The sequence below is a fragment of the Phoenix dactylifera genome, chromosome 2 (assembly GCF_009389715.1).
Source record: "Phoenix dactylifera cultivar Barhee BC4 chromosome 2, palm_55x_up_171113_PBpolish2nd_filt_p, whole genome shotgun sequence".
Classification (NCBI taxonomy): Eukaryota; Viridiplantae; Streptophyta; class Magnoliopsida; order Arecales; family Arecaceae; genus Phoenix; species Phoenix dactylifera.
Window position 1 is genome coordinate 21,871,694 of NC_052393.1, and position 144,179 is coordinate 22,015,872.

The following is a 144,179-nucleotide window of genomic DNA, read 5'->3' on the forward strand; positions in this document are numbered from 1 at the left end:
CCGTAATGCCACATTTCTAGAATCAAAATGTCATATTTCCAAACTGTGATAAAGCAACAATAATGCCACATTTTCAACTTAAGACAAGGTAACTATAATGCTACATTTTCAGACCACAATGATCATAGCAATGTTGGTCCAGGACCATCTACTGTGGCCAACTCGGGGTCCACAGTGAGAAGAGTATGGGATCATCTGCTAGGATCCACAGAAACATGTAGAGAGAAAGAGAGCAGGAGAAAGAGATAGAGAGAGAAAGGCAGAAGAGAGAAGAAAAACTGGGAGGGGTTTTTTGGCATTTGAACCAAGGTTGGAGAAAGATGGCAGTTGGTGGTGGTGCGTATCGGCCAAAGGTTTAGCTTCCAATGTCTACGATGACAACATTGGAGGAAAAAAGAAGAAAGTATGATGACGAAAATAGGAAACTCGGCCAAAGCAGGGAATTGGTGCTTCGATCATGGCTCGGCTCGCCCGTCAACGGCCGAGAATCCTTTGTAAGGTCATGAGATCTAAAAAGCCTAAATGGAGGTCCAGCCATGCCACTGTCCCAAATTCGTAAATTAAGAGGGGTGGATCTCAAAAACAAGGCTATAGAGGGGAGGTTCTAAGCCATGGTTCCTGTTGCCCAGATAGACAACCCAAGAGGAGGGGGGGGGGGGGGTGAATTGGGTTTTTAAATAATTATTGCAATTAAACGCTTTGTGAGTAACTAATTAAATCTTTTTCCGAGTAGATTAATTAGATGCTATATGCAGTGGATGAAGGGAAAGTAAGAGACAATAAAGCAATCACGAACACAAGCAAATTTATAGTGGTTCGGAGCTAACCCTTGCTCCTACATCCACTCCCCAAGCCTCACTTGGGAATTCACTATAACCCCACGGATTACAGCCGGTTGTTTTACAAGTTCACAACCCAACTTGTTGTTTTACGAGATCACAACGAACTCGGTCGGTTTTCCCAGGCTCACCGACTAGAACCACCCGATTGTTTTTCCGGGATCACAATCAAACCCTTACACCGTTGGTTTCAACCTAGGCTCACCAACAAACCTTAACACCCTTGATTCAATCCCCTGATTGAATCAAGTAAGGAACAAGAGGTTTGAAAACAAACAGAAAAAGAAAGAAGCTTCTTAACAAGCAGATATTCAGCGATATTAATAAGAGAGAAGTTAAGAGCCCTCAAACAAATTTATGAAGATGTAGAGGAGGGCTTCTCGAACTCGGGGTCTCCTCTTGAATGTCTCGAAGACTTGATGACTGACGGAGACTTCTTGAATGCTGGAAAGAGTTGGTTGGTTGGAGTTTAATGCCCCTCTTCCTTCTTTCACTTGTATTTGCTTGAAATCCTTTGGTAGGTGGAGATTACTTGTTTTCTTTGAATGGAATGTCACTTCTCTACCTTGCTACAGTTCTCTGTGGCTATTTAAGCCATTTCCCACGGAAACTAGCCGTTAGACACAATCTCCTAGCCGTTCTGCACATTCTGCACATCCTGACAATGTTTCCGTTGGGATCGGAGTCGACTCGCGCGATCTGGAGTCGACTCGGCTGCTGCAGGAGTCGACTCGTGCTTTTCTGGAGACGGCTCGGCAACTGTTCCGGATTTGAATTAAAGTGCTGTCTCGACTGGGAGTCGACTCGACTTAACCCGGAGTCGACTCCCCAAAGTCTGGAGCTGACCTGGCACTTTTGGAGACGACTCGACGTAAGGAATCCAGGGATGCATTCTTCAAGTTTGCTCACTCGAGTCGACTCGGAAATTCTGGGAGTCGACTCGGCGCTCAGAGTCCGAACTCCCGATCTTCTGTCTTTTGACTCGTGCCGTCTTGGAGTCGACTCGAACTGTTTCGGAGTCGACTCGGCTCTCAGTATCCGAAAAATAGTCTTCTGTCTTTTTGGGGTTGCGCTGCCTTGGAGTCGACTCGAACTGTCTTGGAGTCAACTCGTCTCTCAGAGACGAAAATACCGTCTTCTGTCTTTTGGGGTCGCGCTGTCTTGGAGTCGACTCGAACTTTGCGGGAGTCGACTCGGCTCTCAGTGTCCGAAATTTGCTCTCTGACTTTTGCCTTGTATCACACTGGGAGTCGACTCTCGCTTCCTTTGGAGTCGACCTGCCAACCATCGGAGTCGACTCGAGTTCTTCGGGAGTCGACTCGGCTCTCAGGGTCCAAAATAACTTCTCTGTCTTTCTGTCTGTAACTCCCTGGAGTCGACTCGTACTACCCTGGAGTCGACTCGGCAAGCATCGGAGTCGACTCGCGCTCTTCAGGAGTCGACTCGTTGACAGGTTCTGAGATGGATCTTTCTGTCCGTCTGTCTGTTCTCAGTCGGAGTCGACTCGTAATGTACAGGAGTCGACTCGAGCCTGTGCCAGTGCTTCTGATACGCTTGGAGTCGACTCGTAATCTTCCGGAGTCGACTCGAGTCTCAGACTTTGGTTCAAATTGAGTTCTTTACTTATCCAAAATGTATTGAACCAAATCTAGAGACACTTAACCATAAATTTACAAGTATTTGACTGAAACACTAGATTGAATTCATTAGTACAATATAAGATATACTCAAATGCTTTGAGCTCATCAAAATCAAATAGGGTTATAATCAATCACTCCACAGTTCTTCATCGAAGTCAGGTTGTCAACAGAGATTTTCACACAGGATGGAAGAGGAGAGGATGTTAGCTAGTAAGGTGGGAGGGCTATTACCTCGACTTTGGTCATGAGGTTTCGGCTATGGTTTTAGTGAGAGCAGTGATGGTGTCACAGTGATTCAACGTAGAAGATAGAAGATAAAGGGTTATCTGGCCGTGATGGCAATCCACTTGAGGGTGGAGATTCTCAAAATAGCGATGGAGGCTAGAATTTCCTAAACTTTGGCCCCACTTGGGACCCCGACTCCCGCAGAAAGTCGTCGAGCTCTCTAAAAACCCTTATCAGGATTCCTACTGAGCTCCGTCATGTCCAGAGCATGCATCTAGCGAACAGGTGAGACCGACCTCACAACACACCTTTAGCTTTTTTTTCTATTCTTTTCTTTTTCCTTTGTTGTGTTGTGTGTGTGTGAGCGAGTGAGTGAGACACAGAGACGGGGCTCAAAAGCAGAATGATGTATATTTATTAGCTCACTTGACTGAAGTGCAATTAGGTAGAACACATTCATACTAGATTGCATGCTTTTCTTTTTCTTTTTGAAATGGATATGGATCGCATTGGATATTTTATTAGTTGATAAGTTTAGAGTAATCTACCGAATATTCCCCCCTTTCGAATGGGTCCGAAACTACAAACGTCATAGAGGTTCTTTTAGCATCATCCAACAACCAATGCCGAAGGCACGAGTCCGAAATCAACTGCTGCAGCCGATTCATGCATACTTGCGCGCTTTAATCATGTCATGGACGCCTCTCACCTGGTTTTAATCATGTCGAAGAACCACCTTTTGGCCGTGCTTCGGTCTAAAGCCTTCGACTTCGTTTCCAAATCATGACAGCAGAAGCGATAAAGGCCGCTCGCGACCCACCGAATAAAGCATGCAGCGTAGGACGGTGAATATTGTCGTCAATGGTCCACTGATAACACTGTAACAGTGAGGACTGAGAAGCTAACAGCTTAAAAGCTTAAAAGCTTTGGCCGTGGTGAATAAAACTCAAATTAAAACTTACCGTAGCTTTAGTTTTTTTTACTTGCAGTCATATTGTGCTGAGCCTAATTTAGTATGGCTTCGGTTGCTATATACATGTTGTTGATTATGGTCTATTAGCACAATATGAACTACGGCATGACCATTTTGGATTGAATTGTATGTGCTTACAAGATTGTTGGCTTTACTCGATCTTGACGGCTTTATGATCCAGATCTACAGCTTATCGTGATCTAAGTTGGAATGTAATTTAGCTCGAGCCACTTTGCGCCATGGATCAGTGATTTCTAGACCAGCAAAGTTAGCATATACATTGAACGAATCAGAGCCATCGATCTTATAAGAATTGATTTTACTTGCCCAAACATTATTACAAATGATCATCTTTGTATGATGAGGTGGTAGGAGCAAGTGTAAAAAAGGCACATAAATCTGAGGCATCTGAGGTTAATTCAAGCGGGGCTTGGTGCTCCTTAATTGCCTTGCTCTGAACGGGTATTGGGTACATGGCCATAGAAAGAAACTCTCTGACGGGGCAACCTATATATGGGCCACTCATCAGTGTACCTAAATTTGCTCATGGGCTGGCTGATGTATATACATACTATAGTATCTATGACAAATATTTACACTGGTGGTACTTGATGTCCAACTATTAATAAAAAAATAGATACTATTTTGATGAAAAATTTTAAGAAAGATAAAATATTAAAACAATGAAAAATGTTATGCCCTGCCACTCATTTACCTACTCAATTACCCATCCGACATGGTGTTCACGTGGTATCCAAGGAACGGCCACTATTCAAACTCCGTCAAAATCCTTCTAAATCACATCAATTTTAATTACTTTGGCATGTTAATAAAAATTCGAGTCCGATTTGAATTTGGATCGGACCCAGTTTAAATCAATCTATCCATAACTTCAAAACTTGTTTACATCTCCATGTGTTGCAATCTACGGGTCCAAATAATCTTACAAATTCTGATCAAATCAAGTCGGAGCGGATTTGTAGGATTGAAAATTTAAAATTATCTAAATTTTAAATGGATCAAATCGAATCAGATATAGTCTGAATTCAGTAAAACTAGATCTGATTTAGAAAATGAAACGGATCCAATTTTATAATTCGATCCAACTTTATAGGTTTTACAAAATAATTAAATCAAATTTAAATAGGTCGGTTGAGTGGGTCACGGATCAGTGGACCATTTACAGGCTTTAAGCGGCACTAAATCAAAACCAGAACAGAAGGAACAAAAGGACGGCTGAACAGATTGCTGTGGCCTGTGGCTGTCGCCACTTGTCACCAGCCAGTGAAACTTGTCAAACACGGAGCTGAAAACCAAGCAGGTTTCCCACGTGCAAAGGTGCCCTGACGCACGGCCAGCCCGACTCTCCATGCATCCTTAATCATAGTTTTTTTATATAAAAAAAACCCATACGGCATCCTATGCAAGCAAGCCCCTTCACAACTTTGCACGTGCCATCGGGCCCAACCTTCTCCCATCGAAGCGCAGCTACGGCAGCATCTATAGCCATTCCAAGATGACCCAAGCCCTGACGGCATCCTATGCATCTGTCAATAAACGAATAAATCAACGACCAGTTTTCACCTGAGAGGGAGGAGAGAAAAAGGATGGCGTCTCCTCCTCTTCTTCCAAAGGGCCCATTCAAGAAAGTGAAAAGCTGAAGGAGATCTAGGAAGAAAGAAGAGAGCTCATAATAAAAGGAGGCCCCCTTAACAAATCTTATGCTGGCTTCCTTCTCAAGAACGCCTCCCGGCCCCTTTCCACGCTCTTATATATAGCCGTTCCCCACCGCCACTTTCCTGGCCCTCTACGTCCACACACCATGTCGGCATCCCCGGATTTCTCCGGAGTCCCACCGGAGCTCGTTCTGCGGCCTATCGTGACCGTGTTTCCGATAGAAGATCGTGACGACCTGTCATCATTGATCAACGGTAAGGATGGGGTGGATGAGTGCCGAACGCCGACCTCCGAAGAGAGCAAGATACCGCCGGTCCCCTCCAGCTGCCCGCCGGCGCCGAAGAAGCCCCGACAAGTGCTTTTGTGCAAGAGAAGACTGTCGGAGCTGGAGTTGTTCGGCGCTCAGGTTGAGGAGATCGAGCTTTGGTTTCGACAAAGAGACCGGCCGGCGACGGTGCCTTCGTTGTCATGCCGGTCAAAGAAGAGGAAGCGCCGGTGTCTCGGAAAGAAATGAGATGAAAGAACCACGCTTTTTACCCTTTTTTTCTAGTATATGGATATTTGTTGTTACATATCATGAGTTTGTTGGTACAATGAGCGTGCAATGTTTTTTTTTTCTTTTTTTTTTTTGTTTTCTAGTAAATATATGTGAGGGACTACTGTGAATATAATCGATGGGTTTCTTGGTTTTAAGTGGTGTGTTTCTTGTTGTTAATGTTATAATATGTATTAATATTCTGTTGTGAGAGTAATAAAGCATCTGCTTGAGATAATTAGTACTGCTAAGCAAATGTCAAAGGAGATGAATGGCGAAAATGGTTTTCGCTCCATTCTAGAGACGGAGAGAGGGGGTGGGTGGTTTAGGTTGGTGTTGTGGAGGGGTCGGTTTGGCTGCAGACTTTGGTGTGTCGGCTAGGGTGGGTGGGAGAATTTGATACTTTATTATGGGGTTTGGGTTGTATCTGAAATAAAATTAGATTGGATATTAGTATATTTTTTTATTTTTATTTATCTTATTTGTTAAATACAGATATAAATATTAATCAGATGCATAAATTTATATTTATATTTATTTTAAATGAATGTAAATACAAATCGAATACTATAAGTATAAATATAAATATGGATTATGATAAAAAATTTAAAAATATTATTAAGTGGATGATAAATCAAATTAATATGATTATTTATTTTTAAAAAAAATTATAAATACTATATAAAATTAAATAATAAGGTTATAAATGGAATATATGAATTAGATAGTTATATATTTATATCCATACCTATTTTTATTTGGAGGTGTGGATATGGGTTGAGTACTTAAATTTTTATTTTTATTCAAATAAAATTGGATGCGGAAAAAGGATGAATATTTAATTCATTTGTACCCCTAATCTTCCTCTCGCCATGCACACCTCTCAAAGAAGTCCGGACCCTAATCTATTCCTTCGCTAGCAGGCCCTGCACATACAATTAATACGCGGTTGTTCGGAACGGCGGACGCGAGGATTAGATTATTATTTTATTTACTTATTTATTTTTGGTAAATGACGCGAGGATTCTCTCAATTTCAAAAAGTGCTCACGTTCGATGCCACGTCAAATCGAGGAGTGAAATGACGCGGATCAGGCTGTCTTCCCGCGTCCTTTTGCGTTGTTAGGTCGGCGGAAAGAGGCGGCAGGGCAAAGGTTGGTAATCAGAGTTCTCGGCACGTGTAGCACGTGAGTGGTATTTTTTTATTATTTTCTTTTCCTTTTGGGCGTGTCCATGATGACAAAATACCTTAAACAATGTTTTAAAATCTGAGTAGTTGGTGAAACAAAAGAGATGACAACAGCTCAATTATCAAACCGTGAAATTAACTTTCATATAATTATAACAAAATAAAATATTTATAACTAATTAATTTGGGATAATAAGTTATATGCTCGCATATTATTATTATTATTATTATTATTTTCTAAAATATGAATGATAACCATCATAATAAAGTAACAAATATGCTCGCATATTATTATTATTATTATTATTATTATTATTATTATTATTATTATTATTATTATTACTATGGCTTTGATATCTACTAGAGTTCAGCATGTTTGATGCATATTCAGGATATACATCAGGATAGAGAACTGGCCATGAAAATATTGTGCAAAGAGATGTGGTGCAAGGACAGCAAAGCAAATGAAGAGAGAAAAGAAGATAGATATTTATAAGGCCAACGGTCTACATCCATAAGTGAAGAAGATTGAAGAAAGCTTACAAACAGAAGAAAGCTCTTTATCTCACAAATTCTCGAAATTTCCAGATACAAAGGTGCATCCCAAGTGATGAGGTCGGAGGGTATCCCTCCGAACCCCAGAGCTCAGTCCCCACCGGTCTCAAACAGCGGAGGCGACTGCTTCTCCTATGAGATATTGTCCGCTTTGAAGGGGGTTTCATAGTCTCTTCCCAATGCATGATTTTACCCCACAAAAGGCGCCTCTGAAGAGAAAGGGGGAGGGATGAGCGGGTGAGCGGTGCTTTGAGATTTGTGATTAGGGTGGGCGCCTCAGGGGAATTCCGTCGAACGGCTTCCAGAGTGTGATATGGCCGAATCTGGAGTGAGGTCATCGGCAACGCTAGTGACGGGAAAGCCCAGAGGACCGAGCAGCACCAACTCATAGAGTGAGGCAAAGCGTCCGTCGTGGGCGGAGGTTGCTAAAGGAGTGTCGAGACATCTGGCTTGGACCCGTCACCGTATCTCCCCCCGTGAACTGGAAGTGGTGCAGAGCCGATTCACCGAGGTTGTGGAGGTGCCGGAGGAGGAAGGGTGCCCGGCCAGAGTGGAGGAACACTACTATCCTGCTTAGGAGTTTGGGGCGGAACATTCCAGTGGATTGGGTGGTTAAGGAAGTTCGGTGGGTCGGGAGATTGTCGTATGATGCTGAAGGGTTCGTGTTGGCGGACGGTTGCAGCGCTATCCGATTTGCCAATGAAGAGGATCGGGAGGCCGCGTTGAGGAATGGTCCTTGGATGGTGGCCGGACAGTTGCTCGCCGTGGACCGATGGCGTCCCAATTTCATCCCAGGGGCCAGTGGCATCGAGTGGGTGGTGGTATGGCTCCGACTGCCTGGCTTGCCGCTGGATTACCGGAAGAAGGAGACTATTCTTCGGATAGCGGCGAGAGCTGGCAACCCTCTAGAGCTAGATGGCTTCACGGCGCAGGGGAAGCAATACGGGTTTGCCAGGGTGAAGATCGAGTTGGACATCTCTGCTCCGCTCACACCCGGGACTTTTATGTTGGGGAGATCGGAGGGGAGGGAGGAGAAGTTTTGGAAGGGATTCACATATGAAAGCTTCCCTGCTCCATGTCCTAGATGCGGTCGAATTGGACACTCGCCGGTGGATTGCGAGTTTCCGCTTCCGGCGATGATGGGGAAGAACTCAATGGCGGAGAAGCATGGTCTGGAAGGAACCGCAAATGGGAAGGTCGCCACAGAGGCTCCCTCACAAGCGGAGAGGAAGGCAGATGGGTTCGGAGAGGAAGGCATCTACGGACCGTGGTTAATTACTAATCGACTCGAATTCCGGTAGGCGCCCATGGCGGCTCCCCGGAGGAAGGAGAAGAAGGAGGGTAATGCAAGGAAGACCTCGACGCCCATCCCAAGTGCTGAGCCGAGTTGGACGGAAGATAGGCCGGTCCCCACAGGATCTTCGGTTGATCTCAAAGGTTGGCAGAAACTTTCCAAGGTGGCCCGCCGAAGGACACAAGAGAAGGACGTTTCCGAAGCTGGAGCACGTGCCGCACCGGGTGGTCCAAGTCAACCCGATTCGGGCTTGGGGTCGGGAGCCGAGTTTGGTTCTCGGCCGGAATCAAGTCGAACCGAATTCAACCTGGGTTGGGTTGAGGTGAGGCCCAAATCAAGTAGTGGTCCAAACTCAGGTGGGCCGAGCCTCAGTCCAATGAAGCGGCCCAGGAGTCCGCCTGTGGACCAAAGGAACGTGGGCCTGATGGAGGGAGGTTCTTCTCAAGTCGCTGGCCGGGCAATGCCCTCGTCTTCGAAGGCCGGCCGGCCGGTGGTTACCGCTCGCTGGAGGAGCAAGAGCTCCCCCCCACTGTTCGTGGCAGCGCGTGGCCGGCCTCCTCAGGTGGTGCATGAATTCAGAGGAGCTGTCGGCGCTTCACGACAGGGGGGAGGGAGCCAACCGGACGGCGGTTGGCCCGTGCTCTCTCAGTGGCAGCGGTCCGGTCTGAGTCCGGGGCAACGGTGATGGCTGGGGAAGCGCCTGGGTAGACGGCAGTGCGGCTTGGTGGAGCGGAGGACGGTCGCGATGTCCGATTGAAGGAGCCGCCCACATCTGGTTCCGTTGCAGGCTTCTCACCCAAACCATGCCAAACGGCACGAACAGTAGATGATCCCTTTCTTAAGGTAAGATTGTCACGGGGGAAGGCTTTGAGTGGGGAATCGGGGGTGGATGTCGAGATGCTAGACTCTGGTGGGAAGCAGGGGGAGCCAACGACAAAGGGCACCGATACCATAAACTCAGCATGCCAAATGGCACAAGGGAATTATGAGGAGCAGTATCACCATATTTTGTTCCAATTAATGGCTTCAACTAAGGGAAAATCCATTGATGCTCAAGGAGGTGAAGGGAGCATGGAGGGGGCAGTAGGCAACAGCAACAGTTCCAGGGAGGTGGGCTGTGCGGACTCCTTGGGTGTTTTTATGAAGATTATATTATGGAATTGTCATGGGGCGGAGAAACCTTCTTTCGCCCCCGCCTTTCGGAGGTTGGTGCAGTTGCACAACCCCAACATCTATATATTGTTTGAGACTCGACTTTCCGGAAGGAGTTTACAGAAGGCTAGAAGGGTGCTACCGAGATCATGGGTGTTTTATGTAATGGAATCCCAAGGACTGTCGGGAGGCATTCTTGTCACTTGGGGACTGGGGCGATGCAGGTTGGACTGTTTCAATGTCTGCAATCAGGAGGTACTTATGGTGATTTCGGAGGGAGATAGGAGTTCCTGGATTCTCTCAGCGGTGTATGCTAGTACTGAGTATAGGAAAAGAAGGATTTTGTGGGATGAAGCTTCTCAGGTGATCAATCAGGGCTACCCAGTGTTGATGGCAGGGGACTTTAATTGTATTGTTGATTCACAGGAGAAGATGGGGGGAAGCCTTTCTCTCACAATAGAAAGATCAAGGAGTTCCAAGACTTTCTTACTTCTAATGGATTGATAGATTTGGGCTACTCGAGCCCTAGGTTCACTTGGTGCAATAATCAGCAGGGGCGGGCCCAAGTCTGGAAGAAATTAGACAGAGTCTGTGCCACAGCTAGGTGGGCACAGTGCTACCCAGACCGTCATGTTAGACACTTGCCTAGGATTGCTTCGGATCATAGCCCTTTGCTAGTGAGTACTGAGGCACATATCCAAGTTCGCCCCCTTTTAGATTTGAGAAGTTTTGGCTATGCTATCCTCGGTCCTGGGAGATGGAGAAGGAGGCTTGAAGGGCCCCGATTAGTGGAGATACTATTTATCAGGTGTCCCGCAGGTTGGAGTTGATCAGGAGGCGGCTGCAGAAGTGGAATCGTGAGAAAGTGGGGAACATCTTTAGAAAGACGGAGGAGGAAGAGGAAGCCATTGCCAAGTTACAGTCTTAGGAGGCACAGAGGGGAGGATTATTAGAGGAGGAGCTAGGGGAGCTCAGATCGCACTTGGCTGTACATGACTCTCTTCTTAGACAGTAGGAGATATTGTGGAGACAGAAATCTAGGGTTCAGTGAATTTTGGAGGGGGACCGGAATACCAGGTTCTTTCATTAGGCGATGGTGATCAGGAGGCACCAGAACAGGATCAAAGTCATTAGGGATGAGGATGGGCAAATGTCAGAGGATCCTGCTACGATTCAGAGGGTGGTGGAGGAATTTTTCAGAGCTAGGTGGTCGAAGAGGGAGATCAGAGAGGCGGTGTGGTCCCTCGAGGGGACAAGGTGCCTGAACTGGATGGTTTTCCACCCTTGTTCTTTCAAAGGTATTGGATGATAGTGGGACAGGATGTGACGGTGGCCATACAATAGTTCTTCAGTACAGCAGTGAAGTTGCCTGATTGGCAGCGGACTTTCATCACTTTGATACTGAAGCGGCAGGATGCTTCTAAGCCGGATCATTTTCGACCGATAGGCCTGTGTACCACCCCGTACAAGGCTACGACGAAGATACTTGCCATTAGGTTAAGGGATATTCTTCCGAGGTTGATTAGTTCAGAGCAGGGAGCTTTTATTAGAGGGTGCAATATCTCCGACAATGTCCTAATTGCACACGAATTTATATTTGATCTAGGTAGGGGCCCGATGAGGAGGAGCTTGATGGGAGTCAAGCTTGATATGGAGAGGGCCTACGATAGGATGCGTTGGAACTTTGTGCAGCAATCTTTGCAGGGGTTCGGTTTTCATGAGACATGGATTCAGTGGATCATGGGCTATGTTAGGGTTCCGTCGTTTGCCATCCTAGTGAATGGCACGCCATCTTGTTTCTTTGAGCTCTCGGGAGGGCTGCACAAGGGATGCCCTCTATCCCCCATGCTATTTATTATCTGCGCGGATGCATTGTCTATAGCATTGCGTCGAGCGGTGATCACTCAGGAGTTGGAGGTGTACAGGTCAGTGGTAGGTGCTCCCCCGATTTTCCATCTATTGTTTGCTAATGATTTCTTGTTGCTAGTCTGGTCGTCACAGCAAGATGCCCAAGTCATTGGTAGGATTCTTCGAGACTATTGTGATGCGTCATTATAGTGGGTCAAATTTTCGAAATCAGCTATTTATTTCAGTCCGAAGATCAGACAGGCGGTGAGGCACTCTATTCTAGAGATATTAGAGGTGGGTGAGCAGGATGGTACTATGAGATACTTGGGAGTTTCGATTTCAGGCCGGCGATTGCGTGGTAGGGACTGCTCTTCACTTGAGCTCAACATCAGACATAGGCTAGAGAGCTGGCAGATACACTCTCTGTCTATGATGGGCATGATCACCATGGTCTGGTCAGTTCTCTCTTCAATCCCTATTTACTTACTCTCCAATTTCTTCATCCTAGTGTCGGTTTTGAGGTCTATTGAGCAGTTTCTTAGAAACTTCATCTGGGGAAGGCATGGAGGCAGAGGTGGCATCCACATGTTAGCATGGGTGGTGGTGTGTCAGCCTATCAGGCTTGGGGGTCTGGGCATGCAATCCTTGTTGGAGAGGCGAGAGGTGTTAGCGGCCCGACACATCGTGAGATTTGTTCTGGAGCCTGATAGTATATGGTCCTCGTTGATGAGGGCGAAGTATGGGGTGCTACTGCCGGGAGTGAGAGTTACTCGCTACTACTCACCGGTGTGGAGGAAAATATGTGCCAGAACTATGTTGGTCCTTCCGAAGATTAGATTGGCTATTGGTGATGGTCAATCCATCGATGTTTTGGAGGATTGCTGGGTGACTGCGCAGCCGCTCGGCCGTCTGTCGACCTTGGTGGACTCGGGATGATTGGCGGGCCACACGGTTAGTGATATGATGATTTCAGAAGAGGGCCGATGGAGGGAGGAGCTGATCGGAAGGTCTTTGGGGAGCACTTGGTGGAGATGGTCCTGGCTCTTTCGATGCCGACTCGAGGGGAGCCTGACAGGTTAGTGTGGGCGTCGACGGGGCGGTCGCGGGTGCGCGCGAGGGATCTACAGGTTTTGTTTAGGGGGGAGCCAGTTTGGCAAATCGAGAAAGGGTGGATTTGGAGGATGCGGATCCATCCGTGGGTGGCGCTCTTCTTTTGGAAGGTATTCTGGGGCTGCCTTCCTACCAGGAGTGTGCTAGTCCGACGGGGCATGCGGATTCCGCATTGCTGCGAAGTGTGCACGCACATTGAGGAGACTATTGGGCACGTTCTTTTGCAGTGTCCCAGGGCTAGGGAGATATGGAGGAGGTCACCAGTTCCCTCTTTTTCAGTTGGTGGTGTCGGTACAGGATTTGCTGTAGTTGTTGAGAGACTCATTCCGGTGGCCTAGTTCTATTGAGGCAGGGATACTTAGAGCATATCTGGCCTACCACATTTGGTTGGACAGGAATGCAGGCTTGTTTGAGGGCAGGAGGTCCTCGCCAAGGTTGGTGGTGGTTAGAGCAGTGCTTCAAGCTGGGGAGGTGATCTCATGCGCTGCTATGTGTTCTCTTGGGACGATTGGAAACATCTGGGGTACTCGCTTCGCTGTTACAGCGCCCAGGTTTGTTTTTGTCTCTTGGGTGCCCCCACCCTCTGGTTTTCTCAAGGTGAACTTTGATTGTAGTGTGGCGGCAGATGAGAGGTCAGGAGGGGTTGGATTTGTGATCAGAGACCATCGCGGCAGCCTGGTTGCAGCAGGGGGTCATCATATGCCAGGTCTTATCGTAGTTAGGGCAGAGCTTCGAGCAACCTGGGAGGAGATATCATACACAAGTCGGATGCTCGGTGCCGAGCGGGTGTACATCGAGGGAGACTCATCGACGGTGATCGAGTCGATACAGGGTGCAGACCGGTATGGGGATGGTCATCCACTTATACGCGATACACGCAGGCTGGTTGTTGAGCTGGGCGAGCATCAGGTTGCGCATGCTTTTCGGGAGGCAAATAGGGCTGCAGACTGGATCGCTTCCTATATTGTACGACATTCCGGGGAGTTCTTGTTGACATCCATAGCAGAGCTCCGGCCCCCATTGTACTATATACTTTCTTTTGACTTAGCAGGATGTACTCACGTTAGAGCTATATGAATTGCCATTTTCACAAAAAAAAAAGAGAAAGGGGTAGCCCCCATCCATTTAAGTAACAAACCTCTCCGCTATCTAGTCGATGTGGGACTAAGTTCGAACCTTTTATTTCCACAACACCAAGGGTCCTAGGACCTACAAGAACTATACGTCCACAGATGCCTCAAAAAATGAGGTCTCTGCTCGGGCTTCTGACGCCCAATTCAAAGGCCCAAGTAGAGAGGCTCCTTTAGCAATATATATGAAGAATTGTGCGGTATGTGTTTAGTCCTACATCGATTATTCACTGGATAGATATTAGATATTTATATAGAATCAAGAAATATAAATAAAACCTTCCAACTAGCCATTTTGGGTGAGGTCTTGAGTTGTTACAAATGGTATCAGAGCGGACCTGACCCATAACCTATGTGGACTAGCTAGTAGGCTTCCCTCGTTGGCAATTTTGAAAAAGGGTAACTTGGGAAACCTTCATCTCGTTGCTTCCTATGTTACTTTCGTTAAAATTATGAACCTAGTCTGAACCATCAATGGCATTCAGTAATTGTAGTATATGTCTTTGAGAAAGCCAGATTGCTGTTTGTGGCTCACCAAAAGCCAAAATTCCGTAGGAGGTCTTTCACAGGTGGAGTCATGCGAAGCTTTCAAAGCTGCTTCCAGGGTAACTTGGCCATGTGCCTTATCAAATGAACTTCTTTTTGAGTAATATCGTTGTAAAATAATTTTTATTTGATGATTGTGGTAGTCCGGGTGGTTTCAACCTCCCTTTATTGACAAGCAAAAAAATGAAAGAAAGTAAAAAAAATTTAAAGCAGAGAAGAATACCAATAGCCAGGAATTCTCTGTCTATTTAAGGAATTCCATCACCCAAATGTTGAGAACACAACATTCAGCTTTGAATCGAGAAAACCCAGCTTCCTTGGCCAAAGACTCAAACTCCTTCTTAGTTCTCTCTTTTCCACCAATGTTGTAGGTCAGCATGGCAAGATCTGCGTAGTAGCGTATTTGCGTCTCAGCATTGGTTTCTGGGGCTTCCGGAAGAAGACATTCTGCGACGATTACCTTCCCATTGTCGGGAAGAGCCTTCCAACAGTTCTTCAATATATTCAAGCAATGCTCGTCGCTCCAGTCATGAAGAATCCACTGCAAGTTTGATGACAGAACACGCTTCTCCCATTAATGGTGCAATCTTTTTAGCGTCTACTTACACTTATGAAGATAATCAAGACAATGTACCATCTAACGATGGTCAGCAACTCGCTACAAACCAAGCTTCATCATCTCGTACCAAATTCCATATTAGTACCATTTTATTGCAATGTCAATATACAGTACGGTATGAGACGGCAAGGCATACCGAATATCGGTACTGATATGGTACCAATATAGTACAATATATTTGATATAGTATGGTACGGTATGGTATCAGTATAGTACAATACGTTTTGTAGTTCACACAGCTTGTGGGCTTAGTGGTGGAGCAAATGAGCCGAGCCAAGTCCTGCGCTGCTGGGGCTCCATTTGGCATATAAAATGGTTGCTCGAGCAAGGGTCGCGCTCAAGCTAAGCTTAACAAAACTAATTGGAACTTATATAATATATATTTTTATACATGGGCCAATGTTTCATTTAGTCAAGCTTTTGTTGAGTCTAACTGAGACTCATTCTCAGACTCTCAGCTTGCTTTCTGAGCTGAGCTGACAGCCCACACAACAAGATACGGTCGAGGCGAACTCGGGCTGCTCCTGAAGCCCTGGTGTAGGCGCTAATGTGTGGAGGTCTAAAACCCCCTTGCAAAAGAAGAATAATAGGTAGCAGATCTAAGTGAATGATGAACTCACCTTCATGAAGATCGCATCTGCTCTTGGAATGCTTGAGAACATGTCTCCCCCAACATGCACCACTCCTGCACCAAAATCATTGCAGAACTAGTCAGGTTGAAAGCAAGTTGCTCTCTTCCAGGAGGATCAATATATCGAGCATTGAAAGTGAACCTGGAATAACGGGAGCCTCAGAGATCACATGAGGCAGGTCGAAGTTGATTCCTTTGATGTGTGGATATTTGGATGCGATCATATGAAGGGTGGCTCCCAGCCCTCCACCAACATCCACGAGGTCTTTAAGGCCTTCAAAGCCCTCGTAGGTGTCCAGCATTTTCTTCACAAATAGGGTGGCGTGGTTCGCCATGCCCTGGTTGAAGACCTTGTTGAATCTTGGATCGGTGCCGTGGTACTCGAATGCCGTCATGCCGTGGGCCTTTGTGAAAGGAATCACCCCTTCTAATACTGCATCTTTCAAGTGTTGCCTGTGGAATACGGACGATACAAGTTTCTTAGCCAGTGAGCGCATTATGCAGGCAAAAGTTACAGCTTGATGAACCTCGATCCACATACTTCTCTCTGGGTAAATGTAAACTAATACGTTTTTTCAGAAATGGGACTGCTCTTAGACCTCGAATACATAAGGTTCTCTCCCTCCCTCTCTCTCTCCCTCCCTCCCTCCCTCCCTTTAGAGTGCCTCTACTCCATCACACAAGCTCCTAAACCAATGCTGAACCTCCAGGACTTTCTTAAATTTATTTTTTAAGTAAATTATATTTTTTTTTCAGATTTATATTTATTATGCTTACACCCAATAGCCTATAAAACTAATACCTATATCCAGTTAAATTAACAGTATTAGAAAAACCGTTTACCTCATATAACCCTTAGGTGGAAAAGAGGATTTACATTTTTTTTATATTCTTGGTTATTATGTCACTTAAGGTTATTATGATTATTTTTTTAAAAAAAATTGATGTGATATTTGAATTCTATTTAAAATTAACGGTTTGATTAATATTTTATTAAGTTATGAGTTAAAGTGTCTGATAAAAATAAATTTTAGAAGGATAAACATAGGTTTCTCAATTTATTGAGCGTAAGTATAATTTATTCCTAATTATAAAAAAAAATTCGTAATTTACTCTTATTTTTTTCTTATGGCATGCATTGTACGTGCCAACATTTTGAATGTTGTCAACTAATCAACTTGGGTGTTCCAATACGATATTTGAACTTCTAGAAGTTGTGGTGGCTCCAGCGAAACGGCTTTTTGACCGATTATGTCCACCAACCCATTCGAGCAGTCTCAATTCTAATGCTTCCACAAGAGAAGTCACATGCCCAATGACTTCTACTATATAAAAAAAAAATTAATTTAATTTTTAACACCATGCATCTTGATTGAAGTTCCTAAAACAACCAAACATTGAATTGAAAAAATCAAAAATACAAAAATTGTTAATCTATTGATTAAATAAGGAAACTTTCCTCAATTTATATAATAGGCGTGGTGGTCAAATGTGATGGTCAGACTTGGTCATGTTATATCTACTCATTTTGAGGTTCACTTCCATCTAGGAGGGAAAACCTAACTAATCCTCTCCATAGAGTTATCATTAACACATTAAATTGAAATTTTGTATGATATGGATCACCTGACACTTCAAACAGAATTGCTATGTATAAAGGAAAAATCCATGTCTATGGAAGGACATGCTTCACTGCTTGGGATATCATCTAAATCTGCTGCAAGATTTTTTTTGTTTAAAAAAAAATAAAGTATTTATTTTGGACCTGCTTGATATAGGGTTTGGGTTGTATCTTTGGTGCTAAAGAAGGCCTTTTGCTTGCGATGTAAACAGTTGGATTGGAGCGCTCTGAGAGCCGTGCAAGACGTCGTGAGAGAAGACAAATCTTTTTTTTTTTTTTCATGCGAAAGACGAAACCCGAAGCCCTCACCGTACAACATGAAAACAAGTGAAAAAGTGTGCCTCTTTAATCTTAGTCTGCGGTTGACGACGGGGACTTAGTTGCACAAAAGTCATAGGAGAACATCCTGAAACATTTGCATGCAATTTCTTGTATATGCATATCAGTTGTACTTCTCTTTCTATAATTTTTTCAAATAACACCATCCTGTGTTAACTCTTTTTTTTTTTTTTCCAAGACAAGGTCCATCGAAATCTAGCCACAAACATTGTGGCCGAAGATAAGTCTTATTTGCTTATCTACAAGATTTTTAGTTAGGGTTGAAATTCAATCAGATACTAATATATTTATATACATATTTATTTTGTTTGACGATTACAAATACAAATATAGATGTTAGTTGGATAAAAAAATTTATATCCATATTTATTTTAAACTTATACGGATACAAATCGGATATCGAAAGTATAAATATAAATGCAGATATAAATCGGATAATTAATTTTTATGATCACATAATCAAAGTTATTTCTAAGTAGATAATAGATTAAGTTAATAGTATATTAATAAGATAATTTATTTTTCTTAAATTCATGAATACTATATATAATTAAATATGGTTACAAATAGAATTAAATATTTAGATACGGAACAGAGAGTTGTCTATCTATATCCATATCCTTTTTTTTTTATGGATATGGATACAAATATGAATATTAGTCAAATGCTCAAATTTTTATCCATATTAGATAATTTTGAATGTGAAAATGAATCCAGATGAATTTATCTGATCCACTTTCACCCCTTATTCTAGTAAATATTTAGTATCATAAAAAAATTCGTATGCTTGTATTAGTTGTATTCTCTTGTCAGCCGAATTGAGCCCATGCACAGTGCTCGAGGCAACCAAAAAAGCTTTTTCGCGGTCATGCTTTTTTTTCCCCTTCGAAGGTTCTCGCAGCTTTATTTTTTCTAATTAGTGTAGTCAATCCAAGCCTGATCAAGGTTTAAATTAATTTTAAATTTTAACTGTATAATCAAGTTTCATGTGCATGTTTTATTATAGTTTCAGGCTTGATTTAACCCTAATTTGTTTCAGATGAAGGCTAACACCAGTCTATTTATCAGTTCTCCAATCTTAAATCAAACTGAAAATAATTGAAGCTTGACTTAGTTCAAGCTTAAGCTAAACTTAATTCAATATTGATTTCGGTTCAAGCTGGTCTTAACGTTTAATCCAAAAGTCCATTATTTATAAATTCTATATAATGTATAATATATAATATTATTCTTCAATGTTGCTATTATATATTAGAAAGTTACATTAATCATTATAAAAGATGCTATAACACTTATCCGATATTGAAAATATAATTAAAATATTAATTCTATCATATAAAAATTTAATAATATGGGAACGATAGTTTTGCCATTTCAAAGTAATTGGACTTTAGAACCAAATGGAATCTGGCATACAATATCTATTAAGCTGCACTGCCTAGTATAACTTTCCGTATTTCCATTTTTCTTATACTCCTACCAAACGTGGTCTAGATGAATAATAAGTAATAATAATTAAGCTTGCTTGTACCATGACGCACATGATCAGAATTAACATAAAATCACCAATAACACTAACAAACAATTTTGAAAAGTAGGCTTAGTTAGGTGGCTGAGCAGCCTTGACCACGGAACACTCAGAATTATGTGCCAGTCTTGGTGTTTCTCAGTAACGAAGGATCAAGGCGATTTCCAGTATTTCATGTGGAGAAATTATATCTTGCTTTATGCCCACCGCATCATCTGTGCGCCATAGGAGCAAACTGAGATCATAAGATGCACGAATGGCAATCGAAAATAACCTACGATGAATGAAGCGTACAGAAACTAAGATGTGTAATTGGCATCATGGCACACCACCAGATGGTAGATGGTGTTTATGGTGCAGAATATAATGTCTCGTTTGGTGCGCTGTTTTTTCGAAAATATAGCGAGAAACGTCAGCTTGTAAAATGTCAATTTAAAAAAAGAAGCAAAAAGAACGATAAGACAACCGCATGCATGTGCAACCTTTTCAAGCGTCCTTTCATGGGGCATGCAGCTGCTAGCTATTGGGTGGATGCTATGGACTAAAATATTTATCGTAAGCCGTAGTCCGTCGTCGCTCTTAAACTCGTCATCCAAAACATATATATATATATAAGATGGGAATGACTAATAAGCGCATGTATGGCAGCTTACCAGCTATCCAGGAGGACCTTGTCCTGGTTCATGAGCACCATCGCGGCCAGGGATACCCCATCCCCATTCTTGGTCAAGAACCGGCACACCGGTGCGAGCCCGTAGCGTCTCGCATTCCGGCCCCCATCGCCTGGAACAACAGAGCAGGTGAGCAGGGAGTAGCTGGCCAGGAACCTCAGCATGCGGTCGAGCGTCGCAGCCGCCTGCGGGTTGTCGGTGGGGAGCTGGGCGGCGATCTCGGCTGGCGAGAGCTCGGCGCCCGGCCCGGCCCTCGCCATGATCTCCAGCACGTCGAGCTCGATGGCTGCTTTCAAGGCCATGCCGATGGCGGAGGAGGTGGCCAGCTGCAAGGCATAAGCACAGGCCTTGGCCTCCTCCTCCTCTTGTGGGAAACTCTGGTTCTGGATAGAGCCCATTGCTGTTTTTCTTTGCACGAGGAAGGACGGAGATCGAGGGAGGTATCTAAAGGATACTTTAAATGAAATGAGCGCCACCACCTACCAAGTTATCATTCATTTAATTTCTTCTCAGACGCCAAGGTAGACCATCTTTTGTGGGTGGTGAGAGGGTGGGAGTATGAAACGTGAAGGAAAGAACACGGCAAGTCAGTTGTGGACTACCGACGCCTTAGTTGAAAGTCCCTTGGTGGGAATTAGGAAATGGGCTTCCGTCCTTTGATCAGCTTGACCACCTCCCCGCTCTAGATTTTTAAGTCGCAGGCCATCATGCATGACTCCCCATCCTTCTAATCCCTTTTGGGGAGGATCCAGATCCCGCGTTGTTGGGAGTGTACAGCTCTCGATTTGGTACAACCCGCGTTTACTTCACGCTATTCTAGATTCCCCCACCTCACCAACCCACCCCGCCACCCTATCCCCGCACCTCACGCCATTCTACGGGAAGAACACCAACCCATATGGAATAACAACAGTCCAAAAATTTTTCCATTTATTTTCTATATATTCCAAGACTATATAACACGTAATTCTTGCAAACCATTGACTAGAGCTATTATTAGCAAACTAACTATGATTTGGCGTTGAACGCCTTATTTCGAGTTCTAACTTGTCACGTTATGGATTATCCCTTTTTTTATGGAATATAATCATTCATTTTTTTTCATCGAATAGCTTTCTTATTAGCGACAACAGAAAAAGAACTTAGAAGGCTTTCGGGCGTAGAAGATTTTGTTTTTTTCACAGTTTTGACTGCAAGATCGTTTTGCCATTATATCCTTTTAAATAGGGCGGCTACAAATAGCTAGTTTGCAAGAACCGACTTTCACCTTGAAAATTACGGCAAACCTGTGTCAAATATATAGCGGATTTGGGTGCATTTAGTATCTTGACTTCCAAATGTGGACTTTTTCTTTCCGCTCCTAGCAATTTTATTTATTCAAAAAAAAAAGAACTTTGCAATTTAGTAAGTAACTTTACGCTACTCTACTGGATCAAACAAAAATTTTGTATGATTTTAGCACACTATTTAGAGAATAACTTTTCCATTTCATATGTATAATAATATGACAAACCATGACATGAAATTCCAACCACATATTATAAATCATAAAGATTCATGCATAAAGATGGTTTCAAATGTATAATATAAATAGAGTCATAATTCATTTAGCCATTTAACTATGTCATAAGATAAAACAATACTCTCAAACTAAATGCTAATGTGACTTTATACCTATGACAGGGTCATAATCGACTGGATATCATAGTCTATAATTTAATCGGTAATTCAAAACATCATAAGACGTATCAGGTCATTTACCTCTGTTCATTTTAGTTACATATATTCAAAACCATTTAAAAATACAATTAATTTATACTTAACTATTTTAAAATCTAAATATGTAATAAAAAATTTTAGAAGACCGAAACGGACTGGACTGGGCTTCGTACCCGAACCAGAGGGTAGAGATAGGAAGGCCATGGTGAGCACAGGCGACAAAGAGTGGCCACCCGGTGGATGGCGAGAGTATTGGTCATGCGAGCGATGGCTAGAGAAAAGAAGAATAGGAAGTGCCCTATCTGAAGCACGGAACTTATGCTCGTGATCCACCATCATCAAGCAGTTGGATCTAGTGGGAGCACAACAACCATAGGCCGCTCAAGAGAAGATGAATAAGAGAGAACTAGAGGACAGGGTTACCTAGCTTGGAGTGGCTTGGATCTTCACATCCAAGCTTCCAATTGAGAAAATCGAGCTTGGAGCGGCTTGGATCTTCGCATTTAAGCTTCCGATAGAGAAAATGGAGCTGGGGCTAGTTGAAAGTTGGGGGAATTAGAGGAGGTGGAGGAGAGATGAAAAAGGAGGCCGTGGTGGAGAAGATTCAAGGGGGGCAATGTGGGGTGAGACCATGGAACAAACAAGGGAAGAATAGGGGGAGGAGGCGACCCGATTCTGCCTTTCTAGCTCGCAATCGCCGCCGAGAAATATCATTTGAGGAGGAGAGGGTGATCGTGGATTTCTTGATTCTAGCAATCCCTGCCCTCTCCCATGCGAACATTTCATCCAGTCTATCAGTCTTCGACAACGACCCACAGACAATCTCTAGAATGATGAGCAACAAATGAGGCAACCCAATCCACAGCTTGGTTCGCCTACCGAAAGACGTGCCTAACCTGGGCAACACGGCACTCCCGCAGTATTCGCCGTGTGTCACTTAGGAGCGAGTGCTCAACCTCCCCCCGCCCCTCCTCCCGTAAGCACTCAATCAACGAGACTGAGTCTTCCTCCAAATGATACAGCCGGCATCAAGTACATGTCTCGCATATAAGAGCCCCTCCCATGCAGCCCTGAGCTCCGCCCAAAAAACTGAATCTTCGAATGAACGAAATTCCTCCGCATCAAGCAGCTTGGAGCAGTGATTTCTAATCCCAAATGCCACTCCGGCACTCCCGCCTTTGACAAGCAAGCTCCTGTCAAAATTCACCTTAACATGGCTAGGGGGTAGGGGCTCCCAAAAGACAAGAACAAACTTGACTGGGTTCTTATAGCAACCATCAGTTATCGTGATGGATGAAGTGGCAACCGGCTCGGGGTGTAGAGCTATCTGCTATGCGTATGCACTATAGAGGATCCAAGCACATCTAATTTATGACACTTATAAGTTATAATTATAAAATTTTATTTCTTTTTTTTTTTTTTGCTAAAAGCGGGTTTTCATACAAAACGTGTACGAATACACCCAATAAAGTCAAAAAATACTAACTCACGGAGAGCCAGAGGCAGCTCCCCCTCCCCCACCCACAAGGTGTATCCTGAATGATGAGCCGCGAAGGCAGCCACCCAGTCGGCTGCCCCGTTGGCTTCTCGAAATACATGCTTGGCCTGAATGGCCACCCCAACCCCACACATCATCCCTATGTCCCGAACCAAGGGGTGGTCTGAGCCCTCACCCCTCAGCCCCTTCTGAATCCAGCTGATGACTGTGGCTGAGTCGCCTTCCAAAACAATTGAGCCAGCCTGCAAAGCCTGCCTCGCATATCGAAGCCCGGCCCAGGCAGCTCGTAACTCTGCCCCGGGGACCGATATGCCGAACAGTCGACATCCCCCTGCTGCCACGACTCTGGAGTGCGGGTCCCGTATCACAAAGCCCGCACCACCTCGCGCGCCTCCATCCAAGACCGATCCATCGAAGTTGACCTTGAGAAAACTCGGGGGTGGGGGTTCCCAGGTGAAGAACACCATCTGAGAAGCTGCCGAGGCAGAAAGAGAACCCCAGGTGTCCCGAGCTATCAGAGGTCCATCTGAAGAGGATCTGATTTCCAAAGCCTGTACGTGCGCTAGCTCCACCACGAACCTCGGTGACACCCTGCGCTCACCAAGGGTACGAGCGTTCCTTGCCAGCCAGATCTGATGTGCTGTGCAAGTCGCTCGAATAGCCTCCTGACATGTCCGAGGGCGGACCAACCACTGCTGCATCGTCTGTAAAAACTGAGGCCTCCCATGCCAGACCTCCTGCGGGAACCCTGCCCACTGCCATGCCGACCTCGCCCACGTACACTGGAAAAGCACGTGGTCGACCGACTCCTCCACACTGCATGTCCCGCACTCCGCAGGGATCTCACATCCTCGCCTACTCAGCACTGCTCTCGTCGGGAGACGATCCCACGCCACCTTCCATAGGAAGAGTGCAGTCCTCGGGTGAAGCCCTGACCTCCAGATCCAAGTGTAGTCCGGCCCTGGCTCATGCTCCTGCTGGATAACACCGGCGAGATCTCCCAATCGGACCCTGGATCGGCAGGAAGTGCCCCAAACCCTAACATCAGGCCCCCCGTAGCCTGGCACCGGAAGGGACCGGATCCTCTCAGCTAGATGTCCCCCGAACAGCTGACGTAACCTGACATCATCCCATGCTGACTCTCCTGGGGGCAGAAGATCAAAAACCCGCAGCCCCTCCGCCGCCGCAGCATCAATCATGGTCGGCCAGCACCTCAATGGGACAGTGTCCACCCATGGGTCCGCAGTCACATCAATACTCCGCCCATCGCCTACTGTCCACCTGGTATTTGCCGACACCGTCGGCAGATACCTCCCAATCTCACGCCACATAAAGGAAACTCGCCGCCTACTCCATGCCATCTCTGAGCCGTCACGTCTATATCTGGCAGCCATCACCTGACTCCACAGCCCGTGTGGCTCTAGCAGGAACCGAGCTGCATGCCGAGCAATGAAGGCCTCGCGGCGCTCCAGCAGGGACTGCACCCCGAGACCGCCCTCGCTGGTAGGCCGGCATACGTGCTCCCAGGCTACCAAATGCACCCCACGGCCTCCACCAAGTGACCCCCACAGGAAGCACCGCAACAGTCGCTCAATCCTCAGTAAAGTCGTCTTCGGAACCACAGTGTTGGCCATGAGATAAACTGGCATGGAACCCAACACCGATCTGATCAAAGTCAGTCTCCCCATCATAGATAGGGAGCCTGCTCTCCATCCCTCCAACCGGCTCTCCACCCGCTGCACCAGGCTGGAACACTCTGCCACTCGTAATCTGCGGCCTGTGATGGGAACTCCCAGGTAGGTCAATGTCTCCTCCTGCTCAGGAATCTGCAAAATCCCACGAATCTCCTGTCTGACCCTGCTCTCCGTACTCGGACTGAAGCGGACAGCTGACTTTTGAAAGTTGACTCTCTGGCCCGACGCCATACAGTAATCTGCAACCACCCTACGAAGGACCCGTGCATCGGAAACCCGCGCCCTGGCCAAAAGAAGACAATCGTCAGCAAAGAGTAAGTAGGAAAGAGGACTAGCCCCCGGGGCGGGAACATAGGCCTCCAGCTCCCTACGGGCACACACCCTCTGCAAATCACGAGACAAAATATCAGCACAAAGAATAAACAAGTAAGGGGATAAAGGGCATCCCTGACGCAGCCCCATGGTAGACTCAAAGAAAGGAGAAGGTGTGCCATTGACCAAAATCGAAAACTTTGGCCCCCTGACACACCCCAGCACCCAGTCGATCCACTGCCTATGGAATCCGTACGCCTCCAGTGTCTGCTGAAGAAATCTCCATCTGATCCTGTCATAAGCTCTCTCCATATCCAGTTTAATAGCCATCAGGCTATGTCGCCTCGATGCTCGCTGAAGGTCCCACATCATCTCCTGAGCCAGCAGAACATTATGGGAAATATTCCTGCCAGCTATAAACGCCCCCTGCTCCTGACTGATGATGGCAGGCAGAAGGGGTTTCATCCTTCGAACCATAATCCTGGCCACTACCTTATACAAGGTAGTGCACAAGCTGATGGGTCTGAAGTGGCAGGGCTCGGCCGCCTCCTGACGCTTCGGAATGAGCGTGATGAAGGTAGCCTTCCAATCCCCTGGCATCGCCGCCTGGGAGAAGAAGCACTGAATGGCCTCAACCACCGCTGTCTGAATAATACCCCAATATCGTCGAAAGAAGAACGGGGGAAACCCATCTGGTCCCGGAGCCTTGTCTGGAGCCAAAGCCCAGACTGCCTCCCGTACCTCCTGTGCCGACACCGGACAGACCAGGGCTGCGTTCTCATCATCCTCGATCCTCACATCCACCCGTGGAGGGATGGGGTCACTGTCGTCGGACTCCTCCTCCTCCGTCCATCTGGAGCGGAAGAAATCCAACAAGATCTGACGAATGGAGGGCTCACCTTCTACCCGGCGTCCCGACCAATCTCGCAGCGAGTGAATCGTGCTCCGCTGCCTCCGAATAATCGTAGTCCGGTGGAAGAAACTAGTATTGCGGTCACCCTCACGCACCCACTAGATTCGAGATTTCTGACCCCAGAAGATCTCGTGCTGTCGTAGAAGGGAGTGGTGAGTCGCTAGAAGCCCCCGAAGTGAATGAAGTGTTACAACGGCTATCTTGAGGGAGAAACTCTGGTGTAGAGAGAGAAGTTCCCAACGGCTATCTGGTCGGCGGCGCTCGCGAGCTGATTGACCGGGGATCTTGGTGCTCCGATGGGCGGTGTGCGTCGTTTGGCCGGCCGGGATCTTGGGGAGTCCTCGTCTGCTCGTCGAGAGCCGGGTTGGCCGTAAGCTTGTAAGCGGGCGAGCGGCTGGGATCTGGTAGCCGAGGAGGAAACCCGAGGAGCTCCGGTGGGCGGTGGGTGTCGGTTGGCCGGCCGGGATCTCGGGGAGTCCTCGATTGATCGTCGAGCGCCTGGGTTGGCCGTAAGCCGGTAAGCGGGCGAGCGGCAGGGACCTGGCAGCTGAGGAGGAAACCCGAGGAGGACGGTGGGCGGTGTGCGCCGGTTGGCCATTGGGGAGTCCTCGGTTGATTGTCGAGGATTTGGCAGCCGAGGAGGAAACCCGAGGAGGAGCGGACCACACCGGAAGGGGGGAGTACGCCGGTACACTCTGTCCTCTTGACCTGTTTGTTGTGTCTTCAGGTGGGCAACAGCGGCATGGAGCACAAGGGGAAGCAGTCGGCGGCGAAGGCGTCGGAGGGAGCGGCGAGAGGCAACGGTAAGCCCACTGCCACCAGCTCGAAGTCGACCGGTCGTGGGGTGCGCCCTACTGCCTGGTCGAAGCCGGGGCCGTGGGTTACCCACTGGCCCACGGCCGAGGAGGTGGACCGCCTGAGCCGCCGCTTCCCAGAAGTGCTGCGGCCGCCGGAAGAGCCGATAGAGGCGGCCCGGCAGGTGTGGGAAGGGCGGGCGGCGATTGTCCGGAGTTTTGGTCGCCGGATTCCGGCGGAATGGGTGGCCAAGGATGTGGCCACCCGCGCGAAGCTTGAAGGAGCGGTGGCTGTCCCGTTAGCGGACGATTACATCGCCCTGCGATTCCGGTCGACGGAGGACCGGGATCGGGCTCTCAGGGGAGGGCCGTGGGTGGTGGCGGGGCAGTTGCTCGCCATGAGCCTGTGGGTGCCGGACTTTGAGCCGGGGGACGGAACGGTGAACAGGGCGTTGGTATGGCTCCGGCTGCCGCGACTACCGCCGGAGTACTGGTCGACGTCGACCATCCTCCACATCGCGGCTCGCGCCGGCCAGCCGGTGGCGGTGGATGAAGTGACCGAGCAGCAGGCGGCGATGGGGTTCGCCCGGGTTAAAGTGGCGATTGATCCCACTGAACCGCTGCGGCCGGGGGTGCTCATACAGGGGAAGACGAAGGTGCGGTGGCAGCCCTTCGTCTTCGAGAACGTCCCTGTTCTTTGCCCTAGCTGCGGGCGGATGGGGCATACGGAGGTGACGTGCCGTTTCCAGATGGCCGCCGGCGCACACAGGGAGGTGCATCCGGCGGCAATGGAGGCGGGGGACAGCTCGGGTCTACCGACCTTCGGTGGTGGGGTGGAGGTCCAGGGGCCAGTCTTAGGCCCCTGGATGGTGGCAACCCGGCGGAAGATCCCTCGGGGGGACCTGCCGCCGCGGCCGAAGGAACCTCCCGGGCCCGATCACGGGGCTGGGTCGTCTGCGAGGCGGCCGGTGAGTCCGGTGGTGGCGTCACCATCGCCTGCAGCGGTCTCTCCGGCTGACACGGCCGGCTGGCAGAAGCCGGCTAAGGTTGCTCGGCGTCGGTCGCCGGCGGCAGCGAAGGGGGAAGGGCTCCAGCTAGCCCCTCCTCTCGGCCCGTTTCCGGTGGACATGGCCGATGACGACTTGCTCGGGGACGACGAGACCGAGCCAGCCGAGCCGGATCGACACGGGGGGACCACTCACATGCGAGCGGACCCGGGGCCGAGTCAGGACAGCCTGTTGCAGGCTGAGACCGGGTCTGGTGGGCCAGCTGTGGCCCGAGCCCAAGTTCAGAAGAGGCCCAGGCCACCGGTGGACCCGGGCCCGCATGGAGGCCCAGGTAGGGGGGATCACCTACGTGTGCTTCCTGCGGTGGGTCAGCGGGCTGACACGCTGTTGACCCGCGGCCGGGCCCAGGGGCGGGGACGTCGGGGTCGTGGGCTGCCGGGTGCGACTCGGGATGCGTCTGCAGCGCGGGGCACGCTGCGTGCTCGATCAGCCCCGGGCCTGCGGGCCCCCCCAGCGGCGGGAGAGCGGGTCCGGGAGCTGCCGGGCCGGGCCGACTCGCACGGTGGCCATCCCCCCTGAGTGAGGCACAGCCATGGGATGCGCAGGGTGGTACTGGCCCCGCTGGAGTCTTCCGGTTTGGCCCTCTGCCCCTGGTTGCGGGTGAGCAGGGGGAAGCCTCCTCTAGTGGGAGTAGGGCCAGGGATCACCTCAGGCCTTTTCCGGAGGGGTGTCAGGCCGCGCCACTGAGACCAGGCGAGGGTATGGACCACATGACTACTGTGCAGCTCATCAGGACGGCAGTCATGCAGTCCACTTCTGACGAGCAGGGGATGGGCCCAGGCATCGTACCTGAGGCTGGCCCCGCGTACCAGGGGGAGGATGGGTCTGAGGCCGACTTTGTGGACTGTGACCCATGAGGATCCTAGCTTGGAATTGTAGGGGGGCAGCCAAGCCCTCCTTCATGTCTTCCTTTAAACGGTTAGTGCAAATTCATTGCCCAGAGATCTGTGTCCTTAGTGAGACCCGGCTATCTGGTGAGGGGCTTGCACGTCTGAGACGGCGTCTGGGGAGGGACTGGGAGACATACGCAGTCGAGTCCCAGGGGTTGTCGGGAGGTATCTTGCTCCTGTGGAGGCGTGGGGTGGCGACCTTTGATGTCTTCCATAACTGCTCTCAACAGGTAGTTATGGTTGTATCGGCACCTGATGCTCCTCCGTGGGTTTTGTGTGGGGTGTATGCGAGCACGAATCACAGGGTCAGGAGAGTCCTCTGGCAGGAGATTGCTAGTCTCACTGCCCAGGGTGTCCCGACAGTTGTTGTTGGTGACTTCAACTGCATCCTGAATTCGGGTGACAAGAAGGGAGGGGCAGCCTTCACGGATAGAGTGGACAGGAGGGAGTTCCGTGACTTTGTGTCACGCACGGGCCTGGTGGACTTAGGTTTCTCAGGACCTCAGTTTACTTGGTGCAATAACCAGCTTGGCAGTGCTAGGGTTTGGGAGCGTCTGGACAGGGCCTTTGCGTCCCCAGACTGGCTTCTTCTCTTTCCTACCTGCAGGGTTACTCTCGGACCACTGCCCCCTGCTGATTTCTACATCACTGGGACCCAGGCATCCTAGCCCCTTCCGCTTTGAGAAGGTTTGGCTATCGTACCCCCAGTCCTGGGATATTGTACGTGATGCATGGCGCCTCCCGGTGCGTGGAGACGCTATGCACCGGGTGTCGCGCAAACTAGAGTTGGCCAAGAGGCGTCTCCGGAGATGGAACCGCGAGGTTGTGGGCGATATATTCCGGAGAGTGGAGGGGGTTGAGACCGCGATCTCCGCATTTTATTTCTTTAACCAATGAAAATAAAATACAATATTATTCTTTGTGGAAAATATAATTATTATATACAGTTGTCAGACTATGTAAGAAGGGATTACTCCAAACATAGAATAGGACTTCTATATGTATAGAGAGAGTGAGAGTGATTATTTAAGACACATATATAAGAAGGAATCTGAGGAATTAAGATTTAGGATTTTGGATAAGGTATAGAAAATCGTCTAGTTGTATGCATATATTCATTCCAAAACAACCTCTGTTGCTAATATATATAATTATATTTATTTTGTGAATCAAAGAAAATTCCATGCATGGAAAAATTAATACCGAATAGATGAATGATGTCATTAGATGGGTTGCTAAAACGCTGTTAATTGCTAACAACAACATAGTTTGTTTTTCATTAAAGAAAATATAATTGTCAAGGAGAAGAGAAGTATGCTCTCATTGCTCATAACGATATTATAAGTACGTCACTTCTGTAATTTTCTTTCCCTGAAATTAATGAAACTAATTTTGATAATTATCATTAAAAGATAGGAGCGGTAAAACGTAGTGCAGGTCGATGAGCTATTGTGCATAGAAATCAATGGAGCTGGGCTTTATTGTTTGCTCTGGACCTTGTCTCTAAGAAAGCGGAAAAATAATATTTTTGCTTCTAAAATGTCATGCTTCTAAACCTTAGTCTTATTTGTTTCGTTACATAAAAGTTGATGGGATTTTCTCCCGTTTTCTGTCTGAAGAGCAAACTAAAATTCGACATTAAAGGATTCAAAGAAGTTGAGAGCACCCCATTTTCCAAAAAGCCAAAAAGAAACCCTCAAAAGTTTCCAAAGCCTTAAAGAAACTAAAGGAGTACTAATAAACTAAAGTAATGGTTCCTTACCTCCTCTAAAAATATTTGGCATGCATGTTGATCTTGTAATTTTGTTATTTTCTATTTATCTCCCTGTATTTTAGCAGCCGAACAGACACAACCACAGAAGAAAGAGGCATTATTGTAGTTCATTCTTCCCACAAAAGCTTATCAAGATAGAAGCACCAACGCAAGTCTAGTGGCCATCCTGGTCGGATCGAAAGGCAGAAAGCCGATAGGGATGGATGCCCCCTCAAATATGCCGCTGCGCTCATTCGAATGCCGTTTTCTTTTTTAAAGGATGCCGTCCTCCGTCCTTTCAAGTGCAAATCCTCTACAATTTCAGTTGCAGAAAATCCTTAAATACTACAACCTGTCGCAAACTTTTATTGAATGCGCAATTCTAGGCCTCATTCCATTCGCTTAAGATCGTATCGTTTCAACGGAAAACCACCTTCTGCAATCTCCACATTTTTAAGTGGAGATCTTGATAGACAAATTAAAACGTTAAGGAACATCTTGCAGCTTGGTTGTAGAGGATCGATTGCCAGTCCGTTCTATCATGCAGGAATCTCCATCCTCTGCATAAAAGATATAGACGAATAAGATGCTACACCTTTTCCCGTTATGTCGACACAAAGTCACCAAGGAAATATTCCAAAACCAACATTATAAGAAGGGACCCCCATCCCCAGTTAGCTAGTCAGCCAGCTTCCGGGTAGTACTCACCAGTTCCACCAATGGCCGCCCCCCAGCCTTCACAGCCACGATCTCTCTGCACCGACTTCGAGGTCTTGAGCTACATCAACAGCCTGATGGAGGTCTTCAAGTCTTTCGATTCGAACAACGATGGGCTGATAACTTCTGACGAGCTCCGAGGAGTTCTGGGTTCCCTCGGATATAACACGAGCGAGCGAGAGGTGAAGGAGATGATGAGGCAAGGCGACACGGACAGAGATGGACTGTTGAGCCTGCATGAGTTCCTGGAGATAAATACAAGGGAGCTAGATCTTGGGGACCTTGCTGATCTCCTCCAGGCTGCGGTCCCGGCACTCGGCCGGGAGGTGGGTAATGATGAAGCAGTGACCGGAGAGGAGCTGTACAACGTACTGGGCTCCACGGGGAGTGCGAGCATGGAGGACTGCATGGATATCATTGCTTGTTTGGACGGAGATGGAGATGGTGCTGTCAGCCTTGAGGACCTCCAGTGTATAGTCCAAGCCCTTCTCTAGATAGCTCGCAGCAGTAATATCCAAGTATCATGATCCATATAGAATAGTGGCTGCGGTTTAATTCTTGCTTTCTCCCTGAATGGGAGAGGTAAATGCTCCAGCCAAAAATGAACATGTTTATCTACGTTGCTGTAGTAACGAAAAATGTCCACTGATGTCCATATGCTTCCTCTTACATATATTATAAAGGCCAAAGACTAGACCTGTGACGCCAAGGACCAGCAATTAAATATACATGCAGTATGCATTAACAAATAGAAAAATGGTGATGAAAAAACGCAGCTGCAACCACCTGTTGCCACCTCGCAAATAAACAGAGAAGGAACTGTACATTGCTAGCATTCGGCAAAGTTACACATGCCCATGCTGGTATCCCAAAACCTGATGAAGATTATATCTGAATCCGGTCTCTTGTGGTACTGCCAGAAGGCACCCTCAATGCTTACAAACATTTTATCCATTTGAGCATATCCAACATATATATCCTCGAAGGCATTGGAAATGTTTACAACGAAGGAGGCAGAGTTAATGACCTACCAATCCTCCAGAATATGAGAGAGACCTTGCCACGTTATAACTGGCTTTTGCATGGTCTAGCCCAACATTTAAGTTTCAAAAATTCATGCTATGAAAATAAGACAAAAGAAGTTAAGAAATGACATGATTTCTTTAACTCAAAATATGGTTCCACAATAGCATGCTGCTATAAGACAAAATAAGTCGACATTGTTATACCATAACAATAGATTCAACTGAAAATTCACATGATTCATATCAACAGATGGGCATCAGGTCAAGGCTTTCGTACCTTACATCCAATGCAGGACCCACCTGAGGCCAAGATGCTATTTATTTGTCTGGGTTGGATGCTGAGCCACCAATTTCTACTTGTATATTCATGCAGAACTTCTACGAGCCAGGGACCTTGATTCAATGTCCTGTAGCATGCTTTTATAGAGAATACCAGGCCAACAGACAACCAAGTTAGACTTTATGTTACTAATTGGATATATAAAACGCATTTGCTCCATTCATCAGTCATCACACTGAACTTCAACATTAAGCATAAAGACAAAATCTTGCAATAAATGACATAACCCGTGACCCAACTTCCAAAAGAAAGGGAAGGGGCTGCTGCTAAATAATAAACTCACCAAATGGAAAAGAACATTTCTGTACACTGTCATTATGAAAATCATTATTAAGAACATAGGTCTTTCCTGTAATCCGTAATATCATGTTCATTGTCATCATTGTGAAATGATATATAAGCGTTGTTTGTTATACAACATTTTTATGTACTAGTTCTTTGCATAAGCAGTTTAGCAGCTTATATGAACGAGAGTGATCTATGTTATTGACTGCGAGCCCATGTTTGGATTGGATACACCTGATATTTCTGTTTAAACAGGACTATGATACAAAATTATAGTTTGGAAAATATACACCAAAGAACAATGGTACTAGGAGATATTTATTTCACATCTACAGAAGAAATAAGAGCGGAAATAATCACAAATAAACTCTACATGCTGCAGAAATTGTACACCTTCAACTCTAAACGCCAGTTTCAATTCTCTCTAGGACTTCCAACCTTGTCTTCCTTTTCCAACTTTTCATAGTAGCAACAAGGTTAATTAATCCTACAATTTGGCTTTTGCTGTATTCCTGCAGATAAAAGCAACATATTATCAAGCTACAAGAAAGCTACGATTCATACAATGTAAACATAAATATTGCAAAGAAACACCCGTCTTACCAGATGAGATCGTGCCCAGTGCACATATTCAGTCTCTGGAAGATAGTAGGCCTGTTTTTGCAGAGAAAAAAAAATAGTAGCTAATGAACGACCAGGAATCATTGGCAGCATGTAATAATGTAGAGCAATAAATACAAAATGCTGAATTTTAGATGCAAGCGGAGAGCATATGCAAGGCCTAACTGAAGAATAGCAAAACAATGAGAATGTTAGATTAGGAGCATGAAGTTGTCACTATGTTCATGCTCAGATTTTAGAAACATGAAACTTGCTCTCCTTGACAAATGCATACCAACTGTTGCTTCTCATGTTCTTGAAGACTGCAAAGAACAATTTAGGAAGCCTTGAAGAAGATGTGCATGTAATATAAATGTGACAGATATTTTAGTCGATTTCTGAGATCTGAAAATTTCAAGTAGGATCAATCTCAGATGGAACATTGTGCCTCCAATGGGCTTGTTTACAGAAGCCTGATTTTTACCAGCCCCCCAGCTGTGATGTTACGACAAAGCATAAGGTGTTGCAATTTGTTGATTCTTGCCTGAGTTGCACCTTTACATGAAAACATGCAACCTCCCAATATCATCTGCAGTAAACTACCTTGTTTTATGCAGTTCACTCCAAGTCCAAAATCCGCTGGTCCCATCAGAAATTCCATGATGTCCCACTTATATTCATCTAATGGCCGTAGTGAATAATCAGAATCATCATCATAACAAACATGGTCTTAAATCTCGCTGAAACAGGATGGTAGCACCGGTAACCTTCCAACCAAAAGAAGTCACCAGGATGCTCCTCAGATCCCCAAAATCCTTGAAAATGGGGCATCCCTAACTGAGTCAGATTGATACCCCTCGGTATGTTCCTAAGAAAGACCTCAAAGAAATCTGTTTTCCAAAATATTTACTTTATTTAATTCTCTTTCATAATATATAACTAAAAATACATAAATTCCAAACATCTTTTAAAAAATGAACATGTCCTAAAATTGTGCATTTAAGTAATTAACGGATCTTTCATGATTTTTAAATTATTTTTATGGGAAAACTATTAAAAAATAGGAAAAATTGATTAAACCTAAAAGAACATGGAGCATGCATCAATAATTATTAAGATAAATATAATGGCTATCTTGATTTTTTTTATTGAGATATTTATGAGATTTTTAAGCTATTTTTAAAAGAAGAATTGCCTGAAATCACAAAAAATATCTGAATAAATGTTAAAAACATGCAACATGCATCAAGAATTAATAATATATACTTTCAATTAGTCAAAATGCATTTTGTGGATTAATAAAATTTATTTAATATTTATTATTGTATCTGTAAGGAGCGTCAGCCTTTAGGTGGTACAATAACTATGCATCATACCAAAACTTCAGGAGCAGCATTCTCTTGTCCAGACTAAAATAAAATTGAATGAATTATGCAAAAGAGTGCAGAGAGGAAATATGCTCTCATCACAACAAATTGACAATCTATCTTCACAGCCATGTCAACAAAGGGGTTCACACATAAAGAAACTGTTAAGTGCTACTGACTGCATGTAGATGATTGCAAGGTCCATAGGAAACATAATATGTGAAATACTAAGAAAGATGGTCATACATAATTTTTCCTATGTATTTTCAGTCATATGTTTGCATTTAGTCGCACTTAATAATTTCTTTCTGTGCGAACCTCTTTTCTCACATAATTAGGAAGAGAGATGGTCAATTTATGATGGTGAGGATATATTTCCTCTTTGAATTCGTTTGCATAAGCCTTTCAATTTTATTTGTCTGGACTCTGCCTCCCCTACAACCACCCATTTTTTGCATGGCTAAGGCTCTAAACCTTTTTCCGTGTTCTTTGGAAATTGGAAAGTGAGTTAATATTGATGATTCTTTTACAACAGCATGCATTATTTGCCATATTTCACTTCTAGTTATTGCTAGTTCCTTACACCTTGTTGAAAGCACAAGTGTTGGTACCAATATCGATTCTCCCGATCACACGCCCTATGAAAATTACTAAAAACATAAAAAAAACAAAACAAAATTCAACTACTATTACACATCAGAAAGCCAAAAAAATAGAAAAACAAAAATGACCAATCAAACTTGTGGCTCACTATGTGACTGGTACGAAACCCCTTACCATGTCAATACGGAATGGATCAGTAAAACCACTACCACTGCTAGTATCATTACTTAAAAAGTTTGAAATCACTAGAGGCCAACCAAATATTCCTGATCTTAATCAGCCAAGCTCTATGGCAAGCCCAAATCAACCAAGCTCCATGATATACATCCTTAATAGTACAGCTGATATGTGAAGTATGAGTTCACAGCCAATCTTCATGATTCTTTTTTTTGGAATAAGAAAAGTCTCCTTGATCACCAAAGCCTCACCTACACCTTGAATTCTCGTCACCCTCTATGCCATCTACCTAAACCAATGGCTCCCTGCATCAGCTCATCCATGGAATGAGTTCTCAAAGCTTGAATACTCAAAACCACGAGTATAATTACCATGGCAATCCTAAGTCTCAAACAATGCAAGGAACTCAGTCAAGAACTCAATCTACCTTCTCAATTCCTTGATCTCAAATGTCTTTTGAAATCATGCTCCAGCCACTGTGCCTCTTTACAAACATCTAACTTAGCTTGCTAGTTTTGGTTCTGGTTCCTCCAACAACCTACTATCATTTTACAACAAAGCAATACCAGCACAGAGCAAGGAGGCTCTAACACCAACCGGTTAGCCCTCAATATACTGCACGTTGAAGAGAAAGAAATACGAGGACAAAGAAAGACAGCGTGGAACAAATAATTTTATTAAGATATTACAAAATCAAATTCACAGTCCATCACCAAGCTAAGCTGAGGCCACTTATATAGCGAAATCTTACAAATTTACCAAACATAGTAAATTTTTGAATCTCTCCGAAGTTCCTCTAAATATAAATCACAATCAATGTAGAACATACTCCGAGATCCTAAGACTATTCGAATTTATTTGACTTACGAAATTAAGAACAGAAAAAATTCCATTTCTAGACTCTCATTTCTCCCAAAAGCAATGAAATTTGAGCATGAAATCTGGGACCGCTTAACTCCGTCCATCAGTAGGAATGTTGGGCTTATGTGATTTTGATGAGTGGACAGAAATTTAATGCCCAATTTAGTAAACATTGCACAGAATTGTGCCTCATTCATCAATCATGCTTTTCTTGCTCCGATCTTTCTTCTCCAAATAATCCATTACTATGATGACCACAAAAAGAGATAATCGCATTGGAAGAAGAACTATTCGCACCCATATCCACTCCAAACTTCCATCAGTTCTTATGTTTCCATCCACACCTCCTTTTTCTACAAGAATAACAACCTATAAGAATTTTTTTTTGGTTAAGGTTCACCTAGGATTTCAAATTTCATTAAGATCCTTAGTTTTCGAACTTCATCAACTTGACAATAATTAGGATTACAAGAGTAGCAAACCTTAAAACCTAGACATACTAATGGTCCTTCATACACGAGGAAATGATTGGCAATCAAGGTATTGAAATACTACAATGCGGGTGCATCATGGTGACGTATTGGTACAATACAAACCATGGTATGACCTCATATCTAATGGTTTTGGAAATACAGAGAGGTATGGCATTGTACCAGCTTGTACCCATGGTATGGTCAATTTTTCTGATATACTGGTTGCTGATTTCAAGGTCTTTCTTGTTTCGACACCCCAAAAAAAGCCCTTGTTTCCGACCTTGTTCAGCAATTCTCTGGCGTTCTCCCTCTCTAGGATGTCTAAAGCAACCAACCAATTTATAAGTTTCGACCTGAATGCTAGAATCATTAGTATCCAGCCTTGAACATTCAAAAAGAGCATATCTTCATCCACATAAACAAATTAGCCAAGGATTTCATACTCAAGTGAGTCCATTTCAACATAAATAGGTTTATTATGCATTCAACCTTAGCATAACCTAGAAGTATGGCATGATAGTGGCTTCACTCAAAGGCAAACTCAGATGTTGACTTTTTGCCACTCTGAAGGGAAACACGAATGAACTTACACTTAGTCCAACACAAGCATAAGCAAGTTTGAATTTGCTATTGTTAACTTGTCCATGTAGAGAGGGTTCCCTATGTGACTATCATATAAGACTAGTTGTCTGACCGATGAATTTGATGAAATAAATGTAACATCAATTTCTTGAGCCAAATACAAATCAAAATTTGATAGTCACTTTTCTTAGGCTCTCTCCAACACTTTGATATAATAAGGCAGTCATCATTGTAGGCTCATTTTCTGCCAAGCAATAAATACAGCTAATCTTAGCTCCATTTTGTCGATCTTTTACCTTTAAAATTTCTTTTCAGAAATCTTCACCCTGTCCAAGTAATCTCTAGATTATTGAATAAGTAGATGAAATATAGGATCTCATTTTTCCCTAGGATACAAAATAAAATATTAAATTATTGATTCATATGGTTTACAGGTTAGTATCATTGACATAAGGAACAATGCCATTTCTTTACCTTCAAGAGCCAATAAATGGCAGATTTTTCTTCCTGCAATATATTACTACAGAAACATATCTGATTTGAAGTCATAGGGCTAGACTTAGAAATTTTAGCATCTAATGGTGAACTCTGCCAAGTAGATTTCGAACTAAGCTGAATCACAGAGTCCTTGCCAAGGATTCTGAGTGTGACATCTGGCATGTTCATCTCTTCAACAACATCAGGTAGAATAGGAAGGGTAATGGAATTCAAAACCGATGCAGAACTAGCACACACGCTACATAACAGGAAGATAATTGTTCACTATGACAATGGATATTTAACTTTCTTACTAGTTTTCATACGTATAAAATTTCATACCCAAACTGAAGTTTCACAATCGTCATTTTCAAAATGATTCCCATAAAAGACATACAACTATTTGAACATATAAAAACACATTGATGAGGAGCTAATTCAGACTAATGTACTACGCTCTAGAATGAACACTAGGGTTACCTTGATAAATGTTTCAACGATTTGCAGCTTTGGCTTCACATTAATGGAAACAAAGTGTTGTAGTCCATTAATTAAGACCTGGGGGTAGCAGGGAAAAGAAAAACATTAGTAATTCTAAGTTTCTATTTAACTTCACTTATATGTATGCATAAATTGTAAAACCTGAAGGTCTAATAACATTAAGGCTCGTCCTTCATCAGTGCATCTCTTTACTCGTGATAGGCCTTCAATAAGTACTTCTGCAACATTTTCAAGTCCATACTCTAGGAGGAGGTCCTGAACCTGGTATACATTATAAAAAAATATGATTACTAGAAAGTCTGTCTTTTATAAGCAAGTACCAGCAAAGAACAACATACCAACTGACTTGCAACTATCTAAAGTAACGACATGGGATTTCAATATCCATAGAAAAGACATAGAAGTCTTACTGTCAACTATTGTATAGGTAATGGACATGATCTAGATATAGAACCTCGCATTATTCTCCTCCTATTAACATATATATATATATATACATATATATATATACACACATATATATATACATATATATATACACACATATATATATACATATATATATACACACACATATATATATATATACATATATATATATACACATATATATATATACATATATATATACACATATATATATATATATATATATATATACATATATACATATATACATATATACATATACCTATACGTATACGTATGCAAACATATATATATACATACACATATACATATACATTCATACACATACATATATACACACACACATATATATACATACATGCATACACATATATACATACATACATACACATGTTTAATCTGGAAGGCCTTCTAGTAGAAACATGGATGAGGCATTTGATGCTCAAAGAGCAAGCCAAATTAAAATATTTAAGCAAATTCTCTACGGAAAAAAGCACAACCATACCCAAGCCAGTTTATCAAATTTATTTAAGCAATTAAAAACCAGCTACTAAAGTTGAGAATGCATAGACCAAGGATTACCATCTTAGTACTGGACCCCGTACCGGTACCATCCTATTACAGTATTGGTATGTGGTACAATACGGTAAAGTTTGGTGTACCAAATGTTGGTATGGTATGGTACCACATAGCGGTTCGGTATTGGTATGGTATGGTATGGTACAGACCGGTATGGCAAACCTTGCATAGATTCATGCAACTCTAAGATGTTTCCATTAATTTATCTAGGAAAAAGGATTTTAACTTTGAATAGATAAGGTGATAGATTCATGCATTTTAGACATTAATTTTATTGGGTAAAATAAATTAAAGATCCTTGGACAGCTATTTCTCCTTAGCTTCTACGATAATGCATAATTAACGCAAGTAATTAAGATTCTGCAAACTTGATTTATTACTCATTGACCTACAAAGCCTTCGTCCAAATTACCATGTACCTTATGCCAATGATCAAGAGCCCTAATGCAGTCAAACTCATATCATAAACTTAATTGGCATAACAACATTATCTATCATTAAATAACTGAAGATCCTTCCCATCACAGCAAACAACTTATAATGGTCTATTTTTCTACAAAATCTATTATAGACTAAGATGGTCAAAGATCATTAAAATTCAGTTAACTAACATATATCACCAGGATCAGTCCAAACATATGATTGAAAATCAAGTCAACATGTGATTAAATAGCATGCCTAATAAAAGTTTGTGCACGAGATTGAAAATCAAAACAAAGTAAACAGATCTCCATTGCTCTGTCTTTTGCTCAGGTTTACTATATCACGTTCTTTTTGTTTATTCCCCTTTTCGTGGTTTTCTTTGTTGTTTCACCAGATTTATACCAACATTACAAATTTTAGTGTCTCAATTATATGAACAATCTTAGGAGTCAATAAGTCATCGTATACGATGTATGGTATAAACTTGCTACTGAAGAGACATAGTGAAGATGAAACAAGTATAGAGTAAACAATATCTATGAAGAAGTGACATGTATTGTCACTGGCCAACATAGTTTGAACTTTGAAACTTAGAAAGGAAAATACTATTACCTCCTTAGAGATTCCACCATGTGCAAGCCTTGTCCTATAATGTTTAAATTCTCCCAATAACAAGTCAACATATCTATTAACACAGGAAAAATGCCATGCACATCATTATCGAATCTTAAGATAATCACAATAAGCAAAAACTATATAACAGAACATCAAAGCTGTTATTAAACAACAAAATTTAGTAGCATCACTAGTAAATGCATTTAATACATTCAGTTGTCTGTCAGTAGTAGTGACGCAAAATGTGTCTATACCTGAACTATATAGTTGAGACAAGATTAATTTTCTAGCCTGCTAAACTAGGCATCCTATAGTTGATATGAACGATACATAAACCAATTGAATTGATCAAATATTGGGTTACCAAGGATTTAATGAAAGATTATTATGAAACTTTCGAATGTCAAAAACAAAATAAACAATCTTGAAAGTTGAAACAGTATTGCAAGAGTTGAAGACGCACAACAACACATTCCTACAGAAAATCATCCAATATCTGTAATCAAATTGTTGACCACATTCCATAGCATACAAATGCGATGTATGAGTAAAATATTATGGAGACACAAGTACAGCCTTTTTGACATTATCCTAACACTATATAAAAGTGGAAATAGTTCCTAATTTAATTCCCATAATACCCCTAATTAGATTTTTTTTCAATTAATGATGCCCTGCACTTAATCTCAGCATGCTCTTTACTATCACACACCCATCATCACTAGGATTTCAGCCATCCTAATCTCTCTCGACCCATAATTGTGGCCAATAAGTGGCAGCATCAGCAAAGATGAGCTGAGGGTAGTGACAAAGCAAAGGTTCTTGCTACAAGGGTTGGTGGTGGAGATGTACTGAAAGGAGAGAAGCGGAATTGTGAAGGCAATCAAATGGAGGAGAAATAGATTTTCAATTTTCAAATTTTGAAATTTGCAATTCAAATTACAACATGGTTGGACAATTAGATTGGAATTGCATTGATATTTGGATGGGCTAGACAAACCTATGCTGTAGGTGGGTTCATTTGATTTATGAGCCATTTTTTTTGTCAAGCTGAGCTTTGGTGTTTAGGCTGGATATGGTCCCTGTGTTATCTTCCTTCCAATTTTTTGTCTTTTCTTGCTCAGCTTTCTTGGCTTTTTGTCCCTCTTTGTATGCTTCTCTTGCCTCATTTGATTTATCAATGAAGTGTGAGGTGGCTGGCCATTTTGCTCAAAGAAAACCCTTCGCACAATTATTTTTAACAAAATTAATAGCTAATTAATTTTGAATCAGTATAAGATTTAAAAGTTAATAAAATTATCCTACATCCAAAATATTTAGAAGTGATGTGCATTTGCATGTCTATTATAACTAGTTATAAAATACTCCCGAAATTCACGAAGGATCAAAGACTAAGTTTTACAGAGTTGGTAGTTTAAACATAATAAGGTTCTTAGGTTGAAGAATCCCATGAGAAATTTGTTAAATTGTAAGGCAGTAAGGCAGTGAACAAGTGTTAGATTATAAGTAGAGATAAATTAGTAATCAATTATGACACTCTCTGTTTTCTCATGATACATGCATGTAATATAAAGTTTATTACAGATGTTTCTCATATTGCATGAACATCAACAACCAACATGCTGAAAATAAAATTGAAAATTTTAGAAGTTTTCTGTAACAATGTTCCTTTTGAAATGTTGAAAGATGATCACATGCAAGTCTACGCTTTTAATTTTTTTTGTGTCAAGATGCCAAAGCACAAGATGATATTGATGTGATATTTGCCTAAAAAGAAAATCCAAAATGAAAATAGAATGATAATAGCCAAAAGTAAACACTAAACAAACAAGAATTTCACAAAAAAAAAAGAAGACTTCTGAAGTTCAAACCATAGAAACTAATAAAGGAAGAAAGACCATAGCATCCAAACATAGACATAAGACTAACCCATTGTGCTCTAACCCAAGCTCTTTCACCTCCCATTTTGCATTTGCGATCCTATCTGCATACCTAAGATACAACAACCAACCTATAAAAATGCAAAACCATAAAGATCTAAATTAACAAAGAATAGTAGCTCAGAGAGAGAGAGAGAGCAAAAACAATATTGTTTGGAACATAAACTCTGCCTATACGTCTTGGGCCTGCATTGCATTGTAAGAAAAGATGATACATAAGCTGGAAATGTTTACATTGTGCCACTTAAATAATGTTGATGTGCACTTCAACCTGGGTTATAGGTTTATATATTGCGGAATTTGCAAAACTTTCTTTTTTCATTGAACATCTGGCAAACATGCAGAAATCCAACATGCAAAATTATTAACATGGATTTAAGTCAGAAGGTAGGAAAGTGAGTGGACAGGTGCTGTAACATGCCAAAACTTCAAAAAGAGTAAAAAAAATGATGTTTGGCTCAGTTTGAGCCAACTGACATGGGTTGATATGGCTTGGAACCCCCAGGAACAATCCAACATTTGGCCTAGCACGTTACATGCCAGCTAGCATAGGTCGCTGCCTGAATTACATTCCTAAATAATGAATAATTTGAAATTTTAATAAAGAAGGGACAAGGATATTAAATGAATGAAAATTGTTTCGAAGAGGCAATTCCACGTTAACAATGCTAAGTGATAAGCTATCCGGATACTATTTAAACCCATACATCTCTTCAGTTCCCCAACTTCATGCTTAGCAGAGAGTCATGGCTCATCTTTTCGCCTCCAAATCTGTCCCTAGTCTCTCTAGTAACAAACAGACTCCCATATTGTTAAGATGCCCTCACTTTGCAGCTCTTAGTCCCAAACCCATAAAGAGAGAGAGAGAGAGGCAGCCATGGTTTTATGTGCTGTGGCGCAGCATGACATGGCATTTTTCATAATGTGTAAGAGATTGGCATACTGCACTCGCATAGTCCTAGCTGCATGAGGTATTACACATGGTGCAAAGCCAATGTATGTCAAGTACTTTGATTCCTGAATGATCCGCATCACTTTTCTGGTTCTACTTTAACAAAACATTCCCCTTTTATGTGGAAAAGGTCCGTGTCAATAATTATGATCTTATATATAAACGGATCCTAAATATCTTGTTCATTTTGAACAAAACATTTTCATTTTACATTGGTTTAAAAAATGTAATGTTTTGAGAGGGAGATTATTTCACTAATCAAATAATGGCTATTTGACATATCCACACCCATGGATTTTCCACAAAGTGATGACAAAATATATATCTTGTACAAATCTTTCCATTTTCCAATTTGATCCAATCCATATTTCTTCGTACATTGACAACTTAGCACAACATAGCATGCAACAAAATATATCGTGCCATTGTTAGGCAAACATGCTATCCACATGGGAAACTTTAATCCTTGGTCAAAACAGATATATTTAATCAGAAAACAAAAGAGTGCACTATAAACCCTTACAGATATAACAATCTAAAGTGAAGTCAGACAATGCTATCAAATTAAAACATAAAGCTTGCAGGTATTTGCATGTGCATAATGCTAGTCTTGTGAGTAAAGAATAATGCTATTAATAAATATAGAGACAAGGAAAATAGAGACTTGCCACTTCATGACTGATATTACGACCATAATCCACTTTTTAAACTTAAATAAATCTTCATTCTCCCAAGGTACAAAGTACAAGCATAGAGCATGACTCTCTGCACATTAAAACATTCTTGGAATATTGAATAACCGTCAATTTACTTGTGGTTAGTACCACTCATCCTTGTAGCTTTTCAGCTCATACTCAATGATGCCTAACAAACAATGTGATAAATTTTTACGGTGGACAGTTTTCATATCAATCTTTTTTCCCATTTTAATATTATATCATTGTTAGTTTGCAAATTGGGGCTGTCAGTACAGTATAGTAAGATAACAATATAAAACCATAATATTCAAGTGAGTTTTGATGAGTTCAAAAGTAATTGAACATTGTTTCTTTAATTATGTGACATTTTATGGATTTGATATCTTTTATTAGGATAAAATCAATGAAATATATGAAACTACTGAGACTGAAACTCACTGGGCATGGCTAAAATTGAAACTAGATTTTTGAACCATGTCCTCAACCTATGTATCCTTCCTCATCTACGTGAGGGAAAAATAGTTTTCTTAAAATATTATTGGCTAGCTCAAGGTATGCCGAACCAATACTGACAAGCATGCCAGCCGGTCATTGGTATGGTATGGTACAAACGTACCATACCAAAGCATAGCTTACTGGAACCAGCGGGAGGGAGAGGGAGAAGGGGAAGAGGAGGGGAGGGGAGGAGCGAGGATCACTGTGCCCCCAATCGAAAAGCCCTCAAGGGTCAAGGTAAGGGTTTTGCTCGCCCGCTTCTCCTACTTCTAGAATCTCAGGAAAAAGAGAGAGAGAGAGAGAAGGGGGGTGGGGACTCATCAGGCCAGAGGGCTTCAAACAGCATCAAGAGAGCTGGAGGAGCTTTGAGCTTCATTAGTCTAGGAGAGAGAGAGAGAAGGGAGGGGAGGGGGACTCACCTGGCCGGGAGGGCTTCGAACGTCGGGAAAGTTGGAGGAACTTTGAGCCTTCTTTTTCGATTCAAGAGGCAGTAACCAATGAGCTTCGAACAATGCAGTGATATATCTTGTTTCAATGGGATGAACATTGCCGGTATCTGACCGGTCTGTTTCGGTATGCCTCCAACCGGCCAGTTTGGCATGGTTCAACCAACAATAAATGGGCTATTAAGAAGATTATGCAACTTAGTTTATTTTCAGTGCAAGCCAACTAGTGACATGTTCAAACCATGTTGTCATGTCAAATCTCAGTAGGACATGCTAAACTTGAAATAGTATTTCTATATTCTATCACCAATTTTGGTCAAGCAAATACCAAGAAACGATCATAAGACTTTAAAAGAACTGAGGGTGAAAGTAAACTTTCATATGTAAACTAGAGGAATTGTAAATAGCTAATGAACTTTTTAGTTTCATCGTGAAACCAAACACAAATTCCATCATTAAACTCAGAATCAATGCTTCTTGTTATCATTAACACACACACCCCCTTGGGGGTGCAGATATCATTAGCGAGAAGAGAATCTGCAAAAGGAAACATTTGTATCGGCTAATACCAGGCAATTAAGAATAGTGGATAAATGAATCATTCAATCTTAAAGTTCGATGATGCTAGTATGGTTCCCTTCCATTTACAGTATTCTATACTCCATATAACATAAATATCAATGCTCTTGTGGTATCTAATGTACACCATGCAACAACTGAGACCATTGCGCTATTGGTAAGTTTAAGATTTGCAGTATTGAGAAAACACAATGAAAAATTGCTCATAATGATATTTTAGTAAAACATGGTGTACAATTCACAGCTCAAAGTATGAAGAATTGCTAGAGTAACAACCAATAATTTTCCATAAACATCTTATTTTTTAATTTAAGAAGCCTATATGTTAGGGGTTGTCAAAACTCTACCCATTGATATGTAGAAGCAGATGTGCTGTCGTCCTATAAATATGCTCAGAGAGATCTGGAACGGAATCTACCTGAAAAAAGGGGCATATTTTGTCACAAAACAAGTCTAATTGCTATCACCAATATAATTTAAAATATGAAGATTCAGATAACAGATTTGAAGAATAATATCCAAGCTAATAGCTGCGAAAGAAGCAGAAGACACGATTTGACCTCTAAGGTATCAAGGTTTTAAGTGCCAGACACTGCCAGACCAGTATATAGACCAGGATTGCATCAGCAAAACACTCATTAAAACATTTCAAAAATTTTAATAGTAAAAATGGTCCTGAAAATTTTTAGTCCTTTTTTTCCAGATTGGCAGTGCACTCTATTGCACCAGTACTTGAAACCTTGGCACATAATGAAAGATCCTGAGCTTAACAATGTTACAGCTATCACAAGAAGTAAATATACCAGATTACCAAAAAAATCTTCAACCATTGTTGCATTGTGCTGCAATAGCATTGACTGGAGATGAGTTCTCGATCTATACAATAGTCGTGCGACTAGTGATATTGTTTCAGCACCTGCACATCTTTCCTGTAAGCAATGGTGAAGTTATCAATGTATTGTAGCTCTTAGGGCAAACAAACACGCATATTTACTAGACTGCAGTGGTCAAGCTAGTGAAGGATGATCCATGGAACTAAATGAATAGTTTCCCAACAACTAGAAGTGATTTTTTATGTTAATTTTGGTTAGGGACTATCAAAACTTGTCCGATTGTATTTTGAGGCACAATTACAGAGAAAAGATGTGGATTGATGAATCAGAATGCTGATCATGCATTTTCGTACACAAGGGCTGGCTATGTCTGGGAACATTAATGCTGTCCTTATACATCTACAAATATGTGTGCATATCATGTTGCATGTATGAGTTCAACATGAGAACGTAATTTTGGTATTGTGGTATACTTGCACTATGGTGACTATGCTCTCATTTATTTATTACAAAACAAAGACTTATCGCCCTCATTTATGGATTGATACATCCTAGCTCCAATTAAGCTGAGCATACAAAGTGTTTAGTGCCTAGAATACTTTCCTTATTCATCATGGTGCTACTACACTTGTGGCTACTTCATATTTCTACCTACATACGTACATTCCTTGGCTCTTCCCAAATCCTGTTAAGTTTGTTACATGGTATCTGAGCAAATTTTTACCAGTCATTGTCCCTTGTGTTGCTCAGTTAGATGAAATACAAAAAGATAGTTCCACATACAAATGCATTTAGCTTAATACATTCCTATCAAATTTAGGTATTTTTAGCAAAAATGAGTCATAGTAGCAATGCGAGGACCTTTATGGGCGTGTTTATTTCCACACCAATTGTGTAATAGGGAGATCTTGGATATTTATACAAGGCAAGAAACCCACATACCACTATATGAATAGTCTTTTTGGACGAAGTTATGAGTCGTTACAAATGGTACCAAAGTAGATCCGACCCACGACCTATGTAACTAAGAGACATGGTATGCCGTACCGTACCAAACCGGACGATACCGAATGTACCATACCGTACCGATTCTGGTACCAGAGGCATACCGACACTATGCTAGTGTGGCATCCGTACAGGATCTGGTACCAAGACGGCGAACCTTGCTAGGAGATACTATGGCATGGGCCTTTTGGGGCTGATCACATATAAATCATGGTATTTGTGATTAGATATGATAAGATTTGGTCCTTGCACTTGGCGAGGATACCAAGGTTTAAAAGGGTCTTGTATGTGAGGACATATGGATGTATCCTTAGTCCCTTATCAGTTGTGCACCGAGGAAAACTTGGGCACTTATTCAAGGTTAAGGATAGCCTTTTGAGGTGAGATCTTAGATTATTATAAAAGGTATTAGAGCAAACCTGGCCCATGACCCATATGGCCTAGGGAGCACTATAGCATGGGCCTATCGGGGGTTGACTATAGGCCAATCATGGTGCTTGTGATTGGATTAGATGGGATTTGGACCTTTTACTAGGTAAGGACATGATGACTTAAATTGGGATGCATGAGGAGTCGTGCATATGTGTGACTAGTCCCACTTCAATTATGCATTGGATAGATCTTGGGCATATATAAGACCAAGGAACCCAACACCTTCTGGCTAGTCTTTTAGGGTGAGGTCCTCGGTCATTATAAATAATATCTGAGCTAATCTAGCCCACAATTCATTTGTGACTAAGAGGCACGGCACCATGAGCTTTTTGAGGTTGATCACGGGTCGATCATGGTATTTGCAATTGGATATGATCCCTTAGGCTGACAAGTTTTTAACAGGAGTATGTAAGGATCTTGTGGTCAAGTGTTTAGTCCCACATCGGTTGTATGCTGGAAAAATCTTAAGTACATATATAGAAACAAGGAACCCAAATAACACCTTCTAACTAGCCTTTTTGGACGAGGTTCTAGATCATTACAAGCAATTAGGTCTAGCATAATAAATTTTGAGGAGCCACTTGGAAAACTTTGTCATTGACTAAAATCTTCTAGCTTAAAGTATTGATTGTCAATATAAGCCCACACATGTCCTGTCAATTGAGAATTATAGCACAGTTGGTTAAATTGACCTTCATATCAATCTTACCAAAAGCATCAGCTAATATTATCATTATAATAAGGCAACAGAAGCACTTAATTAGGATTATGACATGCAATTTGTTTACTGCATAACAAATAATCTGCAAAGAAAGCAAAAGAAAAACATCAGGTTCATAGACATTTATATTCAAATTAAGGGTTGCGTCCTTAGTAATTGTTGGTCAATTTAAATTCATTTAAAAAAGAAAAAAATCAATATTTTAAAAGAAAACATACATTGACATGGTATGAACATACAATGTAAGGAACATATACCTTCAACCCAAATGAAGTACTTGGGGCTTGCCCGAACATGGTACTAGGCGGTATAGTAGGCATTACGTCCATATGTGTGAATGCTGTATTTAATGACATGGGTGATGAGGGTGAACATGCTACATTTTGGGGTCTGATCCACATGTCATAATCTTGCATAATTTTCGATAAGGCTGTTTTAAGCCGAGCTGACCATGACAAGAAAACAAGCAAGTTTGTAATTTATTGATATATATAAATTACATATAATAGATCACTCAGTGCACATGCATCCACACAGATGCACAGAGAGAGATGATTAAAAAAGAAAAAACAGCTGCTCACAAGATAGCGTATCTGGTAAGGATTTTCCACTTTGATTTATGTCCTGTTGGCCAAATGTCTCAAAAGTATGAAGATAAAAAATCCCAAACAGATGACAGATGCCCTGCAATAACTCAATGAGAACAAGGGAAAAGATTCAATAATATTCCTGCCAAGGTTTCAAAGCAGTAAAAAGAAACAGTATGCAGAATGATACCTTGAAGAACTCAACATTGACTATTTCCAACTTCTGCATGAGCCTGGCATATTTGTCCATTAACCTGATTCATTTAAATTTATGTAGCTTTAGTATTTTAACAAGAATATATAATAAACATGATATTTCCTTTTTGATTTTAGAACAGCTACCTTAGCAGACAAAGTGAAGATCCCGTTTGGGCTGAAACTTCTTCATCATTCCAATTAGCAAAATTTTTTCTAGCAGGTCTTGATTTAGATATTCGACTAGGAAGCTGACTATCCTCATCAATAAAGTCAGCAAGAAGATCTTCATTTTCATCCTCCATAAGAGAACTACTTCCATTTATACCAGAATGACCCTTTGCAGACATACTGTTATTATGTAAGAGATCAACAGCATGCCCATCAGCTAAATCTGAGGCCATCGATCCATTGAATAATAAATGAGCTTTTGGTGATTCTTTAGAGCCCGATGCCAGCTTTGAAGAAAATAAATTTTCTGACTTAAGCCAACAGGCAAATCCATTATTCTGCTTTCCAGTAAATGTTGGATCATACATTTTTTTAGAGTGAAGTGCTGACGATATGTTAGCATTACCAACAGAAGGAACAATCAGGGGAGCACCATCACCAATAAGACCAGCCAAACTGATTACTTGTAGTGCCTCTGCTGGCATTTTCACCCAAGATTCTTTCTCCAGGACCATCTTAAGTGCCTGATACATAGCAGACATTTAATAGAAGATACAAATCCAGTCATGATCAGACAGCAATTACGTATTAGCCATTTTTTATACTAAAAAAATTGTAATGGATGCAACTCCTATAAAATATAGCAACTAGTAAGAAGCTCATGTAACATGCAGTAGTACGAAGCTCAAGTAACAAGAATCTTATGAGTCTAATACGATGAACTGATGAAGAATGTAAAGCGAAAAAAGAGTGTCCTTAAACGCAATTTTCAAATTTAAAATTAGTTGCTAATACAGAGGCAATGCACTATATTTCGTAATTGTTATTTGTTAATTATATATATTATAGCAAGATTTGTTGTACTAACCTATACCCCCCTATAAAGTACCGGCTGTACCATATGGTACCAGTAAGATACTATATGGTACCAAGATTCAGTTTGGTATATAAGCTAAACCGATCCATACTAGTCTAAACTGAGCAAAAGCACCCAGTACTACCCGGTTTATGATGGTATCATGACTAGGAGAAAGAAAAAAGTATTGAAACTTTGAATGCCTATCTCAATATGTCAAAAATGTCATACCACCCAGTAATGTACTGAATACTGATAGTACCGATTTTGCGAACCTTGTACATAAGACTCTAGCTCTGGCTGAAATAATAAAAAATCTATTAAATATCAAAAATTAGAAACAGAAATATTAAGAAAAAGAATGACACCAGCCACAGATGGCATCTGACATCATGTCTTCCTTTTCTAATATATACAAATATATCTGAGCATCTGCACGTCTCCACACTCCCCAATCCTAATAGCTACTACTAAAATTAATAAGCACACCTCTCATTGCATTCAATTCTTCATCAAATAGGAGTGAAACATAAGTAGCGGACCTCCAAAATGTTGGAGTATTTTTATCAAATTATATAAATAATGGAACATGTTTTAACTAGATGCAGAATCACAGCCATCAATACTTCCTTAGATGCATAACACATGTTGAACACAAGTTTACATATTAATGCATTGTTTGGGGTCTTTGGCTCATCATATTGTCAGTTTCATAGTAAAGTTAATAATGATATTCGAATATATATATATATATATTTGAAAAACATGTTTATATATCATTTTATTGTTTGGTTAATGACAATCTACATGTCCATAATATTTGAGCTATAACCATAATTATAATCATCTAGCCCTATCCCAACGAAGGTTTAAAGCCCTCGGATGGGGTCGTCCCAGTGTTTCCATGGTACAAGATGCCCCATGTCCCAATAATCATGATAGCAGATGTCGTCTCATCCCAATCAAACTCCCAACTTTGTCCCAACACTCAAGATGGTACCCCACCTTTACTCAGGATGATGGGATGCCCTCATCCCGTCTAGGGGTGTGCAACAAAATCAGCCAAATCACAAAACCGACCCAAACCAATTTTTCCCGTTTAGTTTGGATTAGGATTTTCCACATTCGGTCTGGTTTCGGTTTGGAATTTTTTGGAACTGAAAAATTGGTTTAGTTTTGGTTTAAGTTGTTTCAGTTCAAAAAAAAAAATACAACTTAAACCAAACCGACCCACATATATACCAACTTAATTGGACTGGGCATGCCAACCCGATGCACTAGTCGCACCCAAACCGACCATAACCCAAGATCTAAACCCCACCCCCCCAAATTAAAATTCCTCGATATCATGCTCGACGAGAGGACTCATGAGGAATCTCATTTTAAAACGAGGAACAAATAGCCAATGTGGGACTAAATGGAATCAGCTCTCTCAACTCTTTTAATCCTGACACCTCTGAATCGTTTGATCAAACATCAACAATCTCCATTACCCAGACATTAATATATATATATATATATGAAATTTACCCCTAAACCCTAGCTGCCCTCTCACCTATCTCCCACTCTCCACGCTCTCGGCCTCCTTCCATCCGGAAATCGCCACCTCTCTAGCGGCTCCCCATGTCCATGCAAGGTTCGCCATCTCGGTACCAGACTTCGTACCAATGGCATACTAGCACAGTATCTGTACGGTATAGTATAGAATTTTTTGTTATATCAAGTGTTGGTATGCCACCCGTACCGAGTACCGGTACCGAACCGGTACGGTACGCCCCATACCATCCGATTTGGGCTGGTACGGCATACCATGCATCCAGATTCTAAAACATTGCCATTAGAATGGAACGAAGCACACGGGATGGTTACCAAGGGAGATTGAGGTGGAAGCCTACCGACGTCTCTTCCCCATCCACTTCTACAAGCGCCATCTTCTCCAGTTAGTGCGCCCTAATGCCTGGCCCCTCAACCACACTACGGATACCACCATCACCCTTGGTACTCTCCTCCTGCTTCCTCCTCTCTTCTTTATAGTCGCCCACGATGCCCACTTTCTGTTCTCTAAAATTAGCCCTCTCTTACTCTCTTTCTCTAGGTCCTGTTGCTTCTGCCAATGGTTTTTCTTTGGTTACGATCGGTGACATGGTGCATTTTCTTTTATTACAACTCCTTTCATTACTACTTACCAGGAGATGATTTTTTGAATATATGCCTCAACTGCTTGATCAAATGTTTTAGTTTCTCCTTTTGTGACTAGGAAATGCATTAATGAATATGTGTCTCAAGACTCTCAACTGCTTGACGAAATGTTTTAGTTTCTTCTTTTGTTATTAGGAAATGCTTTTCTGAATATGTGCGGCATATAGGAGGGTGCCAGGATCCAACGCTGATGTCCTGCGACTAAGGCGGTGCAGCAGGAGAACCTCAAGGTACATAGGTGAGTTCACCCTCGCGGATCTCAACCACATGCCCTACACCCACTATCTCAACCACTCAACCTAATAACCCAAACCCAACCGAACCGAATTTTCAAGTCAATTTGAACCGATTCACATGGTCAGTTCCGTTTCAGTTTTGGTTTTAGGAAACTTATTTAGGTTAGTTTAGTTTCAAAAATAACCCTAAACCTGCCCGACCCAGACAGTGCACACCCCTAGTCCCACCAATATTTAAAACCACTTGGTCCAAAACTCCCAACTATTTGATGTTGCATTTATGGATTCTCATTCAGCAAGTATTTTTATTCAAGGTCGCCTCTTACGTTATTTCAAGCCTTTCCATATTTTCTGACAACCTACATCCATGTTACCTTAGGTCTTCCAATCCTTCTGCTTCGAGATAAATTAAATACCCCTCCTTACCCAAGCCCTCTCCTATCTTTGTTGTTCACGTCCATACCATCACAATCGATTCTCAATCACTTTGTCCTATGCTTGAATAAGATATGAAAGAGAGATAGAATCAGCCCCCAAGCTAGCTTGAATAAATTTGGGCAGTAATATTCAATCAATACAACAAAACTTTTCAACAAACATATTGAATTCCCTCTACATGTGTAGAAGGTACTGTAGAATAAGAATCTTAAAATATCAAAATTTACTAGAATTTTAGCCTGAATTAGCCTAACGTGGCATCTAAAGAATGACTGGAATATGGAAGAATGGCAGTGATCAAACAGATTCAAAACATTATGATCCATCCACTCCAGTTTCAGTGACACTGTTGTTGGTCTTCCATTTGACAGTGATCAGATTTCAGTGATGATCCAGTAAGATAGTCTAGTGAGGTTTTATGTATATTTTTTTAATGATATACATCTTCAATGAGTTCAAGTAACTCATGTAAACATTGTCATCAAGGTTACGTAAACACATATTCATGGCACATGCATGCACATATGCATGTATATATCCATGTATCAGCGTGTCCACACGCAGGTGCATGTCTTGCGCATGAAATGCAAGTACTTAGTGTATATTTACAACAAATTAGATTCTATACTTTCTTTAACATGCAAAATGATCAGCAACTATCTGAGAAATCAATAAAGAAACAAAATCAGGTCATATTTCCGAAGATCTGGAAACACAAAAAAAAGAGGAAAACAAAGAAAAAAACAAAGGAAAACAGGAAACAGAAACATCAAAGCAACTGAAAGGAAACAGCACAAGTTTTTATAGAGGAGAAAAATGTGCAACAGTGCATGACTAATAATAAATGCACATAAGAGCAAGTGCAGGTTAAGTGATTCTGTTACTCAACAAAGAGAGAGTTTCAATTTATTCGATCAAGAGGTAAAATATTCCAAAAAAGGAAAAAAATTATAAGATGAATGGAAGTGATACATACATAAACATTTTGACGATGAAAGGCTGCAACATAATTTTCGCAAACAACTTTCAATTTTTGCCTGAAATCAGCAGCTTCCACTCCACAGAATGCTTCACCAGCCAAAATAAATACATTAAGATCTTCATAGTTCCTCAGAAATTGGTAATTGCTAGTTGAGCAGATAGCAGAACAGGAAAGCAAGACAGATAAACGACTTGTTATAAGTTGCCATAGATTTTTTCTCCCTCTCTCTAATGTATGTGCAACAAATGCTGTGGTATCTTTTCTCAGCTTATAAAATGGAGAATCACTTCTTGCTGTAGCAGTTTCAACATCGCTTCTCTCCGTAGATGATGTACAAGAATTTGAAGATGTTGATCCCAGATTTTCACTTACGCCAACAACAGATGAACTATTTGTTGAATCAAAGTCTTCCATTTTTGGCACAGATTCAGATTTAAATTCATTCCGTACAACTGAATTGCTTGATACCCGTGACTCCAAATCAACTACAATTCCTTCTAAGCACTGAGATGTGTTACTTTTCTTCAACTCATAGTTTAGTGCTTGGGGTTCAAAATCCTGGAGGAACAAATAAGTGCAATAGTAAGAAAATCCCATTACATAATAACAAAATCCAGTATAGCTCTAATATACTAAGATAAGGCTTCATTGCTAATGTATTAATATCCTTGATAATAAAATTGATGTTCCCTCAAAAAAAAAAGGGAAAGAAAAAGAAAGACAATAAACTTTATAGCACATAGTACCGACTTGCATTTTATGCACATTACGACATTGCATTTAGCTGTGAAGGAAGTCCAAAATAAATTTTCTGAAATACTGGTCCATGGGCATAACGTTCAGCAACATGGACACATCAACTTTTGAGGATGACAAACAGTTCTAGAAAGGATAATTTAAGTAAAATCAGATAATGCGTCCAACAACATATTAAATTGTCACATATTACAGATACCATTGAAGTTTGTGTAGAATTATATATCATTTAAGACTCATCTTATCAAATAAGAAATGCAAAAGAACAAGTCTCTGTATTAAAGGCTTTACTTTGTACATGTTAGAAACCCGTCATTTTAGCTGGACTTTTCAGAATTCAGTAGTAACAGAAATATGCTTATCAAACTCATGGGAATCAATATGCTAATAAGCTTTATCATGGTTCCTTTCTCTTTTTCTTCCAAACAACAGTAGGGGAACCACCTATGAATTACATTAAACAGACATTTGAAAACCATCTTCCAACGCTCAAATTCAGAACCTCCTCCCAATCGAAGGGTGAAACCACTGTGGTAAAGCCAATTTGCATGAACTTTCAACTTGTGGTAAAGGAGTCACAAAAACAAGCTTTAATGGAGGGTTAAGATTTAATGTGAATACATGGTGAAAAATATCATATAAAATGGTCCCAAATAGATGTAATATGATTGACTCCTAGCAGTAATAACTATCATTAGTAAGCATCCACCAAAAGACCATTGAACAATCACAAGCTTTAAATGAAGCCAAATGCAGGAATAGCATCAAGAATAGATACAAAAGATCTAAAATGTAATAAGCTAGCGAAATACCATACAAAGAAAGTACTGCACCATGTCAAACAAGGAAAGAAAAGATAAAGACGCCAATATAAATTACTCAAGTAATTAAAAAATTCTAATCTAACTGGACCATTTTGAATGAAAAATGTTATGACAAAATAAACAAAACTACAAAAAGAAGCAATTACAAAAAATATGAACCTAATTTGCTTACCTTTTCTTCCAGCCGAAAGCTCATGATAGAATAATATGAACACATCAACTTAAATAGGGTATCCAAGGTTTTTAACAAACATTGTCGAAATTTGGATTCAGGTATTTGAACACAGAGATCACTGTAAGTAAATCTGAAGAAGAAAAGGATTAGTAATAGAAGAGAATAAAGGAGAAACTCATGTGCAACCAGAGGCTGCTCATTGCAGCAAACATGCCAACATTCTAATCGATGATGGAATCCTTTCAAGACAGAGAGAGAGAGGAAATGACAGTACAAAGGGAATAAAAATGTCAATACATATTAGAATTATGACCATAAACAAGAAAATGAAATGCATAGACAATTACATGTGTCTCTCTGACACAACTGCATGCAAGTGAAAATGCACTATGGACAACTATATCTACATTTACAATATATGAAAGGTTATAAAGGACATAATTTACATCCAACAGCATTTCCTCTAATTAAAGATAAGTAGAGAAAACACTGTCAGAATATTTTATGTTAAAAAAAATAGATACCATCTCAATGGATGAAAACACTGTCGACCAGGTAACATAGTGGCCTTGTCTAAACATCTCTCAATCATATCTTTGAGAGAATTTCGAGTCGTGGTGATCGGCTCCCCAAAGACCCTTGTTGTTGTGGCTGATCAGCTGGAAGGATGCGTGGAATATTGCTCTCTACCCGTTGCCCTACATCGACCCTAGCCTCGCTAGCTATGAAACTGGCCAGTCATGGAGGCGATCCTCGCTCATCAAGCTTTGATTTCTGCTACTTGCCCACAAGTCATCCAATTATTGGATCATCCTCATCATCAACAAAAACACTATGGATCGGATCTATATACTTAGTAGCAAATCGTGTGACTCCTAATCCCATGTAAAGTTATAAATATATCTGGTGATAGTTTGAGTTGCCTCCACTATCAGCTACACCCTATGAATCTTCACAATGTCCATCAACATGAAGTCAATACAATGTGCAACATATGGGGTCCAGAAAATATGTGGCCGCCGCTCCAAGATCTCCCTGACAACTTTATATTGTGGTCCATTATCAGTGATGACCTGCACGATATTCTCCTCTCCTACCTGATCAATCACCTCCTTCATCAATCTGAGGATGTATATGGCATCACGTACCTGATCAGAAGTATCAACCGACTTGAGGAAGGAAGTGTTCATATCACAATATGTTAAGAAATTGATAATGCTCCACCTAGTAAGACCGGTCCAACTATTACACATCACCATCAGTCCATATGTGAGCTACTTGCTCTTGTATGAAAAAATCCACTTCTCTAGCTCCTCATTATTATTGTCAAAAAGCTCACCGTAGATATCCTTCGGTCCTGGAGGATCTACACCGGCCAGTTCGAGACCCGTTTCGGCCGGTTCGGAGCCGGTCCGGACTTTAATAGGCGAACCAACCCGGTCTCTGACGGGGTCGGCTCGGTACGAGCCGAACTGAGCAATTCAGTCCGGTTCGACCAACCTTGCTTAATAGTCTTACATTGACTATAACAATTCTTTTGCCACTAAAGCAAAGAAAACATATGTGCATTCTGTTGCAGAATGAAAATCAAAAATCTAGTTCAATATTAGATTCCTTTGAATCTTGAATCTTTTATTTAGGTAAATCTTGAAGTTAGTTATTGAGTCCTATTTTAAGTAGGATTGCTATGCAAGAATTCTACTTTAGGTACACGCTAAGTTGGATAAAGCATAAAGTTCCAAAAATTTTAATTTTAGTTGCTTTAACAGACTCTAATATAGCATTCTGAGAGATTCTAATTTTTGTATTTGGGAAAAATTTCGACTGTCCATATAGAGATTGGCTACCTGTTCTTTAGTGTCCTAAATAAATTGTAAATAAGCCGATAAAAAGCTATAAGGGGGGCCTATAGAAGGCCACTAAAAGACAAGTCATGTGGATTATTTGAATGGACGAAAAAGATTTTTGGTATCCCCCACCCCCAGCCCCTTCTTCCCTATTCTATGTTCTTTCCACTGCTATCTTCTCTACATTTGTTGATTTTTGCTTATAAATCAACTACTGATCAATATATTTAGCCCAAAAACCTTGAGTCTTATTTCTCCTATCTATCCCCACTAGAAAACAGCTTAGGCAGCTTTATTTAACCTTTTGTTTTCACTTAATGGCTGCTAAACTTCAGAAATCATAAAGATCTTAAGTCTTAATGATCAACCAGAAAATATATATAAAAGTACTTGAAAGGTGAGGAAAGATGTGGTGGAAATCGTTGTGAAACCTTGAGCAGAATATGGAGAGATCTTCAATAGATCGTTGAAATTTGAAACTGTTGCAGTCCAAATCTTCTACGCAAGGGTATTTGTACGGGTACACATACCAGTATTTCACTCATGCAGCACGGTAACCATACTGACATAGTACACCTCTCAGTGCCAGCACAACAAAATAGCGATGAAATACCACGTGTTGGTACAATACCAATCAGGGAGGCGTACTAATATTTGTTTCTTACCATTACAATCCAACACAGCCAGTATGAACCAGTACGACTGGTACTTCAATCCTTTATCTACCAATGGTAAACCTCAATGATGAGGAAAGGCAAGATGAATAAATGATAAAGGAGATAAAGAATTAAAAATTATACAAAAAATAATGAAGTTCAAATCTACATATAGATAAGAATACCTCCATCTCTTAAGAATTATAAAGGAAATCCAAGAAACTCCATTAAAAACATAAAGACTAAATTTAGAACCACAAATATATTAACCAAAATTACCTAAAGTGACTTGAAGAGTTAAAGGTATTAAAACCATCATTCAACATTTCATTAAATCAAAATGACATGGATCTAGGGAAAGATAATTAGACCCCTAATCTAGTAATGGTTGATGGTTGATACAAAATACTGGCTGAATAATACACTTGGCTTATCACGAATCCTGATGTAAAGAGCAAATCAAGAAAAAAAATAAAATAAAATCTTGCTGCATCATGTAAGCATACAGTTGCAAACTCACACCAAAGTCTTCGAAGAAAAGCATAATATAGTACCAAAAGTTTAAACCTATGCCTTCGAACTTGGCATATTGTCATAATAAATTTAGTATCTACACAGTCATGGAAGCGAACTGCTTGAATATTGCTAGAATCAGCCAACTCAGTTTCTGAAACTAACAAACTCAGCAATATTATATTAATCATCAACCATACAAGTTTACAAGGATTACTTCCACTCAGATATAAAATTTAAAAAAAATACTGAAGACAACTTAAAAATAACAGAGCAATGGACAGTTGAAAAGGATATCACCCACGTCTTAAAACTAATTCCATAATTTGTAATTTTGAATAGGCATACAGGAAAAAGAAGAGAATAGAGTATTCCAGACGCACCTACTTCTCTGCATAGTATTTCCAATTTCCTGCCATGGTAATTAGTCATTTAGAAAATATTTAAAAAAAAAAAGAAAACAAACAATCTGCTGTACAAGAAAAAAGGAGAAATAAAAAGATCACTTAACAATTCTATTAACAATAGTTGAAAAGGCCTAACAGGGGATTAAAAAAAAAGAAGCAACAGAAGAAGAAGAAACAAAGACCAAAAGGAAGATTAGGAAAATACAAGCTAGATAGAGTGAAATGTGGCAGAGTTTAATGTTCCAGTAAATGCTAAATTTCAAACTGGATATTTTACAATGTTAAGAAAATGAAATTGTCAAGCTAACAACACAAACAATTAAAGAATTTATTCTCAGTTTGAGGACAACTAAGTTTTTACATGCTATTGTCTGAGGCCAACAAATGACTCTTCCAGTGTTCTAATTCTATGGTTTGAAGTTTGAACAAGACATATACTTTCAAAAGGCCCTTGCATCTTTAGGCATTTATGCCCAACATGGAGAGGAAAATTCGGGTCATACAGGTTACATGTCTCAGTAGTCAAGTGCAACTTACTATACAATGATTGTTTCATACTGCTGCATAAAAACAATAAAAAATGAAACATTCAACAACTGTGTCAACTATAAGCATTATGTTTAATGTTCATCAATTACTAACTTCTTCCATAGTTTCTTTGAAATTCTGACAAAAATTTTCAAACAGACATCAAGGTTTAAAACAACTACCCTACAGCACAATCTACATATGAGATAGAGCAAGTGTATCATGTAATTTAACACCCTAGAGTTGGGTGGACAAAATGCAGAATGGATCATCAGATGTATGAAGTTCAATTTTGAGGATTGGCTAGATCACAGTTTTGTAGATCTTAAAGTTGGCTCTATCACTACAGAATATATGAAATTCAATTTTGAGGACATTGAGATAACTGGAAAAGCAGGTAAAGATGATGATCTAGTACCCACTAAATGAATTTTTTATTTTCGCAGCGGAAAATATTTATGTCATACATGGAAAATTCCCTAAGAAAGTTGAGAAATTTTGTTTTCTCAGCCTGCCGTACTGACCAATACCTACCTTACCTATACTGGTAAGCTACAGTATAGTTGTGAGTTTCAGTTCAGTAATATGAGTCAAATCGATCCGTACTAGTTCGAACCGAGCAGAACTGCCTCACACCCCCGATACAGCCCAAAATTAGGGTACTGTTTCGAAATATGCAAAAAAATCAATCAAAGTTAATTGATGTTGCACTGAAATACGAACAACCAGAAATATGCTTCAACGTTAAAATGCATCAAATAAGAAAAAATCACAAAAAATAGAAATAATAGTTAGGAGCATGGTGGAATTATGTAATGTATGATTCATAGAATGTTTGCCACTATGGAATGCATGTATATGGGGAAAAAAGCTGGAAAAATGGAAATGTTGGGAGATATCTTCATAGTTCAAAAACAGTAAGAAGGGGAGAAATCAAAAGGAGTTCACAATGAAATGTCAAAAGGTCGACCGAGGGAAAAAAAGTGATGGGAAGTTGAATAAAGGATCTGGGATTGCTTGGGCATGTGCAGTAAAAGACAACTTGAAACAACATATCTTAGACAGATTGCAAAGGAAAAGGCAGATTCATTGGATATATCTAAAGGCAACATTAGAGTTACAGTGCTTACCCTAATTAAATGCCCTAAGAGATGTTTGAATTTGTATGGTATGCCATTTGGAGATCATATTGTACAATTTGGCAAATAAATTTTGCCCAACAAATAAATGGGGTTCCATATATCAAACCTTGACTTATTTGTCTTTCTATGGAATGTGGATGCTTTCTACATCTGTAGAAACTTAGAAGGGTTGCTCCCTGGTTCTGTGAACTTAAATTGCATAATTAATATCGCAGTTCCTCCTACCCACCAACTAGCATTCAGATTTCAGAGCAAGGACTACAGAACCATCCTGAACCGCCAGTATTGGGGTTTACCATACCATACCAATGCCAAATCAGGGCAATTCTTAGGTCCAGTTTGGCATATGAGCCAAACCAGTCCAAACCATGCATAACCGCACCCATACCACCTATTACCAAACCCGTACCATCCAATTTAGAGCAATACCATGGCTGGGAGTGAGAGAAAGGAGTCACGATCCTGTGTTGGTACAAAGTGCATATCATACCTACTGACCACACTGCACTGCACCAGCGAGGCGCCGATACGATACCTATACCAGTTTTGCAGACCTTGTTTAAGAGTTCCATGGGAGGCCACTCTCTAATTCATAGTTTCCTTACCAAGAATCTAGAAACAATTTGGAGAGATCAAGCTAAGAGCTGGTCAAGCATTGCTCAAACTAAGATGAATCACTTGGACCCATTAAACCAACTTTGTAAAGATAGGGCATAAAGGTTGAAATTTAAACTCCCATAATAAGAACAAACACATAAATCAAGGAAATAGGGAGAATACGAAATAAAAGAACATTCCTTCACATTATTTTAGCATTTTTTTCTTTCATTTATTAAAAGAAATTAATCTATGCAAGGATTACCTACCTCGCTTCAATGTTAGGTTGCATCAATTATGCAAGGAAACACAAAGCATGGCAACAAGCAGCTGACGAAATGAGTACTCTAATAGGGTATGAGAGTTACAACTAACATAATCAGAAGAAAGTGACAAGCTTCATAAATTCAAGGAATTGGGAAAGGTAAGTGATTTTTGTGAATATAATCAAGTGATTGACATGGCAGTGCCTTAAAATGTACATGGCTTGGCAGATTCCTAATGTCAAATTCTACACATTAATAATTTAATGATCACAACACATAAAAAATGAATCATGATTAAGAATTTAGCACTAAGTTTGATTTACAAAAGCCCATTGAGCACCAGAAGAGGCAGAACATTGCATCCTCAGGGACTTTAATATAATGCCCCAATAAATCAGAGGTTTAATTAAGATCCTAAAATAGAACACCTAGTTTAAATACCTCATATTTTCTCTCATACATATATACAAGAAAATGAGCATCCAAAAATGATTAATGAACTTTAATGGTAAAAATTGTAAAACAAGAACGAGTCAAAACCAAATTACCTCTTGTACCACATCTTTCAGTACAGAATGTGTTCTGGAGAGAACTTCTTGCATATAAAAACTCTGTATTTTTTCAGCAAGCCCAGCAACATCCCCCATCAATGCATAAGCATCAACTGCCTACATAGAATTATATTTTCAAGATTTCAAACAAAAATAAATGATACATAACTCTTGTGGTACACTGGAAAATTCGGATGAGTGACAAAGATCAAAGTATTGTTGATGTAGGAATAGTAGCAGAGACCCACATAAAAGCCAGAATGCATTATGGAGCACCATCAATACCAATGATTGTTACATCTGGATTTATAGGTCAAAGGACATGTGTTTCTTTCAATATTTACAAACTTGCAAATATTGTGATTTTGAAACATAAAATGAAGCATCACCAAATTACAATCATAATCATAGCAATGTACTTGGACTCTCTATGAAATTTCAAACACAACATCTGGAAGTAAGGACTTGTGCAAATAGCGAAATATGGCCTTTCTCCTATAAAGCTCCTCCTTTTGGTGTCTGCATAATTGAGCATCCTTGGGCATATAATATGATAGAGGATCAACCAAGGTTTTAAATTCCATGAGATGGGGTTGTCCCAGTTTTGCCTATGGAATAGGACGTGCCGCTGTCCTGCCTCGTCCTAACACTTGGGACAAGGGATGTCCCAGGACATGCCGATCGGGATGCTAGGACAACGGTAGGCTAGCCCTATCCCGACACTCAGGACGATACCCCATCCCAGTGTCCCACAGGCATCCCGCCAGGATTTGAGACCATGGGATCAACTACCACCACCAACTTATCTATCAGACTAAGAGAAGATTGCATCCACTTGAAATAGAACTCCATTATGTAACGTGCATCATTACAAGAGTGCTAAGACATCACAACTACATAAAGAATTTTTGAACTAACATGCAGTTACAATGATCTACACGCTCGAACAAAAACAAAATACAGGATTCTTCCTAATTTTTTTGTATCAAACAATATTGTAGTGAATTATTCATATTTCATATTATTATAAACTTATTTTGTCCATCAAGTGGTCTAACTAATACATATGGTAAAGGTGCTGCTGTGATTTTTTTTTGTTGTGGAACACAATGGATCAAATATGCATCAGCATACTGTCCATAGTTAGAAGCAACCATGCTTACCATACAATTTACTGGTCGTAGTGTTTCAGAGAATCTTGTTTTCCTTATCATATCTTTACATCTATATATAAATATTAATCTAAATATTTACAGTATGCAATAGTACTCATTGATTTTATATGTAATCATTCAAATTCAAGCATATTAATATGGTTCTGCATGCTTACAAAAAAAAAAAGCCAAAGAAAGGGATGGCACATTGTCTTAAAAGCCGCTATGCTCTGGAAAGTATATATACAGTTCCTACACTATTAAAAACAAACCAAGTCTGTTATTACTCTCTTGAAAGACAGGAATGCGTTTTAAATGCATTCATTGAACAAATCCTATCTCAAATATCATAGACATACAATGGGCATTACGCACTGCATACAGATATATAAATGCTCTAAAGGAAAAATGAGTGCTTCTCAAAGTGATCAGTCCAAAATATTAGTGTCTCATTACATCCTATGCATCTAAAAGGTAAAAATAACAGTCACCAATTACCATATGCATTCATATTTAAACACATCATATCAGTTGAGGCTATCAGAGAACACATCCATGAAAAGCCCTGACTACGAGATGGAGCAGGCTGCAAAGAGACTAAAGGTAATATATGTGATGTGAGAATCTATTGCATAATGCCAAAAAAAAAGGTAGGTGATGTTTGGGAGGTCTAAGGATGCCTGCGGTGGGAAAAGAAGGGGGTACGAGGGAATGATCATTGGAAACATGCAATCTTGCTACTGATAAGCAAAAGTATATAAATAGATGATTTTGACTGAATTAGTTAACTAAATTTATTTAAATGACAGTTAACTTATTTGTGGCCCTACTGGTAGGAGCAATGTGATACTTCTTAGAGTAACACTGCAGACCAAGAGTATACACTGAATATGATTTCATTTTATAAAAAAAACAGATTTTTTAAGTGCAGCCTTAATTTTAAGCAAATTTCATAAATGAGACAGGTAACTTGCCAAATCTCTGAACAGAAGGCTCTTGACACCCTGTCAATAAACTGAGTTGATGTTGTAGGTTGCTTTAACTAATACAGGACAGCAAAAGAAATCTATTTAAAGCTAGGTTGTCACATCATCAGCACCAAACTTGTCATGCAATTGCATATCTTTTTATTTTAAATCATAAGAAACTTATAGGGAGTTGAAGTCAATCCTTAGCTTAATTTGCCAATAGCAAGTAAAGATTTATTTATGAGTCAGTTGAATTCATTCATATAGAACTTTTGGTCTTAAGAACAACCTAAATTTGGGAATCCATTTATTCTATAATACAAGAAAGTAGTTTAGCCCCTTACATGTCCATTGCCACAGCGTCTTATCCTTGAATAAACTTCAATGCTGGGGGGAAATCTATTTTGCACTTTCATTTTGTTGCATTAATTTCTGAATATGATGGAAAACAACCACCAAAATGTACAATTCTTCAACTATTTCAAAATGCTAATATAGTCAACAGTTATAAAATAAGTCCTCGACAAGTTCAAAGTATTAACTCTTTTACACGACCGCAACTCAAATTACTAGCATTTTATATTGTTGTAGTCAAACGAAGCAAACTTACGATGACCAACCACCATGCAAATCCCAACCCCACATCTTATAATTTTCACCATTCTCACTTCTGCATCCTAATGTCAATTCAAAAAACATGGAGGAAGGAAATGAACAGTTAAAGAAAGAGTAGTAACTACAGTTCTTACAAATAAAGAAAGAAGACATTGAAATGAAAGAGATATGTGGCCTTCATTAAAGAAACATAATACAACAAGTTGCTCCTAACAAATGATAAGATGAATCAAACTTCCTTCAAGGTGAAGTGTAAGGGAAACCATATGTTCAGCTTTACTCTACATAAGTTAAATAGGTGATAAAAGGTCAACACAAAAGCAGCTAGAAGGGTCGTAAATATTATACATATCATAGAATAAAATCGAACCTCAACATTTTAGATGCAGCACCCATTCAAACAAAAGAATAATAAGTTTCTTTGCCAACAGATGAGAATACTAACAGTTATGTAGCTTTCCTCCTTGAACATCTGGCAAACTCCTAGTAAGTGTGAATCTAGCTTTTGAATTGTCCTTCCTAACCAAGCCTACAGATATAATAAGATTAATAAGACAAACTATTATAATCTTATAGTAGAAAAAGAAAGATGGAATTAATATAAAAATAAGAAAAAAGAAAGTAATACCAAATTTAGTTTCCCAATTTAAAACAAAGAAAATGAAGATTTAGTTGTGTAGAGAGGAAAAGCACAGAAGTTGCTTAAGTCTTAGTAAATGTCTGGCAATGAATTCCTTCAATGAAGCAAAAAACTGACCTCAACACCGAGTCCCATTTCTTGAATAGCAGAAAGTTCTGAATAATTCTCCAAAACTTGCAAGTACTCTGGTAACAATTGAAACGCCTGTCATAAGAGGCGAATAAACCGCCAAGAGAATGAAAACAATTCCATCACAAAAACTGCCCCATTGCAAGAGCTGAGCATCTACAAAGCTTAAATAGAGCAAAGAAAGAAAGATATATATTGAAATCCTACCTGAAAGTAGTTTCCATTCTCAACTAGTGCTTCAAGTTCCATTTGCATGTCTAATGCACGACGAAGTTCTGTTAGAATCGGAAGCATGTCCTGCATTATGCACGAATATATAGTTCACTTGGTCATACAACTCCAAATATTAACCATACATCATGTCACCCCTTATATTTAATCACTATCAACTATTTTAGGCAGGCCTAAACCAAATTAAAGCATAAGATGCAGACCCCTACATCAGATGCCATGTCAGTAAACAGCTTATGATCTCCTTCTTGAGTATATGACATACATAACCATATAAAGAGTTGAGAAAATAACTTGGATAAGTGATCTTGCAATTTGAAGTTTATTAATGAGCACATAGCGCAATTAGTTGGCATATCAAAAAGTCATAAGAAAAATCAAAACAAAAACTACCTTAAGCACTTTAGAAAGCAAAATACTTGCGATAGGAGGGGAAAATAAGAATAGACATGGAGAAGAAAAAAAATGGCCATGCCAGTCCATAGAGGGAACAGGATAAATGGGTATAAATGAGTCATAAAACACAAGCATACACATGCATATGCACACATGCATGAATATATTCATGCATATACAAAAGTATATGCATATATTTGTGCATGCTTGCATGTACATGTTTTACTAAAAACAAGCCATATGCATTAAAGGGACCACAATTATCTAAGGTGCCTGGTCAAATAACTAGTAGACTATAATACCCAGCCTTAGTGAACTAGGCTTGGTCCATTTGACCGACCCAAAAGCATGCACAGCCCAACCAGAAAAAAAGGGGCAGAGCCCTCCCTATTTGACTTGGTGGAGTTGGACTCCTCCATTCCGATCTCACCAGAGGCTAGAAAACTTAAACTCCACTGGCTATGTAATAGCTCCCAACCTCTCTTCCACCCCACCAAAGAACCCAGCCCCCGATTGAAATTCATCGCCAGATTTCCCTCGGTCTTCTCCTTAAACGCTAGCTGCCACCACCACCGCAAGCCTTGCTGAAACCCAGGTAAGAACCTGGTATCCTTTAGCTGACCCTCCTCTCCTTCAAGAGCTCTTGGAAGCCCAATTTTGACTGGTGATCGACGAATTTCGACAAAAAGGGCGAAGCCAAGGTTCACCGTACCGGTACCGAACCCCGTACCGGTGCCGCACTAGCATATGCGTACCGAGTGTCGGTACGGTACGGTATGCGATACACTAGACGTACCGACACTGGCGTACCGATACCGGTATCCATCGGTACGGATACGGTACGTTCGGTACCGACCGGTACAGCATACCATGGGCGAAGCCCTATTTCTCTATTTCAGTAACCAATCGTTTTTCCTCTTTTTTTCGGCTGGTTTTGCCACCGACACTCGTCATCAAGGTCTACCTCCAGCCCTTACAGTAGCTTGAAGCCTTGGCCGAAGTTTTTGTCATCGGGATGCCATGAAATCCATGACTTAAAGGGTTGAAACCCCTATTTTGGTCGGTTGATGCGGTTGACTCGTTGCCAGCCACCTATGGTCACCGGCCGTCGTCCACATGGCCGATCATTGGTCCGATAATTTCTAGTTCCTCCCCAGCAACCACTATCTCCTCCTCTTCACTAGAGAGAAATTTCATTCTCTCCCCTTCTCTCTTTTCTCTTTTCGCTCTTATTTCTCTCTACCTAGACTTTCTCGCTCTGCTTTCTCTCTAGGATTGTTGGATTCGGTAAAAGACTCCTCTCAATGATTTTGGATCGACCCTGGTGAAGGATATCTTGATCCATGGTCGTCGAGTCGCATGCTAGCCCCCACCTTGGCCCTTGCCGGACATTGTTGGATTTGGCCACCCCCAATTTTTTTTGAACCATCTACACCCTAGTTCAACCATGATCAAATGAAATTCGCCCTGATTGGACCGATCGGGGTGTCTGGCACTCCCACTTGGTCAGCCCTGTGAAGCTATGGAGATTTAGAATTTTTATTTTTAGAATAATCATGATGAAATTTTGATGAGAATATAATTTCTTAAAATATTAGTCTCTAAGAGGATTTTTGAAATTGATTGGACCAACAATTTAGTTTCACACGCAAGTTAAGTGATGCTTCACTTTTTCTAGATTAATCGGCAAAATTATAAATTATTACTTTGATAACTTTTGAATCATAGTATTCATGATGCATGAATTTGATGAACAATATTTTGTTATTGAATATATTTTATTTTGGAATGTTATGAAGATGGATGATCTTGATATGGATTATGCTTGATCGATTTCAATACCACAATTTTTGGTATTTTTATTGAATTGAAACATAAAACCCTAAAATTATTTTGAATTTTCGACCTGACTATGTCATGCCAATGGCGGCTAATACATTGGCCCATGATTAAGCCTGAAGGTTAGTTGCAAGAAGATGCGCAACATACCGCAAGCAAATATGCAGTCCTGAAGGACTTTGCTGCAAGATACTGCACGGCACACCGCAAGAAGATACGCAGTATCATGACCCTGCCACAGAAAAATCTGGTTCGTAGCTCATGGTTGACGAGATAAACTTGATGTTTTGAAAGAATTTGGAATTATGAACAAAAATCGATTTAGGAAAAAATTGAATTTGGCATGCGCAATATTTTGATAATGTTACATATCTGGATTTGGTTTTGAATTAATGCATTCCAAATGCTTATTTTATGTAAATGATTATTTAATTTATTATATGATTAATCTAGATAAAGTGTTCATTGCTTACTGGGTTGTCTAGCTCATTATTCTATATTCTACTGTTTTACAGATTTGGAGAACTAGCTTGACTCGGGGATTCGTTATGGGAAAGCGACTAGAAACAGAATTCTAACATCTTTAGTTTAGATTAGAATTTTTATTAAAGTTTGACGCAAGACTTTAGAATATTGCTAGTTTTGTGTGATATTTAATTTTGATTTAGTTACTTAAATTAAAGTTTGAACGCTAATTATTTATATTTATTCTGTTGCTTGTTTATGATATCATGTTGAGATATCTTGCATGCTTGTGGAAAGAATTTTCTATGAGTATGCGGCGGTTGCTAAGATCCTCAGCTTGCAATCTCGGATCGGGAGTGTGACATGGTATCCTCACTAACAATCAACTCGATATATATTTTCATATACAGTTTGTCTTAACAATCAAAATAGATAACATGGTTAACAAGATGAAGTTTGAAAGAAATTTGATAGAACTCTCAATGTGGATTCTAATGCCCATACACCAAAATACACTACCTTCAGAAATACAATATCATGAGATCTCTTTCAAAGACTAAAAATGATACTGGATTCATCATGTATGTCCATTTAGCATTATTCAAGAGGAGTTCTCTGAATTACTATAACCGAATTTACCAAAATACTGATCTGAAGTTCTTGTGCTACAAAAAAATCTGTTTTACCCAAGGATTGCTGAACCGAGCCGTACTAGACAGTTCAACCCGAACTGAGCCAACCCAGTCTCCGACTGGATCGGTTCTCCAATAGAAAATGGTTCCTGCTCCCTAGGGACAGAAACCTGATTAGATGTGGTCGGAACCAACCGAAACCAGCCAGAACCAGACAGTTTCATCCGGTTCGAACCAGTATGGGTCTCAATACCAATTCGACAAACCTTGGTTTTACCACATCACTGAAACATAATAGAATTTGTCAGCAGGCATAATTTAACTCTTCTGTGTCATCTGACCCTACAAAAATTACAAATCAAATAGGTTTCCCACCAATAATTGCTAAGTCCCATTTGAAAACGAATTTCATTTGGAGACAACAGCAATCAAGAATAGCTGAAACATCTATTTCCATCAACAACGAGACGATTGAATACAGAAAGTTTAAGAAGGAAAAGGAAATGCTGATACATGGTTTCACTTGATGATAAAGGGAATATTATTTGAGCCAAAAAGGACAATAAACATTCTGATTATTTCTCTTTCTCATGCTTGGTGGGAATTAATGCAATCACAATTGCTCAGAAGAAATGTTATATTTACAATTTAATTTGATATTAATAAATTTAGCGGTAACCATTGTATAGCTCAAAATGATGGACAATAAAGAGGGCCGAAGAAAAGAAGTTAAATATGATAGGAACAAGAATGCCGAGATGGACGTGAGGTAAAACTAAGACGGATACAATGACTAATGAGTATAGTAGAGGTGCTAAAGGAGTTGCATTAATTAAAGAAGGGATGGAAAAACAACTGAAATGGCATGGGCACTTTAACACATATCAGAGGAGAAAATAGCAAGGAAAGGTGCCCTGATCTTTGCTGGAGTTCTGGTTATGGAGAAGTGGAGAAGACCTAAGCTAATATAGGTAAAAGTTGCAATAAAGAATATGTCAAGGCATGAAATAACATTATAGGAATCCTTAAATAGGAATAATTGGAAAGCGGAGATTCATAAAGCTGAGCCAAGCTTGACAATTATGGATATCATGCCACTAGAAAGGACTAACTAGTCAGAATATTAAAACAAGCATGAGTAGACTGGTGATGAGAAGCAAATTCAATTGGCATCATCATGTTCAACATAAATAAAAGAGCTCCATGAACATGGTTGCCGTTCCGGCCCGAACCAGACTGTACGGAGCGTACCATACCGGTTCGGTACCGGTATCCGGTACAGATGGCGTACCGACACTCGGTACACTGAAAAAACTTTGTACCATACCATACCGATACTATACTAGTGTGGCACTGGTACAGGATCCGGTACCGAGATGGCGAGCCTTGTCTATGAATATAATAGGAAAAAGTCAAGTTACACAAAAAGATCTAGTTATGATAAGGGAGACATAGGAAAACAAGGATTAAACCTGTGAGGGGCTTGAAAAGCCTGGCATTCTTTAAAGATTTAGCCCATAATAGGAAGTGTTGCGCAGTGAAGTTGAGTTCATATAGCGAATCATAAAAATGGAATAAGGTTTTCAGTACAATCCTATGTAAGTTAAGATATAAATGTACCTCAAAATAAGTCTTTGCAATAGCCGATGCTATGTTTCAAACATAAGGTAATCACGTGATGTCAAAGAAACTAGTAATAGGATTTGGCAGAATCCTATTACTAGTTATACATAAGTTGCTTGTTGGGCATAATCCATATCAATTTGGTAGAATGTTGCGAATAAGTAATAGAAATAATACTTTGTAAAGCACTATACATAGAATTAACAAGCAAATAGTTAGAATTTTCGATGCTATCCAAGGAAAAAATAGTACCAAACAAAGCAATATGAAGATTGAGATCATATAGTTACCAATAGAGCTTGTTTCTTTTTTGAATGTGAGTTCACAACAAGATCCCTTGAAACCTCTTGCATCGACAAGGCTATATGTCTTCTCCCATTCTACAAGTTGGACCATGACAATTACATTGGAGGGGGTAACAGAAGGAGAATTAAATTATTCAAAATGTCAAAGCAAGAATGGTAAAAATGTATTTAATGATTGAGTCAGCACTTCTCCAGAATGTAATTCTCAGTGTTAAGAACATTATGCTAACTAACCATACCATGCAGATGACATTGGCAACTTTCAAATCTTGCTCCAACTCCATGACCAACTGCATCCCCTTCACTGACCATTAAAGAAACACATTATAATCAAATGTTACATTCAAAGTTGCATATTGAAAATCATAGTACATAATATAACTATAAAAAAAAATTGATGACATCAAATATGTAACAAAACTTGATGTTTAATTTAGGACTCGTTTGGTTCACGGAAAGAGGAGAAAAAGTGTGATCAACAGGAAAATAGAGAAATGACTTATGTTTGGTTAGAGTTTTCAAAGGAGAGAGATGGAGAAGTAGCTTGCCTATAGGAATAAGATTCTGATATTTCATGAAAAAGAAAAACCAATGTGGGGCATGGGAAAGTCCAATTCCCACCGGCTGAAAAATAAGATATTTTTTCCAAAAGTGCCCTTACGCTTTTAGATAGAATGGGGTAAGATCTTTTTTTTTATTAAAAGCATAACAAGTATTCTACACAACTTTCTCAGAAAAGTAGATGGTCAACCAAACATAAGCCACTTTGGTATGTGCCACTTTTCCATGGTCTATCAACAATGCAAAACCCACTTTCCTAGACATCATACACCAGGCATCAGCTTCCTAGGAAAAACACTCCAATGAGGGGAAATTCTTCAAGCGAACCAAATCGGTCCTTAAAGAAATGGAAATAAAAGTATGTTAAGTAAAATGAGTAAACATTCAAGAGTACCATTACAAAACTAAGATTCTAAAGAAAAATTACTTGAAGAGCATATTGAGGATGTGGCTTAATTATAGCAATTTTGTTGTTAAAAGGCTTAAGAAAAGCAGAAAATTACAAAGGCTTATTCGGCTTCTCAGAAAATAAAACAACATAATAGAGTTAAAAAATGGCCATCTCATGTTGATGGTTGAAGTAGATATAACTGTCAGTCATGGCTAATTTGGTTTGATGATGGTCTAGAAGTATCCTAGACAGCTGAGTTCTAGTTCATATGTAAGCAAGGAGAGAAATATCACATATTGTTGATATACAAGAATGGTGCTGGCATGCTGCATGCTGTATCCATACCAGACTACATAGCCGATGCAAGCAGTACCATACTATATCAGTAGCACTTAAAAGACTTGATACAGACCTTGTACCGGATGTCAGTACTAGGATATGTACCATACTGACACTCAGTCAGGGTGTACCAATTGGGTACTAGTAAAAGGTCCAATACAAAGATTGCAAACCTTGGTCAATCCATGCCAATGTCATATACCAATAAGGCATGGCACCATATATATCATGTCATGCCATACTTTCCAACCAGTCTTAGAAACATGATTTTAAGGGTTCTTGAATATGATGAACAATGAGGATCATGGATTTGAATAGCCAACATGCAATTCTCAACTAGGACAAAGTTACATCACTCGTAACCTAGAAAGATATGGGATTTGAAATTGCAAGCATCAATAATTTGGCAAAAGTTCAAGAGGAATCCAAGAAAATTTGGATAACAAAAGTGGAAACTTAGAATTTTAACTTTTAAGATTAAGAGAATACAGATGAATAGAATAAATTAAGATAATTCTCAAGAAAATTCACGAATATGAAATGTCATGAGTAACAGTAATATGTCTTCAGAAAGCCGTATAATCAGATACTTCACTTACCTAGTGTAAACTTAAGAAAAAAATTTATAGAAAAACCAATAAACAGAGAAATTTTAATTTGATTGAAAAACATACCTCATGCACATGAAAGCCATCCCATGCACAGCCATACATCCAAATATACATGCAAATATATATATATGCTTAATCTCTATGTACATTTATGAATATTCTGTATATCTGCATGTAAGTGTGCATTTACATATATTTGTATGCATGAGAATTTTTTTTCATGACTGGTGTTCTAATACACAAAAATACAACTATGTAATATTTAAAAATGTGTGCATCTAAAAGTATGTGCATGTGTCATATATCTGTACATGTACCAGCATATATTTCTGCATGAAAATTGTGCATATGAATGCATATGTACATATGCGTTCAAATGTATTCGTAATTTCATATGTAACATACATGCTTATATTATGCAGGTTTCACCATGAGTACGTGGTGTCTGCAAAGGGGGTGTGTGTATTTGTTTGTGTATGTATGTGAGAGAGAGAGAATCAATCTAGAATTCTTCATGAAGTAACTACTGTCAGTTACATGATAAGCCATTAGAATTTAGATGACAATGTATGGATCATGCTCTACACCATTTAAAGCACTTAAAAACCATATAATAATTTTCATTTGGAGTTTATTATTTAAACATCAGATGAAAATACAAATGAATATATTTTTATGTAAGGTAAATTAATTGTTATAAAGTTGGTTTACAAGAATCCAAGAATTTCCAACCATACATGTTTTGGTGGCCCATCATGTAGAATTTTAACCTATCACGATCTGTACCATTCGTTTAATGACTACTTGATCCAAAGTAAAAAAACCTCCTAACATTTAACTCTGACTTTTAGGCATTTTAAATGTTGTGAATCATGAACAACTCTGAGGACCCTATATCTTAATAGCTCAAATATAACTTGCAGTTACAGGATTTAGACTCAAATTGTATTAATAGAATTCTAGCTCATATATTATTTTCTACATGTATGAGTGTGTGTCGTCAAATTAAAAAAAATAGCTACTAGCAGGATTAAAGCCCTAATCCAATTAATACATTACAATGATAGACACTTTAATTTGAGGATCCACACATACAAAAAATACTTAGGAGCTTTTTGGCCTGTGCATCAAATAGGCACAAAAAGGATGCAAGCTTAGTGTGGTAATGTATACTATATGCTATATAAATAAAAAATTTGATTCATCAACCATGCCAAATATATAAAGATATCAATATTTAGAAACACGGAGAATATACTAGATTCAAAAGTATAAAGATATATGTGCTATTGTACAGACAAGAAGGATTAGATTCAAAGAGCATGTTAATTTGGTGGTGATATAGAAGTTGTCTTCTTTTTATTAGGTTCACTCTATTGTGACACTCTAATGCTATCAAATAATAAAGTGCATTATTGAAGAAAAGGAATGATACTACATAATTAAAAATGTATTCATCAATTTCTAAAGCAGCAAAATAAAGATACTTGCGCAAAACAATAGAAAAAACAGTATGATTATAAGCATTATAATAACATACGTACATACAAAGGACCAGATATGTGCTCGCATGCATACACATCCTATTCGTAAATATATTTCTGCTTCATTTATACCTACGTCGTGTATCATACTTATGCACACACATCCCATTTTCGAATATACTTCTTCATTTATATCTCAAGCCATGTATTCTACTTGTGTATCTAAAAAGGTTAGTTTGCCCATCATCTAAAAGTGCTAAAAGAACATGTGCATAACAAAATGTGAAATTTTATAAAGTATATTTTATGCACTGATAACTTATATTTTTAAGTATTAATATGAATTTGGAAAAAAATCTTTTGATAATTCTTCCAAAAATAGTTCAAATTATGCCTCCAACCGACCTAATAACAATACGAATTGGGACATTTCCATGCTTTCTAGAAGCATAGTTTCCAATGAATATGTTTTTTCTTTCTTTCATATTTTCTTTTCTAAGATACCTTCTATTAGATCTTATTGCGTACAAATTCCTATGCAATTTTTTTATAGTTATATCAAGTAGTCAGAAAGAGTTATTTGAAACTTGTTTCATAAACATTTTGAGGGTTAATGAATGCCTCAAGAACCACCAAGCATCGATTAGATTATAGGAGCAGCTTTAGCTAAGCATGTAATTCACATGGAAAAAAAGGGTGGCACAGTCTACATTGTGTTACATTGATGATTACATAGTTTGCTGGTTATGATTAAGCTATAGTCCTTTGAAGCAGAATGCTTGAAGAATTTAATATATATGAAGGATCGTTGTGCCAATACCAGAGCATGTACCAGTTGGCCAGTGGCAAGGTGTGGTACGCCCCATGTTGTTTCATGTCGGGCCTGTACTGACCCAGCAGAGAGAACGGGGGAGAAGGAGAATGGGAAAGAGAAAAAGAGAGAAAGGAAAAAGAAAGGAAGACCAGCGAAGGCCAGCAGAGCACAGCCCGACACAGCAGAGAGGGTGGGAAGAGAAAGAACAGGAGAGAGAAAAAGAGAGAGGGGGGAAGGGAGGGAGAGGGAAGGAGAGAGATGGTGGGTGGCGGACAGCCGCCGAAGAGCCTCGAAGGGCCAAAAGAGGGGCTCTGTCAGACATGCCCCCCTTTTTTTTATTTTGAAAATTTTTTAAGTGAAGTCAGCAACTTTTTTTTCTCTTTTCTTCTCTTGCTTGCTCTCTCTCCCTCTCCTTTGTCGGTTTCTCATTTTGAATGCTAGAACCGTCCCGGTCCGCCGTCGGTACGGCTCCATATGCTCCGAACTAGACGGTTCGGAATGGTTTCGCATTCCTTGATACACATAGATCCCTCTTTTCTTTCCATACTCTTTAAAACTTCTCAAGCACACAATGCTGCCCCACGCTTAAAACCTCCACTCTTTAACCACCCCACATCCCTAATCACACCCCTAAAGCATCTCTTACAAACCCTAACTCAAATACACTTTTTTATGCATTTCTTTTTCAACACGCCCCCCTCCAAAGAAAAACCTACGCACCCCCAAACTATTCTTATATCACTTTTAATAATTTGACTCCATCAAAAAGAAAACAAACGAGAGAAATGTCACACCCATCCTCCATCTCTAGTTCCATAAAGAAACCCCCCATTGATTACCAGCCCCGTCCACTCCATCTCTTGCATATGTTGTAGGGTAGAGATTCAGATCCCGGCTTGGCTTGGTGACAGCAATACACATATCTTATATATGGGAACAACATTAACAAAACAAATCAATTTTCTTCCTATCTCCTTTAATATAAAAAGGAAAGCATTCAAAAGATATGCAAAAATATTTCTCTAGTGAGTCAAGGCTGCGTTGTGAAAAATCATAGATGCAATATACATACAGAGTGGGAGTGCACATCTATGTGTGTGTATATTAATTTAAAATCGTAAAGATTTTTTGTTTTTTGGATCATGTAATTATCATGCCAAAGTTCACACTTCACAGCAATTAGTTGGACAAATTTAATTCGCTTTAGCAGCACCGAAGCTTACCCCAAGACTGAGGAACCAGCATCATGAATAGTGTGGCACTTTACTGTTAATCAGAAAGTCCTAGAAATTTCAAATCGATATTTATCTGATAACTATTGAAAAGATGCATAGTCTGCAAAATGGATTCATCTTTTAGCTTTGCATTCTTTCAATCCAGACAAAATTCTTATTCAAGATCAACTACAAATCTGACAAAGATACAAACTCCAGGATTTACTTGGTTCACATAAAGCTGCATAATATCATGTAGGGAATAAATCAGAATATCAAATAAACTGATCCAGGAATAACCACCATACAACACTTATTAATACAAGAAAAAGGATTCTCTACGAATAAAATATATACTACATAAGATAATCAACGTTCAAGAATCTGCAATGCACATTAAATGTATACATTTGGTGCTTACATCACAATAAAATAAAACAAACTAATTAAGTGATAATGTGACTTTATTTTGCAGAAAATATTCCTCTGAAGGTGGGTCTTTTGCAACTGAAACATGAAAATCGCATAAACAGGCACTCACTTAATCAGATTAATCAGATACTTAATTCTTGGCTCTAGCTTCCAGATTAGAAACATACCCATCTCTTCATGGTGCTCCATAACATGTTGTGACAACTGTTCTGCTATCCTATCGAGCTGGGCCAATCGAAGAGTAGACTGTAGAAAGTAACAAATGACTGATCTTGTACAATGAAAGCATCTTCAGAAATGTTGAAAAATAGGACTTTAGCAAATATAATGAATGCTTGGTTCTTCGTAACCATGTTACGTATAAAAGAACAACAAAAAACATTAGAATATGAGGGAAAAAAAAAAGAAAAATGCCAAAGGAAGATGAGGTGCATGCTTCACTACTTAAACAACCACCTTATATATCATGATAACATATTCAACTGAATCTACAAGGATAATGACACAATGTCAACCGAGACAGAAGTGTCTCTTTTTGAAGAAAAACCTAAAGTAGTACTTTAACTCTCTGACAGGGAAATCAAAGGGATCCTATACAATAAAGGTCAGATATCAACAAAGTGCCATCTACATCATGGAGAATTGATGGGCAAGTAACAACAGTAACCCCATATAGATGAATGAAAAATAAGGTTGAAGTGTGAGCATTCAACTTAATATGTCTATATTCTAACCTTCTGATCAAAATAAGTAACATCGTTTTCTTCAGATGGAATATTTTCCAGAATATGCCTCACTGGATCAAAATCCTGCAAGCAGATGATTATGAGAATTGACTTTAAAAAATTGTGTGGTGGTAACACAAATAGCAACTTCGTCGAGGTAATGTCTTTCCTTATATAACAAAACAATGAAATATCATACTGATGCATTACACAAAGGCAGTGGTCACTAACAAAAGATTATAAAAATATCAAAAACCATATGGAGATATTGTGGTAGAAAGGACGAACCAATGTAACTCTTGTACAAGTACACAAAAACCTAACAAGCAGAATATTGAAAAGTTAAGTGCCTAAGCATAGGATTTCTTTAATTATCTTTGAAAAACAAAGTCAAGAATAAAAAGAAACATCAAGCACAAGAAAAGAAAAGAAAAAAAAGACCATATAACTATAATTTCACCTCACAGCAGGGTACCAGAAAACACAACCCTCAAAAAGGAGAATGACAAATTACAGAACTCTAAGAGTCAGCATCAGAAAATTATACAACTATGCTCATCCATCTCCCAACATGGATCCATATTTTCTTTAAGACACTAGAAATAATCCAATTCCACATATTTAATATGTTCTGTGGTTATTTATAAACGAAGAGTCAGTCAATCTCTTTATTCTCAATTTAATTCTCTTATTCTCAGGCTTTATCCAATAAATGCCTAAGTCCATACTGAAAGTTGGAATTTTCAAATGGCCATCTTTGTGTTCGTCTCTTTCCATCTACACTCTACCTTTCTATCTTTTGAACCAATTTTATTTTTCCTCTAACTAAACTAGTATTCTGCTGGCCATATCTCTGTATCTCAAGTTTGAATGCTGCTTCATACTAAATTCTAAGCAATGTATCTTTTGCCCATCAAACTATAAATTCTAGGTTAGTAAAGAAGTTAATATTCCCACTTTTATCTAATAAAGTAAGGTCCTCCACATCTTTCAGTCTATTATGTGGTGTCATGCCCCTCACCTTTTCTATGCTTAAATTTAGAATTAGGCCTGTGCCCTCATGCATCATCATCCCTGTTCTTGTAGCCAGCCATAGATATTAGAATGCTCACGCCGATAACCAATTCTGCAATTTCCATCAGGTACTTTCATTCTGATGGTACACAAGCATCTCTAACCTTAAAGCCTGGAACTTTTGACACAGTAAATTACCTCCATCATGATGACGTCTCACACACATTAAATAGGGTTATTGAGAGGTATCATCATTACATTCTCGAGACTATTCATGCACCTTTTAGTTGGGGCCCATGACTGACTTTCTGTAACCTAAAGATTAAAATTTATAAACTTTATCAACATTGCAACTAGATCTCCCTTTATCAATCTTAAAAGTACTTGTTTAATAAGTACTTAAATCATCTTTTGCTTTTAATGACCCTGGTACCCACAGGTGCCTATGCCTATCTAACAGAAAAACATTATAGGACATTTACAACAAAAAAGGGGACACATTTAACAAAAGAATGAAATCATGTAAGAGAATTCAGCAAAAGCAACAGAAGATTCTGTTAAGAATCTAGGGCGACCTATTTTGTCACATATAAATGTGTACACATCACCAGATCACACAAAACTAAAATTGAATGTTTGTGATTCACCACCAAAATTAAGATCATTCTAGGTGGATTGCAATCAAACATGGAGGTAAAATGGCGTAATTTACATTGACCAAAAAAGGATTGCACAAAAATGAAGGAAAAGCAAAAAGGAAAAGAAAATTATTTGCAAATGGAGATATAACGCTTAAATCTCCAACAGTTACAACTTACAAGCAAGAAAAAAGAAATCTTTTCAGCTACCTCTACAAATTAAAACATTGAACAAGCATTCTATAATTGCAGCGTGACGAAATACCAATACTAGATGGATCAAATTCCGCCATACCAGACTGCGTAACAGTACCATCAACTTACTATGTCCGTACATCCAATACGGGGCTGGTTCAATATACCGAAATTTGGAACACTCCCCATACTGCATACCGGTTTGGTATCGGTACAGTGCGGTTGATACGCACTGGTACCGACCGATACGGCAAACATGATGGATGGAGAATGTCAATATACAGCACCTCTTTTGTAACATTTATTGTAAACCCTTTCAAGCAGCATTGCATCAATTCCTTTGAAATCAACTACCTATATATCTTTTCAAATAGTTTAGTGGCTTTAATTTGAACATTCAACTTTTGCACAACACCTATTTTTCATTTTCACTCTCACTACCAAATCAAATTATTAATGTTTCCATTACCTTCTTGATCAGGTTTCTTTTCTCATTACCATATTTACATCAAAATCTACCATTTATCTTGCAATTGTACTAATTTCTATTTATCATTTCCCTGAAAACAATTAATGAGTATTTCTTTTAAAACTTAGCCATCAAATGATGTGTTTTCAATAAATTTCTGACTATTAATGTTATTTAATGCAGATGCTTTGCTTCCCAGATTCTGTTCGCAAATCCACTTATCCATGCTCTCCCAATTTAAGCATATAAGCTCATCAAATACAAAAAAAGTTATATGGTCATGTTTGGGGGCAAAAAAGGAAGTGATCAAAATACAATATAAAGATCTAAAGTTAGCCTCCCTACAGTCTTTATTTAGAAATCAGATCATCTAGCAAAAATGGTTCGGAAAAGCAGAACCTCTTGATAGAAGTCTTCCTCAAGCTCTTCTATAACTAGATCTTGAGATCTACTGCTATAGATTGAAACCAATTCTCCAGAATTTGATGGAAGGATAGTCCTTTGATGTGGGGGAAGTCCAGCAAGGGCACGAGCAACAGCAGCAGCAGCTGCTGCCCGAGCTGGAACCTGCAGCAATGAATAAAAAGCACGCTAAGCAACTCAAATAACTATCTTGTGTATATCTCCAGCTTAGTTGAGAAAATGCATGTACTGAAGTTACAAGAAAATGTAAGTTAAATCAAGGAGGACGAGGAGGAGGAGGAGGAAGAGGAGGAGAGGGGGGGGGGGGGGGGGGGGGGGCTAATAATATTTGGAGTAAAGTTAAGGAAAATACTAAAAGAAATTGAAAAGACCTAAATATACTAGAAGTAAGAAAACAAGTAGTAAGTATTTATTCCATTAATTTTTGTGTCACACGTACTAGTAGTATACACAACATAAGGTTCGCCGTCTCAGTACCGGAACCCATACGGGTACCATCCTATTACAATGTCATTACGTCCGGTATGGAGGCCGATTCAGCATACCAAGTATCGGTATGTCCTCTGTATTGCATATCGATTCAGTACCGATATGGTCATGGTACGGTCGGTACGCATCATGGTGGTTTTCATTCAACCCGCAGCTTTGGCCCCATGGTGAGTCCCCTGCTCACTTTGAATTTGCTTTCCTTCTTGCCTCCTCCCAATTGTGCCCTTACCACTATCCAATAGAAAGCCTAACTCCCATATGTGCTGTATGAATCGAATCAAAAGAGTGACATCTTCAATGGAGTTTCCTTATGTTATGAGTAAGCCCTTTGCATTCGTGAATTCTCTCTAGAAACATATTGAATATGAGAAAACCCCATAGAGAAAGCGCAGCTACTCTACCTCTAATCAAACATGAAACCCACCCATTGCTTCAAAATGGGCCGCCATGAGCGTGGAGTCAGGGGGCCGACCTCCTTTTGTTTAGCCTAAAGCACTAACAGCAAGCTGTAAGCCTGGCCCCTTGCCAAGAGACAAATATGATACATAATATATGTCATATATGTGTGGACATATGCGTGCGCATGAAGAACAAAGAAAATGTGGATATAGTTGAATGCTAAAATTTCTCTTTGCCAAAGAGATGATGCGAGTTCCGACCAGTATGGCAAGCCTTGCAACATAAAAGTAGAAAACTATGCAAATCACATTCCACGAAGCTCAGGACAACCAAGCCTTTAATAGTGCCCTTAAATCTCTTCCTTACTCAACTATGATCTCCCAAGACTTTCCTCCTGTTTCGTTTCCATCTGTCCATAACTTCCCACAAAGGAGGCACACCTTCAATAATGCTTTGTTCATCATCCTCACCTTGCTATCTATCAATCTCAGCCCTTTGATCTTGCTCAGCTTTCCCTCAAAAGAATCTTACATATCATCGCAGTTCCCAGCACACCAGACCAGAACATAAACAGTACACTTTGCCATATTATATGCAATTTTAACTCCTTCGACATCCATTTACTGTATGCAAAATTAAAAAGTCAGTAATCTAAATACTCACAATCAGCCCAGTAGAGTACTCATTTGATTACATGGCAATCCCCTCTCCTGAAGCTTCCTTTAAGGTAAATAATTTCCATGAAAGCCCCTCCAAACAGCAACCAAATGCTTCAGAATTTTCCACTCATACCATATGAATGAACTTCAATGAACCACCTCTTTGCTCATACCTTCAAGATATTCCTAACAAAGTGAGTGAAAACTAACCTTCATTCTCTAATTCCTAGAACAATCCATCTTTGGGAGGGGTTTGATGGTAGATGCACTCTCACCAAGTTTTAGACCCGGTTCATGGTCAATGAAGCTGAGAGAAGGACCTCTTAGGAACCATCCCATACAAAGATAGAGGCTTTGTCCATGATAGGCTCTTCCTTCTAAGGTTTTAAATCCCGTGGGATGAAGCTATCCCAATTTACCCATGGAACAGTATGCGCCACCATCCCGCCCTGTCCCAACAATTGGGACAGGGGATATCCCAAGACATGCCAATGGGGATGTTAGGACAATAGCGGAAAGACCCTGTCCTAACACTCAAGATGGGACCTCATCTCAGTGTCCCACGGGATATCCCACCGGGATTTGAGACATTGCTTCCTTCAACCATGATGCAATATCCCGTAATAATTAAAGTGATTTGCTAGCAACATTTCAGTCTGAACATTGTTTTCAAATGAAGGAGCCAACTCTCTGATAGTCTAAATCAAATATCACCTTTAAAATAATTTTTTTGAACCTGTTCAACCCATAGACGTGGTTCTTTGTTGCCAGATTCCAAAATTTTGAAAGCAGCCTACTCAATATTTATTATTCTTTTATTTACAAACCTACCTTTCAATTCAAAGAGCAACCCCCCCCCCCCCACACACACACACACATTTAACAAGAATAACTCCATTTTGATATAGAAACTTGCTCATCTGATATCCATATAGCACTCATATTTTACAAACACAGATCTACCTGCCACTGATATAAAATGATAGAATCATGGTTTAATTAGCTTCACCAAGGTTGAACAACTCTTCTTGTCAAGCATCTTGATGAAAGAGGGACCCCGAAATAGTGTCCTATCCCAAATAAGAATCTCAAGTTCTTTGCCTATTCTATTACTAGTATATCCTAAAAACCAATTATGATTCAGCATCTATTTCCAAATAAGAATCTCAAGTTCTTTGCCTATTCTGTTACTAGTATATCCCAGCATCTATTTACTAAGTCTCAGCTTACTGCTTCATCTAAGCATCTAAAATTTCCTCCAAGCTATTTAAGGTTTTGCTGTCACCTTACACAAGAATCAAGACATCACAAGTGAATGTCAAAATACAAATTGCATAGCTATTCTGATGTTTCAGCACCATGAAGTAACCTTAATCAAGCTCATCTATTTTTGAAAAACACATTGCAACAGTGAAAAGGTTTAGGGTGATTGAGTCCTCCTATCCCCAACCACATTTAACATTGAAGAATTTCCCAACTACACAAGTTAGCATATTCGAAAAGAAGGTATCCCAATGCTTTCTAGTGCCCACGTGATCCATTATTATGGGAAATTCGTTTTCTTAGCATCTCCAGCATTGAATCCTTTGTCTACACTATCATAAGCCATACTAATATCCATCTTAAGACAGAAACTTGCCCTACCTTAATACCTTTTCTCCTCTTGATCTTCCAGATCATCTTGTAGATGAGAAAGACATTAGCATTTCTATTCCTTCCCACTATGAAAGCAGGTTTTCTTTGATTTTTCAACCCATCAGCACCCACTACATTATAAAAGTAAATTATGCCGTCATGTCCTATAGTTGTCCAGTCCATTTTTTCTTTTTGAGGCAGCATAGATTCTACCATAATATTGATCTTTCATCTTCAATTCCTCACCTTTACAGTTAGCTCTCTATTCTTTAAGAGATTCTCAAGACTAGCTCTAAGTAGTTCTGGTTGATGCCCTTAAGAAAGACATTCTCAAGTCTTCAGATTGCTAATAGGTATATACATCAGGTTTTCCCTGATTGGTTCCTGCCAAGCTTTGTTCATCATGTTCTTAACATCAGCATGCTCACTCTCGGCATTCAAGTATAAGTGTCCAGGCCTAAAATCAAGGGTGATTGGGTGAATGATATATTATACCGTTGGCACCTCTAGGATCAAATCCAGCCATCTTGGATCAACGAGGCTCTATCCTTTTAAGGTGTTAACTCCATTTCAAATATCAAGTCTCAACCTTTTGGAATTTTATCAGCATCCTCGACATCACCCAATCTCTATCAAGCATTCCATCCAGTTCCATTTCAAGCGAAAGGGATAGCATAGCAATGTCGAATTCACTATCACCTATTATCCACTCACCAACCTCCAAGAAATTCTCCTCAAATGCATCAAACTCCTTTGGCCACCCCTACTCTTTAATAAATTCGCTCTTCTGACCCACCATTTTTTCCTCCGATATCCATAAACCACTTGAATCTCCCTTTGAAGTCCAAGTCTAATGGTGACCCTTGTCAAAAGAGGGAGCAGCTGGGGGAGTGGACTTGGGTGTGGATACAATAAATTGGAATTGGATCTTTAGAAAGAAGGACAAGGAAATACTTCAGAAGCAGGTGAAAGGACAAGTCTTCAAAGTGTTTATGCTACCCTAGGTAGAAGTTTCTGCTTACTAAGAGTGACCTTTTCACCAAAATGCTAACATTCCCCAGTTGATATGAACTCCAAGGAATTTCTCCAATTAGCATGCTTCTTGACAGTCTTTTACTAAACTCTTGAAGCATTCCACGTCCACCATACTCACACAAATAGAGTGTCCCATTAATAAATGGACAAATAACAATATTTACTTGCTTGTTTCACGCTCAACTATCAAGCCCCTCCCATAAGTTCATATACCTACCTTAGCTTTTTGTCCCTCACCGGTTTTAGTAGAGAGATTCTCGTTACTTGGCGCCTATTGTCTTTGTCCTCCTTCCGCATTGGAGCATTGTTCCTTTCTTGCTCTCCCATAGGTCTCATGACCTCATGGAGCACCTCTTTAGCATCAAATACAGTACAAATACTCACAAAGGCAAGACTTGTACTATTTCAATTGGTTAATCTATAAACCTTGGTTTCCTAATAACACTTGAGAATACTTGATGATGTTTCTAGTACATGGGTGGAGACCATGGTATGAGAATCTCACCTAAATGGAGCAAACTTAGAAGGACCTTCTTTGATTTTGCATCATCTACCATCATCTATGAATCCAACACCCAACACGCCCCTTCCCTCACTAACACTTTTCCCCAATTCTTTTGCATAACACCCCCCCCCCAACAAAGAATAAAATAAAACAAAATATATAAAAAAAACTCCAAAAACTTTATAAAGATGTTTATGACTGCAACAAAACACCTCCTTTGTCTTGGCAAACTTAAATAACCAAGTGCATTGCAGCCACATTCCCACTAAAGTTGCCTCCAAAATTGTTCAACTCCCTAAGCTTCTCCTCATCAAGGTAGCAGTTTTCCACTTATCAGTCACCTCAAGGGGAAAAAAGAAAAAAAAAGGAAAGGTAAACCTCAACGCCTACCTCCTTCCACCAAACAATAAAGATTCTTTGCAAGTATGGCACATTAGATTAACAAGACTATTTACAAGTTTTCTTCATCTAGGGGGGCACTGATCTACTTGTCCTCCCTCCACCCCACCCCCACCCCCACCCCGAGCCTGACAAACTAGAAAATCCCCAAAACTTGAATGCGTCAGAGATGTTTCAATCCTCCAGCTGCTCAGGCTCTATTTTATGGCCATTACCATCCCCTCTTGTTAAATTGGATGAAGATGGGAAGAGACAAAATCCTGGCAAATCACCCTTCTTTTTCCCCTGAAACAGAACAGAAGGTTTGCTACCCTGCCCATTATTTGCTTGTTCAAAGAAACTAAAATGGCAACCCCTGCTCAAGTGTACAAGAAGGACTCTAAACTGTGCAGTCCACCAAATCCATAACCAACAAATGCACGCTCTTAATGTGTTAGTTAGTGAGGGTTAAGCAATCTGGGCGAATATAGGAAGAGCTCAAGGAATGACAATCTGATGCATGGAAAACTATTGATGCTGATGATTAAGGAAGTCATCTAAGGTCGATACTTTAACATTGGTCCTTGCTTAACAAGATACAATGCTTTCAGCAGTTGATGGCTCCAATACCAATGATTATGCAATATCATGCTATCAACAGCAAGTATCAAGTGTCTAATTTTTTCACTGTCAATTTCTTGAATTTTTTAAGTGATCCTATGAATCTAGTTAGCGGCCAACCCCTGGCAGATAAATGCACATAGAAGTGGTAAGTGGTCTTCCTGATGCACACTTGAGATGCTTAACACGGGATTACTGGAACATGAATTATTGGGGACCAGATCCCCCAACATTAAACTGCGCCATGGCTCATCGAGCAAAGATTTTTGTATCAATTTAGGGTATATCACTCCATAAAGAACCAGATTTTTCTTTTACCGAGAACTAGTTTTCCAAAAGGTTAGAAATTTTGAGAAACAAGCCCCACTCTGACTCGTGAGTAAAGACCAAGCCGAGATCCTCACTACTGCGCATATAACCCGATCAAGAACGAAACAAATACCAAAGCAACGGAGCAAGAAGCAGCTTACCTCCGGACGATCGGACGCCGGGGGCAGGAGACCCAGAGATCTGGCCGAGCGAACGGAGCTGAGGAGCTTCTCGCCGACCCGGGACAGATCCATCCCTCCGCCCTGGAGGAAGAGCAAGGAAAGAAACAGTAGGGGGCCCGGGCTCTCGAACTCCTGGGTGGGACGGCCGCCGTCGAGGAACGAGGGGATTCCCGACGTATCCCGCTGCATCTCAGCTCCCACATCCGGCGAGATCAGCCACGCCACCGCCTCTCCCGCCTCCCATCAGAGGATGACGACGACGCCGAGGCGCGCGAGGGTTCGGAGGCCCGCCGTCTTTCTCCGCGGGGCTTTCGCCGGCGATCGGATCGGGGTCGGGGAGGAGCGGGGACTTAGGTGTTCGACGCCGGAGATCAGAGGGAGAACAGGGTTGAAACGGAAGCGATGGAGACTGCTGGCTGTTTGGTTTGGTTCCTTGCAGCGCCGGAGAGACTTGGGAAGAGCGCGGTGGGTTTTTTTTTCTCCCCTACGTGGACGAAGCCTCGGGTTATTTCTTGGCCTTTTGAGCGGACGGATGGATGGCACGGAGGGGGGACGCAGTGTCGGGTCACGGCGGCTGGGCTCCGAGTAGAGAGCCTAGGTTCTACCGGAACCATGATGATCATCTTGAGCTAAACCGGTAACTACTTCGGATGTGGCTCCGTCAATTTGTCCTCACGGGCCTTGCAACGTTTGCGGTTGCATTTGAGGGCTAAAATTCTTGCCAAGGTTTTTAGATAGGAAGATTCTGATATTGGGTCATTAATTATATCTCGAGCTTGCCCATCTACTATACTGATAACGCTACAAAGATCGATGGATACGTGGCTCCATGCTTGCTGCAAAGAGGAAGGCCGAGTCAACTATACTTTGTGATTATCTAAGGGAGGTGAGTGTAATTTCCATTATCTTTGTCCTAGATGTCAATTTTGTTTTGGAAAAAAGATTGCTCTTTTGAATGCGAAAACCTTCATATTATACTAGGGGTTGCAATCAATGGGTTTGGATCAAGTTGACCTCGTATATTAGGCTCAGATGGCCTGACACGAACCTAACCCAACCTACAAGGGTTTTCAATAGGAAGATCTTGGTGGTGAATTTGGATGTTAGGTCGTTTATTAGATCTTGAGCTCGTCCACCTCCTATACTAATAACATTATATAGAAAGGTGGATGCATGCCTCCGTGCTTACTATAAAGAGGTAGTCTGAGTCTATCTATACTTTATCGTTCCCTTAGAAAGGCAAATCTAATTTCCATTATCCTTGTCCTAGATATCAATTATTTTTGAAAAAAAGATTGCTATGTTGAATGCAAAAGTCCTCATGTTATAATAAGTGGCAATCAACAGGTCTGGTCAAAGTTTGGATTTGAGTTGATCCCATATATTCAAGCCCAGATGACCTGAATACTAACCGCAGCCACCGCTAACACAAAACAACCCATTGACCCACTTTAGGCCCAACCCCATTCAATCTGGGGCTATATATTAAATGAGTATGCTATTTTTGTACGCTTTTGGAATATTTGTGCAATAACCCATCTCTCATTTTATTTCTAAATCGTTACATAAATGGCCTAATAACTCATATAATTACCAATATATATATATATATATATATATATATATATATATATATATATATATATATATATATATATATAATACTCCTCTAGGATCTGCTGTGTTGAGGGACCTAGCCCAACCTAACTTGACCTGCTTAAACGGGATTGCTGACCCATACCCAAACCACAAACTCAACGGATCAGGTTAAGTGGGCTGAATCTAGGTCAGGTAAATATACCAGGTTAAAAAATGCCACCCCTAAGTTTTACAGGATTATAGTAGTTGGAGAAAACATCAAAGAAGAAGAGACTAGCTAGGGAAAAGGACCGTCAATTGGGAGTGGACTTTCACTAAGAATTGGCTCAACTTCTTTTACTTGTTAGATCACTTGTGGAACTCATCTACTCATGCTCTTCCCAGTACAAAAAACTGGACTCTCATTCTACCTCCTAAAAGCAAGATTCTGGCTAACAATTGGTTCGGCATGGTATGATCCATATCGTGCTATTCTAAGACATACCTACAAAGAAAGAGCCAAAGAGGGAAGGGGAGAGAGAGGAGTGAGAAAGAGAGGGAGGGAGGGAGGAAGGAAAGGACGGAGAAGAAGGGGAAGAGAGAGAGGGAGGGATGAAAGAGGTGATTTTTGTTTCAATGAAGGCTTTCAATCCTTTCCTCTCTCTCTCTCTCTCTCTCTCTCTCACACACACACACACAGCCTAAAGGGTGAGAAGAAATAAATTTATGTTAATTTGAATTCAACTAGGACTCAAGCGAGTGATAATATTAAACCAAAAAAAAGAGTGGAATCAAATGATATATGGGAAATTAACATAGGAAAGTCAGATTTCAAACTAGATTCCAACTCATAACAAGAATAGCAAAGAAACAAACAAACAAAAAAAAAAAGTTGATTCTTAACTAATCATCTATTTTCTCTATTTTTTTATTTTTTGATTGAACTAGCTAGCCCTCCCTTCCTTAAAATACTAGAAAAGTTGAGAAAAAAATTTCTTATAGCTTCGCAGTGACAACCTTGACCAATCCTGAAAAACCACTCTTTCATCTAAAAATGCCTAACCGTCACACCGAACATTCAAGGGGGCAGAATACTGCAAGGTCGGTAGTTTATCTAAGGTGGATGCCTCCTAAAGAGTAATGGAATTGTGCAAAGATAGGCTCAAGGATCCACTATCATAATAAAATTTGGAAAAAATTCTCTTTCGAATTAACCATTCATCTCTCTCATAATTAACTTTGCTCAAAAAATTTATTTTGAATAATTTGAATTCTATTTCATTCTACATGCAATGCAGCTGCCAAATATACTAGGAATCATCCATGTATTCATCTTACCGCCCGACTACAATTCTGAAACCCTATGGAGTGGGCCCAGTCCACTTGACCGGCCAGCCACATTTGGGCCACTACACGTGCACAGCACGTGAGGGTAGGGGAGGACGACTCCGGCCAAAGTCTTCTTCCTCCCTGATCGCGATGAGCTAGAGAGTTCATCGTGATTCGGGGACTGGTCAGATAAGGCTGGGGATCAGCTATTTAAGATTCCATTTCCTTCCCTTCGAATTTACCCAAGTTTGAGCCATCAATCCCAAGCTTTTTCTTTGACCTTCTTCCTCATTTTGTCGCAAGAAGGGCCGTCAAAACCCTCACCAAACAGAGGTGGGCACTCCCCTTTCTTCTTCCTTTCTCTCTTCTAATGTTGTAGGATGATTGGCCTCAATTTGGGATGGTGAATCACTAGAGAACCGCCCGAAACGGGGGAGCCCTATTGTGGTCCGTTTACTCTCGCCGTCGGCCCTTGCTCCCCGTCGTCGGGCGTCGAGGTTAGTGTAGCCGCCTTGCTGCTTCCTGCCGCTGTCGGGGTTGGCCACCACGACCGCTCTTAGATCCCATCAAAGAGGAAGAGAGAGATGGACACCCCTTTTTTGGAGAAGAAAGTCCCTCTCTTCTCTCTCCTTCTCTTTTCTCTCTCTAATTTTGCTCTCTTTTCTCTCTCTTCTCCACTTTCTCCCTCTACTTGACTCGTGGACCAAATACATTGATGATTTAGGATGGCATGTGCCATCGATGGACCAAACCCAGACCCTTGCTTGAACTTGAGCTCAGATTTTCTCTCATCTCCCTCTTTCTCTCTCTAGACAAGTTTAAAGATCCTAGTATAAGCTTTACTTTCTTCGTTGCTCGAATCTAAGTTGACCCAGTTTAGAGACCTTGAACGGCCTTGGTATCCAGATGGTAGACCAGCCTATTACTTCAGCCTCAACTAGATTTTTTGAAATTTGGCCACTATTGATCTTTACCTGACTAGTTAAAATCTTCTTGCTCGGACCGACCTAAGCAGTCAGGCACTATCACCTATTTGATCTGATTTAGGCATGAGGTTGTATCCATAATAGTATTTTAATTTTGACTTTGCTTACCTTTTAGGATATTGATAAAAATTAATTATATTTTAATGATATTATAGCAAGCGAACCTGAACCATCTAACTGGAATGGAATTTTGAAATGATAAGAGGTAAGTAACCAATGCTTCAAAGTGTGTTTTTCAAATTTTTGGTAAAATGATAATTATTTAATTAAATTTGGTTATAATATCTATTTTATACATAGTTTTAACGGGTTAGGCATGTTAATGTTATGATAGTAATTATTTTAAAAAATGTTGTGTTATAAAATCTGAAAAATATGACTAGACAAATTATATAAAAATTATTTTATATGCATTCTTAGCATTGCTATGACCTAATTTGGCCACACTAATGGAGTTTATTCGTTGCCTTGTCGACTTATAGTCTATGAGAAACTGATTTCGACACTGCACTACCAATGATAAAAATAGTGGTATTTGGATATCGTACCATCGATGGTTAATAATAGTGGTGTTTGGCACTTTGTGCATTCTGACCCATGCCACTGGGTTATGTGGCCATAGCCTAAAATCTGATTTCTGGTATTTCTTTGTGAAAACAATAATATACTTCAAAAAAAAAACATGCATTCTTCGAGAAATGATTCATTTCCCATTCACTATTTTGTGTTTTTAATTAATTATTTAGCATGCTTTGACCCCACTTTGGAGTACTATATTGCTCACTAGGCTAGTATAACTCATTATTATGTTTTCTATATTTTTCAGATTTAAATGCATAATTGCTCGAGACTTAGAATGCGCTAGTTCTTTCGAAGATACTTTCAATTATTTAAGTTTGAGTCGGTCTACTTAGAACATTTTATTTGAGATATGTTAGTAATTAACATATATTGACTTATGTCTTTCAAAGCGATTGTAAGAATCATTTGGATAAATTCGTGACTGAATAAATTTTCAAAAATTATTATTACTTTGATATGATTTATAGCCCTACATACTTATATGATTCTCTATAGAAATATATAACATCTGTTACACTCTGGGTTCGGAGCGTGACAATAATATATCGCGACAACAATTGTTCCGACAACTTTGATACGTAAGGCCAACCATTCAGCTTACCGGGAGAGGGATGGGCTTGGAAGAGGGGAGAAAAGGGTTCGTTTGACCAAAAAAAAAAAAATCCTGTCTTCTCACATGGCTCTTGCCTTGATGTTTTGAAAGCTTAACCTTTGCTGAAAAGTTGTTAAAAAAAGAAAACACAGAGGTCCACCCCTAAGGGGAAAAATGCGTCAGGAGCTGATGGGTGATGGGCTGTGTACGTGCCCCTTCCTTTGCTATCTTGATGAACGGGACGCCATCCCGTTTCTTTGTGTCGACAGGGGGGTTGCGTCAGGGGTGCCCCCTTTCTCCCCTATTATTCATTATGTGCTCAGATGCATTGTCTAGAGCTCTACGACGAGCAGTGGCCTCTCAGGAGCTGGAGGTTTATAGACCGGTGGTGAGGGCTCCTCCGATTTCCCACTTGTTGTTTGCTGATGACTGTCTGCTCTTGGCCAGGTCGTCGGTGCAGTCGGCTCGGATCATCTGTGGGATTATTCGGGACTACTGTGCAGCATCAGGACAGCGGGTCAATCAGTCCAAGTCATCTATTATTTTCAGCCCAAAGACCAAAGTAGCTGTGAGGCGTTCGATAGTGGAGATCCTGGGGGTGGGAGAGCAGGAGGGCATGATGACATATCTAGGGGTCCCACTCTCCGGTCAGCGGTTGCGGCGGAGGGATTGTGCAGCTCTGGAGCTCAGTATCAGACGGAGACTCGAGGGGTGGCAGATGCGTACACTTTCGATGATGGGTAGGATCACTTTGGTTCGCTCAGTTCTTACCTCGGTCCCTATCTATCTACTTTCCAATACTATCATTCCAGTTACAGTCCTGAGATCCCTTGAGCAGCTGTTTAGGGACTTTATTTGGGGGAGGTGCAGTGGCAGAGGGGGAGTCCACTTGGTGGCTTGGGATGTTGTGTGCCAGCCGGCTAGATATGGAGGATTGGGGGTGCAGTCTTTGGTGGCCACGCGGGAGGCACTAGTTGCTAGACATGCAGTTAGATTTTTGCTTGAGCCCGAGGGTATGTGGTCTTCACTGATGAGGGCCAAATATGGTGCCTTGGTTCCTGGGGTGCGAGCTGGCCGTCACCATTCTCCGATTTGGAGGGAGATTTGCACTGAAGCTGGGGTGGTGCTTCCAGAGATTAGATGGATCATAGGCGATGGACGGTCTATTGATGTGCTGGAGGACAGTTGGGTGACCGAGATACCGATCTGCCGTATGCCGACCACGGTTGATGTGACGAGATTAGCTGGCTGCAGGGTTAGTGAGCTGCTGACACTAGAGGGGGCTCGATGGAGGGAGGAGATGGTCCGGGAGGTCTTTGGAGAGCGATTGGCGGAGTCGGTTCTGTCTATTCCGATTCCCACTGGTGGGGGGGGCGACAGGCTAGTATGGGTTCCGACGGGACGGACGCGGGTACGGGTCAGAGATCTCCGTGCATTGATTGGTAGGGAGCCAGCTCGTCAGATTGAGGGTGGCTGGATATGGAGGTTGCGGATTCATCCGCGAATGGCTTTATTCATCTGGAAGGTGGCCTGGGGCTGCCTTCCTACGAGGAGCTTGTTAGCCCGGCGTGGCATGGCGGTCTCTCAGTGCTGTGAGGAGTGTGCAGATAGTGAGGAGACGATCGAGCATGTCCTCCTGCAGTGCCCCAGAGCCAGAGAGATATGGAGGAGATCACCGGTCCTACTACCCGACTCGATAGTCTCTGCACAGGATATGATTCAGATGTTGAGAGCCTCCACGCTGAGTCCCCGATCTGTGGAGGTAGGGATTCTGGTGGCATACCTGTCCTATCACATCTGATTGGATAGGAATGCCGGCCTGTTTGAGGGGAGGAGGTCGCCCCCGAGGAGGGTGGTGGATAGAGCGACGCTATCTGCGAGGGAGGTTCTTGCGGCTACCATGCGATTTTCTTCTGGGATAGCCAGGGACATCTGGGGTACTCTCCACGCTGCTTCAGCGCCCCGGTTTGCCCTTATTTCTTGGGTACCCCCACCCCTTGGCTATCTTAAAAGTAAATTTCAATGGCAGTCGGTCAGTGGATGGTGTGGTTGGAGGGGTTGGATTTGTGGTTAGGGACCACCATGGCAGGTTGATAGCGGCAGGAGGGCGGCGTACGCCTGGACTCTCTGTGGTCGGAGTAGAGCTGCGGGCGGCTTGGGAGGGTATATCCTACGTGTGGCAGGTTCTTGGTGTGGAGCGGGTCTGCCTTGAGGGGGATTCATCTGTGGTTGTCGAGTGGCTCCGAGGGGCGGATCGGTTTGGGGATGGCCATCCCCTCATTAGAGAGGTACGTAGGATGGTATGGCTGATGGGCGACGTTCAGATAGGACATGTGTTCAGAGAGGCGAACAGGGCTGCAGACTGGGTCGCCTCTCATGCTGCCCGGCATTCCGGAGATTTTACTTGGACGTCTGATGATGATGTTCATCCTTACTTGTATCTTTTACTTTCCCGCGATTTAGCAGGTTGTACTCATGTTAGAGTTATATGAAATGAGTAGCCGTTTTACCAAAAAAAAAAAAAAAAAAGAAAAAAAATGCCATAGACTAGAGATCACTCTCCCCCCAAAGAATTACTGTTCTCATTGGAAATCACCCCTAATATCCTGAATGTACAAGAAGCGATGATTACATGAGCAGAACAAAAGTTCTTTGTATATAGCTGCTTCATTGTATCAGTAATCAAAGAATATCAATTGGCTATAAGGAAAAAAATTTTTCTGGTACTCCTACCTTGGTGGTTAACAAGAATAGGAAAAAAGAACCCAAAAAAGAAAAAAACTGAAACTTTGGCAGCGTGGCTCTTTATCTCTTCTACTCCTTCGGAGCATAATCCAAGGCGGAGAAGGGGGGAAGAATATATGTACACCAAGGATGTCGCCTTTGCACCTGTGGCAGTGTTGCAAATAATCACTGTTGAAACTGCATGAACCTTTTGGACCTCCATATGGACATAGAAGTTGGAGCTTTTAGTTTTGATTGGTTAACATTGTGGTTGGACCTGCTATCATGCTTTGTCTTTCTGTTCCTGCCCTAAGGTTTTCTGTTTGTATCCATACTTATGTCTCTCTAACAATTTCCCCTTCGTTTTTCTCTTTTTATCCATTTTACGCCTGTATCTTTCCTCCCTCTCCCTGTCTAAGATTCCCTGCCATTGAACTTCACCAGTTAAAGGCCACAACCATCTATCCACTGGATGCATGCCATCATCTGCTTCTTCGGCCAAATCTTCATCCATACTCTTCAGCAATGGAAAGCTGAAGTACTTCACCCACATATCCCTATGCTCAAGAGGGTGCTGTTCTCTAAGCTTCCCATTGATTGGGTCGAGGTAAACCATCCTTCTGGAACTGTGATAAGCCCAGACATTGACCAGGACTTCAAAAATCCGACAGTAGCAGTGCCTTTTCTGAGATTACAATGAGTGGAAACAAATGGCAGACAGGTATCAATAAGTATCAATCACCTAAACTCAAATATCATCATAAAAAACATTAATCTACCTCTAATGTTGAAGATCCTAGCACACATTCAGTGGTGCTGCTATTATTCTTATTCAAGCTATCAAGGGAATCGGCAAACATTCTGTAATTCAGTAGAAAAGGTGTCAAGCAAATGTTAATATTTGAAGTACAGCATTTCAAGTCATACTATAAAAACTTACCTGGAAAACATTACAAACTCTAAGAAGGAGGGTGTCGGCATCACCCAGCTGTGGAGAACAGACCACTGGCCGCCAGTAATAGGCATTGGGGGCAGGGCTTCCATGTCATCAGGTAGCCCATACATCCTTCTGAATGCATCCTCAAATGCAGCCCTATAAGAAAATGAAATAGCATTAAGCTTTGCAATCCATGTATGTAACTTCCAGACTGACATTAAAAATGATCATAACAGGTAGTTCTTCCTAACCTCCAAAAGATACTGGATAAGGAACATTTTTCTTTAAAAAAACATTTCATGTGCGGAATCTAACTGGAGAAGACAGCATTGGCACATATTCAGGAATCAGGATTGTACATGTTTGAACTATAAATAACAATCCTTGGTTTGAATATATACCTATACTAATAAAGCAGTATTTTGTGCATTAGGTAAATGCTGTAGTGACAATATGAAAATATATAAGATCTATTTCCTAGATTAATTTTACCCCATGTATAAGGGGAGGAAAAAAACAGAGAAACAAAATTGCAGGACTTGCATGCAATTATACCAGAATTCCTCCATCACAACATTTAGAAGATTGCCTCCGAGACTGCATTCATCTTTTAAACGCCATGGATTCTTTTCCGCCAAATTTTTACCGAAGGAAACCCATTGTGACCCTCATATCCAGGTCTACCAATGCACTATTGCTTATTGATAAGGCTTGGTGTTAGGTAGAAAGCCAGTCACTAAAATCTGTTTAATACAATTCCATGGAAGGTTTGGATGCTCATGAATGTGATGAACATAGATGATCTAAATAAAAGGTCATCTTCATCAGGTAACTACACTTTAAAGATTAATCTATAATTGCCTAGGAGTTATATATGTTGCATAAAACCTAAGATTGCAGGATGTTAACTGAAGATGAACATGCCATTTATGCCAAGATGTGCAACAACTTTATAGAGAAACATACAGAAAATGGCTGAGGTTAAAAGAGGAGGGCAAAGAAATGGGCACAATTAATCCTCTTTTGCTAAGATGGCAAGGCAAAGGAGATGCAGTGTACAAGTTACATTCGAAACCCAGAAAAAGTTGATAAAGATTAGATCAGTGACACATTGCTGAAGAATCGATTTCAAGTCAGGGACAGGTAATTCACAGATAATCGCAGAAGCCTTCCATTTCCAAAAAAAGCATTCATCCTTGTTGCTTCAGATGTCAATAAGTATAGCCAGTAAAATATTAACCTAATCAGATAAAAAAGGCAATGACTGGATATGAATCAAAGCTGCAGGTAAACTTAAAAACTGTAAAACAAAACCCCATCCTTAAGTAGATGCGTGTTGATTGGAACACTATATTGAGACAATTCTTACAAAAGAGGGGGAGGGGGTAAGCAAGTAAATCAAGCAAAATGTGGTAACTAACATCCAATTACATCATTGTGCATACGTACAAAGGGAAAAATATAGATATACATTTAAAAGTTCATCTCGGACCAACACTCAGATCCATTTTAAGTCCTAAATCAAGTATGGTACATACACGGTCTGAAAAATCAATTAAAAGAATAACATGCATGAAAAATAAGAAAAGGTAATAGGGCTTAAGACAGAGAAAGTGATGGGTAAATGATGACACGAAATTCCAGTCTGGAATATCATGCTCAAAATTCAGACAAATGGAAGTCGAGAAAAGATGGTAGGCTTTGTAAACAAACACCATATGAGCTCAGTAGAGTTAGCAAGTCCTCAAGGACTACATGGAAACTGATACTGTGAGTTGCCAAATTGGGGATGATTTTGATGGGAAAATTATAGACAGCAAGCAAAGTTCCGGTGCAATATAAATGCTTATAAAAACAAGCATTCGTATGCATACTTGATATATTTCAGCTATTAGTGGGATAAGTACAAAGCGGATAACATAATAGGACTAATAACTTAATTTGCCAAAGCCCTACTTTCAATGCATCATGATGAACGAATGGATTGCATACTTGATATATTTGCAGTAATATGATCAACGTAAATGTAATACCCGGCCCAAAATGAACCGGGCCGAGTCCATTTGACTGGCCCGGAAGCACACTTCAGCCCACAAAAGAAAAAAATGGATCAGCCGAAGCCCATTAGACCCAAGACCCACTTGGCCCAAGACTCATCAGGCCCAAAACCAGAAATCTAAAAAAAAGGAATTTTAAGCCCAGCACATGCAGTCCAGCACATGCTCTGCATATGCTGGAGGCGGACTTAAGGTGCACATGCACCACATGTGCTGAAGAGAAGACAAACACCCAATGGGGGTCATCTTCTCCATCAACTCTGGTAGGAGTCCGATGCCGAGAAAAGCTTTAATGCTGGATCTCGGCTCTCTTTTAGACCGCCCTAGCTTCCCATCAACCTCTCATCACAGATCTTAGGCCTCCTCACTTGAGTATTCCTTCTTCTCTCAGTCTTCAACGCCATCCACAATGTCCGTTCTTTGTGCCACCGCGAGATCTCGCCAAAACCAAGGTAACGACCTCTAATCTTCAAGTTGAATTTTGTGAAATTATTATTATCTTATTGCCTTATTTATCTAGTTAAAGTGTTCATTGTTTACTAAGCTGTCTAGCTCATTATTCGATATTTTATTGTTTTTACATATCCTAAGAACTAAGATGGCATGGGCATTTATTTCGGGAGACATTAAGTTTTTACAATTCTGGTCGATTTATTTTAGGATTTTATAAAAGTATGATGCAAGACTATTGGATATTCTTAGAATTTTGTGATGCATTAAGTTTGGATTTTAGTAATTTAAATTTTGGGCTCATTCGATTGATTATTTATTCCACTACTTGCTTTATAAAATTGTGATTGAAATGCCTGGAATGCTTATGGGGAGAGTTTCTTATAAGTATGCAGCGGTTGCCACGACCCCAGCTCGCGATTTCGGGTCGGAGGCATGACAGTAAATGTTGAACCCTAGTTATCTGAACCCCAAGTCCATGCTTTCAAAGATTCATCTTCTTCACTTTAGACTTGTGCCACATCAATGGAGCAGATTGTTTGTGGTAATTCTTGAAAATGAATAAATGTGCAACTATGGCATAAAAACCAATCATGACATAATATCATTTAGTACACATCACATTTTAAGACTTTGAAAGAAGGAAACATGTCAATATATGATGTGAAAAAAGGACAAATGTAAATAAATGCTTCCAATGGAAGCACAAACTACATTTAGATATTGTCACTTGAGGAACTTCATATTGTAAACCATACAAGCTCATGGAATAATTAGTAACATCAATGACTCAATTTACATTCTCCATTGATGTGAAATAGAAGATGGTAATAGCACAAAGGACTTGGTGATCATGAAACTCCAAATTCTAGAGAATATAATTCTGGATCTATGTATCATATTAAAATGCCATCAGGCAAAGGTCTCTTCAGGTTTAAGTTTTGTTCTATTTATCATCGAATCTCTGGTCTGACTCATTCAATAATTTGGATGCTATGCTTCCTCACACGATAACACACCTAGTGAAGGTCCACCTACACTCAAGGCATTAACATACTTGTTATCATTGTATGGTTGCCAATTTGTTGAGCTGGTAAAGTCATTGGGAGATGTTATCCAATGACCTGGATTCAAATCCCACCCACCCTTGGGTGACTGGGTGGGGGACCACCTCCCTTTTATCCAAAAAAAAAATAAAATCACTATCGCTTGCAACCAACTGAAAACATACTTCAAAATGAAATGACCTTCAAGAAGAACAACATACTAAGTCAATACTATTCGCAAACATATTCACAAAGACCCTTAAGATTGAACATTTTGAGTAATTCAGAACATTTTTAAGGCATAATTAAGTTTTCCGTAGTATAAGTTGCCAAATAAAATCAAAATATGCTGTCTTTGTTGGAACATTATACCTATACCCAAAAAATAAAATTTTAAGCAATTCAATGGAGGAGCACATGCCAACATGCCTCCATATTGCTAAAAAAAATCAGTTGAAACAATTTGAAAGGCAATATAAAGAACCTGGATAGCCTAATCAAAGCTTACAAGCATATAAATGGCACACCTAGAGAAGTCGAGCAATTATCTTTTTTGAAAGAAAAGACAGAAGATACCTGCAATGCCCATTATTTAAGCTGTCACACATTGACCAAAAGTCAATATCTTCCATTTCCACATCCTTCTGGTCAATATCCATCAGTGCCCAATAGTAGATGACATCTCCTTTATTTTCTGATTGTAGAGTCTTCTCTAGTACTTCTGCTGCTTTATCAGACAAGGAAACCTGTTTGACAAAAGGATGGAACATCAATCAACAAATTTCTAATCATTTAACTGGCTTTTGTTAAAGATCAAGTTAGGAGAAAACAAATGATAATAGAAAAGAGTTGCCCATTCCAAGGCCTGAAAAATTAAGGTATCAAGTGAGACAGCAGCAAGATTTCTAACAAAATTTGTACAACAAATATATAGGTATGCATATTGGTAGAATAAAATATTTTGGGCATATAAACAAGATGACAAAGTGTATAAATTTGAGGGTGTAAAGCCTTCATTCTTGTGAGAGAATGTCTCCAGATCTATAGAATTAGAGAACTTAATCTGTTATCATGCACCTTGTATAACAGCCTGAAGGTTCAGATATAGTACGAAGCTCAAAAATTGGTCATAAAGGCTACAAATACAAAAAGAAGAGAGAGGTTATGAAATGAATGAGAGAGGAGGAAATATTGGATGATGGTATGATATGTTAATCAATCTCTAATCCTTGTCGACAAAATATTTTGTTTGGACACAGTAACATGCTAACTAGCTCAATACACGATTGTGCATAGATTGATGTAGATCTTGACAACAATTTGTTTTGCTTTAACCTGTCTTACCATACTAAAATGGAATGTCAAATGTGTAAAAAAGCATGCACCTAATTCTTTTTCCCTTTAATGTGGAGAACTCATTTGTTTTTTTAATATTTCCAGAATACCAACCACAAGTAACCAACATATAGCATATGTACTATGTGGTATTCCAGCTACCTGCACATTGGAGCTGCTTTGTGGAAACTTATTTGCATACATGCTTGCTTCCTTATGTCGGATCTACAAGATAGGTCACAACTCATGAATGGGAACACATACTTTAGCTCACTACAGGCATCTAAAAAGGGATCACTTTGCATTTGCTCCATAGTTTGAAATGAGATGTTAGAGATATGGATAACCTTCCAATTTACATTTATTGCATTGTATTCATATGGATTCTTATATGTGAACTAAGTACTGTAATCCATATGTAACCACAGATATGATGTATAAATGCTGGTTATCACTGTTGCACTAATATACTCACTACAGTCTATTCTGTATACTGAGATTCATATTGAGAACACATAATTAAGCTCACTTCAAGTATCTAATAAGCACACTAATCTACATTTATTGTATCATCTTCATTTGGGATTCTTACATATAAGCAAGTATTCTAATCAATAAATAACCACCAACATGAAGTACATATATTGGTTATCACTATTGTACTAATACATTATTGCAGTACAATTTGCCCTAAGGATCAAGAATCATACTGTCTCTATTTGTTAACTAATGGAAAAATATTAACAGTTCAGATTGAGCTTCCATTGCATTTGGCACCAAACTATCAAAGTATTACAAATGTTTTAATGTAGCTTAATAACAAGAGTTCATCTATGGGATAAAAAATAAATTGATTTTTTCTTTTATTTACATATTTTGCTTCGATGATTGAATTTATAATATAGTTGACCAAATTGGTTTCAGGTTTAGTACATTTATAGCAAGCTTTTTGATTTCTAAATATTATTATTGTTGAAATATTGGTTATTGGTGATCTTCCCTTAAGAAAGCCCTAAATGTGCGCCAATCTAAATGGTGCGACCTATTAGTCCAACAGGAGTGACACAAACCATATTCATTGTGAGATTTCACCAAGGACTTGCTTAATATGCAAAGAAAAATGCTGCTAGCCTATTAGTAGACTACCTTCCAAGGTTTGCCGAACCGGCCGGTTCGGACCAACCGGTACGGTGGAGCCATGGAAACCGGTACGGGGCCGAACCCAGCCGGAGCCGGAGAAGAAGAAGATGAGAGAGAGAACAAAGAAGAGAGGGAGGGAGGAGAAACTTTCACTGCCCGCGGAGGGCCGGCGGAGGCGAAGGGGGGGTGGCGGAGCCCGCGGGGGGCGGAGGCCGAGGCCATGGCCACGTCCCCTATTTCTTTCAAAACAAGGGACATGGCCGCGGCCTCGGCCTCCGCCGCGTCCCGCCGTCCCCCCAGCCTCTGCCGCTCCCCCGACCTCTGCCACCCCCCGCGGCCCTTCGCGGGCGGCCTCTCCTTTCCTCCCTCCCTTCCTCACCGCTCGCTCTCTTGTTCTCTTCTTCTTTTCCGGCTCCGGCGGGAAGAGCTGGCCGGTTTGGTACTGATTTAAACCGATCCGAACCGGAACCGTACCGGCCTCGTAGGCGATCAGTACGCCTACCGGTACCAGTACGGTGAACCTTGCTACCTTCTATCAAAACATATTAAAAATATAAGAAAGGCATTATTGTTTGTATTTGTGTTATGGAGTTGCAGTATATTGGAAATAAAGTTCTTGATAACCTTGATTCGGGTTGGAAACTTCTCATATTTGGCGACAAGATCACTATCATGACTTTTCACATAAAAGGTTTACGTGGTTCACTACAATGTCTAATTTCCTAAAACAACAGTAAATAACAAATGAGGCAAATACATTGAAAAAATAATCTAATTTTCCTACTGTTTTGCATGGCACCATGCGGCCTGAGAGCACCAATGTCAAAAGACCAAAATAACATCTCTACCTCTACCATGCCTTGATAATCCACATCTCCTAAACCCTTGCATCAGCCATCTATAAGCACACACTTTATTAATAAACATAGCATGGTTCCATTTTGCTCTATTTGAGGTAAAGAATCATGAGATCTGCACCAATGAAAGTGGAAGTGCATTTACTTAGTTACATAGCTAACAAAAGATTATAATAATATATGATCACAGCCATCCATGCTTCCACCACATGTACCAGACGGGCCAACCACTTGCTTGAAAACTATGAATCAATTGTGTCCACTCAATAAATAATGAGCTTCACATGTGTTAAATTCCATAAAACTTGCATAAGAAATCAATGCGATTACTTCTTTGTACTAAAGAGAATCTTTTGTACATGTATCTAATTGGTGCCAGGATGACTTCTTTGCAATATAAAAATGTACTATTACTATTTTATCTTTCAAATAAAACACCAGTCCTACCAAAGTATATACAGATTTTTATTTTTTTTAAAAGAAAAGGAGAAACATCTAAGCATCAGCTGTATTACATATTTGAGCATAATAAATCACTAAATTACTGTTTGAGTGGATTAAGTTTAATTTCTGGATGCACTTCAAATTCAAACCCCACAAAAGAAAGAAAAAAAGAAAAAGAGTAAAAAGGAAAAGTTCATACATTCTAAGACAAATAAATTTCAATTAGAAAATTAGAGAACATTTTGTTATGTTACATAAATTTAAACATGATTTCAGTTATGACCCTGGTCTGCCTGTATAGTGGATAAAGAACAAAATCAAAGCAAATAAAGAAGATTTCAGACAAATGATTGCCAATAATAAACTTATGCCATCAAATTCTGATGCAATAAATTACTGACACTTACTCCAATATTATAAATCTAGACAGTATTTGAACAAAAGAATTAACTGCATTTCAAACTACATTACAGTACATACCTTCTTTCCAGCAGCCCGCCATGACTGGAAACCAATCCAGGGTAATTTGTGAACATTATCCACCCTATTTGCGACCGCAAACATGGCACCAAGCTCACAAAGAATATCTCTGTAGTATGTCTCATTTAAGATAGGAAGACGACTAACTGCATCCAGGTCATCTGCTCTTGATCTTTGGGCACTGCTTAACTGAAGCAAGCAGATCAGGCCATAAATATCAAAAGGGACACACGGTTGAATAACTTAGTAACCTAATAGTGCAATAGTTCCCACTAAAAATAATAAAAAAGAAAAAAATCTACTGACTAAATAAACAGATATATTAAATATAGTTGGACTAAACACTAAATATTAAATGTTTGGTAAAAGATATAATAATTCAATATTAATGATGGACCACCTAATTTAAAGATCCAAAATACTGAACATGAACAACACTGCAAAGCCTTAAACGAAAAATCATGTGTTTTTGGTAGTCCTTCATACAAGCACCAAATGGGTAGAAAGATGAAAGGGTTTAGTAGCACATTACTATGTTTTGCTATGACCTAATCATCAAAACCCATTGAATTCAAATCTACCCATGTTTTAAAATATCTCGATTCTCGATCATGATCAATAAAATGTATCTTCAGTTTATGTGTCTTATCGTACATTTGGGCACTCCAGTGCAATTGATACCAGCCATCTTTCTGGTCACTACACATGCAGGTTAAAGATCTCCAAAATATAATGATTTATGATTTTTGGCCATTTATAGAGGTGTAGATCAAACCCAACAGCGTGAATTTTCAATTTGAATTCCCATTATTTATTTTTGGAATAGTTAAATATTTTTACAAAAATTTAACTTCTATTGAGTAGTCTAACTCCATTAAATATACAAAATGGAAATAACTTTTGTGTTACATATATATGGAAAGAAGCTTCACAAAAAACATCAAGACAATTTAACACTAGATCTGCGAAACTCTACTTTTTAAGCATTAGATTAAAGATCAATGCTATCATGCTAAAACTAATCCGATTTATCAACATCAAGGTAATTTAAGATTAGATCTATGAAAATCCACATTTTTGAGTAGTAGAACAATGATTGAAGCCATCATGATAAATCTGATCTGATTTATCTTTCCCAAATGGGAAAAAAACATAAGCAGATGTAATATCTTTTGCAAATTTCATATCTTCAGTTTTTTTTTTTTTTTTTGTCTTTCCAAGGCATATCTATTTATCAATTCTAGAGGCCTTTCCTAGTAAATGGAGAAGATCTAAGAAGCAACTTGGCGAGGGTACAACGGATGGAGAATCTGCCTCAACCTTCCTTGAGTATGCAACTGCGAAGAAAAATTCCAAATTGACTTTAAAAAAAGTCCATATTGAACAAATCAAACTCAACACAATTAGGTAGTTTCACAGTCTGCCAAACTGACTAGAACCAATAGGTTTGGGCTGTACCAACTCGAGCTAGCAAGAACCATGTTGGTATGTCCGCTCAGGTTGGAGCAACTCGGGATGGTTCGGTCACCCATTCACTAATAAGAGAGGAGGCCACAAGATGACCTTCTCCTCTCTTTTCTTCCAAATGAGAGCTTTCAGTAATAGATTTTGAGGAAAAAACAGGGAAGCAGGACAATTTGTTGTTTTGAGCCCAAATCCAAGGTACAATCCCCTCTCTCCTCCTCATTTTTCTTTTTCTTAACTTCATTTTTATGCCTAAAATAAGCAAAAATAAAATCCAGGAAAATCATCTCAAAATTTTGCAATTTGGCATGATTTCATGATATGCTATAGATTTAAGGGTGATTTATGTATTGAAGAAGAAATCATGATTTTTCAGTGATCATGTAACTGTTTAGATTAAAAATATAATTTAGATCTAATAATAATAATAAAATACACATGTTCAAAAAATTTATAAAAAATGATGGCATGTTTGGGGGTATGCATGCTACTTGTTTTAATAGAAATTTGTTCGAATTTGGGCATAGTTATGGCTAAACCAAATCTAAGCCCAAATTCAAATAATTTTCAAAATTAGGTGGTAATTAAGACATACCCATGTGTTAAAAAAGTATATGTAGTATTGCTAGCAGCAAGGTGCACTGCTCTTTCCTCACATCTACCTAACCAACAACAACTACCCTTAACTAAGTTAAGAAAGGGATGCGTTTCCCCTGTCGGGCCCACTCGAACTAGTACCGGTCAGCGTACCGATGGAGACCCGGAACAGTTCGATACCGGTTCGGGCATACCGAATCGGTACCAAACCGATCTATAGGTTTTCTGCACATGGGCGTGCGTCTGCGCAGCTCCCAACACGCCCGCGCGGTTCTGGGCGCCCGAGCGCAGTTCCCCGCGAGACGTCGCGTGCGCAGGCACGTTTTTCCACATCCCTGCGAGCTGCCGCTCGCTCGCGAGTACCGGTGCAAACCGGTCCGATTCGCACCAATACACCTTTGTATTGCTCGGTTCCGGCCCCAAAGGGCCGAAACCATTTTCCACCATTGTACCGGATCGGTCCGGGACCAAACCGGTCCGGTACGGGCCGATTCAGCATACCATGGCTGATAGGATTCTATATTGATTTGAATTAAACTAATTTTAGATATTTTATAATTAAATATTAATATAGAAATAATATAGAAGCATTCCATTAAGTAATTCAACAATTTTTGCAATACAATGTAAATGTCTAATTTTAAAGTATTTAGTTGCTTAAAGAATTATTAAATCTACTAAAGTTCATGAAAAATATATTAATGAGTATTAGTAATTAGCACATATTTTTTTGGGACAACATACATATCTCTACATAATTTATAAATTATCAGATGTATTAAATGAAATAAAATTATAAAAATCATTAATCAATCTAAAAATATAAATTTTTAATAGATCCACTTTATTTGATTCATAATAATGAATGAGGTGGTTTATGACAAGTGTTCATCAAACTTGCACAAACAAATTCAAGACAGTGATACAAATCTAGGTTGTAAGAATGGTATAGTGATTTTGGGATGGCACCATTAAAGGTGAAAGTGGTGCAATGCATAGTGGAGGGACATGGGTGACAAGATTAAAGCAGCATCCGGTCGGTGGTTATCCCCATGTGGCTGCAAGTAAGAGAAGTCAACAAAAAGTCCGAAAATTAATAAAGAAGCATATTCTTGACTCTAGATATAGCAAGGAAAACAGTTCGGAGAAATAAGGAAAAATTGATTGTCGGGTTGTTGAGACACCATACAATTTTAGAATTCCAAGGGACCGTAGGCATAAATCCACATGATATGGAGGAGGCTCAAGTTTTGCTTGTCATTCGAGACATCCTGAATAATCATTGGTAAAGGGAGGAGGCTGTCAGCCACATGCATAATTTGGGTCCTTACAGTATGAGGTGGGTTCTAGATCCAAATCTGCTAGGCCAGATCTAAGCTAAATGAGGAGGCAGTTTGTGAGAAAGGTTGTGGGCGAAGGTAGCAACTAAATAATCTATATTTGGGGTTTTTACTAGCAAGAAGAGAAAGGAGCCCAAAGATATATCAGTAGGGACCACCATTCATGATTTAGATCCATATGCCTCCTCCAGTAAAGACTCAAAGCAGCAAAGAATTAATTCTATACTCCTCAATGATAGAAAAAAGGATATGTGGAGAGCTATTACTTCATGATTCCACTACAACCACATCCTTGTAAATATTGTAGATAACAGCTACTACCCTTCTACTATCAACTCATCTAGAAACTGATCAGGATGTTGATCCTCCTCGGTCCAAGGATATCCATAGTGCATTGCTTGATGAAAATGACGAGCCAAAAAGAAGGATAGCCTTGTACAAGAGCAAGTAGGAGATTTATGATGTGATATTGATGTGTGATGGTTGGACAGGACCCATGAGATGAAGAATACCATTTTTTTGATATCTTATGATACAAAGGCATTCTTTCATAAATCAATTGATCCTTTTGACAAGGTGCATGATGTCCCACGCATCCCGAGCTTGGTGGAGTAGGTAATTGCCCAGATAAGAGAGAAGCATGTCTTGCAAGTGGTTACTGATAATGTACGATGGTATAGTACAAGGCTGTCAGATATATTCTGATGATCATGATTCATGGATCTTCTGGACCACATGTGCTGCCTATTGCATAGACTTGATGTTAATGGAGACAGGCAGGATTCACAAGACGAAGCAGGTGATGGAGACAGCCCGAGCTATCACTACTACACATGAGTGTTCACTTTGATAAGGAAGCAAATGGGGGGGTTGGGGGGGGGGGGGGGGGGGGGGGGGGGGGGTGATATATTGAGTCCGGCAGTCACCTGCTTCTCCATGCACAAATTGCACTCTCTAGCCTTATTTGAAAGAAGACAAGCTTGCTTCACATATTCATAAGTGTTAGAGTGGAAAAAAGGTAGACATGCCTATGCTGGCATGGAAGGGAGTCATGTGGAGGGATCTGTGACAAGCCAGCAGTTTTAAGTGAGCTGAGAGAGTAGTTATGACAATCGCAACCCTATGTCAAGTGCATAGGATTGTGAATAGCAACAACAGGTAACCCCAGTTGGGCTTCTTGCATAAAAATATATGACTGCCAAGTGCAAGATCAAGCAGGTAGATCCTAAATATCTTAACTAGTATATTCACATCATTGAGAGATAGGATTACCTGATAGATAGAGAGCTGCACCTAGTAGGTAATCCGAATACAAGCCACAATGCTTGTTTATTTGTATAAAATATAATGATACAATCCTTTGTTTGCTAACGAAATCAGTTATATGTCCTGACAGCCTATTACCTCAACCCAAAGTACGAACATAGCATCCAATGAATGGACATAGACGACGAATTATTGATTGCCCTGCGCAATGTCATTTAGAAGATGGAGCCTGATAAGCTCATTGATGCCAAATGTCTAAAGGAGGTAGGCTAATTTAACAGGTGGGAAAATAACTTTGTCAATTCAAGCAGATATATGATGTTATATGTCATGTGTCTTTTAGTCTAAAGTTTTTACAAAGGGCCTTAATCTTAGTGAGAAGGCAATTGTGCGTAAAGACGTTATGATCCAAGTATCTTTGGACACCAACTTTAATTGGTTCAAGTTTTATAATAAGTCATTACTAATATCCAATTTACTGGATTGCATTTGCATTTGAATTGTGGTTACATTTAGGGATTTCATATAAAAATCTCAAGACATTAGCAATATGAATCCTGTCAGGTGATCTCCTCCAGTAGCTGTGAGCGCAACTGGCCAACCTTTTCCTTAATATATAGCAAATAGAGGAACTGTGTAACATAGAAGAGATTGCATGACTTGGTATACATGCACTACAGTCTACAGCTTAGATTGAAGTGCATCATCCATTAGGAGTTGAAGTGTGATGACACACTTCATAATGACTTTGCATATAATGACGAGGATCCATAATTGGTTGACTTGAAGGCTAGCAACAGCATCAAGAGTTTGATGAGTCTGAATCATTCCTTCAACTTGCTAGTGTCATAGCAAAGGAGGCTTGGATAAGTTCAAAGAGGCAAAGCCACACATGCCACACAACTAGCTGATGCCCAGCAGTAGGAGCATCCATGGAGGTCAGGTGGAGCCAATCAAGATCGCAAGGTTCTATGCCTAATATATCCATCTAGAGATATGACAAAGAGATGCTAAGGACAGGCCATCATGGCTCATTGTCCAGTAAGGTAGGAACAAGTTCCAAAACATTGAAAAGGGAATGGAAAGAAAGCTGCAGATCCACCATAGAGGGTTGGCGAGGAGACTGTTTACTTGGATTTTGAGACCACTGCATCCTTGGATGACCAGTTGCCCAGATCATCTTGTGATGATACTAAAAATTGTCAAGGAGGTAAAGATGAACATGGGGGTGTATACGACAGCCATCTAATTTGACTCGATTCACTAATGAGTCACATTGTCCTTATGCCATGCAAGATACAATCCACGACACACGTTGTGAGGCCTGCAAGGATGCCATATTATATAGGAGATGGGCCTTTTGAGGTGATTCAGGGCAAGATGCTGCTGCAGCTCATGACAGCACACAAAGTAGGGTCCTTGCATGTACCTAGATCTTTATCATACACTGGATCCTATTCTGCACAACCAGAGTATGACCCATAAACATATCTATTGACTAAGCCATCATATTGGAGTAGCTACTATCCTCCACAGCCTCAACCAGATTATAGGTTGGATCTTGCTGCCGAGATCTTCTACCCTCGGAAGGGAGTGGGATAGCGAACACAACATCAGAGAGAGGACCAGTAACAAGGTGTCAAACATGGAGGCTCAAATTATTGAATGCAGGATTGGGCATGGTACATGGGCTGGAGTCATGTTTAAAGCCCCGAGTATGGACAAGATCCCAATGTCTATGAACAACATAGACACCACGAGAAGTTAGAGACAGGTATGTATTTTGTAATTCAAATCAATTTGGCATATATATTTCAAGCTCAAAAATATGCATTGTATGTGTTGGATTATTGATAAATCTATGTTTAATTATTATAAATACATCCATTAAGTAATCATATAGTCCCTTGAGATCAATATGGAATAAAATAATATTTAAAAATACTTAAAATCATAATTTAAAGATCTATAAATATTAAAATAATCTAAAAAAACCAAAAAATCGAAAAACAAAAGGGCAAAAAACAGCGAACTAGTATGGTATACGTCTGCGTAATGTGTCGGCATGGTTCAACTCGATACAATACTGCATTGGTACCTGCAATCACCAGTATCGAGATTGCATACCTTGGGTAATTTAGTAATTACTTGAGAATGCATAACAAAGCCTTAAGGTACATGTTATTTAATTCTTTCGTTATATGGTCCCCACATATCACACTTCTAATAAAGTCCTATAACAATCACTAATGTGATTTAGGTCCAGGAGAGGGCAATACCTATAAAAAAGTGTCAAACGTGTTAAAATTAATAAATCAAAAAAATTTAATTCCTACGTCCCCAAATAGTAGAAGACTAAGTATCAAAACAAAAAATAGGAAAAAAACTGCTTGCAATATGCATATCAATTAAATGTCTACAATAAGCATACCGACATGTGCAAGCACATAAATGGTTACAAAGGTCAATACAGGGGCAGAATGACACTACATGAGCTAAGAGGGGGAAGCAACAAGCTATAAAAAAAGAAAGCAACAATAATGGCAGAGTACAAGAAAAGGAGACTCAACTCTCAAGTTAGGAATTATTACATCAACTAGATGACAACATCAAACAGACAGAAGATACAAAATTCTACATCCGGGCATGAAAGAATAATGAAAGGTCAATATAGGGGCAGAATGACACTACATGAGCTAAAAGGGGGAAGCAACAAGCTATAAAAAAGAAACAACAATAATGGCAGAGTACAAGAAAAGGAATCTCAACTCTAAAGTCAGGATTTATTACATCAACTAGATGACAACATCAAACGGATAAAAGATAGAAAATTCGACAATAGGGCATGAAAGAATCATTAGATTAACGATAAAAGTTTAAAACAAAAAATGGTGGTCAGAAGTAGCAGAAAAATTGGTTTCTGACTATTATACTAACTTATAGCAAGAAATCAAAGAATTGCTATATGAATAAGTGGAATAACTGATAGATGGGAAGTTATTTAAGCTAACAAAGCTTACAAGAGTTATTCCACGGTATATAGAACCGCGATGCAAAAACGGCCATGCCCCCTCTCCGTTGTAGATCTCATAAATACACAATGGCCGCCCAGTCCGTTCTAGTTCACCTTCATCACGTTCATTTGCTTCAAATTTCAGCTTTTCAGCTTTCCGAGCATTGCGGTATACATCCTCCCATGATCCCAAAGTTCTCTCCATCCTTTCCTCAAGCTATAGATTAACAAAAAAAAAATCATTTCAGCAATGATGATTCAACAAAATATCAAACATAGAAATGCCGATAACCAGCTTACCTCCTGTATCTCTCGTCTCTCTATGTCATCAGATATTTCCATTTCACTTACAATATCCCAATCTAACTGAGTTGGGAAGTCCTCAGTGTGAGCCTCATTTTCAACTCTAGATCTGTTATCCATATGATTTTTAGCATATTGTTCCTCAAGCAAATATACAATGCTGGATCTTTCTCTTGGAAGATAACCTTCAGTTTGCACATGATAATTGCTTTCTTCCTCATCCCCCATAAAAAGGTCCCATAACCAAGAGGTTTGCCGGGTTGGAGAAAAGGAATGTGGGAGCATTACATCTGATGGAAACTGGAGTACATTTTCAAGAAGCTTTGCATAACCAGCAATGCAATCTGATGCTTGCATGTTCATAGAAAGTTCTCTGGCATTATATGCAGCATGATAAGCTAAAGAAGACAACTTCTTATCTTTTATTAAATGTGAAAAAGCTGTAGCCAATGATTCTGGATCACTAGGATGAAAAATAAAGCCATGGGTCTGATCAACAACCTGCAGTACATATAGTGTCTTAATAAGGAAAAGTGATCAAGAATGCTTAGAAAAAATGAAACCAGTAGCTGATTCAGAATTAAGCTCACATATTTCTTTATTGTAGTCAGATCAGGGGCAACAATGGGAATTCCAAATGACATGGCTCGCAACAGCAGTGGAGGAAAGCTCTGTTCCTCTTCAAAAGACCCATAAAGTACAGAGTCAGCCATCCATAGCAAGTTGTTCACATCATGATCCATACCATATTGCCTCACAGAACCTTCTGGAAATCCCAAATGAGTAGCAATTTCCTGTCCCAACAATAACAAAGATCAGTCCACTAATACATAGTATAACTCCACAAGAAAAGACCTTAAGGCCAATATTCTCAAGTCCGACAACAGTCAACGTTTTGACGTTAGAACATATCCAATCTGAAATGTACATGCGAGATCAAACTGTGAAGAATGCAACCCAAAAAAAAAAAACATATATCATCAAGAATTAACTGCTCAAAAAATCCGTGAGTCATGTATTAATACTTATACTGAGATAATCCAACAGGAATCCTGATAATCCAAGCAGCATGACAAGAGAGTCTGTAATATGACTATATAAGTATCTCATGGTTTGACAGTTAGAGTGAAGAAAGACAGAAACTATTAAACCAAAGCAAAGTGTTTTGGTGTCAAGGTTCCCCAGAACAATGACAGTAAAGAAAAGATGTAAATTATTTATAGTATAATTAGCCCAATGGACCTATTTGAACCCAAAATAAAAACATGAACCAGATCGGCTGCCAAAATGTGGAAATGTGACCTGCTTGAGAAACAGTACAGTGACACAAGTATAAGGAATCCTGCTATGCATGTGATGGGGCAAACTATCACAGAGGAGCAAAAGGATCAACCAACTTTAATATACGCTATGTTAAGTTATCCAGTAGCCTATTTCATTGCATATACATCAGAGAATATACATGTAATAGTGCTGTCAAATAATGTATATGATAGTTTGTATGGGATCAATATGGAACCCTAATTTGAGACCATGCTCACAATCTTCAAGTGTATATGTTGGCCCCATGACCTTATGAAAATATTCTTAGCTTCAAAAGTTTAAAGGTATGAAAGCCACTGCTTGCCTGCTACCAATTTGAAGCTCTGAAGACAAAATATGGAAATATTTGACAATAACACTCACCAATCGGTCAATGAATTCCAATGACCTAGGCATCTCAGGACACCAAAAGTTGCCAACTCAAAGCACTTTATCAATGCTTTGGTGCACATCTCTTGTAGGGCTGGCAATGGTAACTGGATTCAAATTTGGTTATTGCAAAACCACCGACCACTAGTTTTGCATTTCACATTCTACTATGCTGTGGCACACTGATATGTCATGCCTATTGAGAAGGCCCATTTAAAAGAAGTAGAATAAGTGTCCTCATACCTTTAAGCTTGTTATAGAGCAACATCAACAGGTGTTCCCTCAGCTGCGATTGCACTGAAGCAATTCGCCTAAGAACCTTATAATATACACAGGTTGCTAGGTCCCAATTCTATATGACTGTATGGCACATAACATACTAGTATGGACTAGCACGGTTGATTCCTAAATTCTTGATTAATATATAAAAGCTTGCACAACCATTTCAAATATACGCCATCCCTTCTAGCTTGTAGAATACACTTGATACGGAGCTAGTTCTCTTTCTGTTTACCCTTTTGATGTTAGGCATATGCTTCTGACTACAAAGGGGGTTACATTCTATCACGAACACTTGTCTTTCTTTCATTTTTTTTTTTGAAATTATTGGAGCTCTCTTCTATGTTTTCTGGGATGAGAATATATGGCATCCTTTGCTTCAATCTTATATTATCTTTCCTCCTATCATGTTCATTTTAAAACAGCGTGTTTAAGGGTTGTTTGCCTCAAGTTATCATCTTCTTCCTAGACCTGCACATACTAACTGTTCACCGCTACTAATATCTCGATCTCGATGGTCTTCTCCACATCTCTCATATTCCCAAATTTGCTTCAATCTACTATACGTAATGCATCACAAATCATACCAAAAACTATCATGCTGTCCAGCCCATGGTTCGCCATCTCTACCAGTGCTACACTAGCACAGTGTCGGTACGGCACGGTACGAAATTTTTTTGAAATACTGAATGTCGGTACACCGCCCATACCGGGTACCAATATCGAACCGGTATGGTACGCTCCGTACCGCCTGATTCGGGCCAGTACGGTACGCTCCATACCGTCTGGTTCAGATCAGTACGGTACGCTCCGTACCGCCTAGTTCGGGCCAGTACGGCATATGTTGGTCCAGCCTTTCAGATTGGCATTTTGGGTTCTACTTCTTTTCTTAGCTTATCCTTAAATCCATCAGAGAGTTCACCACTTTTGATTGTCAAAGTTGTTTCACGGGCTTAGTACGCTTTTAACACTATATATAATATGATCATGACAAACCGTTTTCTCCACTCCTTTATGATTTATATTTCATAATGCTGAAGGCTAGTTATTTCCTCTAACCAAGCATTTCTATCAACATGCTCTCTCTCTCTGAACCTTGCCCAACTATTGCTTGTCATAATATGACTTGACTATTTCTATTATGTGACCTCAATATGGTACATGCTCATAGTGCATAATTCATACACCACATTCATCTGCAAAGCAAAAAAGTTTATTGGCTCCAAAAATCTAACCATTAACTTTCAAGTAAATTATTAAACCATATATTTGACACAATTTAGCAATAACCAGTAGTTATATATACATATAACAATCATGTTTTTTAAAGTAGGATATCTTACTAATCTATGATGAGCATCTTAAACTAGCACTCAAGGTTTTAAAGTAGGAAATCTTAATCATTGTGACCGTGATCCAATACCCAGACAAACATCCCAATTATCTTGGTCAAGAATATCAAGGTCTGCTGTACCGACCATACCGACGTACCGGTGGACACCGGTACCGGTACGGTACCGGTACCATACCGAACTGAACCGGTACTGTACCGGTTCGGCTAGTTCAGGCCAAAAGCCAAAAAAAATTGAGGTCGGTACAAGCCGTTCGGTACCGGCCGGTACCGACCGATAAGGATTGCGAATAGTCGGAACCGAAAAATATAGTTGTACCGTACCGGCGCGTACCGACCCGTACCGATCGGTACGGCAGACCATGGTCAAGATGATGGTTAATCTTGATCCAATACCAGGATGGTAGGATGAATCTGATATGCACAATTATCAAAATCTTGACCAATGAAATTAATATTTGGAAAAAAAACATCTTTCGTCCATTCAATTGTACCTTGTTGGGCAAGCTCAACTGCAAGCCCCCCAGCTGCATCTTCACATTCTCTATGCCAATACTGCAAGTTCACAAACACGCTTCCATTACTCATTCTCCTATCTCTGATTTTAGGTTCCTATACCTAAGATACATTGTCTCAGTACTGATCCTTATACCGGTGCCACACTATCATTGTGTCGGTACGGTACGATATGGAGCCAATTCAGCATATCAAGTGTTGACATTATCCCAGTACCATGTACCGGTATCGAACTAGTACGATACAGTATGCATGCATTGCTCGGTTCAATACGGTACAACTAATCTTGCCTCTACCTATATCTCTCTTTCTCTCAACTTTCATGGCTAATATGATGTAATATCCGGCCCAGAATGAACTTGGCTTGGTCCACTTGACTAGCTCGGTATTTAATTTGGATCGCAGCCTGCGCTTTAGCCCATGCCCAAGGTAGGCCAAACCGGACAAGTTCGGCCCATACCAAGCCGACCCAGTAGAAAACCGGTTCAGCTCGCCTATTGGATTCGATTTCGGCCTTCCGACCAGCCAAAACCGGTCGGAAAAGGCCCAAACCGGCCGGAACCGTTCGAAACCAGCCGGCTACAATCGAACTCGATGCAAACCGTCCGGTTCGCACTGAGTCAACCTAGTTCAGAATTGGTCCCCCTCCTCGGCCTTCCCAACACCTCATTCTCTTCTTCATTTAGGCGTTTTAAGCCTAAACGGCTCCCCTTCCTCCCAATTTGCGAAATCACACCGATTCAGCGCGATTGAAAAAAGATCTAAGCCTAAATAAGATGTCTTTTCTCTTCCCTATCTCATTCTCTCTAATTTTTAGGGGTGTTTAAAAAATAGCTCAAAATTTACAAAATAAGATAAGATCATGCCAAAATTTTCAGTTTGGACTTGATTTTATTATATGTGGTAAATCTATGGATGATCTACATGATATAAAAATTTTCAATTTTTGGATTATATATAATTATTAAAAATTTAAAAATATATTTTTAAAATATATATATAATTTAAAAATAATTGTAAAATCGGAAGCGTATTTAAGGGCATGCAAGCTACTCTCTAGCAAAATTTGGTGTCCATTTATTCAAATTTTGATGCGATCATGCGCACAGTGGCCTAGGCCTAAATTTAAAAAAAATAAGAAATAAGTATCTTTTGATACCTGCCCACGGACCTAGAAAAATATATATAGCATCCATTGTAGCTACAACAGACCAGTTTCGTAGCCAGCGAGGCTAGGGTCAATGCAGGGCAATGAAAAAAAGCAATATTTCATGCATCCTTCTAGTTGATCAGCCATAGCCATAGAAAAATCGGTCACCACATAATTTCTGATCCGAGACATCTTCTCAGAGTTATGATCGAGATGCTTAGATAAGGCCACTATACTATCCGATCGACTCGATCACGATGGCGATACACATTCTTCCAACATAACCAGGCAGAGAGGAGCACAAATAATAAACTGGCAGAGAGTAGCACGAAGGATAAGCAAACAGAAAGTGGCATGAAAGATAAGAAGACAGCATCCCAGCACACCAAAAAATAAATAAAAGACATCTGCAGCCCCAATAAAGTGTCGAGGAGGAGCCAGTTCACTCAAATTCAGAGACCAAGAGCAGTAGTTCTAGTGGTCATGGATTTGCTGACCGGAAAGAGAATAGAGAATATAAGACCACCACTTATAAAACAATCGCAGGGTGGTCTTCGATTCACCGGTGAGTCCCAATTTACGCATGTTACACAGGATAGCGACCATGGTGCACGATTTGGTAGATCCTGCCAGGATCCGATTGCATATAGAAGATAGGCTCCTTGAGGTCATTCAGGAGGATACGACGCAACTGCAGACGATCTCACACGTGGAATAGAATCCATAGACGTATCAGGTTCAGATTTCTAGTCGTATACTAAATTCTATTATCTGCAGCCACAAGCAGCCTATGATCCATACAGATACAAATATGGTGCGTCTGAGGCATCTTCCGATGGCTACTATCCTACGCAACCTGAAGCATCTTACGGATCGAATTTTGCTGTCGACTTATTCGGATGGGCCCATTCACAGCTGTTTTATCAACCAAAAGACACCTCTCATAGCCAGAGCTTCAACGAGAGATCTGAGAGTGCTTATAACCTAAAATGTATTCCTTATGAAATAAACATACAAGACTACAGCGCCGCTTGGTTAAAGGGGTGGGCTGTTGTGCCTCCTGACTAAAATAATGATCCAGATATCTACGAGAGGCATCGCCACTCAACGAAATTTTAGATATGAATATGTATGTGTTATTTTAAATATATGTAATTGATTGTGTTAATTTATATTTTTCACCTCGCTACTTGATTTGAGAATATTTCATGTTGCTTCTTCTAGCATGCAACATCATACAAAATCATCTTATGTTTTGCATCATTTTAAAACAATAAAATGCATCATTTAGTTTAAATTGAAATCATAGAAACATAAAAAAAATCAAGAAAACATCAAACTGGACTTATAATAATTGAAAAAGTTCAAAAAGACTGATTAATAATTAAATCAACTTGGAAAACTCCCAAAAAAATTTGGTGTACCGGTACGGAACCGACAAGCCCAAGCGTACCGTGTCGGAACGGTATCGAACAGGTACTGTATCGATCCGCTCGTCGATTGATATGGATCACGATACCAGTTCAGCAGATCTTGCCATAGCCTAGCCTGAAACAAGGGCTCGTGTGGCCTGAATCAAGACAAAAACCCTTATTTCAGCCTAAGCAGGTGGACTCCACAATCTCCAACCGAAGTTGGAAAAGCTAGCCTTCGCCGATTATATAAGATCTCCATTATCCCTCGAGAGGCCACAATGCAACCTCTTTGAGTTCCACCGCCGACAGCCATCAAGATTATTGATGATCCCACACCTTGTCGAAAAGCCGAAACTGATCGGGATCCTATAGTGAGATCATCAGATTTGGATTGGTAAGGCATCCCCTATTTTAGCACCATTTTTTGTCGATTTCTTTTCTTTTTTCGGCCATCGTCTCCTCCATTTTCCCTTGGCCGACCATGGCCATATGCCGAAGCCCAACCACCGGCATGCAAGCTAGTGTTCAGAATCGAGCCAATCAAACCCTTATTTCTAGCTATGTCTTGGTTTGTTTTTAGACCTATCCCTCACCAACCACCATTGTTGCCAATCATCCGCCACCACCCACAGTTGCCGCAAACTGCGACCCTCCGGCCACGGCCACCCTCGAGCCGCTGGTCCTTCTCCCCATTTCCCCTATTTTGAGGAGGCCATGAAGCTCCTCTTTTCATTCAAAAAGAAAATGAAAAGAAAATAGAGAGAAAAGTCCCCTATCTGTTTGGCGACTATAGATCCTATGCCAGCTTCGACTGAGTCATCGACCCTTAATGACCATGAGCTCGACTGCTAGTGAATGGCTAAAGCATGATCTGGCGCCTAACCTTCATGATTCCCTATTTTGGAGAATTTTTTCAAATTTTCTTGCCCTTTTTCTTCTCCTTTCTAGCCTTTCTCCGGCTTTCGCCATGCTTGTCATTGTTCGATGCTGCCCGCAATCATTGCAGAGCATCACCCTTCGACCACCTCCACCTTTCAACCATAAGTCCTCTTTCCCATTTTGTGGGAACCATGAAAGGTCTCCTCTCTTTTTATCCCATAATTCAACACAGTCTGTAGGGCACTACCTCCGAGCAATCGGTTTCCAATTATTGGGTTCAACTCGGTGTGAGGGTGTTGAGATTCAGATTTTAATTTTAATTTTAGTAGAGATATAATTTTTGGATATTAGGTGTTGAAGATGATTCCTAGAGTTAGTTTAGCTTTTGATTATCTTGCGAGGTAAGTAATGCTTTACTTTTCTAGATTTTGTTGGCAATTTACAAAATATTAATAGATTTTGAAGTCGTATTATTCATGATTTATGAAATTGATGCATAGTATTTTATTATTGAGTATGCCTTTTTCTAGAATATTATATGACTCATGATCGAACGTATTGATGCCGATATGGACTATGCTCGATTAATTTCGATATCACATGGTTTTATTTATCTTTGGATTTGAAACATGAAATATGTTTTTGAGAAAAAGAGCTTTATTCGAGACAAATTTGGACTCGCAAACTATGTTTTGATACCCTGCCAATAGGGGTTATATGTTGGCACTACAATATCCTACCCGTGAGGGCTATATATTGGCACACCGATACCCTACCACTAGGGGTTATATGTTGGCACTTCGATATCCTGCCAATAAAGGTTACATTGGCACTTCGATACCCTACCAATAAAGGTTATATGTTGGCACTACAATATCCTGCTAGTAAAAATCATACATTAGCATTTTGATATCCTATCAGTGGGGGTTAAATATTGGAACTTCGATCCCCAGCCAGTGGGGGTTATACATTAGTATTTTGATATCCTACTTGGTAAATATTATATATTGGCATTTTGATATTCTACCAGTGGGGGTTAAATATTGGCACTTCGATACCCTGCTAGTGGGAGTTATGCATTAGCAATACGACTATTTCTAAGCTCATTATCTAGCCCAACCACATGGTATAATTGTGATAGTAGTTCATGGCTGATAAGATAAATTTGATGTTTTAAAAAAATTGGATTTATGAACGAAATTTGAATTTTGAGAGATTGGATTTGCATGTATAATGTTATAATAATGTTGCATGTCTAGATTTGATTTTGAACTGATGTATTTCATATGATCATTTTCAATAGATTATTATTTATCTTATTAACTGATTTATTTAGTTAAAGTGTTCATTATTTACTGAGCTATCTGGCCCATTATTCGATATTTTACTATTTTTACAAATCCTAGGAACTAAGATGGCATAGGGATATGTTTTGGGAGAGTGATTAGAAGTGGAGTTTTGGTTTCTATATTTTTTATTAGAATTTTATTAAAGCTCATGTAAAACTATTAGATATTTTGGAATTTTGTGATACATTAAATTTGGATTTCTGTTATTTAAATTTTGGGCTATTTAATTGATTATTTAATTCTTTATGATATCATGATGAGATGCCTTGCATGCTTGTAGAAAGAGTTTTCTATGAGTGCGCAGCAGTTGCCACATCCTCGGCTAATGAATTCAGGTTGAGGATATGACATATGAGGTTGATGCCTTGGCATGTTTCCTTCATGCTCCACCTTGTGCTTTTTCCCTTCTTCCCTATGTTCCACATGCACCAATATGCCTAGTAGTCAACAACTTCCATTTTTATGACACATCCCTGCCATCGTAGGTGATATGTGTGCCACCAAAGTAGTGTCTAACATAAAAAAATGATGAAGTGACATTGCCCTGTAAATTAATATCATTTTGGCTAGTATATTGTGATATATCATTTTATATTGGCCAAGATAGCAAGGACCAATATCTTAACTACATCATATTGTTAAGTACTTCGTAAACATACTGACCTAAATGCCTAATAATGACACAAACAAATATCTTAGCTGAAATGAAAATCTTGCTAGCAGTTGACTTTTCATCTAGGTATAGTTAGTAAACATACAGATCATGAGAATCAAGATGAAAATTGCCATAGTAAAAAAATTATCATATTTGAGATTAGAATAAACAAGGCTATCATTTAGCTGCACCCAGGATATTGTAAGCATTACATGCTATTTTGCCAAGAAATTCCAGTAAATATCAAAAATTCACTAGTCACATCGATTAATAACAAATTCATAGATACAATCAATAACAATGCAAGATCCGGTTGGGCTATTACCAGGTCGGGTTGTATCCAAAATCATCGTGGTATACTTTCCTAGACTAAGTTCAGGAAAAAACTTAGGCTTTGCATGGTTTCCAATTACATCCTTAAGACTCAGTAGTTTGCTTTGTGTACCCGGAATCAGGCATACCATACTAGCAACGAACCAAAACTCATTACAGCGGGCGTACCGAGTCTCGATATACCGAACCGAACTCCATACCAGGTGAATTGACACTATACTAGCATGGTACCATTATGGAGTTCGGTACCCAAACGACGAACCTTGTACAACACCGTTAGGGAGATAATTGTGTGGTGCTAGGGGTATGGGTGTTTAGGTTAAGATAGGATTAATGTCTTCCTCAACATACCTCTAAATAGCCCAGGCACATTAGGCACCTACTTAAGATAGGATGGATGAAATAGTCATGACATAACTAACCAAGAAAATATTTCCTTATTCACATTTTCAAAAATACAAAAGCCCTTTATGTGAGAAATTTCAAGATAAATTTGATGGCACACAAATGTGCAACAATCAAATGTATGGCCCATGCATAATATCTAGTTAACATCATAAAAGATTCAAACTCAAGTGATATTATGAGTTTGGTTGATATTGATAGTTATAATTTCCAATTAATTTCTCACATGTAAAGCAGAATAAAAAAATATGAACAACTCTTAGACTCTTGCTAAATCCAGCACGAAAGTCACATGACAAAATATAATGAGCAGAAAACAAATAAATAATGACTAAATTTATAGATACATGTTAATAGCAAATGCATTGATATTCACAGCATTCACATTAAAATATGGCTACAAATACAGCTCTATGCCTCAAACAAATTGTGAATGAAAATAAATAAATTGTTCATATTGCTTCTTAACACATGGATATACATATATACACCAAAGTACATATGTTGACAAATATGTCAAAAAGATGAGTAAAGCTCAAAGAAAGATATCTTAATTATTTTTTTAAAAAAAAACTTACTGATTGTTATATACAACTACTCTATATGCTGATAAATTTACTGGAGAACAAAAACAAGTCATATATCATATAAATAGAGAAGCTTTCACAATATGTCACTTGAAATAAGTTGCCCATAAATAATAACAAAAACAACAACAACAACAACAACATTTGCTTCTTATAGGTAATTTACAAGAGGATAGCACAACTATATCATGCACTTAATAAGGTACCTGAAAAGAGCCAGAGGCATCTGTAGAATTGCCGCATAGAAAGACAAACTTAATCATTCCTCCCAGATCTTTTAATCTTGCGTGTGTCTTAACTTGAGGTGCTAAGGCATGCATAGCTGCGACATAGTCCCATGGTAACTCATCATAGAATAAATGACTTCCAGTGACGAGAATTAGCAGGTCATCTTCACCAAATCCATATTTTTTCCGCAACTCATATCGCGAATGGGATTTAATATATCTCTCAGTCGCCCAGTCATCCACAGGAGATCCAGAAATCACAAAAAAATTCCCAGTATCGAGAAGACTATACAATAACTGAAAAATAAATAAGAAGCTAGTCAAACATTATTTAATTTTTTAAAAAGAAGTCAATTGTGGCTGCTTTTATACAAAATAGTGAGCATTGGGTTTTTACTGGAAGAGAGAAATCTGGAAACACCATGACATCAGCCCTACTAAAAGCACTTCTCCACTCACTGATAAGATCCTGCCAGCCCCATTCGGTATAATGTGAAATGCGTTTCCCAAGGATATCTTCTTGAATAAGCCAGATAAGTGGTACAGATATGTAAGGCTCTAGCATAAGGCTGCAGGCAGTGCACAAGTTACAGATACAACATGAAGTACTCATGTAGAACAAGATAACAACTGAATGAACCATAGATATCTTCTAGAAGGAGAAGGAGAAGAAGAAAAAGAAAAGAGATCAAAGTAAAAAAAGAAAAAGAAGTTAAACTTCAAATATTTGATTCAATTAAAAAGTTCATATACGGCAACTAAACAAATTTTGTTCAAGCTTTCTTAGGTATGATACAAAATGGAAACATAACATTACAAGATATAACAACAAGATATCAGAGCAATGTGATGTAACATTTCTTAAGATGTAAGAGGAGGAAAAATTGAATTGCAAAATCAGATAATGAATCCTGATATTTTCTCATGGTGTCCGAATATGAAGTTTGAAGGTTTAAGGCAGAAGAGGTAAGTAAACCCTACACTCTTTATTAATTTTCAAACTATCATATTTTCCATGCATATAATTTGCCATTGATGATATCATATTTTTTAAAAATAAAGGATCAGCATATGTATTATGAAAAATTATAATTTGTTATGAAAAGTGGTTTTCTGAATATTTTTAATGAAAACAACATGTTTATGAAGCATGAATCTTATCATGCCATTTAGTATTTTTTCACCTACTTATGTGTAGAGATGGGCATCGGGCCGTGCCGGGCCCGGCCCGGCCCAGGCCCCCCGGGCCACAGAATAAACGGGCCGTGCCTGGCATGGCCCGTTTCGTAAACGGGCTGTGCCGGGCACGGCCCGCTTAGCCTAAAAGCTAAGCACGCCCGGCCCTAGGCCCGTGGGGTGGCGGGCCGTGCCGGGCCCTGGCACAGCCCATCACGGGCCGCGAAATGGGCCGTGCCTGGCACGGCCCGTAAGGCACGAGACGGGCCGTGCCCCGTCTAGCAAATTTTTTAAAAAAATTATTAATTTATTAAAAAAAATTATTTTCATTTATTTTAAGGGGGACAGGCCGTGCCTGGCCCGGCCCAGGCCCGGTTCAGGCCCTAATGGGCCGTGCCGGGCTGGCTCGCGGGCCGTGCCGTGCTGGCTCGCGAATCGTGCCAGCCCAGGCTCTTATGGGCCGTGCCGGGCTCGGCCCGCGGGCCAGGAATTCGTAACCCAGCCCGCCCCCCTTATATGCTAGCACGGCCCGTTACTGTAGCAAGCGGGCCGTGCCTGGCACGGCCCGCTTCGTGCCGGGCCGTGGCCGGCCCGGCCCAATGCCCATCTCTACTTATGTGTATGCTTTAAGAAAAGGGATATAAATGCTTTTAAGGCTCTTAGATAGCCATGTATGACCCCTAGTACTAGGAAAAATCGACACCGTAACTACTTTCATATGAACACAGGCCCTGCCAACAGGTATAGAGTTATCATTATGAAACATAATGCTTTGTTGATTATGAATCCGAGCTCTGTCACGGGTATAAAGTGGCCATAGAATGAATATCTATGAGTAACGTTTTAAACTACGTTTGGCTAAATGGAAAGAATGATTTATGAATTTATTTGCAATATAAACTTGGAACCAGCATATGCCGAACCGGCCCGTACCGGCCGGTACGGGCCGGTACAAACCGGTCCGGCCAGCTACCGGTACGGCGGAGCCGTGGAAACCAGTACAGGCCGGTTTCTTGCCGGAGACGAAGAAGACGAGGAGAAAAAGAGAGAGCGGGGAAGAGAGGGAGGGAGCCCACCTTCGGCCGCCATCGGAGAGCCGCGGAGGGGCGTCGGAGGCAGGTGGGGGGCGGCGGAGCCCGGCGGAGGACGGGGGAGCCGACTTCACTTAAAAGTCCCAAATTAAAAAACGCGGCCGCGGCCTCCGTAGCGCCCCCGCAGGCTCCGCCGCCCCCCACCGGCCTCCGACGCCCCTCCGCGGCTCTCCGATGGCGGCCGAAGGTGGGCTCTCTGCCTCTCTTCCCCGCGTTCTCTCTGGTTCTCTTCTTCTTCCCCGATTCCGACGAGGAAGAGCTTTCCGGTTCGTACCGCCCGGAGCACGGTACGAACCGGCCCGTACCGGTCCGGTAGGCAACCGGTACGCCCACCGGACCCGGTACGGCGGACCTTGCTTGGAACTATGTTTACGAAATATGGATGATTTGTTAATGCATAATTTGCTTTATAACTTGCTTTACCATATTGTACTATAAAATATTTTATTTTTTTAATATCTGTTATTTTCTATAAATGATGCATTGTCGTAGAAAAACATATGCTTGATCTGATAAGGTATGTAAGTTTTACTTACTGAGCTATGTAGCTCACATCCTTTTTTTTTCTTTCTAGACGAATAAGATCCCTAGGAACAAAGGATGGTCCAGACTTGAAGTTCGCACTAACAAGCTTGGCGATTTTGAAGCAGAACTTTAGTTCTTTAATTGATTATAAATTTGTAGTTAGAGACTTTTTGAATTTTGAGGATTATAAATTTTGGTATTTATATTTGGATTTAGATGCTCTAAACCAGTATTTGTTTCATTACTTAATGGATGATGGAATTGGACCCTTTTTATTACATTTTATTTGTGATGGATTTGTGGGCTGATTATGATTGTTGGCTTTGTGTTATCATGGGTTGTACATGTCCATAGCATGGCCATGTTATGTCTCAAATCAGGCATAACATTTATAACAACAATGTACATAATTATGTATTAAGAGACTCATAAATATAATAATATCACAATAAAAATAAGCGAATCCGGGTCCATGTTTATAACTCATTTTCCTTCACTTTAACAAAATTAACACAATTACCAGCAACTAGTTGGTGCAAGTTCTTCTTAGGAGAATTATATTTATTATACACTTAATGAATCATAAATACATAAAATACCTCATAGAATGTTTTAATTGTTTTATGTTTTAATCACAACCATATAGTAAGATATAATAAAAACTGTATTAACATAATAGCTGTCTGAATGAAGATTCATCAAATACAATAGAGGAAAACTTTCCTCAATTCATGCAGGTGAAAAATAGGCAGGTTGAACAAAGGATTTGCCTTTATATAACTCGTAGTATTTAGGGTGAGAGAGATAGAGAGGGAGACTGACATATTATTAGTTTTATGTGGCACTAGACAGATGCAAAACATGATCACAGAAAATAAACCAATTCAAAAATACGACAAATAGAGAGCCTAAACACTAATATGCACAGAAACAAAGTGACATAATAGTGGAATGATATATATATGCACGAGTAAAAAGAACTGGTACTTTCCAACAATAACATGAATAACTTGAAAGATTAAAAATTTAAGGAAAAGTATTTAGCATATAGAACCAAGAGAGTGCAATAAGCACAGAAATGCTAGAGAAATGGACGAAGATAAAATTAAATTATAAACCATATCACAATAAATGAGCTTGAATATTTCAACATTTTAGTGAGCTTTTACTTAGTGAACACTGAATTAACAAAGTTTCAAGGAATATGACACACAATGCCAAACACCAAATTTTTGAATTCGCATAACAGAAAAGAGTCAAGCAAATGGATAAGCGCAAAGGTATCTATTGATGAGATCATCAGATTCATTGTTGAAATAAATCCTGATATCAATTATTAGAATCTTGTGCCAACAACATAACTTAGGTAAGGAAAAGGACAATGAACTTAACTGGAAAAGGAATTGACACATTAGCAACCTGTTATTGCAAGGTCAATCACTTATAAGGGAACCGGCTGGCAAAAAGTCACTGGAAAGTGCAAACATAATCTGGCCAAGAATCAGGTATTCGACATCATAAGCTAACCTGATCCAGTTAAGACTTTGAACTAGGGTCAGTGTTTGTATTCGACATGGAGATGAATTTGGGTGATCGAGGGTCAAAGGGTGGTGTCGATGTTGTTCAGACCTGGATGAGGGCAGCAAGGCTAGAAGTGGGAATGCCGGTTGAAGGTGAGTGTGCATGAAGAGAGATGGAGATCACAGCCAGCTGATGAAAGAGAGGGAGATGAAGAGAATGTGTTTATTAGGCCTAAAGTGATTGCAACTGGCTGTCAATGTCTGCTGGTCCCATCAATGGTCATCAGAGGTTGATGGATGCCCATAATGAATGAGGACGTCCTATGGTTGAAAGGCAGGGGAGAACTGGAATTGACACTAGGACAAGGAATGGAGATGTTCATGTAAAGTGTCTCTCCCCTCCCTCATCTGTGAAATGTCATCACCCAAACCATTAGGTTTTGATCTACATCTAACAATTAAATCAAACAAATCTAAATATTAAATCTACAATATTTGTTTTGTGAGATATACATGCATAATGCATGCATGCATATATATATATCTAAACAGGACATAATCAGGTTAAATTGGCCCAAAACCAAGTCTGAGCCAATTATTCATTCAAGTAACTAGGCATGTTGCAACCAGATGATGTTATAACTAGATGATTAGGTCAAAAGGATTCAATAAACTCGACTTAACCGGGCCTAATTTGGATCAGCCATTGGTCAGCACCAAGGTAGGCGGAACCGGACCGAACCGTTCGGTTCGGCCCATACCGAGCCAACCCCGATGAGGAACCAGGTTGATTCGTCTATTAAATTCGGTTTCAGCCCCGAACCGGCCGGAATAGGTTCCGAACCGACCGGAATCGGACAAAAAAGATCGAAATCGGACTGAGAGATGCTCTCAGAGATATGATCAAGAGATATCTAGATGAGGCCACTATACTATCCGGTCAACTCGGTTAGGAGGGCATCATACATCCTTCCAACATAGCCAGACAGAGAGGCGCACGAAGGATAAGCAGGTAGAGAGAGAAATGAAGGGTAAACAAGCAGCAAGTGGCACGAATTCGGTATCAGCAACACCAGCCAATTGTGTTGGTACGGTGGGTTCCCCATGCCCATGGTAAACAGGCACGAAGAGTAAGGAGCCAGCTGCCCAACACACCAAAAAAGAAAAACAAAAAAGGCACCCACAACTCTAATGGACAGTGTGGAGGAGCCAGTTCACTCAAATTCAGATATCAGGAGCAGCAGTTCTGGTAGTCATGGATCTACTGATCAAGAAGAAAGTGGAGGATATGAGATCACTGTTTATGAGACAACAACTGGGTGATCTTCAATTCACCGGTAAGTCCCAATTTATACATGCTACACAAGATAGCGACCATAGTGCACGATCTGGTGGAGCCCGCCAGCATCCGATTGCATATAGAAGACGGGCTTCTCGAGGTCATTCAGGAGGACACGATGCAGCTGCAGATGACCTCGCACGTGGAGTAGGATTCATAGATATATCACATTTCGAGTCGTAAACTGGATCCTATTATCCGCAGCCACGGACAGCCAATGACTCATATAAATACGAATATAATATAGTGCGTCTGAAGTATCTTCCGGTAGTTACTACCTTACACAACTCGGAGCATCTTACATATCGGATTTTGCTGCCAGCTTATTCGGATGGGCCCATTCATAGTGTTTTTATCAACCAGAGAACACCTCTCAGAGCTAGAGCTTCAGTGAGAGATCCGAGAATGCTTATAACCCAGAGCGCGTTCCTTATAGGATGAACATACAAGACTACAACGCTGCTTGAATAGATGAATGGACAGATATACCTCCTAACTATACTAGTGATCCGAATATCTACAAGAGGCATCGCCACTCGACAAGATTTTAGATATCGATATGTATGCGTTACTTTAAATATATGTAATTGATTGTACTAATTTATATTTTTCACCTCACTACTTGATTTGAGGATATTTTATGTTGTTTCTTCTGTCTATGTGTACAATGTACAACTATGTGTGTGTTGGTGTGAGTGTGTTATAATCTTTCCTTATATATTGTATATCCATAGATAGGCAACAGTTGAATATAGTTTTCTTATATAGTGTATATTCATAAATAGGCAACAACTGTATATAGTTTCCTTGTTTAGGGAGATTTTGATTGATAGAAGATTGATAGTAAGTTATAATTAAGGAAAGAATTTTCTATTTAATGAGAGGAACCCTCCATTGAGAGGGATTCAGATCATTTGACATGGTATCAGAGCCTCCCCTCTGATCCTAAGGATTTCTCGATCTCAATCTCTCAGTAAAGCCCTCGAGCTCTTGCATTTTGTTCTAGTTTCTGGTCAGTTTTGATTCTGGTGCCTGTGCTAGCCAATCTCGGCTATTCTGGAGATTGAAGTTCTCGGCAGTTTGCAGTATTCTCGGCAGCAAGATCTCTTGGAGATTCTCGGTACTGGTCTGCAGAAGCAAGTTTCGGCTTGACCTGGTTATTAAGATATGAATTCTTCTTCTCTTGAAGTGCTTCGGGTTTTCTCAGGTCAATATTTTTTTTTGAAACTTTTCAGCCCTTTTCTTCCATTTTGCTTTATAATGTCAGGAAAAAATTTTATTGTTCGTTTTAATGAAAAAAATTACTCCACATGGGAGTTCCAATTCAAGATGTTTGTGAAGGGAAAGGAATTGTGGAGTCATTTAGATGACTCGTCTAAGGCTCCCACTGAGTCAAAGGAGCTTGACCAATGGGAGAGCAAGGATGCACGAATTGTGTCTTGGTTGCTGGGTTCAATTGAGCCACATATGGTAAATAATCTTCGATCATTCACTACCGCTAAGGAGCTGTGGGATTATCTCAGGCGTTTTTATAAATAAAATAATAATGCCCAAAGGTTTCAGTTGGAATTAGAGATTGCTAACTACAGTCAAGGTAATCTCTCTATTGAACAATTCTATGTTGGATTCCTTAATTTGTGGAGCAAATATTCTGGGATAGTTCATTCTAAGGTTCCCAAGGAAGCACTAGCGGCACTACAAGTAGTCCATGCTGAGAGTCAAAGAGATCAATTTCTGATGAAGCTAAGACCAGAATTTGAGATTGCACAGGCTGGTTTGCTAAATCGCAATCCTATTTATCTTTTGGATGTTGTTCGTAACTTGTTGATTGAATCTTCTATGCCTACTAAATTTTGGGTAGAAGCCCTATCTACGGCTATTTATTTGATTAATCGTTTGCCCTCCTAGATTTTACACTATGATTCTCCGTATTCTCGTTTGTTTGGTGTTGCTCCTGAGTATCACTCTCTCCACACATTTGGTTGTGTTTGTTTTGTTCACTTGCCACCCACTGAACATCACAAGCTTGCTACTCAAGCTGCTCGGTGTGCATTTCTGGGGTACAGTAATGCACATAAAGGGTTTGTGTGTTATGATGTGGCTGCTAACAAGCTCTGTGTCTCTCGAAATGTGGTTTTCTTTGAAAACCAATATTTCTTTCAGTCTCGTGTCACTCATGATTCCACTTCCGTTATGCTTCTTACTTTTAATGATGTGCCTTGTACTATTGAGCGTTTTAAGCCAGAGGTCGTGTATTAGAGACATCGCCCACTATCCCCAATGCCTCTTTCTGACACTGAACCAACGCCTGATCCAGTCGCGCCTGAACCTTGATGGTCAACCCATGTCACTCGCCCTCCGGATAGGTATGGTTTCTCTCATACAACGCTTCAGGCAACTCTAGATACTACTTCTGTGCCTTCGTCTTACTCTCAAGCTTCTACTCAAGCATGTTGGCAGCGAGCTATGCAAGAAGAGCTTCAGGCTCTTCAAGACAACCACACCTGGGATATCGTACCGTGTTCCGATGGGGTGAAGCTTGTTGGATGCAAATAGGTATATACAATCAAGCTGCGGCCTGATGGTTCCATAGAAAGGTATAAAGCACGTCTGGTGGCACTTGGGAATCGACAGGCGTATGGTCTTGATTATGAGAAGACCTTTGCACCCGTGGCTAAGATGACTACCGTACGAACCATCGTGGCCATGGCTGCCTCGAAGGGACGGTCTCTTCGACAGATGGATGTGAAGAATGCATTTTTACATGGAGATCTGAAGAAAGAGATCTACATGACTCCTCCATGCATGTTCACTCACTCCTCTGAGGTTTGTCGATTGAAGCGGTCTCCGTACGGGTTAAAGCAGGCATTGCGTGCATGGTTTGAGAAGTTTCGTACTACTCTTCTTGATTTTGATTTTACTCAGAGTCAGTTTGATTCCTCTCTCTTTCTTAGAAAAATTGCTACTAGGATTGTTGTGCTTCTTGAGCAGCTGCAGCAGCACCTCAAGATTTCCTTTCATATGAAGAATCTTGGTCCGCTACAGTATTTTCTTGGCCTTGAAGTGCAACTTACTCCGACTGATACGCTTTTGCATCAGCACAAGTATACCTAGGAGATTATTATTTTGCAGGTCTTCAGTCAGGAAACTCGATACTTACACCTATGGAGGTAAATTTGAAGCTACGTTAGGAGAAGGGTGAGCTATTATCTGATCCATCCCTATATAGGCAGCTGGTAGGGAGTTTGAATTATTTGATGATTACCAGGCCTGATATCTCCTCTGCAGTCCAGTAGGTCAGTCAGTTTATGCAGGCACCTCGACATTTCTACTTGGCCATGATGAGACGTATTCTTCATTATCTGAAGGGTACTTCTGATCAAGGGTTATTCTTTCCTACTAGGTCTTCTCTACAGTTGATTGGGCTGGTTGTGCGGATATTCATCGTTCGGTTACTAGTTGGTGCATGTTTCTTGGCAATGCTCTTATTTCTTGAAAAAGAAGCAAGATCGAGTATCGAAGTCCTCCACTAAGTCTGAGTATCGTGCTATGTCATCAGCATGCTCTGAGATTGTGTGGCTTCGGGGCCTATTGGGCGAACTTGGTATTCCTCAACTTACCCCTACTCCACTTCATGCTGACAACACAAGTGCTATTCAAATTGCTGCCAATCCGGTCTTTCATGAACGCACCAAGCATATTGAAGTAGAGTGTCATTCCATTCGTGAAGCACTTGATCAACATGTGATTACTCTCCCTCACATTTCCACCGACCTTCAAACAGCTGATGTGTTTACCAAGGCTCTACCACGTCACCGGCGTCAGTTCATGGTTGACAAATTGATGCTTCTTGATCGGCCAACATCAATTTGAGGGGGGATGTCAGTGTGTACACTGTACAGTGTACAGCTGTGTGTGTGTTGGTGTGGGTGTGTTGGTGTCGGTGTGTTGTAATTTTTCCTTATATAGTGTATATCCATAGATAAGCAACAGTTGTATATAGTTTCCTTATATAGTGTATATCCATAGATAGGCAACAGTTGTTTAGGAAGATTTTGATTGATAGGAGATTGATGGTAGGCTGTAATTAAGGAAAGAATTTTTTATTTAATGAAAGGAACCCTTCATTGAGATGGATTCAGATCATTTGACATCTTCTAGCATGTAGCATCTCACTAATGATCTTATATTTTGTATCGTTTTAAAACAATAAAATGTATCATTCAGATTAAACTAAGATCATAGAAATATCAACAAATATCAAAAAAATATCAAATTAGACTTAAAATCACTGAAAAAGTTGAAAAAGATTGATTACCAATTAATTGAACTTGAAAACTCAAAAAAAAAAAAAAATAGGCGTGCCAATTCGAAATCGCACCCCCAAGCATACCATGTCGGTACGATACCGAACCGGTACCGTACCGACCCATCCGCCGACTAGTACAGGTCTTGGTACTAGTTCGGCAAACCTTGGTCAACACAAAATACATGCACAGAAACAGAAAATGATTAAATTAGCCACCCCAAGAAATGTTGGCAAGTCATTAGCATGACATAGAGGTGCTCACAAATTTACTACCTGTGATAATTAGGAGAATGCTTGATTCACATGGTTATGGCTATAGTATCATACTATTACAAATAATACATGAGTTTCACATGATAGCGGCAATACCTCTATAATATATATATATATATATATATATATATATATATATATATATATATATATAAAGCATTGACCTGCTAGCCGATAAGAATGTTGAGCTGGTTGCTAAACATTCAATATGGTACAAAGGTGAGGCAAAACATGTATTTGATACTAGCATGGGCACATGTTATTATGATACTATTACTAATAATACATGAGTTTCTCATGATAGTGGCAATACCTCCATAATATATATATATATAAAACATTGACCTACCAGCTGATAAGAATGTTGAGCAGGTTGTTAAACAGTCAATATGCACAAAGGTGAGGCAAAATATGTATTTGATACTAGTATAGACACATTAATAGTGTTGTAAGGTAAAGGAATAACTTAGGATGTTATTAATTAATAAATTGATACTCCATCATGAGTTGTCTATTTTTCATGATTTTACATGTTTTAGCACAATTTTGTCTACTTTTGTAACCTAATGTGATTTTGTTGGCTCCAATGCATTGTTAGGGGTAAAACCATGTTCTTTTACCTTAATAGTATATTTTTTTCTTTTCTTTTCTTTTTTAGATGAAACAACATTTAAACACCTCAACAAGATGTTTAACATGGTCAATTATTTTTTAAAAAAGAGCATTTTTCATTATTCTAGTGCATGAAAGTGAAACATAACCACATGCACATGGCAAGACACGCATGCGGCACATAGTACGGTAGTGCCAGTCCAGCATGACACCAGCATCTAGCACTTTAAAACCCTGGGCATGCCTATATATTTTTATATACATGACTAACAAATCATCTTGATAAATCCTTGCAAATATACAAGTATTTATGCATGCACTTAGGTATACGTATGAAACTCAGCTATTATAGTTGGACATCATGTTAGTCTCACACCATTTTCAGGTTGAACCAATTTTAAGAAAATCGTACATAAATAGGAAGCTACAATCAATGGAGCATGCAGCTCAATGAAGGGTTTGCATAGAAGGATATGTAAATCCAGCCCCTATAGTTGGCTTAACATTCACTAATTCGACTAATCCATCATGCTGTTTCTTCCAGTCTAGAAATTAATCTTAAAAAAAATTAGATTTCTTCTAGTTATCTGACAAAAATACTGAATATTTCAAGAATATTATTCCTTACCTTAGTGATTCCTTTGTCAATATATGTGAACATCAATATCATCATCACAGTATAATAAATGGACAGTTTTGACAGTTCAAAAAGGGTGTAGGGGTTTAAATATGTAAGTTAAGAGAATATGTATGTACCTTGAAATCACTTGTTTGCCTTCAAGAGAGCTTAGAATAACACCTTCATAGCTATCACATATGAACAAAGAGTTTTTACAATAGTCAGGAAAATACCATCATTGCCAACATGACTGAAACAGAAAAGGATAATTCAACTATGCTACATGCCAATGCAAGCAAAAGACATACTTAGTGAAAAGATTTAGTTGAAATACTTAATTCAAAAGAAATAATGACAGATATGTTCATGGATGCATGCATGTCACAGACCAAAACTCACTTTGACCAGTCAATAGAGCCATACTCCAGTTTGGAATCTTGCTTAGTACTTAGAAATGATACTTGATAACCAGAAAATGTCCACAAACTGTGAGCTTCCCCATATTTGAGTGCGAAAATCTGCTTAATATTTAATGTTTATATAGCATGGTATAACAAGATGGCCAGAAAGAAACATAATCACATAAGCATGTAAGCATCACTAAAATGGGGAAAAATAATAAGAAATATTACAGAGACAAGCAGAAGCATAAACAACTAGGAATTAGCAGCCAAAGATCTAGCTGTCTCTCACTTTCAGAACGCTAAGCAAAGAACTAGTAGAGGTGCACTTTCCTGATAGAGCAGGAAAAATCTGAAATATCAGCAGCATGTACAAAATCTAGAATGCTTATATAGAATATGAGAAAAACACTAACAAGAACCTTCCGCATGCCAATCAAAATATCCAGATCAAAAGGCAATAAGTTCCCATTATTGCTATTGAAAAAGGAAAAATTTAAAAAACATAGATTTTCATAGTGAACTTCACGAAGCCCCTTGTTATGACAATAGAAAAGAAATATTTTATTCAATCAGGAGGTCATTTTCTGGATGATAGATGCTTGCTAGATAGACATTAATGCCGTTTCAGAAATAAAAAATAATAATCCCAGACTAGTATCTAGAAACCCAAAAAACAAGAGAGGAATTCCTACTCACAAAAGTGTATCTTGTACATCAATAGCTAGAAATAGTAGTCTCCATACAAATTTATATCGTGATCCACAGTCACATATTGGCTCAACTAGACATGCATATGATACATAAAAGGATATTCAACTAAAAGAAGGCTGAATTAAAATAGGAAAAAAAAGTATGTGAAGAAAATATTACAACTAGAGTGTTCGCAAAGCAAAATAACAAAAGAGAAAGTTCTTATCATTAGATTCCAGTGATAGTTCCTAGTACACCATGCATATGATCCTACACCAAGCAGCAATCTTACCGGCTTGATGCAGTCCCATGCATCATGTATCACTTTATGTCGGACAGCGGGTATGGATGCATATTTGTTACAATGCACCATATCACAAAAATTCATTACAATGTAAGTCAGAAGGGATAACGAACCATCAAGCTCAAGTATATTTGCACATTGTCATAATTCAAAACTGATATCAAATGTTTTAATGGAGAATTGATAGAATCAGGAAAATCTAATATAATTCTAAAATTCAACCCCATAGACTTTAATATATAACGTCTATTTGTGATTGTCACTGGTATGACTTCTTTGAATAGTAAGATCATGTTTATGTTCGGGAGGAGGAGGAGGAGGAGAAGGCGAAGGAGAAGAAGGAGCGGAAGGAGGAGGAGATTTAGGAGAAGAAGAAGGAGAAGGAGAAGGAGAAAAAGAAGAAGAAGAAAGGAGATGGGGAAGGAGAATGACAAAAAGAAGAAGCTTCCAATTCGCTAGATGGTTCCTCTTGATTAGGACTTCGGATCCTAATCCTCTCTCCCGTTCTTTTTTTAAGCTGGTCATCATTATCAAATGTGATTGAAATCCTATGACTAGGATCAAAGTTGGAGGGCACACTTTGCATTTGCACTCGGGCTTTTATCAAAGTGCTAAAAAAGGATTCTTTTCCAACACCTAATCAAAGGAGCCTTGCCTAGGGCGGCTAAGCTAGGTGCTTAGGCTAAGCCTTGCATGCACCTTGCACCTAGGTGCGTCTTTGACAATAATAGCTTCCACATTGTCTTCTTTCTTCCAATTGTATATCTTAAGATGTCTTTTGTTATGCATGCCATGGAAGACAAGATTGTCATCTATATTTTTATGAAACGTCGTTAGCTTTTGATCTAACAATAGACAAACTATAACAAATCATCATGGAAAAATATGAGAAATTTTAATTTATTCCATCTATCTCATTTTTTTGAAGGTCTAATCTTTAGAATGTAATATAATAGGATACCCATCCCAAGTCAAGAAACTTTCCTAAACATTCTTCAATCTTCTTGATCAAGTTCTTAACAAACAAGCCTTCAGTAACCCACCAATTCTATTTTCATATCCTAAATACTTTTTCACATCTCCTCTACTTTGACAAGTTCTCCCACTACACAAGCATATAGTCTGTAGATTTTTAAGATTTCCCTTGAACCTATCGCCATCCATTGCTTGACTTCCTTAGAGAAAAAAATGCCAGATTTGAAGCCTTAATTACCAAAAAGTCATCTCACTTGCTCTTTGCTTTTAGTGGTATTACCCGGGCAACCAATGCGCCTAAAGCATTAGTTCTTGTTCTTCACAAACAGCTTTTAAATCATTTTCTATCTTTTTTTACTACAACACCTTCATAGCTATGCTTGGTCCCATCTAGTTCCTTGTTGGTAGTATCACCTAGTAGGCTAACTACAAGCATACTGTCTAAAGCTTTCTTAAGGACCATCTACACAAGTCAGACAAATGGAATCTATGTCATCACGAAGTCCACTCAGCATTCTGCAAAGTTCCACCTTCACTCCATTCTGTCTCCTAATTACCAGGCCTCTAGCTTTTATTAAGTTTATTTCAGTCATAGTATTAGAAAAAATGATGTTTTTCCAATTCAGAACTAATCATATATTAGTAGAGATTATGTCAATGGAAATAAAGGGATCAAACAAAGAAACTAACCTACCATCCTGACATTTCTAATTGTTTTTAATAAAACTGTATCCACAGATGAAGAATTGAAAAAACAACCCTACCCAAAACATCAAGATTGATGGCTTAAGCACCACATCATGAAAAGATATCATCCATATACACCAACTTACTACTATAATTGAAAACTTGACTGATTTAATCTCGGCGACAATCTCATCTTAACAACAAACTTAGTTAAAAAGACACAAAATGAAGTTGTTGTACAGAAACAAGAAGGTTTATCTAAACATTAGAGTATTGATGGGAGTTTCTGAATTATAACAAGAAAATGATCCCAGAAATCCATAAACACCATTTCTAGAAGAAAAAATTAACATGGAATGACAGATTGCAGTCAAAAATTGCACCATAACAACTTAGAATAGAATGTCCTTGATGTCATTTTAGAATTTGTACTAGTGACCTTCATATTGTCTTGTACGATCATGTAGAATCTCCCACTAACGATCATTATTCAACAATCCTACAACTTTCCCCAATTTAAAAATGCCTTACAAAAATCAGACTCCAAATAGTCCTGCCTTTCTTGCAGAAGCAACTGGAACCTATGAGATGATCATTGTTTCCATATAAGTAAAGCATAATCTAAGATAAACTGAATCAATGGAAGACCACTAAGATTTCTAATATAAGAACAACACAAAATTTACAAGAAAATGTCAGCACTTTGGATTATACTATCTATCAAAAATTTGTTAGCAGAACTTCTAGACAAGATACAGGAACATATACAATAAATCAAATTTCACAAATGAAATTTCATTTATCGATAAGAATGGGAAACTTTTTTAGCATTAATAATATTACCCTTTTGGATAATGTATTTTTAATATGAGTTTGATGCAACTAGGCTTTAACAATGTTGCTAGATAGAAATTAGCATACACAAACATATATAGAGATGTGGCTTTGCAAGAGCTTCCATCATGTAAGTGACGCAGGATTCTCTAGGAGAATGCGAAAGTAACTCACTGTAAATCTATATCCCAGCTCTGTAAGATCTTTCACCAAAGTTAATAGCATCAAACTTCGCGAATCTTTGTCCATACTTCCTATGACCTGAGATAATGAACATCGCCAAAGTCAGTTGACAGAAAAATATCATTGTCGTGTCATAGTATACAAACAGTGGCTCAGCGCACAGGGCTCCCTAGACTGTTGTTCTAAGTACAACCCAAATAAAAAATCTATGGTTCTCAGTCTCAGGGATTTAATGCCAAACTCAGAACATAAAACATCCATCCAATTATTGAGACGGGTTAAGAAATTTTCAACTTAGAGCCATTTATATTTAAATGTTGTCATGTAATTGGTGGACAAAAAGAAGGTTGTGGATGCTGAACTACTAAGACTACTTCTGTAAATCAACTGAAAGATTTATGATGCTAAGAGGAAGTCCACATAATTGGTGCCTGAGAGGAATTTCTAGCAGCATCACATTATTTAATAATGCAGTGTTTCGTAGTGGAGTTAAAAAATAAAGTGATCAAATATGGGTTTCTATATCTTTTATATACAATTGTAAGGCCAAAGTAGGGGAAAGCAAACTCTCATAATAAAAATACAATAGAAAATTATGTTATACAATTCCGAATCTAATATCTTAAAGAAAAAACCAATAAAAATGCATCTTTGATGGGAAAAAAGTATTAATGAAGCAAAAGTGCAATACAAATATAACTATATAGTTAGGGACTGACCCAAGAATAACCTGATTCAATCAAAAGATCAGGCTTGGACTGGAAAAAAAGAACTATCTCAAATATGGACCAGACATGCATCGCTAACTTATTCTATCAAATACATGAGCTAACAATAAACAAATTCAGTGTTGCTTTTATGGTCCTTGAATTTTAGAAATCAATTTGCTTTAGGAAATATTTGACGCATTTATTCATAGATTTGCATTGATGATGGCTATTCTTGTTATCAATTTGTAATTAACAGTTCTAGAGGGTGTTGGTAGTGAGACATAATGGTGCAAGTTTGACATGAAATGTACCTCCACCAGGTCCGATATGAACTCTAACTAACCTGAATTGGTTTTTATCAACCATTGGAACCAAAATATGATTCTATATTGTCAAAAGGTCCACAAAGAAGTTGATATTTATGGTCCTAGCATTTTTGATAAATTTTAGTAGGTCTCGTTAAGTCAAGTTTGGGTTAGCAAGGCTATTCTAGTTTTGAATGAAATTACATAGCCTAATAGGAGAGCCAAGTCAACATTGGAACTGAAAATTCAAATCTCACACATAATATTCCATACCAACCAGTGTGTACCTTAACAACCAAAGGTTTGGTATACCGCATCTCTAGGGGCGATTTCACAAGCTAACCAACTCAAACCAATTATACCGCCTTGAAGTAGCTCAAACCACATCATACCAACCCATACCACTCAATATCAACCCTAAAAGTGTTTTTGAACTTTTTTCAAAATTCTTATAATGGCCCATACCCTGTGTTGGTATGATATAACATAATGATAAGTACCATACCAGCATACTGCAAATTTTAAACTTCATGGTGACCCAATTTTGATCCATGGAGCTGGGTCACGAATCTAGGTTGGACCTAAATCAAGCCACATTCATGTTGGACTAAGGCTAATTATACAATGAAAGATCAGCACCCAAGAATCAATGTTAAAAACAAGTAACAGAACATCATAAGGGTTTGAATGCATCATGTGCGAAATAAGATCAATCTTATTACTGTCCTAACTAGTTAAGGTTGTCGCATAAAACAAAGAAACTATTAAGATTCTCTCCAAGGGGTTGATTTTTGCAGCAAAAGAACTTAATCATTTTTACGTTAAAAGTTTCTTGAATCACAATAGCAAAGGCCAATGGCTCGGAGAAGCAACTAAAACTTCCGAAAGCTCCAAGTGATTCTTCTAGTTTATACATCAAGAAAGCAGGATTTCTAAGGAGTGTAAACCTGAATCAGCCTTCAGTTTTGGCATCAAATTACCAAAAAAGATAGGTCAAATGAAGAAGTGAATTTTTAGATAATATGGGTCGAATGCCTTTTATGATTCTTGGCTTTCATTCCAATTCAATTGTATACTATATCTACTCAAAGCTGACTTTGAGCCCTAGTACTTTCTTTATGATTCCTTGGTTCAATTATTTTTGATCTCATCTGGTGAGCGGGTGAGTCTCAAATAACTACTAGTCTAGGATTAAATTCTTTTCTTTCCATACTCCCTAGGAATAAGGGTTGTTGAAAGCATTCCAATTATAGATCTGATGGGGGTGATGAATTTGGAGTGCAATGTAGCTCAGTTATTTCCATGACAGATTAGTATTAGCTTGTGGTTTGTGCCACTTAGTTCACATGTAATCTACATAGCATAATTCATTTCTATCACCACTACTCTCACATCATTAACATGATGGGAAAAGAGTAATGTAATAAGAATGACGTACCCAATACGTCAAGAAGATTCGAATTGGAAACTGACAGCATTGTAGTTGTTAGGATTATAAGACAAAAGAATCTGATTAGATTCAGTTGAATCAGAGCATATAGCAAAACCTAATGCAAGTGACTCTAAGTGAAAACAGTCTGTGGTGTATCCTCAAAATCCGCCAGAACTGTAGTGAAAAGAAATTTCCAGCTCGAGAGAAAAAGAAAACAAACATGAAAGAACGATGAATTGAGATGCAAGATTCTTGGCATGAATTTCCTCTAATCAAATCCAACAGCAACGAAAAGAGACGAAAAACGTTCAAAACCCAGAATCTTGAACCAAGAACCTGAAAGAAAGAGATCAAGAAGCAATCCCAAGGGATTAAGAATCACTCACCAGCGCCACCCTTGGCCGCCGGATGCCGGGCTCCCGCTCAGATCTCAGCCTATCGAGCCCGCCCTGCTCCTCGAACCGCCGCTGCAGATCCGCCGGAACGAATCGCAGCACGCTACCAAGCGGCCGGCCCCCGCCGCTTCCGCGGCGGCGGCCGGCTGCGTCGTCCCCGAGCCTGCCCATTATGGTGCTCTGCTGCCAGAGCCCCAGGGCGAAGAAAACGACGACGGCGAGGCCGAGGCCGCCGATGATGACGCGCGACGGCCGGCACGTCAAGCCCTTCCGCGCTGCCGCATGGGCCCGGTGCCGGCGATCCATCGCCGGCCGGTGCGTTCCGTCGGAGGGGAGCCGGGGGTCGGCCGGATGCGGACCCCGCCGGGAGAAGAGCTCCCGAGCCATCGCTTCCTCTCGCGGAAGGAGAAGAGGAGAGAGGAGAGAAATGGTGACGCGGTGCTATAAAGGATCCGCGTCCGGCGCACTTTAGCAGCGGGCGACACGCAGGGGAAGGGGGGACGATAGGGGAAAGGGAGGATTTAGGGGAGTTTAATTTAATGGCGAAGGCTCCTATTGGATTTCCTCCTTGATTTGGATTACCAACCGTCTCGGGTGTTTAATTAATTAATGATGGAAACTAATTATATCGTTAGCGAACCATTTAGTTTTAACCTAAGGTCTATTTTATCCTACATTTTCCAGGTGGACGGCTGAGATTGAAAATGCATGAAAATATTATCTATTGAAAAATGCTTTGGGCCTATTCCATGCAAAGATTCAAACTCTCCGCTGCCACGTTTCGTGCAGAGAACAGCAATGTTCTTGTTCATTTCTCCAATAGGCTTATGCCATATGGCATCAAGCTTAATTGCTACGTTGTTGGGTCCCATCGCATCACAATTAGGTAACTAGATCCCGTTTATTTCAGATTTCACAGTGGTCAAGATTTAGTTTTGACTAGTTTGTTGGCAAAACATAGTAATTATCTTTGACTAAGTGTAAGGATGGCAATGGGCCGAGTAGATCATTACCTATATTCTTTCCATATTTATGTTGAAATTGGGCGGGATGGAGTAGGTTGGACAACTTCGATTGGGTGAACTACACAAAATTTATTTTTTTTTGCAAACAAAATATTTTTTTATCTTGAGGAAGAGATTTGTGAAGAAATATATATTCAGATATCGGATTCGGATTCTAAACAGGTTTTATCATTACTCGCATCTATCATGTATTCGCTGTGAGTCAAGCAAAACCCGCCCCATTAGGGACAGATTGAGTTAGGTATACGATAGGGTGGAGTAAATTGCCACCCTTAATCTAGATGGACTAACAATATAAATTGACTATCTTATATTTTATAGTCTTGCCTAAGAATTTTTTTTTTATCAACAAAAATATGAAGATGTAAGAGATAATTTGGCACCACAGTCTCATATTGAATATAGGGACATAAAAAATCTTAGCATTATGATGCATGTGATTTATTTCAGAAAATATTATTCTATGAATAGATTTGATTTTAATGATCAAACTTCTATGGAGTGAAACTAATAAACATAACAACCATACATAACTATAAGGGTGCAATTGACTAATTAATTGAATATTGTTGAACGCTAGGTTTGATATTATCCTTACCACAATTTTTCCTTTTATGAACTCTAGCTCACCTTAATTTTAGAAGAAAGAAGAGAAAAAAAAGGATCAGTATACTCCATCTTTTATTTTGTATATTTTTTTATTAAAGAACAAATCTAGTGGGTATAAATATTAAGAAAGAGGATTTTCGTGATAGCCTATGTTGTTGCTCACTAAGCGGGGCTATTTCCTTATTCTTTAATAGAAACATGGCTAAAATTTAAAAAGCCATAAAAATGAAGCTTTATGGGCACACATTCAAATATATCAATTTGAATGTCTAGAGCATGCTATATTAGCGAATTGTGCTAAGGATTTTGCTCCAGTTATTTCAAATATAAATTAAAGATTTAAATTATAGCGTTGTGGAACTACCATTTACCTGCTAGACAATGCAAAAGATTACAATAGAAAATTCAGATGGCATCCTTTTGATAAATATCCTAAGGTCTCTCCAAAGGTTTAAAAACCCACCCTAATTATTACTGGACAGTATAGTAGTAATATATTACTACCAAAGTTTAAATACTAAACCTCTCAAAGACCAAGCACCTATGAGATGGGTGACAACCGAGGTAATACCTGCTAGCTATGCCAATGCACTTGGCAGCCTCCAAATACCAACGAACTTACAAAAAGGTAAATGGCTCAAAAACTCCTTCAATTGTTTCAAACTATCTTTAAATTATTTAATAGAGTTCAGTTAAAATATAAACTGAAATATAACTCGAAATCTCAAGAAAAAGGCTCAAAGAAAGGTCAACAACAGTACCAAGAATGAGAAAAAGGTGTTCAATGTACACTTTTAGTCACTCAAAACAAACTTTGGAAATTCTTTTGCAAAAACTGCTAAATCTTAGGTACCAATCAGACTGAAAGCTATATAATGGTTTAAGTCTTTCCTTGGATAGTATTGTTGGAAATATTTTGCCTAGAAATTGCCATATCTTTATTTTATAGAAGTATGATAAAGGAATAATCTACTAGAATAAAATTAGACGATTGAAAAGAGCTTGCCTAAATCGAGACGTATGATATCCACTGCCCTAAGAATGTAATTCGCCTTCTATATACAAGTTTGTGACGATCTCGTCTCCAAAGTGTAACAATACGGCTCAAGCCAACCCTCCTTTAACGAACACGATTGCTAGGGAGGCTTGACCTGACCAACTCCTTCAGACGTCCAAAAAGAAAAAAAATAGAAAACAGAAAGTTAAAGAATGAAAGATGTGGAACAAATTCTCGGAAGACAAAGTGCGAGTGAGAGAGAGGGATTGGATTGTTTTTTTTATTAATCTCGGAGGAGTCTATTTATAAACTCTATTTGGAAGACTGAAGAGACGTGATGGTTTCAAAAAGACGTCATATTTTGGAAACACCATATCTACTTTCTCTTTCGAGAAGTCACAACTCTTTAAAAAAAGCATCTTATAAAAAAATATTTTAAAGCATTT

General features: G+C 39.8%; 5 protein-coding genes across 7 annotated transcripts; 2 read left to right on the forward strand and 3 right to left on the reverse strand.

Annotated features, from left to right (window-relative positions):
• Positions 1 to 5,499: 5,499 nt before the first annotated feature.
• On the forward strand, positions 5,500 to 5,868 carry LOC103717011 (cyclin-dependent protein kinase inhibitor SMR1-like). The gene has a single exon (XM_008805236.2). It carries the CDS (start codon positions 5,500 to 5,502, stop codon positions 5,866 to 5,868), a length of 369 nt encoding a protein of 122 aa, XP_008803458.2.
• An 8,940-nt stretch (positions 5,869 to 14,808) lies between these two features.
• On the reverse strand, positions 14,809 to 20,557 carry LOC103716997 (caffeic acid 3-O-methyltransferase-like). The gene is made up of 4 exons (XM_008805219.3): positions 20,104 to 20,557; positions 16,105 to 16,415; positions 15,952 to 16,016; positions 14,809 to 15,253 (listed from the first exon to the last, which is right to left on the reverse strand). Exons 1-4 carry the CDS (start codon positions 20,517 to 20,519, stop codon positions 14,957 to 14,959), a joined length of 1,089 nt encoding a protein of 362 aa, XP_008803441.2. The 5' UTR covers positions 20,520 to 20,557; the 3' UTR covers positions 14,809 to 14,956.
• A 10,923-nt stretch (positions 20,558 to 31,480) lies between these two features.
• On the forward strand, positions 31,481 to 31,972 carry LOC103717013 (probable calcium-binding protein CML29). Its single transcript, XM_008805238.4, has one exon. The coding sequence runs from the start codon at positions 31,481 to 31,483 to the stop codon at positions 31,970 to 31,972; it is 492 nt and encodes a 163-aa protein (XP_008803460.2).
• Positions 31,956 to 87,968, reverse strand: LOC103716995 (syndetin-like). Of its 3 annotated transcripts, XM_017845175.3 has the most exons (26): positions 87,341 to 87,956; positions 81,126 to 81,293; positions 78,420 to 78,494; positions 77,853 to 77,931; positions 72,079 to 72,143; positions 71,825 to 71,914; positions 66,556 to 66,645; positions 66,337 to 66,423; positions 66,025 to 66,108; positions 62,840 to 62,959; positions 59,735 to 59,763; positions 56,333 to 56,465; positions 54,575 to 55,138; positions 49,846 to 50,393; positions 49,694 to 49,757; positions 49,498 to 49,600; positions 49,174 to 49,361; positions 46,729 to 46,854; positions 46,273 to 46,343; positions 42,745 to 42,807; positions 40,813 to 40,885; positions 38,911 to 39,030; positions 38,749 to 38,826; positions 33,732 to 33,782; positions 32,265 to 33,640; positions 31,956 to 32,175 (listed from the first exon to the last, which is right to left on the reverse strand). In XM_017845175.3, exons 1-25 carry the CDS (start codon positions 87,548 to 87,550, stop codon positions 33,530 to 33,532), a joined length of 3,390 nt encoding a protein of 1,129 aa, XP_017700664.2. In that variant the 5' UTR covers positions 87,551 to 87,956; the 3' UTR covers positions 31,956 to 32,175; positions 32,265 to 33,529. The 3 variants fall into 3 exon arrangements, with proteins under 3 accessions (XP_017700664.2, XP_038979589.1, XP_038979590.1); XM_039123661.1 differs by lacking the exon at positions 81,126 to 81,293 and having other exon boundaries at positions 87,341 to 87,955; XM_039123662.1 differs by lacking the exons at positions 31,956 to 32,175; positions 32,265 to 33,640 and having other exon boundaries at positions 33,726 to 33,782; positions 46,737 to 46,854; positions 87,341 to 87,968.
• A 7,018-nt stretch (positions 87,969 to 94,986) lies between these two features.
• Positions 94,987 to 141,605, reverse strand: LOC103716998. The gene is made up of 14 exons (XM_008805221.4): positions 141,094 to 141,605; positions 138,252 to 138,338; positions 134,583 to 134,701; positions 134,321 to 134,371; positions 123,117 to 123,288; positions 122,699 to 123,016; positions 112,472 to 112,675; positions 111,879 to 112,382; positions 111,586 to 111,795; positions 103,899 to 104,087; positions 100,219 to 100,388; positions 96,093 to 96,245; positions 95,932 to 96,013; positions 94,987 to 95,837 (listed from the first exon to the last, which is right to left on the reverse strand). The coding sequence occupies exons 1-14, from the start codon at positions 141,487 to 141,489 to the stop codon at positions 95,436 to 95,438; spliced, it is 3,057 nt and encodes a 1,018-aa protein (XP_008803443.1). The 5' UTR covers positions 141,490 to 141,605; the 3' UTR covers positions 94,987 to 95,435.
• Between the last annotated feature and the right edge of the window lie 2,574 nt (positions 141,606 to 144,179).

What these genes read in the sequence shown, in the direction of transcription:
- LOC103717011 (XM_008805236.2), top strand. Translation starts at nt 5,500, where the DNA reads ATGTCGGCATCCCCGGATTTCTCCGGAGTCCCACCGGAGCTCGTTCTG.
- LOC103716997 (XM_008805219.3), bottom strand. Translation starts at nt 20,519, where the DNA reads ATGGGCTCTATCCAGAACCAGAGTTTCCCACAAGAGGAGGAGGAGGCC. An exon ending in TGAGGCTCCCGTTATTCCAG is followed by an intron (nt 16,017 to 16,104) that starts GTTCACTTTCAA and finishes ATTTTGGTGCAG; the next exon opens with GAGTGGTGCATGTTGGGGGA. An exon ending in CAGATGCGATCTTCATGAAG is followed by an intron (nt 15,254 to 15,951) that starts GTGAGTTCATCA and finishes TCAAACTTGCAG; the next exon opens with TGGATTCTTCATGACTGGAG.
- LOC103717013 (XM_008805238.4), top strand. Translation starts at nt 31,481, where the DNA reads ATGGCCGCCCCCCAGCCTTCACAGCCACGATCTCTCTGCACCGACTTC.
- LOC103716995 (XM_017845175.3), bottom strand. Translation starts at nt 87,550, where the DNA reads ATGCAGCGGGATACGTCGGGAATCCCCTCGTTCCTCGACGGCGGCCGT. An exon ending in CGGCGTCCGATCGTCCGGAG is followed by an intron (nt 81,294 to 87,340) that starts GTAAGCTGCTTC and finishes TCATTGCTGCAG; the next exon opens with GTTCCAGCTCGGGCAGCAGC. An exon ending in TTACTTATTTTGATCAGAAG is followed by an intron (nt 77,932 to 78,419) that starts GTTAGAATATAG and finishes TACTTTCTACAG; the next exon opens with TCTACTCTTCGATTGGCCCA.
- LOC103716998 (XM_008805221.4), bottom strand. Translation starts at nt 141,489, where the DNA reads ATGGCTCGGGAGCTCTTCTCCCGGCGGGGTCCGCATCCGGCCGACCCC. An exon ending in TATACCGTGGAATAACTCTT is followed by an intron (nt 104,088 to 111,585) that starts GTAAGCTTTGTT and finishes TGCTTGCTTCAG; the next exon opens with TTAAGCAGTGCCCAAAGATC. An exon ending in GGCGGGCTGCTGGAAAGAAG is followed by an intron (nt 100,389 to 103,898) that starts GTATGTACTGTA and finishes TTTGTCAAACAG; the next exon opens with GTTTCCTTGTCTGATAAAGC.